At 42.4% G+C, this 124,726-nt stretch overlaps 5 protein-coding genes and 1 long non-coding RNA gene across 9 annotated transcripts; 2 read left to right on the forward strand and 4 right to left on the reverse strand.

The window, feature by feature from the left end:
- Window positions 1-356: 356 nt before the first annotated feature.
- Window positions 357-36,519, reverse strand: NFKBIZ (NFKB inhibitor zeta). 2 transcript variants are annotated; one of them, XM_081198086.1, is made up of 12 exons: window positions 36,369-36,519; window positions 9,862-10,001; window positions 8,346-8,382; window positions 8,125-8,228; window positions 7,285-8,036; window positions 6,854-6,959; window positions 6,461-6,607; window positions 5,726-5,789; window positions 4,777-4,946; window positions 3,913-4,023; window positions 3,606-3,773; window positions 357-2,164 (listed from the first exon to the last, which is right to left on the reverse strand). In XM_081198086.1, exons 2-12 carry the CDS (start codon window positions 9,988-9,990, stop codon window positions 2,111-2,113), a joined length of 1,842 nt encoding a protein of 613 aa, XP_081054212.1. In that variant the 5' UTR covers window positions 9,991-10,001; window positions 36,369-36,519; the 3' UTR covers window positions 357-2,110. The 2 variants fall into 2 exon arrangements, with proteins under 2 accessions (XP_081054212.1, XP_081054211.1); XM_081198085.1 differs by lacking the exon at window positions 36,369-36,519 and adding an exon at window positions 13,298-13,631.
- On the forward strand, window positions 24,283-101,382 carry RPL24 (ribosomal protein L24). Of its 2 annotated transcripts, none has more exons than XM_081198088.1 (6): window positions 24,283-24,302; window positions 95,448-95,523; window positions 96,217-96,327; window positions 97,988-98,124; window positions 100,292-100,355; window positions 101,255-101,382. In XM_081198088.1, the coding sequence occupies exons 1-6, from the start codon at window positions 24,298-24,300 to the stop codon at window positions 101,333-101,335; spliced, it is 474 nt and encodes a 157-aa protein (XP_081054214.1). In that variant the 5' UTR covers window positions 24,283-24,297; the 3' UTR covers window positions 101,336-101,382. The 2 variants fall into 2 exon arrangements, with proteins under 2 accessions (XP_081054214.1, XP_081054215.1); XM_081198089.1 differs by lacking the exon at window positions 24,283-24,302 and adding an exon at window positions 95,251-95,317.
- On the reverse strand, window positions 58,165-60,527 carry LOC308589735. The gene is made up of 2 exons (XR_014009462.1): window positions 59,340-60,527; window positions 58,165-59,093 (listed from the first exon to the last, which is right to left on the reverse strand). It is a non-coding gene; the product is annotated as an uncharacterized lncRNA (long non-coding RNA).
- Window positions 63,511-77,073, reverse strand: NXPE3 (neurexophilin and PC-esterase domain family member 3). Its single transcript, XM_081198087.1, has 8 exons — window positions 76,956-77,073; window positions 73,292-73,478; window positions 72,781-72,898; window positions 71,466-71,688; window positions 68,910-69,661; window positions 67,540-67,613; window positions 65,951-66,157; window positions 63,511-64,191 (listed from the first exon to the last, which is right to left on the reverse strand). The coding sequence occupies exons 4-8, from the start codon at window positions 71,556-71,558 to the stop codon at window positions 63,590-63,592; spliced, it is 1,728 nt and encodes a 575-aa protein (XP_081054213.1). The 5' UTR covers window positions 71,559-71,688; window positions 72,781-72,898; window positions 73,292-73,478; window positions 76,956-77,073; the 3' UTR covers window positions 63,511-63,589.
- CEP97 (centrosomal protein 97) lies at window positions 81,726-95,205 on the reverse strand. Its single transcript, XM_081198084.1, has 11 exons — window positions 94,925-95,205; window positions 92,750-92,892; window positions 91,482-91,640; window positions 90,547-90,648; window positions 89,888-90,001; window positions 88,118-88,284; window positions 86,493-86,657; window positions 86,097-86,230; window positions 83,682-84,459; window positions 83,148-83,223; window positions 81,726-82,823 (listed from the first exon to the last, which is right to left on the reverse strand). Exons 1-11 carry the CDS (start codon window positions 94,989-94,991, stop codon window positions 82,104-82,106), a joined length of 2,625 nt encoding a protein of 874 aa, XP_081054210.1. The 5' UTR covers window positions 94,992-95,205; the 3' UTR covers window positions 81,726-82,103.
- A 1,513-nt stretch (window positions 101,383-102,895) lies between the features above and the next one.
- ZBTB11 (zinc finger and BTB domain containing 11) lies at window positions 102,896-121,177 on the forward strand. 2 transcript variants are annotated; one of them, XM_081198082.1, is made up of 11 exons: window positions 102,896-104,017; window positions 106,076-106,311; window positions 106,461-106,692; window positions 108,139-109,007; window positions 111,090-111,269; window positions 112,468-112,701; window positions 114,069-114,213; window positions 115,525-115,642; window positions 117,187-117,345; window positions 117,709-117,884; window positions 118,809-121,177. In XM_081198082.1, exons 1-11 carry the CDS (start codon window positions 103,708-103,710, stop codon window positions 119,315-119,317), a joined length of 3,168 nt encoding a protein of 1,055 aa, XP_081054208.1. In that variant the 5' UTR covers window positions 102,896-103,707; the 3' UTR covers window positions 119,318-121,177. The 2 variants fall into 2 exon arrangements, with proteins under 2 accessions (XP_081054208.1, XP_081054209.1); XM_081198083.1 differs by lacking the exon at window positions 102,896-104,017 and adding an exon at window positions 104,834-105,008.
- The last annotated feature ends 3,549 nt before the right edge of the window (window positions 121,178-124,726 follow it).

The following is a 124,726-nucleotide window of genomic DNA, read 5'->3' on the forward strand; positions in this document are numbered from 1 at the left end:
GCCTGCATATATACAATAACTCTGCCGACTAGCCAGCAGGAATCATGCTTGGCAACCGTAGGTTTTTAAGATTTTGTGAAGCATTGACTACATATTTTCAAGATACATCCTCAAGGACTACAATTTTGGAATTTAAGAAGGGGAAGGTGGGGGAACACTGAGATTCTCAAGGTGCTGTTCTGTACCAATTCCTAAATGCTCTGTTCATCTACCAGATTATAGACAACCTTTGTTATCACTTGGAAAAGGAAAAGTTATTTGTCCAATGTTATGTCAAAAAGCCCAGATTATTGAATTTGTACCCTTAAGAAGGCCTGGATATCAGCAAAACAGTCAGCCAAATCATGAGACGCCAATGCTATTGATTAAACAACTTTATTCCAAAATGTATATCAGATATTACAAGAATAAGCTCTGCTTTGGAGATAACATTGCTCCAATTATTTGTCTACAAGACATACTTGGTCAAACAATATGATCAGAATAACTATGGAAAAGATATGCAATGCAGAATAGTCACTCAGGAAACAGTAAATGTACAGAGGGAGTAGACTTAAAAGCATGCTGCATAATTGTATAAGCAAATAACTATATAAATGTATTTAATATGTTTTATCTACATTATCTGAAATACTAATTTGAAAATTGTCAACAACAACAAAAATAGTTACTACCATTCTTAAAACATTAATACTTGACTGCCTACGATACCTATGAGGTAAAAACAATACAATAGAATTAAATTTCTGCAAAGCCCTGAGAAATACTTTTCTCAATTCAAAAGCAGAGAGACAAATTCAGCATATGAACATAAGACAAACCCTGATGGATCTTCCCAAGGGTTCATGTAGTCCAGCACCCTATTTCTAACCATCGTCAGACATATGCCTCTGTGAATGTCATATGCAGGGCATGAAGCAATGATACCCACACCCTGTTTCTTTCCAGGCAACTGACATTCTGAAGATGAGGTTTCCACCTCCCATCATCCCTGACCACTGGACATGGTGTCTGCAAAGGCTGATGGGACATTTTTACTGAGCTATCCATCACAATGCCAAGATTTCCTTTACAATTTACTCTGAGGTCAGCAAATTTAGATCCCATCAGGGTATATGTGAAATGGGATCTTTCTGCCCAAGTGTAAATCACTTGACAATTACACTGAATCTCATTTGTCATTTTCTTGCCTGTTTGGAGCTCTTTATTCAAACTAATTTGGTGTCATTTGGAAATCCAGTTACTAATATACTCAAGAACATGCTTAATCCCTTATCTGAAACGCACAGACGAAGAACCAACTTTAACCTCTCTATAAATGCTTCTTATTAAGTTAGAAATTCTGAAATAAGAAGTGGGAAAATATATAATGGTGTGCAAATCAAATGTTACTCCAATTAAATGTAAAGAGAATAATTTAAAAATGGGGGGGGGGATAGTCCAAAATGTTTTCTTTTCTTTTTTTAGTTTTCATAAACTGTTGCTGGAAAACTGGAGATGATAAATGTTCCCTTCATAAATTAGTCTGCAAGGTGACTAACACAGGTATCAACTCCCTCAACAAAAACATACCTATAAAAGCCATTAAATGCTTATAAAAACTTTACTGAATTCTACACAGAATTCTCAAATTTAAAAGTTAAAAAATTGTTTTGTCCTGTATCAAACTGCAACAAACTATTGCAATTCGAAAATCACAAAGCATCCTATACATAGTACTGCATAAAATAAAACACGTATGATATAAATGTTTACTTGCAAAATGTTATGTTAGTATTCTTAAAAAGCTTATGTTTCATGTAATGAACAACAGCTCTAGAGTGTTTAAGTTTCTTTTTGAAAAGTAACAATTATTCTTGCCTGATATTTGTTACACTACTGTTGTAAAGTCAGTTAAATGGACCAGCTCAGACTGATCCAAACTACCTGGGTATGAAACATTCCCATCTGGTTCAGAAGTGTTGCCATTAACCCACTATATAATAGTAAACAAGATATTTTTGTTTCATAGAAACAACTAACATTTGCCTCCACTGGACAAATGGTCTATTTACAGTAACATTGGCTGCCTAACTGACAGCGAGCGTAGGTCATCGTTCACTCATGGAGCTTAATAGACTGGTGATCTCTGCTGAGTCGTTTTTCCTTTCAAGACCCGTCTTATCTGGAGAACAAAAGAGAAACAATGGGTTATCAACGTTCACCAATTCTGACGTTATGAAAAAATACATTACAGTTCCAAATACATCTACTAACACCTAACTCTCATTGAATGTGAGGAGACTTAACTTCCAAGGAAACCTGCCTAGTACAGTGGTACCTCTGGATGCGAACGGGATCCGTTCCAGAGCCCCGTTCACATCCTGAAGCGAACGTAAGACACGACTGCGTGTCTGCGCGGGTTGCGTTTTGCCACTTTCATGCATGTGCGTGATGTCATTTTGAGCGTCTGCGCATGCACGAGCAACGAAACCCGGAAGTAACACACTCTGTTACTTCCGGGTTGCCGCAGAGCGCAACCCGAAAATATTTAAGCTGAAGTGTATTCACCCCAAGGTATGACTGTACTAGGCTGACAGTTACACATCAACTGAAATGAACAAAGCTATCTATCCAACTAGGTTTCCAGATAAATTCTGATAGTATAAAAGCCAGATTTCATCACCACAGCTGTACAGTCAGTCAAGTCAACAGGATTGCGATAGTTTAGCTGTTTACTGACCTGCCCATGACGCAGTTTCTAAAAAACGTACAGGGCATCAAGGATTATTCAGGTAAAGGATTATTAAGGTAAATAATCAACCCAAGCTCAAAAGACTGATGTTTACATCCGTAGCTTTACAGACTGGAATAGCTCAGTCAGTAGAGCATGAGACTCTTAATCTAAAGGTCACGGGTTTGAGCCCCACACTGGACAAAAGATTCCTGTACTACAGGGGGTTGGACTAGATGACCCTCATACTCCCTTCCGACTATATGATTCTATGTGCATAATTATGCTGATGCCACACATATTTTTATTTTTAGTTGCTCGACATCTTTTTTGCAGTCTGCTAAAATGACCCATGCTCTGTAACGTGAAAGAAAAAAATGTTCACTTTCAAAAGTTGCATATTTGGCATTTAGGGAAATAAGCAACAGAACTCAATAATTGGAAAGAACCGAACATTACACTCTCAAAGCAAGAGTCTCTTCTTAAAAATAAAGTATGAACTTACTATCTAGGAATAAGGGAGGAATTCAGCTCAGTTTGGATTTTAATGTGAACCCACCTAATTTGCAGTGTGCAAATTGAAACACAGTTATCCTTTGAAATTCATAAAATTCATGCATTGGTGAAATATATATATATACATATTACCAGGAAAAATGGAAAAATTCATTGCACAAATGTTCATATTAGGAGAAATTTGCACTAAAATGGTGATGAGTTTTGATGCAGATTTTTATTTTCGTAAGGCAAACAGATATGGAAATGTGAAGACTGAACTTAAGACTGGGGGGGGGGGGGAGAGAAACTGAAAGATGCCCAAACTGACAGAGGTGTCCATCCTGATTACCACCCACTACACTTCAAAAGAGCTCCAGCTAGTTGGATCTCTTACCTCAACTCCTACAGGGCCATCAGGTACTAGGTGAACCGGCTGCTCATTTTCCAAGTTCCTGGCACTGGGATCAGCTCCCTTCCGCATCAACAAGCGAACTGCATCCAGCTGACTCACCCGATGCTGCAAGCTGGCAGCTACATGGAGTGCGGTATTACCATTATACGCCTGGATGAGGTATGAAAGAAACACCATTATTCTTTTAAAAAATGTATATGCAGGATGCTTTGTTCCTTCAAGCAGCTACATGCTGAATTAGACATAGTGCTTTATGCTAATCTCTACTGCTGGCTCAACAGTAACGTACCTTGGCATTGATAAAGGAAAGGCAAGTAGGCAGCTCTAAAAACAAACGAAGGAGTTCCACATTTGCTTCTTCCGCTGCTAAGTGAAGGGCAGAACGGCCACTTTTACGATCCTGTCCAAGGGAATGGGGAGAAGCCCAGTTAATTTTGCACAATAAGCACTGAACCACTTACAAAATGCTAAAAATAATAACAAATTGCATGAAAACATAAACTGCCCTACATAGTTTCTTTTATTTGTCCCTACAACTTCGGAGGTTGCCACTAATATTTCCATTTTACAGACAGGAGATGAATCTAGGGGATAACAGGGGCAGCTAACGATTCAAGGCTGGAGTGGGCTTTGAAGTTTGGAACCTTTATCTCCTCTTGTCCGAGTCTAACAGTGGTATCTATTGGGACACAATGACTCTAGAATAATTAAGACCAAGTAATTCCAAGCTTCGACTCCCAAGAGAACCTAGCTTTCAGTCTACTGCTGGACTGATCAGTGTTTCCACAACCCAGCAAGAGTCACCCATGATGAAATCCCAATTAAATTAATGAGACGCAAAACAATTCAAGCATGTTTACTCAGAAATAAGCCCCAGTGATTTCAATGTGGTTTACTTCCAAGTATGCTTAGAATTCAGTTCAATGTTAGTTCCATTAAATTTAGTGGAATGTATACCCCTTATCCTACAGACATGTCTACTGGCAAGGGCTGATAATAGTCCAAAACATCTGAAGGCTGAGGAAGACTGTCTGAAGCTGGTGCAGATCAACTGTTAAATGTGACACTGAAACAGACGCTAAAAAAAGAGTATGTGACTCAACTCACAGACACAAATCTGGGCTTGTTATCATGATTTTCTTGCCGTACTTACTCTGGCTTCAACAGAGGCCCGCATCTCAATGAGAAATTTGATGGTGTCTGCCAATCTCTTGCCTTTCAACCTTAATTCCTGGACCTCAGGAGTGTGAGGGGACTGCTGGCTCTCTATGTCATGTACCACCGCATTATGGGCCACCACTGCACAGTGCAATGCTGTCAAACCTAATAATGAAACACAACAAGTGAGCAATTTTTAAAAACAACAACAACACTGTTTTGAATGACTGCCTTCTCCAATGACTGACTCAGAAACTTTAGTCAACCCAAATACCAGTAAGCCAGGTTTCAACTGCTGGCTGTTTGTTTGCAATGCAAACCCTTAAAGGATTTTTAACCTGTTTCCTACATCACTTTAGAGAAAGAACTAAGGTAAAGTTGCTTGGCAACTGGAAGATGTAAAATTAAGTATACATATTTTTGAAAAGCCTTTCCATGTGTAGATACCCTTAACAAAAATATAGTTCAGGTTTAGCAGATACCGCTGTCCCAAATAAGAAAAGAATAAAAGATATCCACAGGTTTCAATGGGTTGTTATGATTTTTTATTCCTCTCCTGGCAGTGGCACACCAAATTTTTGACTTAAGTTACATGGGGCAGTCATCCTGCTACCATCATGTCCAGCTGCCTTGCATTCTCAACGCAGTGGAGCACGCTCTGATTTGTATATCGATGAACTGGAGAGCATCAAGTGTAGGATGAAATATGAATGAGTATTTCACCAGCTTAAAAGTATTTAGTAGAGGCCCTGATTGCCTTCTCCTGCTCCAAATGTTGCTTTGCATTTTTCTATTTTGAAGTGGATGTCAATAATAAAATATTCCTGTAACATATTCCATATGAAATCCAAGGGCCGAAGCAGCAGCAACAACAACAAATTCAGCATGTTTTTATTAGGTTCTTTGCCTAACACAACACAGAAAAGGGACTCTTGGCTACTCACCATCATAATTTGTTGCCTCCCAGTCTACGTATTGGTTGCTCACAATGGCTCCTTTCTCAATTGCCTGTAGGTGCGAAATGAGAGCATACGTTAATCCTGTACAACTACACACAATGGTAACTGAAACCTCCACATATTATTCTAAATTATTTAGATTATTTTAACCAATATTATTCACTCACTAAATCTACTGAGATGGCATTCCACAGTCATGCAGAATATTAGAACTAAGGCTCACAGATTTTTAAAAAATATTCAGTCTTTTTGTAAACGGTATTAGTTATAGTGAAGCCTAAATCTTTCTTAGCATTCTGCAGAAACAGCTACCTCCAATTAAATTTCTTGAATGCTCTTTCTTTGCTCAATTTCCTTACTTTTGGGGTGTGGACAGAACTGTGCTACAAGATCCACATAGTATTACCACACACAGTCACTTCTAGGGGTAAAAACTACCCTTCTGCGTTCAGCTACACTCCTCCTATTGTGGGGAGAACAGGATGTGGTGAGAACTTAGCTGCCGTGTGAGTTGGGGAGTGGCATGTTCCACAGGTATAACATGTAATGGAATACTAGCTCCTTAGCAGTCATTTACAAGATTCCAAAGCATTAGTATTAGTATAACCCCCAAGTACTAGAGGCACCAAAGGAAAGGCATATTTTTTTTGGATCTTTACTGTACATGCTACATGTCAGGAGAAAGGGAGATAGTTGGAAGATTCAGCTCTGGCCGCTTACCTGAAGGACTTGTGCATGCCCCTTTTCAGCGCACACATGCAAAGGCGTCCTACCCCAGCAATCTGTTGTATTCACTTGCGCCCCAAGGCTAACCAAGTCCTGTACAATGAGGTGCTGGTTTGCAGCCACAGCCACCTGCAGGGCACTCTATAAGAATGAAAAACAAGATGTTCACCAAAATCCTACCAGAAAATAGCAATCACCGAAGTAGAATGAAATATTCCCAATAAGCTACAACCATTTCAGAGTGCAGCTTGCCCAATGTACTTCTAAGGCCACCGTTATAAATTAGCCGCCATTAACCTTTGACGTTAATATTAACAGGCGTTCAAAGGTGTTTTGCATTAAGTCTTGGAGTCGTGCAGTGGAAGCCAGTTACGCTGAGAGCCTCACCTGGCCATTGTGTTCTTTAATATCCAGCATGTGTAGGGCTACCATCTTTCTTGCCAACACATAGGAAACTGCTCGGCGCCCCTGGGCAACTGCAATGTGGAGAAACCTGTGGGGAATAAATACTGTGTTTGTTTCCTTTTTAATATTGAAAAAGCACATGTGTTTAAGGTGTTATGAAAACCCCTTCCCTTAAAAATATCCTAAACCCCAAACAACTTATGGAACTTGCAGACTGCAAGGGATACCATAAATCATTACACTGTTGAATGCACACCTCAATTTAATCCCATTTTGAAGGGCAGCCATAGACGTCTGTGTGACATATTATTTCTAATGCACAATACAATAATTGACAATTAACGAGAGAGGTGTCTTATTGCAAGCATATTATCTCCATTTTAGTACTGGTTAACAACATGAACAAAACTCACGTGTCACCATCAGCATCTTTGGCAAGAATTTGATCTTGAGAGATGTTGGCCAGTTTGCTTTCTTCCTGTTCCACTTGCCACTGGAAGAAAGATTTGCCCAGCTGCGCTGTGTTCCTGGCGATACCCTGATGTTGCACAGACATATTTGAAGTAGCCAATGGTACGCCATGTTCTTCAAGAGCACCACAGAAATTACTGGGTAGCTGACTGAAATTCTGAGGGTGGCTGCTGACATCAGCTTGCTGAGGAAGTGGTTGAGGGAGGGGGGCAGAGATGTCCGACCCTTCTGAATCACTTAAGAGAGAAGCAAAGCTTTGAGTAGGGCAGTACTGCAGTTCTTGGCTTTCAAAAACATGCTGATAGTCAGAGGACTGGCTGCTAGTGGAGTGCGGCCTGCAATCCATAAGGGGATTGTAATGCTGAGACAAGTTCTGGGTCTGTGTGGAAGAAAACTGATAATTCTGGGGTAGCTCCATCATCTGTGAGGGGCTGCTTGCTTGAAATGCTTGGTACCTTTGAGGAGGTGACAAAGCTTGTGCTCCAACCATCTCTTGATACTGTTCCCCTGGAGAGTTAGGATTAGTCATGGTGTGAAGCCAGCTCACTTGCACTGTGTTCAAAGAAACTGGGCAGGATTCATTCTTAATATTCATAATGTTCTGCAGCATATCACAACTGCTGTCTTGTTTGGGATCATTCATATGGGTGTCCTCCATGTTGCTATCCATTGATGTTGGTGTCTGTGGAGGTGTCTGTAAAATAAGAGCATGCAAATTTTGAATGATCCTGCGCAGGTGAGAAATGTGTTTCAATGTGAGCAATGACTAGAAAAATACATACCAGGAGGTGAGGTTGGAAAGGGGCTGTTCTTTTATAACAGGATACATCTGAAAATGAGTCCTGAGCTTTTCTTTTTCGACCATTAGTTAATATGTTCTTCAACTCTAATGAAAAAAAGAAGAAAAAATGCTAAGTTTCAGTTTGTACCCTGCTTTTCAAGTATGCTTTTCTAAATACTAACACATCTAAAGTACTTAAAGGATATAAGTAAAACGCTGTACCTGTGTATGGGTCATAATTTGGTAATCCTCCTTGTACCTGTTTTTTAAAATTAAAAAATGGAATTATTTATAATATAGTGAAAACATTCTCTCCAAGTCTTAAGGCGGCTCTAATGACAAGAGGAACCATGCTAACTTTTTCTAATGTTATATTAATTAAGTTCTAAAATCACATTAAAATGTTCTGAAAAATCAGTACACTCTAGATATTTTCAGGAATGTTTTGAGAAGAAGCCCATCAGATGCAGACTGCAATCCTTTACAAGTTTACCTGGAAGTAAGACCCATGGAACTCAATGAGCTGAGTAGATATGCATAGGACTGCACTGTCCTAAAACTCCATTATTAGTTACAGCTTTTACAATGTATTCTGATTCATCCAAACAAAGCCAAGCAAACTCACTAGGAGTTTCAGCCTGCTATGTTATCTACTACTCCAGTATGGTACAGGATAATTTTAACAAAACAAAATGTGGTGGGAAAATAGCTTTTACAGTTAATCTTCCAAGCATTTCAACATATTACTCATAAATGTGAAGAGTAGCTGACTGAAAAATTTGCATGTGTGCAGGTAATTTCTGAAAATATTGTTATTCAAACTGATCTCTGATTCTTACTTTGTTTGGAAAGCATTACCTCTGTGAACGAGGCAGTAATATCACAAAAGTATATGCATTTTCAGAATCTTAAATATTTCCAGATGATGTTGTTTTGTCATTATAGCTTAATCATACAGTTATATATTTGCAAGACAATTCAAGGAATGTATGAATAAGTTTGTAGAACTTGCTAATTTAAAAATCTGTAGCACCTGCAGACACATGCTTAAACTGGTACACAGAACTGCTGTATCAAGAGGACCCTAAATAATGAAATTTTTATATAGCTGTTTTCTAAAGCTTTTTTCCTATATATCAATAATGAATTTACTGTGCAACTGCTGGCCCTTATGTAGCTAAAACAGCACAAGCCATAACAATAACAACAACAACAACAAGCAGCATTTATATGCTGACTTTCTGCCAAGGCTGATTTACAATTTTAAAGGACTAAAACAAATGATATAAAATTTAAAGTTTAACTATGTAGAAGGGGGAGGGGTAAAGTTCTCAGGGAAAACAAAACACAGAATCGCTGATTATAAAAATAAGAATTGCCATTTTAGATCAGACCAAAGCTCTACCAAGCAGAACGTTTGCTCACCAACAGACTATACATCTGCAGAAAGTGTTACGTTTTATGATTCCAGCATCTGCCATACTTCTTTGAATTTATGAACATTCCATTTTTAGCTATCAAATCTTATATTCACCGACAAATTGAGGCGCAACAAATTTCTTTTTTTCAAAGGTAGGCAAGCTAGCTGCCATTAATTGCCCTATCTAACAGGAATGAATTCCATATGCTAATTATGCCCTGTATACAGTTGTACGCTACTGACATTTTAAAAGATGAGAGAATGTGCCATTTATGATAATGAATAAAATTATTTTAAAAGAAAAGTAATGTTCCGCACCTTTAATTCATCTGCACCATGGTCTGAGGACATCTGCTTGCTGTTTCTGAGGTGCAGCAACAGCTCTTTCACCGAGTTTTTCACACGAACACCTTGAAAAGGTCCTCTTTGTTGCTTTCCTCCCCCCATACGTTGCTCAACTGTTGAGACACAAACAATGAGAAATAAAATAAAAACACTGATAACAATTAAACCGAATATTGAGTTGGATTTGGATAGAGAGAGTGGATTTGTACATAATTTTAGCCAAGAAGCATAGCTAATCCTAAATTAATTACACAAAACCTTAAAAGTATGTACAAAAGATATTTTGTCAACTTTGTTGTCACAAACACAAAAGAAACTTCTCTCCCCCCCCCCAATTTGAAAGGAAGGTTAGAAGCGGGGAGACACCAGTCCCATATAAAGGATATGTTAGCATTAACATGGCTTTACGTGAATGAATTTTCAGAATTACTTGTGCCTGTCACCTCCATAATGAATCCACTTGTCCAAGAAAATGTGCAACCAAAGAGATGAACTGCAAATATTACAGTCATTCTCTTATGTCATCATTCCTTTTAACATAGTCTACTCTGAAGGTGAAAAAACAGAAGTGAAAAGCGGAAACAACAATGTACTGTAATACTATCCAAGAGAGAAGTTGTGACTTCATTTTAAAAAGTACAAACCCTTCCAACTTTATATATAGAAGCACTGCGGTTTACACTACATTTAAATAATCTTAAAAACCATTGCTGGAGAACTGGAATTTCTGTCTAGGGAAAAAAAACACCACCCCAATTTATGGGCAAATGATTTCCTCTTTACAGGTATGCCTAGTCAAAGCAATTAATTGTCCTTCATTAAATTGCCTTATATTGTATCCTTCAAGACAGAACTGGTGTCTACTTGAGAAAATATTGTGAAAGCAACCAAAAACAAAACAAAATATTTCAATTAATAAACTACTTCAGATTATTACTTGTAGAAAATACAAACCAATGTAAAATAAAAAAATATAGTACAACAATAGTTTTCTTATGGAAAAAGATCAAACTGGCCAGAGAAATAAAATCATCACACTATTTTAATATTATGAAGATACACACAACCGATATTGTTATGCTACCTTTTAAGATAATTCCTGAATGAAAGAAAATTTGTGGAAGCAACTTCAGCACTAAAAACACCATGAAATTATATAAAAAGACAACTGAGGTTCTTAACTGTGTACCATTTCAACTGCAACAGGTGCATAAGAAACAAAAGCCATTTCAGCTATAAGAAGCACTATTTGGAAATAAAAAATATTACATTGTTAAATAAATTGTGCCTCTCTGCCTATTTATATTTGGTATAGATAGCTTTGTCCTTGTTCACTCCACAAAACATGTTGTGTTTATTTGCAAAGCACACTAATGTGCTTAACAAATTATTTGATTTCTCCCTCAGTAATACGGCAAATATTATTAAGATTTAAACAACTATAACAAAAAGTCAATACAAGCCAGAATTTTGCAAATTTGCACTTCCTGAACACAAACACACACGAGAAATAATTGACAGAAGATTCTAACTCACTGGAAAGGGTCAGTAGGATAAACTCCCCTCAGACCCACATTAATTGGCATGACTGTAGTATCCTGCTTAGACGCTGCTTAATTTAACCTAAAAGCTTAAGGACATTTCATACCTGAAAATGCTGGTGAATTCCAAACTAACTGATATAAGACACCTTAACTACAATTTTTCAGTTTCTTCACGAAATGGATACAAACTGCTGGCACTTCAGCAGCCTGCCGTGTTGTGCACTTGGGGAAAGAGGGAAAGAGTGCTTCTTGAGGCGGCTTTTACAGCTGCATCGTTCAGATATTGCAAACAAGTTGACGGCAACAAGTTTCTTTCATTTATTGGGATATTCCATGCAAAGGGTGAATCTAGACCAATGGGGGGGGGGAGTTGCATTTTGATGCCCATTCACTCAAGAATGAGGGGGACTGATCTCACAATAAGCACCGAGAGCAACTTCCACAACCTTCATAAAACCCTTTCACCAACAGAGCAGCACTGGGGGATGTGCAGGTGCAAAGTGTATTGCAACTTGAGATAGGAAACTCAAGGTGACTTTAGACATATGTTTACCATACTGTACTAAAAATCCACAGACCTTTTTCATTATGGAGCCGAGAACACATTCAATGCACTTGGTGGAGCCTAGGCTGGTTTACAGTAACGTTCACTTCCCACGTTATACTTGGGCATACTGAAATACTTGTGTGTATTTCACCTTTTCAGCCACTGATGTGTGTGTGTCTGTGTGCACACTCGCGTGCAAAGCGCTCCCCTTGCCTACCAATAACAAACAACTCTGCACTAACTTGCAAATCGGAATGAGGCACTTTGAGCTGTGCGGCTGCATATGTTCATAGCTGTCAAGCTTCCCTTTTTTTTTATTGGAAATTCCCTTATTCCAGTGCCGTTTCTCGCTGCTATCCCGGATAGTTAGATATCCCGTAGACTGTCCCCGGGACAGGTGAGGCTGCTGATCCCTTATTTTCAAATCTGAAAGTTGACAGCTATGGCATATGTTCGGAAGGGCGAATTAGTGCCTAACCAAAGAAGCCATCCTTTTCAACAACGCTGAGAGTAAAGCTACACGGTGGCAGGGAAAAGAACTCAGAAGAAAGCCCCCTGAAGGAGACTATGATCCTGGGTTTCCAGACAGGCGTGCACTGCAGGATACGAGCTCATACAATCATAGAACTGTATAGTTGGAATGACCCTGGAACCCGAGGGTCATCGAGTCCAACCCCCTGCAATGCTGGAAACTCAACTGTTCCAAGTTTTCCAAAGCGGCCACGCAACGCAATTGGCATCAACATCTATACAGTTTTGAGGGTGGAATTGTATTTTTTGTAACAGTCTTTGTTTTATTGGGACCTGGTGCGATATGCATGCATATGCATATGCATACGCATACACACAAACTCTCTCTCGTCCGTCATTTAATCCGGATTCACCCTTTCCAAGAAATATTTGTCAAGCTTTAAAAGAGCATGCTGTTGCCAGAGTCCCGTGGGTGGTACCTGAGCGACCCTTCTGGGATTTTAAGTGCCGCCGGGACCCCCCCCCCCCGGTCGTCTTTCACTGACAGCAGCAGCCCCCTTATCCTCTCCTTGCCCAAAACCTATCCAAACAGCCGAAGTGCCGCGGAGCGTGAGCGCGCTCTCACCGCCCAGAGCGGCTTGCCAAGGCGCAAAGGAGACTTTATATACCACATTAAAAAAAGAAAGGAAAAGCGGCGGAACACTAAACGCGACGGGCCGGCGACACCACCCTCTGAACGGACCCCTCGCCTCAGACCGCTTCGTAGAAGAAGCGGCGTAGAAATCCCTCCGCCCCGAGGTTTTGTTTTTGAGGCTGCGCGCGCGACGGATGCATGAAATCTGTATACCTTCCCCGGCTGAGCGGGCGCCGCGCCGGGAATAGCGCCTCGCGCCGAAGTCACCGCCGCCGCCTCCGCTACTATGGCCCGAGTCGGACCCCGGGGACCCCGGCGAGGAGTGCGTGGGCGAGCAGCTCCCCTCGCTGGAGTGGGGAGAAGCTCCGTAAAAAAAGGCCAGGTTAAAAGGGCTGCTGATGGAACCGTCGACGCCGCCGCCGTCCGGCAGCTCGTCGCGGCTGCTGTCCACAATCATGACGGCTGGTGTCGCGCGGATGGCGAGGAAGAGGCAGGCGGCTGCTTGGGCTCAGCCGGTGCGCTGACGGGGACGGGAAAGGGCTCGGCAGGCGGAGGCGGTTGCGACGGCTCTTATAGCGCCTCCACGCCCCGGCGTCGAGGCGGGGGGAGGAGGCGGGGCGGGGCGCGGCTGCGTCTCTGCAAGCGGCACTTCCAGTAAGTAGGTCGCCGGCCTCTGTCAACAGCCCTCCCGGCTCTCTCGTGACTCGCCGCCTGACTGCATGGCAGGAGGGGTGGGCTCAGGAGTTGCCTCCAAGCAACCCGAAGGAGCCTCGCCCGCCGTGGCGCGCCATTGGGCACCTGGCGGCGGCTGCTGCAGCGGGAGCATGGAAAGGGAACGGTTTGGAGAATTGACCCGGCGCTCAGAGAGAGGCGGCTTGCCGCCGCTTCGTGTTCTTCGGCGCCGTGTCCCGCTGAGGAGAAGGGCCACGGGGGAAGACCTCGGCAGCTAGGGTGGTCTCTCTTCACATATGCCCTGTTCGTGACCAGGCGGCTAGGCGACGCAACTCTGTCCGATGGAGTTGGCGGTGATACCCGTGCCCCTGTTGCTCCAGTTAACATTTTCCTAAACCAAGAGATATGACCGAGATGTATGAAAATTAAGCGTGGCTGCTTCTCCCTGTATATCAGTGGTGGCCAAACTTGGCCCTCCAGATGTTTTGGACTACAACTCCCATCATCCCTAGCTAACAGGACCATTGGTCAGGGATGATGGGAATTGTAGTCCCAAAACAGCTGGAGGGCTGAGTTTGGCCACCAGTGCTCTAGATCAGTTCTAACATTTGGGAGTGTGCCTATGAAGCTGAACAGTGGGAAATTATGGACAAAGAATGTACCTCTCGTAGTCGAACTATGGAATTTATTTCCGCAAGATAGATGGCAATGAGATTTTGCATTGGTATGGTCGGAGCTGGGAATTAATCTGTCTTCATAGAAGGCGTGACTACTTCCACTTGTCTGCAATTCCTACCTGCATTTATTGTTAATAATAATAATAAATTAGCACTATTAACCCAAGCAATCCCATTCAGATGATGAAACTCCACCGCAGCTCTCACTGTCAACCCTTAGTTTGGTTATCTGTTATCACCCTGTTTCCAAATATATTATGGCATAAACCAGGCTTCTCCAACTTGGTGGCCTCCCAATATTGTTGGCCTACAACTCCCATCAATCCCAACCATCAAGGCCATGGGTGATGGGAAGGTCATGGGTGATGGGAATTGAAGTCCAGGAACGTCTTGAGGGCCACAGGTTCCCCATCCCTGACATGCCATAATTAAAAGGGTACAGGATTGCCCCTTTAGCGAAGGTAACAAAAAAAGCCTCCACCATTACAAGCTTCCAAACGCTATACCTTATATATAAATATTCAATTTATTAAGCTAATAAACTGAAACATGATGTACATGATCTACCTAATGAGGGTTATGAATGTTCCTAATTGATAAAATATAAATTGCCAAAGGGACACCAAATTTTAAAATGCTGAAAACTAATACATTATCCCTTTAATATAGGCATGTATTTTCCTAATTTTTGTTAAAAACAAACAAACTGCACATATATATATATATATATATATATATATATATATATATATATATTATTCAATGTTGTTGAAGAAGGCACATTTTCATTGGTTTGCTAAAGTTCTGGGCAGCATTCTAAAGGTTAGCAAGGTCTTCCTGCTTCACAGTTGCGAATTATTCATTTTAGCAACTAAAATAAAACTGTGTTCATTCAGTTTAAATTTTGAAGCAAGAATTTTGCCACTGCATGAACATTTGTGGAGGGGACAACCTAGTGGATACTGTGTGCGACACCTTTTCCATATGGGGAATATAGAGTGCCTGGGACCATCAAATATTCCTTGCATTGTCCTGGTCCTCTCTCTCCTTATGAAGTATCTGAGCCTTACTATATTATTAGAGCAGTGTTTCCCAACCTTTTTTGGGCAAAGGCACACTTGTTTGATGAAAAAAATCTCGAGGCACACCACCATTACAGCCCCGTGACGTCAGCGCGCAGCATCACGCCGGGAGGGACGCACAAAAGTGTAAGTTTCAATTTTTTTCCCTCCCCCTTGCCGGAGAACCTCCAAGCTTTGGGGGTGGGGGGGGAGGAGGCAGCAAAGCGAGGCAGGAAGGAGAGCGCGGCTTGGCTGGGTGAGCTTTGGCAGGGGCAGGGAATGAGAGCCGCGAGGCGGGCGCTGCGGACGGAGGCGCTGCCCGCCGAGCTCGCAGGCAGCCAGGCAGGCAGACGGCGAGAGCCCCGCGCTGGGCGGCCTCTCCTCGCCGCCGTCGCCCCGCCTCTCGCCGCCCGACTCGCCCGCCTCCCTCCAGGCAACATCTCGCGGCACACCAGGCAACATCTCGCGGCACACTAGTGTGCCGCGGAACAGTGGTTGGGAAACACTGTATTAGAGAATCCTTCTGTGAGTTGGCCCATGTGTGTTTGTTGTTTCCATCAGTGGCTGGCAGACGCATTAAACACTGGGAGGGATCCCTCTTCTAGCACTTTTAATCATTGTTATGCTGGTTCACCACATTTTTTAAAAGAAGTGTTTTGTTTTCCATTACAACGATAATAAACCGACAGTTTTAAGAAACACTGGAGTACTAGTATTCTTACCACATTACCCAATTTCCTCTCTGATTTCGCACTTCCGCTGCAAGACGTTAAAACATTGCCAAATCTACAGCTCTATGTCTCCCCATGCACCAAAAGCAGGATTGATGCTGGAGTACTTTATGTACTTTATGAAAAGCATCCAAGAATCTCTGAATTTGTCCTTCACTCTAGGTCTTCTGCTAAAACTGTGGTGTTCCATAAGTTTCTCGAGTAACAGGAGCTGCGAGACCTTGGGAAACCAATCCTTATATGTACTGATATTTCTGCCCAAGCTGCAACCAATACAAACACAAAAAGATCCTTATGTGCTTGTTCCCCTTTGGGGTTTCTGAAAGCAACAGCAGAGCTTGTGTTGTATCCTGAACCTGTCAAGAGAAGCTAAACACCGACACTCAGAAACTCTGAATCCAGTGAAGGCTGGATGGCACTACAGCAAGACTAAATGGCACGAGAGTTCAAGTATTTAGAAGAGGGGAAAATATCACCCTGTTCCGGATTTGGGCTTAAAAGACCAAGGGAAAGTGTGGGTGCATGGGGGGTGAAATTGTAAGGAATCATTATTTGTGGGATTTCACAACATTATTGCTGATCATAGGCTGTTGTTGCAGCATAGGTGGTCTTCTGGAAACCGGAGAAAGAGCAAGATGGAATCGTCTTACTCCACTGTGGGGATTTTTAAACATGGATGTGTTTCTGAAGAAGTGATTCCACTTTGTGCATTCTGATGTGCTGCTGTCATAGAAAGGCCTTTAGTAGCCTTTCCAGGAACAAGAATTGTTTAACATTCCTTCAGAAGGTCTACACAAGCCAAGATTTCTTTTACTTGTGCACTGCTCTCTCAGACTCCTACAGCTGAGAATTTATTTGAGGGGAATGAAGAGGCAAGATAGTCCCTCCTCCAGGAGAGCCTAAAGTGATCACCTAATTAACATATTAGGTGATTAATTATGTTACTTATATTAACATAATTAAGGGACGCGGGTGGCGCTGTGGGTTAAACCACAGAGCCTAGGGCTTGCTGATCAGAAGGTCGGCGGTTTGAATCCCCGCGACGGGGTGAGCTCCCGTTGCTTGGTCCCTGCTCCTGCCAACCTAGCAGTTCAAAAGCACATCAAAGTGCAAGTAGAAGGTAAGGTAAACGGCGTTTCTGTGCGCTGCTCTGGTTCGCCAGAAGCGGCTTAGTCATGCTGGCCACATGACCCAGAATCTGTACGCCAGCTCCCTCGGCCAATAAAAGCGAGATGAGCGCCGCAACCCCAGAGTCGGCCACCACTGGACCTAATGGTCAGGGGTCCCTTTACCTTTACCTTTAATTAACATATCCTACAGTCACATGCAGAAACCCCTCCAAAATGTACAACTCTTCATCTGGACAGAAAAAATGTAAATGAAGTCTAAAAAAATTGAGTAGGAGGGAATATCCTGAAATGAATACTCCATTTATTACTACAGTTACCAACAGAAATTCTGTGTGGCATGGACATCTTCAGCAGAACTACAAGCAGAACTCAAATACCACTGAAGTGCTACCAAATGAAGACCGGTGTATCACAGAAACAGGATCTTCCACCCTGAAGTCCTAAACACCCCAACTTAAACCCACCAGTATGCTCAACATTTACTTCACAATTCAAATCTACTGAGGCCAAACTTCTGTTGAGCTTTTGCAGGGGGGAGGATGAGCCAAAGTCATTGAGCTTTTTTGGGGGGACCATCAGCCAAAGTTGTTGAGTTTTTTGGGGGGGAGATGGGGGTCTCACGATCGACCAGTAGATCACGAGATACTCTGGATAAAAAGCAGTACTGCAGTAGTAGTAGTATCAGTATCAGTAGTAGTAGTTTCAGTTGAAATTGCACATAGTATCTGTTCACATAGCTTACTGTGTCAAATAGAGTGCTCTTTTTCTGTTTTCCTTTCATTCCATGAATTCATAAACTTGAAACACAAAATGGAGGAGTTTTTAAAAGTGAAAGTGTTTTCCAAGTGTGAGGAAACTAAATAGTCATGCTCAAGGTTTTAATCTGCATCATGATTTGTCAGTTAATTGCACAACTTTTTGAGCTTTGAAACTGATGGCACTAAACAGAGAATCCCCCCCCCCACACACAAAAAAAACTTTAGGTACTGTATTATCATTGATATTCCAGATCTATGGGCCTCTATATGGAACTCTTTTCAAGCTAAAATGACAGCTTTCTGAAAGAAATGCTCCAACTATCCCATTTTGACAAGGAACACCAGCTTAATTAAATAGTACTGGTGATTCGGTCATGCAGACACACAGACAGCCTAGTTAAGCCAGAGATAGGAATATTAAAGTTCCGTGATTTCCAAGGTAGAGTTAAAAGAACTTTAAAATCTCATTAACTTTGAGGTATATATAAATGTGGATCATGGAATGCAGTGTCTTGGTAATTTGATTGTTCTGTCAGTGCAAACTTTTGCTTTCCCCCCCCCCCTTTCATTTTGATGTTTTAGTCTAGTAACCTTAACACCCATTGGGAATGGATCAACCAATTCTCTTTTTCCAGTTTAAGGAGATGAGAAGCTAGGTTGTTCCCCCTGCCACCTGCTTCTTGGACAAAACCTATTTCCTCTTCAACAGTTGGGCCTAGTGGACATTATCAAGGTTTCCAAAGCACTTCTGAATTTGCTTTATTAATCAGGTTCTTAACATGATGTGAGATGAGTGGGAGGGATTACAGGGCTGGGCAATTCAGAGTAGGTGACTCAACCTTAGATTGAAAAGGTGGAGACCCATCTCCAAGTGGTTTGCCAAAATAATATGGCCCTACAGTGTTTCATCAGATCTCTAATAGGATTGTTTTATCTGATTATTTTACCAGAAATCTCAGCTACCATCTAAATTTTAAAGCTCTCCTAATGCCACCGCTAGCACCAAATAAGTTGTTATGTACTAGATTCTCAAATACTGGCTTTATTTCATTGTGGATGGCACATAAGCAAATATATTCCTGCTGTGTGTGAATGCTTGTGTGGTTAATTACAAAAATTTAGTTATGGATATAATCATAAACTGGAATTTTGCTGTTTTTCCCATCCCTATGTAACATGTAGTTATTCCCACTGAGTCATTCAGAGGAATGGAACTGTAGTAGTTGAAGCATGAGCTGGAAGTCCCCAGTTGAAATCACAGCATGTACTCATTCATTGGTGCCTAGCCAAAGACCAGTTTCCCAGCCTTAACACTTCATTTTGCCATCAAGGTAAACGGGTGGCGCTGTGGTCTAAACCACTGAGCTTCTTGGGCTTGCCGATCAGAAGGTCGGCAGTTCGAATCTGGGGTGAGCTCCCGCTGCTCTGTCCCAGCTCCTGCCAACCTAGCAGTTTGAAAGCACACCAGCACAAGTAGATAAATAGGTACCGCTGCAGCAGGAAGGTAAATGGCATTTCCATGTGCTGTGACTTCTGTCGTGTTCTATTGTGCCTGTTTAGTCATGCTAGCCACATGACCTGGAAAGCTGTCTGGACAAACGCCGGCTCCCTTAGCCTGAAAGCGAGACGAGTGCTGCAACCCCATAGTCGCCTTTGACTGGACTTAACCATCCAGGAGTCCTTTACCTTACCTTTACCTTTACCTCTGCCATCTGTACTATGGACATGGGTTAATGATCCTGGCCACTATAGCAAGGTTGCTGTGAGGAATATTCAGATAATATATATGAAACATATGTAACTTCTAGAAAAAGTTCTGTATAAATACCAGACATTGTTATCTAAAGGAACTGAGTGATATTATTTCATTGAGCGTCCTGCAAATATCCAAACAGCATTGCATGTGCTGGTTATGAGGTGGTGGTGGGGGGTCTCTTTGGCCAGGGTTGTTACTGTTGTTTTTTAATCAAAGCCTTCTTCAGGCAGCCAAATAGCGTGTCATCATGTGAGAGGAGCCACAGGGACAAGCACAGTAGTATAGCTATTCCACTCACCCCCAGATTCTGATTTTAAAACCCTGATGTGGTTCTCATGTGCAGGGAGCCTCTGTTGAGTACAGGAGCCCCCCCCCCACTTCAGTAGGTCCCCCGCCATGAATTGGGTGGCTTAAATGGTGATGAAGAGGGAGCACACTCATCTACCCACACACCCCTCTTAAGGCATTAACAGAATGCCTAGTGAGACCTTAGCTGATTATCAGTCCAGCTCTGTATGCTGGTTTGCCAAAGAGGAATTAATTAAAGCCACACATTAAGCCAAAGTGCTGTAGTGGATAGAGCAGTGGGGCTTTGCCCAGGGAGAACTGCTGGCTTTAAATCCATCCTTAGCAAGGAAGTTCCCAGATGACAACAGACCAGTCCCTGTCTCTCAGGCCCAACCTGCCAAATAGGGCAGAGGTATGATGTTTATGTCACACAAAACTTCTTCAAGAAAGGAAAACAATATAAACAGATTTTTGTTCACATCAGTCCCCGGAGCTTTTTGCACATTTCACTAGCTATAAATGTGGCTGGCAAAAAACATACAGCAGTCGCTAATCATTCTTGTTTAAAAAGGAATAACTATGACCAACTGAGACCTAAAAAACAAAGGCTGTCATATTGTGCAAAGTTATGTGCCTGTGGGTCCTATGAAAGTGTGGTAACTATGCTGCTCATATCACAAATGCAGCCCATTAGCATGAATGGGGAGAGTATTGTTGCTTTCATGCCCTGCTTTATCAGGAACCCATAAACATCTGGTTAGCCACTCTGAAAACAGGATGCTGGAGTAGATGAGGATTTGGTGTGAACCAGCAGGGCTCTTCTTAATGGAAGAGTAATTTAAGGTTTTATCCCGTGGTGGCTTTGGAAGCAGAAAGTACTTGCGCTTTTGCAAGGTGGAGCATCCAATTTTTACCAATCCTAGCCCCTGCTACAGGCTTCTGCGCATACTGTTTTGGAGGGTCTCCCAACCATCAGGGGGTTGCAATGGATGAAAGCCCAGCCCTGTATGCATACAAAGCACAAAACCACCTTATACAAGCAGATATCCACAAAAACTGGTAAAGAAAAGAAATCATCTGCACAAGAGAAAGTGAAACTTAAAACCACTATAGCTGTGCCTCTCAAGTTAACCATTCATTTCTTGTATTACAAAATAACTTTTAAAAGTGCCAATTAAACATTTTTTGACCATCAACATTTTATAGATTCTCTAAGGCCAGGAGAAAATTCCCAGAGCGGAAAAACCTGGCATTAATAGATCACCGTACATAACGCAGCAAGGAATCAAAGGTGACAGTTGTTTGTGGAAATGATTAATGATTAATCAAGGCCATAACTTAAAAGGACATTTGCCTGCAATTTTTAAGTCTTACTGAAATGGGAGCATCACAAAAATGACCATGCTTGCAATACACATTTGTCCAATAAAAAATGGTACCTTTTCAATTTCATGAGCAGAACAGCATAGGAGGTTCCCATGCTCACCACTGTACACTTTAGTGCTTGACCAGGTGTGTGGGAGAGCACAGAAGAGAAAGAGACCTTGAGACAGTTGTGCAGGTGATGCTGTTCATGCTAAACCATTGTTTGATATGTAAATGGGGAAGGGACCAGTAACTGTGAAACAGCAATGCTGTGTGGACCCTAGGGTTTAGGTTCTTAGAAAAGTGTCCACGCAGAAGCATCTGAGCAGCCTGATCGGATTTGTTTTTATTTAATAAAACAATTGTGTGTGGTTACATCCAGACAGGATGTAACTAGAACGTGTCATCACAGCCAAATCTGCAGTTTTCAGGAATGGGTGTAACTGGCACATAAGTCTAATTTGGGCAAAGATGCATTGGATAACAGCCATTAGCTGAACAGCCAACGATAATGTTCAGTCCAGAAAACTACAAACTTGTGTTTCTATGGGGACTGTTTATAGCTCAGGTGTCAACAGGATTTTCTCTCTGTGCCTGCTGCAGAAGGAATGTCGAGAGCAGAAATGCCCCTTCATAGACCTTGAACTCGTCAGCAGAAATAGACTCTTCACACTGCTCAACAAGATAGGATGCTCAGCTTGCGTGCTGAGCATACTGCTTTATGGAAGTGAGACAGAGGCAACTTACACCTGCCAGGAACAACACCTCAATGCCTTCCATATGTCCTGCATCAAGACACTCTCAAAGATGTGATCGTCCAAGCCCACATTCCCAGCATGTCTCCAGCGATTATTACGCTGACTTGGTCATGTACATAGAATGGATGGTGATGAAGAAGAAGATGCTGATATGGCCGGATCCCCAAGAATGTGGGTGGAGAGGCAAAGTTCAACTACTTCTCTCTTTGTCGGGTTCCCAGCAAAATCACCCCTTTGAAGTTATTATTTTCATTTCAAGGGACGCTCCCATTGGTGCCAATGGAGGCTTCATTTGAAATGCAGATAGCCTTGGAGAGGGGGGTTTTCCTCAAGAACCTGGCAGAGAGAAAAATAGAGGAACAACTGCCTCTCCTCACCACTCACTATGGAGATGGTTCAGATTGTTGCTCATACGACTCCCAAAAATATATGTACATTAACAAAGATCCATATAGTTAAAGCTATGGTTTTCCCAGTAGTAATGTATGGAAGTGAGAGCGGGACCATAAAGAAGGCTGATCGCCGAAGAATTGATGCTTTTGAATTATGGTGCTGGAGGAGACTCTTGAGAGTCCCATGGACTGCAAGAAGATCAAACCTCTCCATTCTTAAGGAAATCAGCCCTGAGTGCTCACTGGAAGGACAGATCGTGAAGCTGAGGCTCCAATACTTTGGCCACCTCATGAGAAGAGAAGACTCCCTGGAAAAGACCCAGACTCCCTGGAAAAGATGTTGAGAAAGATGGAGGGCACAAGGAGAAGGGGACGACAGAGGACGAGATGGCTGGACAGTGTTCTCGAAGCTACCAGCATGAGTTTGACCAAACTGCGGGAGGCAGTGGAAGACAGGAGTGCCTGGCGTGCTCTGGTCCATGGGGTCACGAAGAGTCAGACACGACTAAACGACTAAACAACAACAACAAACTGCATCTAAAGGACTAACATCACATCTAGCTGCAATACAAGTAGCTGCATAGGATTGCAACTTTGGTGTCAAAGAGGCACAGCAGAAGGATAAAAGTTAACTTTACTCAGTCTGCCCCTTTGAACAGCATGTGCTGCATTTCCTCTCCTCAATGAAGGTTGTCATAGAATCAAAGAACTGTTGATTTGGAAGAGACCCCAAGGGCCATCTAGTCCAACCCTCTGCAATGCAATAATTTCAACTGAAGCATCCATGACAGGTGGTCATCCAACCTCTACTTTAAAAATTCCAATGAAGAAGAATCCATCGCCTTCTAAAGAAGTCTGTTCCACTGTTGAAAAGCTCTTAGTGTCAGAAAGTTCTTCCAGATGTTTAGTCAGAATGCCCCTTGGTTTCTTTGGCTTGGTTGGAAGCCATTGGTTCGAGTCCTAGCCTTTGAAGCAGGAGAAAACAAACTTGCTCCATCTTCCATGTGACAGCCCTTTAGATATTTGAAGATGACTATCACTGAACTAACAGAAAAACAGCTAAATAAATTAACTGATAAGACTCTTTTATTGACACCATACAGGAAGCTAGTTGCAAGAACATTCACAAAGTAGACAGTTTATAATTAGCAAACATTGCATTATCTACACAAATATTTGCTGTACCAAAGTGATTGCCACTGATGTCAATCCGCTCTCCCCTGCTCCACGAACAGGAATAAAGTAACACTGTAGAAGTCCAGGTTAATTTACACAAAAGCAGCTGCCCTATCCTTATCACTAGAGAATGGCCTCAGTGCCGACTAATAATAAAAGTGATGTTGTTGATTTTGTTGTTTCCGTTCTTTGCCTTTCCTCCTTTGAGAACTTAAGGCAGCTAACATGAAAAATTCACACACACAAATGAAACCACAGCACAAAACACCATACAGTATAAGGTAAAATATAAGAGCCAACTTTAAATTATGCATGTTGACTCTCCCTTTATGATCAAAAGGCTTGCTGGAACAAATGAATCTTAAGGTGTTGCATGAGTGAAAATAATGTGGAGGAACGTCTCCGTGATCTCAACAGGGAGGGATTTCCAAAGTCAGGGTGCCACCATTATGAAGGCCTTGCCTTGTATAGCAGCTCCCATGCTGTGCTGACCGGGTGTCAACTACACTTCTTAAAATCCAAGTTGATTGGTACTGGGGAAGGCACTCCTTCAGGTAATTGGGTCCTCCTGAGCCATTTGCAGCCTTGTAGATCAGTACCAGCATCTTGAATTGGGCCTGGTAGCTTGCTGGCAGCCAGTGCATTGCTTTCAGGACTGGTGTTCTGGGGTTCCATTTAGATGACCTGTTCAGAAATTGGGCAGAAGCATTCTGTACTGCTGCCGCTTCCAGACAGTATTCAAAGAAAGTTCCCCATGGAGTGAATTGCAATAATCCAATCAGGAAGTTATCAGAGCATACACTACTGCAACCAAGTTATCCCAGTCCAAGACTGGTTTTAGCAGATGAACCAGCAGCAGCTGGATATAGACTTCTTGCCACTGAGGCCACATTCACTTCCTGTGGCAATTTGAAATCTAGGAGTACTCCTAGACTATGCACCTGTTCTCCAAGGGAAACTGCCTCCCTGTTATTAATATGTCATATATCTAATTCTAAGACCTGGGAATCACTAACCCACAAAGCTGCTACCTTTATTAGGATTCAGCTTCTGTTTAATTACCTTGATCCTGCCAATCACTGCCTCCAGACAGCAGCTGAGCACTTGCACAGGCTCTCCTGAATCGGACAGTGTGGAGCAAGAGAGCTGAGCATAATACACATACTGGTAATGCCACACTTCGAATTACCAGATGACACCTCCCAGTGGTTTCGTGTAGATATCAAATAACATGGGAGACAGGATAGAACCTTCTATAACTGTTATAGGGCCTAGTGCTCTTTTCATCTCTCTTCCAAAAAAGTGAGGATAGGTTTTTTATTGGAATTAGCATCCATTGGCTAGTGAGATTGCCAGTATGAAGTACAAAAAGTCCTTTTTTGCACATCAAATACTATTTTTTGTTCTGTCACAAGTTCTCATGGAGCTACAAAACACAATGCAAGAAGAGAATAGATGGGACCCAGGGGCAACACGGGCAACAATATGGGGGCAATTTGCCCTATCAGGGAGAACAGGCTATTTAAGCCCACTCCACACCACACTCTCCCCTCTTCTCATTGAGGTTAATATTGGCCAATGGAACCACAATGTACATGTCAGGTTCATATACCCAAACAGCACACATTGAAGAGGAAGGAGTTTCTTCAAGCCTTGCTGCATAATCTCATGTGTGGTTGGCAGTTGGCTTAGGTGAGGGGATAGTTGAAATCATCCCATCAATCCACCTAACCACCCAGACCTCATCAGTTTTGGTTAATTTGGTTTAATTGTCCTGATTGGGAGATTCTTTCGTTGTTGTATTTTAATAAATATAATCTGTTACTCATCTTTATTGTCTCAAGTCTTCTCGGGTGTGCTGGCGATAAAACTATTCGGCTTTAAAGTGTCCCGAGATGCTTTTTGGGATTTTTGTCGTCATCAATACTACTACTCTGTGGAAGTTTGAAATATGAATATGATGGTGATCCTTTTTCTGTACAACTTGATTTTACAAGGATGGTGCCATATATCAAACTGCAGTTTTGTAGGTAGCATTTCTAGAGGAGAGTTTAAGGATGTTTTCTAAGGGAAGAGCACAGCAACAGTTGCAAGCAAGAGGCCCCAAGGAGACCTAGCATATCTCCTCAGTTCATCCCTACTGTAGGAGCAAGTAAGTAACCCCACATCAAATCCATTGCTAAAGAAGAAGAAGAAGAAGAAGAAGAAGAAGAAGAAGAAGAAGATCAGCTTTTAAAATGAATTCCAATTCAGTTTGAGGGAAGCCACCAGTTGCCCTAGCAAACACTGTAATACATGTTAATGGTCACATCTGCCTCAAGCCACCTGTCTAGGGCAGCCAAAACTGTTGCAACAACCGGAACAGATTCATGCCAACAGCAGGCTTCCTTCTAGGAAGGAGAATCGAATCAGTAAATGATAAGCAACAAATCAACACCCACATGATTCATAGCATGTCTGGGAAAAGAATAGAGAGGCTTTGAGGGCATTCACCTATGTGTAATGTGCTTCCAATGATAAACTAACATTACCGGGTCTACATGGCATCTACCCAAGTGTTCTAATGTGAAATGACTGATATGGAACTTATCCCTACAGTTGTCCTCCATGCCTAAGAATTAGAAAGGGGCTAATGTAAAACCAATTTTTAAAAAAAGGAACCCAGGAAATTATAAGCCACAAACCTAAATGGTTTTTAAACAGTTTAGAGATTAATGGAGTATAAGTCTGTCTATGGCTACTAGCCATGATGGCTGTGAATTACCTCCAGTACTGAGGGAGTTTGTCTCCAAATACCGGTGCAAGAGGGGTGAGTGCTGCTGGACTTAAATACGGCTTGTGGGCTTCCCAAAGACATCTGGCTGGCTACTGTGAGAACAGAATGGTGGAACAGATGGCTTTAGCCTAATCCATCAGGCTCTTCTTATGGTATTCAGAGGCATATGGCATTAGGCCATCATAAAGCTGGCTGTGATTTTGCACAAGTGTCACCGGGGGGGGGGGGGGCAGTGATTGTGAAGGAACTGTTCTGTCATGATAGCAGTGTTTCATTGCAACCATGTCTTGGCTCTGGGGCTTTTTCCAGTGCCACTTTCTATCCTGCATGATGTGAAATAGCACCAACACAGAAGACCTTTAGGCAGGGACATGATGAATTTCCCTCACCATTAAATAACCATGGTGAGTCTCTAATGTCTAGGCTTGATGACATAGCTTCAACTTTGAGTTCTGGTATCTAACCTGCATGGAAGAAGACATCCTCTGGGGCATAAAGGGACTGTGGAATATAGGCAAAAAAATGACCTACTGTGCTGTTCTAGACAAAATGGCGGACCCATCTTTGTGCCATCTACCAGCCTTCTGAGTTGACCTCAAGGCGTGTCACACAAATATATTGAATTGGTGTAAGATTGGAAGTTTGTACAGAATAGAGTTAATGGAGCAGAAGATACTGCTGGCTACTCCCTTAAAAGTTCTGGGAAACTTGTCAGGCACATTTTTTTGTTCAGGAAATTACAGGCAATGTCTGTCTCTATGGGAGCTGACTGTTGACTGATAAATGGCCCAGGAAGGCTAAGAGAAGATTGAAGAAGATGACTTATCCTTGTTCCCTTTAATCAGGGCAAGGAGGAAAGCTGGCCAATTTTCTGCAGATTCCAAGTGTGACACAGACTAAGAGAAAAAGCAGATATTTTTTTTCTGGCTCTTTAAGCCAGCAGCATTTTGGGATACTGGCTACCTTCCACCAGAGATCTGATATGAGGCAGTGGATTTGGCTGTTTGTTGGAATATTTAATCTACTCAATATGTATATTTGAAAATAAACTCAAATATTATACAACACTGTAAGCCTCCAGTCATCTCCTCCCCCTAAAAAACAATCCTGGGTGAGTACTGCACCCCAGAAATTTGTTGTTGAGAGTGAGCATAACAATATGCACTAAGGACTAAGTCTCCCAGGACTCAGTGGGACTTGCTTCTGAATAAACATAGGCTTGCACTGGCAGACATTTACAGAAAGCCCCCTTGGCCCTCCAAACTAAAATGGCTACTCATCAGGAAGAGCAGGCCAATTCTGTCTCCATGTCTATTCTGGCAGCACTGTTACAGGACCTAATATCACTCACAACATCAGGGGTTCATGCAACTGTAGAAATGGACTGTAGTCCACAAAAACGTATGCCATACAACATTAGTCATCAGTCTTCTAGGTGCCACAAGTGTCTCTGTTGTTTATGTTGATAAAACTGCATTTATAATGGAGATTTTGTGATGTATTGAACTATTGTATATTTGCTTGGAAAACTTTTTATGATACCCGAGGCTTATCGTTTAAGAAATTAAAATAATTTCCCAGTTAAAAAGCTAGTTTCTCCATGGCAACATCAACACTTCCCTAAACAATGCAATGACTGGATCTTTGTTTCTCTTTTTCGTTTTGGGAAACCAGGAAGTTTCATTGTCAATTACAGCATTTTGATGCAAACAGTACAATGCCATAGCAGAACAGCTGATTTATTTCATCTTTACAGAGCTTTGTACAGCACATCATACTGCGTATGGCATTTCATCTCAATCAGAGCATTATTGGTATCCATCTGTCTCAAGAGACAATGGAGTGTGCCTCCCAGGGTGAGGTCAAACAGCTGCGTTAGCAACACCAAAGTGACCTTCCGGGGGTGCAAGCCTGGGTGGTGTCTATGGAGGTCCTGGGCTGCCCAGACAACAAGTCTCTACAACTCCCTGATGTGGTCCAAAGGAAAGCAGAGCAATATGTTGGGCACCAGCTTGGCTGCAGGAATTGCCAGAAGGAGGCAAACAAGTCACCATCTAACCGTCCAGATTTGTGTAGGATTTACTCCTTAGCCTTTTCTTCTCCTGAAGATAGCCCACAAGGCAGCAGAGGTTTAGGATCAGAGTTTTCCTTCTCTTAGATGGGCTACTTTCCCAAGTTAGAGAACCCTATCTACCCTCACTTTCCCTCTATAGCACATGCAGAAACCGCCTTCTTGACCATTGGACCCACAATTGGTCTCGTCTGCTCAATCTGCTGGAGCCCGTCTTTGCATGCAGAGGAAGACCCTAACTTACCAAGTGTTTGAGACACATCACTGAGCTATGGGGACAATCAGAGCATTAGTTTCTGAGAAATTTACCCCCCCCCAAAAAAAAAAAAAATCCACCAAAATTATCTTAATAAACACCACCACACCTTTTCCCACTGTGTCTTTTCTGCCAAAAATGAAGTTGCTTTTCCTTCTCCTGCATACCAAATTGAGTTAAAATCTTTTAACTCCATCTTGAGCTATCATGACCACATGACACACATTTTTAGAACTATCAAAATGCCAGGCCATTTTATCCTCTTCAAAATAACATTTTATTCAACAAGAAATCAATACTTTTCTTTTTATTATTTCATGTGCATGGAATTACCGTACTCAAGAGCCTAATGTGCATGAACTAACATATGTTCATTAGAAGCAAAAAAAAAAAAAAAAAACAGGAAAAGACATTGATTTAATCTCCTGGGCAGTAATAGACAAGACTGCTCAAGCATGCCATGTCAAATGCCAGCTCTTCTCAAAATTTCTCAAAAGTTTCTCAAAAATTTCTCAAAAAATTTCTCTTCTCAAAAGTTTACTGCCACCAAGCCATTCCATCCACAGACTGGGCCAGTCCTAGACTAAATGGTACCCGGGGAAAGAAACAGATTTGGTGTGCCTTTCTGAATACCTTCTTTTAATGCATTTGTTGCCCGTTTAATAAATTTGATGCACCATTTGTAGACAACATTTATCATTGGCAATAAAATTTGCAGGAAAGGATCTGATCACAGATGACTCACACAGTTTTGTTTTTTTTTAAATGGGCATAGACGTACATTTCTCATGGATTGAAACAAAAAAGAGTTGTAATGAAATCATGACCGTACTGGTTTGTGTTGCCAGCTTTATAACAGTGATTATGAGCTGTCTGTATTATTGTTTCAGCTATTGAGCGGATAGGCCATGACAAGCACCCCGTCTGCTCAGCACCCTAGGCAGTTGTCTGGGTTGCCTGCCCCTAAATTTAAATGAGTGGCTTTCAAATGATCGCTGGCTCCACATCCAGTGCACTCCTACAGCTAATGCTTAAAGCCGCATTCACACAATGTTAGCCACAATCCATACTGATCCTGCAGTTTCTTGACAAATACTGCTATTTTTCCCCTCAAACCAGGTTCACTCCGATTAGAAAACTTGGATGCAGTGGAAGCAGCAAAGTGAACATACCCAGCAGCCATCACACAGGCACAGAGTACAGTTTAATGAGTAGAAGTTTGTGGGGTTGCAGAGGTGGGGAAACAAAAAATGTCCCGTGTATCAGGTGGAGAAATCCCTGTCCCCTCTCTGATGTGAAATGACTCCATGCAAATGCAACCTGAAACGCAGAGGGGGGGGTCACCTCGCTGCATTTTAAGCCACTAATGGGAACCCTTCGTTTCCATTTGAAAATGATTCTGTCCATGGATTGCATTGTTACATGCTACCCAAATCTCCAAACGGTGCAAGATTTCAGGGGTCCAGGCACTTACCCAGGATTCATGCTTTCCTTGGAAATGAGGCACAGTGGAGACTGTGGTATCTTTATGATATAGGGTTTATTTACACTCACACATGTATAACCTGAGCCTGGTATAGAGAGGTTCCTATCATTACACTCCATGTGGGTCCTGCAATGTTGGAGTCGAACTGTCAGCCCACATTGTGTTGTGACCATCCCCACCCCTCCCGGTTCTCCATCCTGCTGTGTTTAACAGACCAAAACAATTTTCCTCCAGCCCACATCAGGCAAACTTCAATCCTAAAACTAAACTCTCCTTGTCTCTGCCAACTATCTCCCTCTGAGCTCAGGCAGGGGCTGCTTCCAAGAGCCATCTAGCTTAATGGCCCATCATCCTGCCATTGGTTAGGTCAGCAACTTGGCCATTACTAAGTAATGACCTCATGAAGAAGCTGGTCTGTGTTATTTTTGACACCAAGAATTCAGATGTATGCTTAAATTTGAATGCTCTGCTGAATCCAGAGATTTAGGGGAGTCTGACCCCCTTCCAAAAAATCCCACAACCTCATAACAATATGCTTGATATCAGGCACATCCCCACATAGCGCAACACAACCAATACCACAATTCTGCTACAATCTAAAAGCAGGACATAACCAGCATGCGGAACAAATAACTCAATTGTCAATCACAAATATAGGGCTGGTACAACCAAAGGACCCACACAAACACAAACAATGGATAAGATAATCACTCACTTTTTCCCTACTTCCCTACTACAACCAGTGTGGTACAGTATAGTGGTGTGTGGTGGGGAGTGAGACACCATGTCAACGACCTTGAGCTCTTTGGAAGAAAGACTGGATACAAATGTAAAAAATTAAACAAAACAAAACCATACATAACATATACCCTTTCCCCTGCAATCTTTCTCTCAGTACAAGATGATGGAGGGGAAAACAACACAAAAACACTGTTGACGTGTCCTCAGTTTCTAAGGTTTCCAAAGTCATTTAGCTGGCCATTTTTCCAAACAAAGCATTGACTAGCTGGTGACATGACATATGATATCTCCAATTTCAAAAAATTAGCTAAAGACAAGAAAATGTGTATGAAATAAAGCAGGCACATTATGATTTTCAATACTGATTTTCACTTTTCTCTTCTTGATTCTAAAGCGTGCGGCAAAGAAGTTCGAGAATTAAATGTAATCAGGAATTCATTTCTTGAAACTGAACTATTATCTTGAATTCATTTCTTAAAACTGAACTGAACTCATCAAACAGCAGAAAATAAGTTAGGTAGCAATCCTATATACATTTACCTGGGAGTAAGTCCCATTGAACTCAGTTGGGCTTTTTTCTAAGCAGGTATAGGATTGCATTGTTTGACTTTGTTCCTGGATAAACCTACACTGTAGTTAATGCACTGCTCTTTTTAAATCCCACAAAAATGCAGTGGGAATACTCAGTTTAAAATCTAGGATCAGAGGAATGAAATGAATCTCAGCAGGAAATGCAGCACATCGTTTCTGCTGAAGTAATATAAAGCTGAGAATAAAATCAACTATGCATTTTACCTGCGTTCAAACATTCAATAATCCTTTGTTGAATATAGTGCTGGTCAGAATGGTAATACAAAAGCCCATAAACAGTTAATTATTTTCTTCTGGAATAACTAAAGTTAAACACAAAGTAGTTTTCAAAACTGGAAAATTTTAACTTTGTTAATATTTCTCAAAACTTCTGACATATTAAGTTGATTTCAATGAAAGCCTGCTGTCTCCCTTTGTACAGTAAAGAGGATTTTTCGTGTTCTGAATATGTCTATTGGTTTGGTAAAAGAAGGAGAAGCAAAAAAGAAATTGAAAGCAAAAGACATAGAGTAACTCTCTCATTCATATTCATAAGACATATATAAAAGAAAGCACACAGAAAAACAGACCCTTTCTTTAGAGAGACAGCAAAGCATGTCAACTTGCTGATGGCAACTGAGGCCACCAAATTTCTATCAGCTCTATCTATATTCTGTCCAAATTTCTATCAGCTCTATAACTCACCCCATGGTGCCGAGGCCAGCTCTGCAGCTGCAACAAAACCCAGAACTCTCTGATTTTGCCACTCCACCCCATGCCATACTGATTCTTACTACAGGGAAGCAAGTATGAGCTCAAGCTTCCTGGTTTGTCTCTCTCCAAGCAAAACAGGAATGGCAAGTTGGTTATGTTGGTGTCAGCAGAAGCAAAGTCATCTTTCTCCAGGACCCTCTCAGCATTAAGCATTGTCTGGACTAGGATGCAGGAGGAAAATAGCACCTACTTCCCCAAGCTCCAGTATCTCTCTCCATTAAGGATGGCTCAGAGGAACCCAGAGATGGAAGTGGGCCCTCAACCCATTAACTGGTCCAGTGGTGGGCTTGCCCATGTGCAGTAGATAGACTTTTCTCCCCTGTTGCTATCATGGGGTGCTAGTAGAGTTATGGTGCGGCACAGCCTTTGCTAGCCTGATGGAAGCTGCAGTACAAAACATCTGGAGGGTACCAGCTTCCTGAAGAGCCAGCAGAACAGTTCCCAGAATTCTCTGAAACAGAGGCTCCAAGGTAGCAAACAAGTTCATGCAGAAAGTGTCTTCTGAGCCCTGTAAATTAGCTGGTGGGTTATTACGTGGATGTTTGTGTTATCAATGTAGATTTAGGGTGGTCACTGTAATCATTTACATTTTACATACATTTAAGCTTTACACATGATTATCAGAGCCTTGTTTGTTGCATTCATTTCCTCCTGACCTCACTTCTTGCATGTGTGTGTTTATTTACAGATAGAGATTTATTTCAAACACACACACCTGCCAGTTTAGGATAACACTTCCTGAGTCTGATCTGATAATATGGACTCTAGAATACAAAAGCTTGGAGGACTTCCGGGGTGGTGCCTCCGGCGATGGCGGACTCCCTCTGAACTGGAGGGACAAGCTCCGCACGAAACGGGTCTTTTCCTCTGCGGCGTAGCCGGGACCCTTCTGAAAATCACAGGCGGATGAAGCCTGTGACCGTGGAACTCGGCGGGCACCTTTAGCGCCCCCCCAACCCACTAAGGAACCCAGAAACGGGCTCCGAAGTGAAGAGGGGGAAGTGGCGCGGTGCTGTGAGTCGATTGCTTTTTCTGCGGAGTGAAGCTGCACAGCCGTTGCCGGAGAGCACTGCCTTTTTCCTGGGACAATTTGGCATTGAAAATAACTAACCGTGAGTACTGGAACGTTAAATACCTGGATTTTAAACAAGAATTGGTGAAACAAAAGGAACTTGGACTCTAAAATTTACCCTAATTTGGTACTGAAACGGAAGGGGTTAAACAGGAAGTCACCCTTCCGTTCTTTTGTAGTTATAACAAAGCAAAGACAATGTAAACTAGAGCCTTAAAAATCACTTTTAAAGGATCGTCTCTCATCATTCAAAATTGTGGAACCCCCCTTCGGAAGCAGGAGAAGAAGGGGGACGTTTACTGAGTTGTTTAAACCTGCGGAAATAAAGTTAAAGTAAAGTAATTTTCCACTGTCCTGACCCTGGAGCGGGGTGTCAGATTTGATGATTGAAGCTCATTAACCAGAAACAAATGTTTTGACAGATAGTTAAAAGGAGGGAAATATTGTGACTCCATTGTTTCCTTTCGTCTATGGACAAAATATCTTAAAGAAGAAACTTTGTCGCTATTGTTTCCAAGGAAAAGGACAATCTGAAGTTTTTCCCCCTAGAGGGGAACTATGAAACTGTAACTAAGTCCTGGGAACTTGCGGCTATTACTGATTACAACTGTGGGAAAGAATTCTGTGACCTTGCAGGACAATGCCTTCAGAAGCACTGTTGGGTGCTTTCTGTAAAATAAGTGCCCTACTGGATCAGTTAAGTCAGAAGATGGACTTTATGACTAATGCGGCCAGAACCTTCGAACAGCTAGTGGGAAATCATATGGAGCCCACCGAGGAACCAAAACAGGAGCGTGCCATGACAGAACAACTGAAAGAAGAGGACTTGCTGAATCTGGGACGCCTGGGATGGAGGGACTTTTGGCCCAGCAGGAAAATGAGCCTTTGGATCTTATAATTGAACTTGGAAAAAACCAGATTTGGAAAGATAAAGTTTGGATTGAACTGGAAATCGGGGGTTGGACTGACCCCCCTTTGCAGGGATGGTTGGACTTTCCAAGTCTGGTAATGGGCCATCAGAGGTTTGGAGTTGTTGGGACTTTTAATTTTGGAGGGAATTTGATATATGTTTCTAAACAACACGTGGAGCTTAGTCTGGACTGTGAGAAAAGGGCTGATTTGCTGAAAAGGGTCAAAAACACTATTAAGCTGGAGTTCCCGCGAGTGAAAGGAAAATATGAAGAAGAGCCGCGAAAGGGACATGGAAGAGATTTAAAGGCCTTGGATATAAGAGCACCAGATTAATGGGCCATACTAATGGGACAAGAAAAGACTGACAATCCCGGGACCGGGGGGAGGGGACGCTGGAAGAAGATTGGATTGCTTTTATTTTATTGTATCTTTTCTATATTATTACTACTAGAAATGTTTTATGAATTTTGGGGAAATGTTGAGATGAAATTACTTGGCTCTTGTAAAAATGTCTAAAGAATCTGGCAAAAAGGTAATGGTTATGAGAAGTTGGCAAAAAAGATTTAAGTTTTAAGTTCTAAGGTCGTTTTTATAAGATAAGATGATAATAGAGTAAGGTAACGTAAGGATAAAATATTATGAATTATGGAAAGGATTTGCTGTGACAATTATTAACTAAGATACAAGAGATGGGAGGAGGAGGAAGTCATGGAAAGAAGGTAACGGAAATTGGAGAATCTGAAAGTGATGGTTTTATTTTCTCTTTTTCTTTTTGTGTTTTTGTTTTTTCTCTTTTTTGTAATGTTGTTTCTTTTTCTGTGTAATTTTAAATTTTTTTGTGTTTCAATAAATATTACTTTAAAAAAAATAGAATACAAAAGCTTGTGCCACAATAAACATGTTTGCTTTAAAAGTACCACACTCCATGTTGGGTTTGCTCTAAGCCAGAAATAGCTGCTCGTCCACACTACCTTGCCATCTCAACTGTCCATCATTCCCATTCATACTTAGACACCCTAATCCAGCTCCATTGACTGACACTGAAGTTCCTGTCAGTTCAAGATGACTTGTCAGTCAGGACCAATTCATCTAATGATTTTTACTGGCAGTTAAGCACAACTAATTCTATTTGGAGCCAGCAGGTGTGCATGTGCAGCCAGCCACATCTCTCTCTGTGTGTGTGGTGTGTTTCCCCCCCCCCCCTTAAAAGTTGGCTTTCAATAACCAGAGAGGCAACAAACCCCCTTTCCCCTCCCTGCCCCACAAACCTCAGATTTCCCACGTGCAAATAAAAGAATGGAATTGCAGAGTTGGAAGGGACCCCGAGGGCCATCTGGTCCAACAGGAATAACAATAACAACATGAAATAAGTTTCCCAAACTTAAACCAGGCTTGCTGTTTGTTTGTTGACAGAACCTCTGTGTTTTTAACAGAACAAACGAATGAATCTTTATTTGCGTCAGCCATCGGCCATAGCAATAAAACAACAATACGATATACAAAGAATAGAAATAAAAAGTCAATTATATAAAATACATTTTAGGGTTTTGAATCAATAGTCAAATAGTGGATCTTATTCTGATTGCCCCAGCTAAAAACTTTGCAACCTTTGCTGTCACCTGCTCATCTTGATCTGCCAAGAGAAAGGACACTATGATAGTGGTTGGGCGACCCGGAATGGACAACAAAAGTGTTTTAGACAGAAATTCAGCTGGTGAAAACCTTCATGCCAAGTCTGTCTGCCATGCACCTGTAAGGAAGCCTCTTCCTCTCTCTCCCACACCCCAACAGAAATGGCTTTTGTGTGAAAAGCACACGGTTTCGCCTTTTTAAAGGATAAGGAAACATATATATTTATATACCTTCATGTCTCGGGAGTGAAGCTAGGTTTCAGGGAACGAGCTAGATGGTTTTCCCGGCTGCTTAACGGGTCCTCAGCTGCTTATGCGCTCCGCCTCTATGGCAAAGCGAACATTTCCCTCGGAGGCTTAAAATTTCTGCCGGCAGAAGCTCCCCCCGCCCCAAACCCGTCACCGCCACGCGCTGCCTCTCCAGCCAAAAGGGAAAGTTTCACAACGAAGCTCGAGGTCTTCGGGGATTCTTTCCTCCCCACCCCCACCCCCACCCCCGCACGCCCCGATATCATTATCGCCTGTGATTCAGTCTGAGTTGCCTGGTTGGTGTTGCAATGGTTAAAAGGGGGAGGGGTGAAAGGGGAATGTCGTGACGTGAGAGAGGAAGTCGGGGTGGAGGGACGAGAGTTGCAGCTCGGACTTTTTCGGCATGGAGGAAATTCCCTCGCTGGGCGAGCCGGTCACCGGGACGTTCCCCACCCCGCTGAGTTGCCGGAAAACCCGGACCGGTGCCCTGACGACGGAGAGGACTGGTAGTCAAGGCTCCAGGGGTGCTTTTGTTGTTGTCTTCAATGCAAATAGCGCTGCACACCGTTCGTTAAGGGCAGTCAAAAGATCTGTTTGTTTTTAGAGACCTGCACGAAGTTCTTTATGAAAACCGGAGTCCTTTCGCTTTCCGTTTTGGATGGACTTTTGCTTTCTGTGGGAATGGTAACTTTCCTAGGCCAGGCGTGTGTGTGTGTGTGTGTGTGTGTGTGTGTGTGTGTGTGTGTGTGTGTGTGTCAGCAAGGATCCACTGTGTATTTAGGAATGTTTAGTCTCTCCTCTCCAGCCAAGGTTGTCAACATGGTCAATAGGCTGGTCAGGGAAGGAGTGCATTTACTGGTTTTGAGACTATGCTTCCAGAGCAAGGAGTAAATATCCTGAAAATATTCTGTTTGATTTTTGAAACTAAAATAAAGTAACTCTGACCTTGGCAGTGACAAAACCTGGCCCAACAGGGGATAAAATAAAGTTGTGATCATTTTCTTCAGGCAATTGCCTCAATCTATCTATCTAAAGCCACCTACGTGTAGTGTGGTCAAGTATTGCTTTGGAATACCTTGCGATATATGGTGCTCTCTCATTCGTACCTTTACACTTCTGTATAAAATTCAGCACATCTCTACGACCCACTGGGCTTTTGATTTAAGCAGTCCCCCTCTCTCCCTTAAGGGTTCGTAACACTGAGAAGCCTTGTACAGAAGCTGACAGATAGCCAGCCAGGACTGGGGATGAGGACATGTGGGAAAGACCAATGCACTATGAAGTTACTACCAAAACAGGAAGAGGGACAGGTGTGAATGGGCCCAGTTCCTGTACCACAAGACTCAGGCCCAGCCCTACTCATCCGCTGACTGAGGGCTGATGGTCATCCCCAATCTCAGTACGGCAGCAATGATGTCCTGGGGTGCTTTGCTCACTTCTCTCAACCGGACAGTGACATGCGGGCAACCATAAAGGCCTTTCACGTCACAGGGCTCAGATAAACAGCGCAAGAAACACGAGCCCTTTCTTAAAAGTTCAGCCGTTGAAGGCACCTGCATGGCTTAGGGGATCTGACTCATTTTGAGTTGGTGGATATCACAAATCTATCTCCAACTTAGCTCTCTAGATTCCAGAGCAGTTACCAAGCAGGATGTTCTGCCCCAGGGAGGCCAGGTCTGCCTACATTTCCATCAGCAGTTCTGTACCTCTGGGAAGATATTCATGAGCGCTGGATTGGAGCCAGTAGGTTTGAATGGATGAAACTGTCAGATGCGTGTGCTAGAGAGCTAGGGAAATGGATACACTCATTTAATTTTATTTATTAAGTATATTTATATCTCACCTTATCCATCATATGCCGTTTCAAGATGGGTTTAAGCAGTAGGGAAAGGATTGGCATACAGTGGTACCTTGGGTTACAGACACTTCAGGTTACAGACTCCACTAACTCAGAAATAGTACCTTGGGTTAAGAACTTTGCTTCAGGATGAGAACAGAAATCGTGCAGCGGCCATGGGAGGCCCCATTAGCTAAAGTGGTACCTCAGGTTAAGAACGGTTTCAGGTTAAGAACGGACCTCCGGAACGAATTAAGTTATTAACCTAAGGTATCATTGTATTAGAATTAGACTTGCTCAACTAAGAACTTGCCAGTGACCGAAATCTTCAACCAGTTTACATTAAAGCTAGAGTTAAAAGTATGAAGATTTCCAGCAACATGGTTTTCAAAGCTTACTGGATAAAATATCCATGGCAACTGGGGTATACGTGTGCATAATCACACTTACGTTGGGGTGTACCATACCAGCTTGAGCAAGCAGCCACAGAATTTTACAGCCTACTAGCATCTACACAGGCTTGAATACATCTCCTGAGCCAGTTTTTGCAGAATGAGCGCCAACGCCAGGGGCCAGAGGCAGATGCATGAATTCATTGTGGAGCCTCTTCCCTGGGACTTCCCTCCGCCTCCTGCCTCAGCACTGCCTACAGCAGATACTGTGGGCATGAAGCAAGCATGTGTCAACCTCTGCCCTCTCCTGCCTGAGTAAGCGGAAAGATGCCCAAGATTGCTGCTACCCCTTCGCAAAGATGATCGTTTTGAAACTTTCCACGTAGCCAGGAAACGTTGAGTGGGTGAAGCCTTCCCGTTCTCTCTCGAGAGATGCTATATAATTACATCATCGGATTGTGTCGATGCACAACACCGCCGGCCTTGATCGCTTTAAGCTACTTGTTCCACGGAGCAGATACATTTCATCATTTGCAGTCCAGTCCTATGCAGCTAGGTGTGCCTGTCCACTGAAGTCAGCTGCCTTAGGGATGCCTTGCTCTACGCAGGATTAAAATGTTCAAGACAATCCTGCACACATTGTTGTGGGAGTAAGCTTCGAGCTCAGTAAGGAAATACAGAAAGGATTAGACTACAAGAGTGCATTACACATGTTAAAGGCAGATCCTGAAATAAGTGCGTTTGCTATGGCCAGCAATTTGGATGGCTTTAAAGGGGGATTAGGCGAATTCAGGGAGGATAAGACTATCAATGACTATTTGCCATGACGGCTGCCTCCACGGTAAGAGGCAGCAATGCTTCTGAATACCAGTTGCTAGAAACCACAGGAGAGGATAGGGCGCTTGTGCGCATGTCCTGCTTGTGAGCTTTCCATCGGCTTCTGGTTGGCCGCTGTGAGAACAGGATGCTGGACTAGATGGGCCATTGGCCTGATCCAGCAGGATCTCCTTACATTCTTATGAGCCAGGAAGGATCTAAAATGACTACCCACTGAGTATTGATCAATACAGTGACTGGGAAGAATATGTGTTGGGGGACTGTGAATCAAATTCTGAGAGCAGAACACAATGTGCCCAGTTGGGCAGTTCCAAACCAGTTAAGGGCTCCTCCAGGTGTTCTGTTTATTGAGCATTCATCACATGCTTGCACAAGGTTTGATTGAATATGTTTGTGATTGACTATTCATTCTGATACGTCTTCTGGGAAGTTGTATAACAATGAGCATTTATTATGCTCAAGCATGCTGACTTGCTTGTGGGCTGTTCTCCCCATTAATCTTTCGTTCATTCCACACTTTTGAATGCGTTTTGCTGTTCCTTTCCAAACCATAAAAACTCGGGGGGTGGGGGGGTTGGGCTGGGTGTTCATCAGTATGCGGATGATACCCAGCTCTACCTCTCTTTCAAATCAGAACCAGTGAAGGCGGTGAAGGTCCTGTGTGAGTGTCTGGAGGCGGTTGGAGGATGGATGGCGGCAAACAGATTGAGATTGAATCCTGACAAGACAGAAGTACTGTTTCTGGGGGACAGGAGGCGGGCAGGTGTGGAGGATTCCCTGGTCCTGAATGGGGTAACTGTGCCCCTGAAGGACCAGGTGCGCAGCCTGGGAGTCATTTTGGACTCACAGCTGTCCATGGAGGCACAGGTTAAATCCGTGTCCAGGGCAGCTGTGTACCAGCTCCATCTGGTACGTAGGCTGAGACCCTACCTGCCCGTGGACTGCCTCGCCAGAGTGATGCATGCTCTGGTTATCTCCCGCTTGGACTACTGCAATGCGCTCTATGTGGGGCTACCTTTGAAGGTGACCCGGAAACTACAACTAATCCAGAATGCAGCAGCCAGACTGGTGACTGGGAGCGGCCGCCAAGACCATATAACACCGGTCTTGAAAGACCTACATTGGCTCCCAGTACGTTTCCGAGCACAATTCAAAGTGTTGGTGCTGACCTTTAAAGCCCTAAACGGCCTCGGTCCAGTATACCTGAAGGAGCGTCTCCACCTCCATCGTTCTACCCGGACACTGAGGTCCAGCACCGAGGGCCTTCTGGCGGTTCCCTCACTGCGAGAAGCCAAGTTACAGGGAACCAGGCAGAGGGCCTTCTCGGTAGTGGCGCCCTCTCTGTGGAACGCCCTCCCACCAGATGTCAAAGAGAACAACAACTACCAGACTTTAAGAAGACATCTGAAGGCAGCCCTGTTTAGGGAAGCTTTTAGAAGAAGAAGAAGAGAAGAAGAGTTTGGATTTGATATCCCGCCTTTCACTCCCCTTCAGGAGTCTCAAAGCGGCTAACAATCTCCTTTCCCTTCCTCCCCCACAACAAACACTCTGTGAGGTGAGTGGGGCTGAGAGACTTCAGAGAAGTGTGACTGGCCCAAGGTCACCCAGCAGCTGCAGGTGGAAGAGCGGAGACGCGAACCCGGTTCCCCAGATTACGAGACTACCGCTCTTAACCACTACACCACACTGGCTCTCTACACCACACTGGCTCTCTAACATTTTAATGTTTGATGTATCACAGTATTTTAATATTCTTTTGGAAGCCGCCCAGAGTGGCTGGGGAAACCCAGCCAGATGGGCGGGGTATAAATAATAAATTTATTTTTATTATTATTATTATTATTATTATTATTATTATTATTATTATTATTATTATTATCTAGTAAAAAAAAACCTGAGCTAAAGCAACAGGGCACTTTAAACCACTTTAATTGTGCAAGCCTAAATATGTTGGTATGCACTTGAATCCCTCCTGCAAAAAACCTGACAGTCTGGAGGCACCTTAAAATTCCCAAACCTATCAAAACAGTCATTTTGTTGTATGCATTTGCCCTGGCATATCCAGAGGCACCAAAGGTAATGCACAACAGAATCTTGCTTTTAAATGCATTGAGAAAACTGGCTATCATGTTAGCATTTGTACGCATTGGATTTCAAAGATGAACACGGGCAAGTAGTGTTCTCCTTTTCTCCTCCCATCAGCCCCAGCCAGTATGGGCAATGGGAGATGACATCTCAACAACACCTGAGGAAGCACAGGTTGCCCAGCCTGCCATTATCTGTGGTGGAGTAGCAACAGTCCACAGTGTCAAATGATACAGCCCTTGCCTCAGCTGTCTGGTTTCATAGCTTAGCCTTGGTGCTCTCATTAGCCTTTTAGCTGTCAGCCTTCAAACACAGGTCCCTGCCTCATGCTCTGTGAAGTTAAAATGCTAGGGAGAGGACATAGCTTAGGGGTCTTGCAGATACCTTATATGCAGAAGGTCCCAGGTATCTCGGATTCAAAGGAGCTTTAGGATCAGGGATGGGAAGGCCTCTGTCTGAAGAGCTGCTGTCAGTTGTAATAGTAGGCAATAGTATTGTGCTCACTCAATGGACCGACGATGTGACTCCATGTGTTATGTTTTACTGAGTACTAAGGCCCACCAATTTCAGTGCAACTCACACCCAAGAAGGGATGTGGGTGGCGCTGTGGGTTAAACCACAGAGCCTAAGACTTGCCGATCAGAAGGTCGGCGGTTCAAATCCCTGCAACGGGGTAAGCTCCCGTGGCTCGGTCCTGCTCCTGCCAACCTAGCATTTAGAAAGCACATCAAAGTGCAAGTAGATAAATAGGTACTGCTCTGGCGGGAAGGTAAACGGCGTTTCCATGCGCTGCTCTGGTTCGCCAGAAGCGGCTTAGTCATGCTGGCCAAAGACCCAGAAGCTGTACGCTGGCTCTCTCGGCCAATAAAGCGAGATGAGCGCCTCAACCCCAGAGTCGGTCACAACTCGACCTAATGGTCAGGGGTCCCTTTACCTTTACCACACCCAAGTTAAGTGTCCATAGGATTGCAGTCTTAAAAAAAACTTCACTCTGCTCCACGGGTAGCCAATATGGTGCCCTCCATATATGTTGCTAGACTCCCAACTCCCATCAGTGCCAGCTAGCATGGCCAATGGCCAGGGATGATTGGGACTTGTAGTCCACCCACATCTGAAGGGCACCATGTTAACTGCTCTACTTTATGCTAAGCAGGAGGCAGAATTGCAGCACAAGGTGGCAAAACTATTTGGAATTATGCTTTCTACGGAAAGATCTTGAGAAAGAACTGAGGGGAAAGAGCACACTCAAAGTCATGAAAGCAGCACAGTGGCAGAGCCATAACTCCTCGATCCAACTCAACCTGAGTGCTTGTAGCAGTGGAAAAATCTTCCTTATTTCAAGTGGTAAGAATTTGTTAAGTATGACAAAGTACCTGACCTGTAAGACAAAAGCACCTTTCATACGTAGCTGCAAAATTTGGCAAGAGTGGTGGGAACGTTGCTAATCTTTCTGGATTTCTCTTCTGCCTGTCAATGTGTGTGTATAAGAGTTACCCATTTATGCTTCCTAATTGACGCTTTTTAAAATCCTTCATACTTCATTTCTGTGAACGGCTGCTTCAAAATTACTTATACTTTCTGCTTTCACACTTCCAGTGCCAAGAGAAGCATAATGAAAATAGCGCAAGAGCTTGTGTGTGGAAAGCACCAGTCAGGAATAAATGACAGAAACTGGGAGGGGGAGAGAGAGGACCAGCAGCTAATTTCTCTTCCTAAAGCTGAACCAGGCAGAAAGAAAGGGCATGCAAAAGACAAGGATGATTCACGCTGATGAAGAAATTTAGAACAGAGATAGTTGGGATTAGATGAGTGGGTGCGAGGGCGATGTTCTGCCGAGTTCAGACATGCAAAACTTTCTACTTGGCGCTAACTACTTAAAGCCGATTTAAGCTCAACCAGATATGAACAAGCTCTAAAAATGAATACTGTGTATTCATGTCAGTGGTTCAAATCCAAAACAGAAGGAGGAAAGGGAATGTTGTTTGACCTGTGATGATAATATTGCTGCAGTTATTAGGAGAACCACACAGCAAATGTTGCTGGAATATACTGCTTGCTTTTTAACAAGGTTTATCTTGGATTTATCCACTCATGGGCACCCCAGGTTTGGTTGCTGTAAATCTTAAATCTCTTGGGAGCCCTCACCCCCCCACACACCTCATAAGCAGAAATACTACTCTCGGTAGTGCACTGAATGTAGTACTGCCAGCCTAAGATCAATCAATAAAAGACCTACAGTAACATAACTGGTTTGTGATTCATGAGACTCATGACTCATGAAAGTTTTTCTCACAGGTGGAGAGGGTGCTGTTGCACTCATGTTCTGCTTGCGGGCTTCCCATGAGCATCTAGTTGGTTGTTGTAAAGAACAGGAAACTGGATTAGATGGGCTTTGGGCCTGAACCAGCAGTCTTCTACGTTTCTATTTTCTAAATTATGAGGAAAGTGTCACCTGTTAATAAAACTCTGTCAGGCTTTTTATTACTTGTGTGTGGCCCCTGATTTATTTTTGGACCCTCCACATCATCTGCAAAAGAGGATACACATCTGCATAAGACATGCTGTATGCATTGATTGATTGATGATTGATTGATTGCAAATTGGATCCTCTTTTGTTAATAGAGTGGAGGGTCCAATCCACATATTGTGTACTGAGCATTGGAAGTTCTGTTGACACACCTGATGGGGAAAAGTTAAGAACCTCCCCCCTCCCGCCCCCTTGCCATACAAACATACAAATTTCAGATTCAGTAGCTTCCTTTTGTAAAACAAAAGTGGTCTTCAAAAAGAATCAGAGCAACATGTAATGGGTTAGAACTTGACTAACTACGCATCTTTACTCATAATTAAGCCCCAATGAGTTCAATGGGACTTACAAGTATGCATGTATATCATTACAACCTAAGGCGGTTGAAAATAAATCACCTTGTGAAAAGTTCCTGCTGAAATCAATATTGTCTGGATTCAGTCTGATCCGAGGAAGGATTCTTAAAATATTCTAGAGGGGTAGCAGCATTACTCTGCAGCAACAACAACAACAACAAGCCTTGAAGCTCCCTAAAGACTAAGAAATGTGTTACAGGATAAACTTTCATAGACTAGAGTCCATTTCATCAAACATATACAGCATTATCCTCATTGATCAGGCTGTATAACTTTTGTTTGCAAATGTCAGGATTGACAGGAAGGTGTAAATTGGAAATACTATATCCTTCAAACTTTGGGCACTTTCTTTCATCACCGACTGATTGCTGGGTGACTCTTAAATGAATATAGGTTTGATTTTATCTAAACAGTACAATAATGTTGTCAAGAAAGCACCAAGAAATTAAAAAAGATTGCCATACCACACCATCTAGTGGCTAATTTTAGGTATTGCAAGTACTTTTGAGAGACTTTTTTCCCCTCCTCCTTGCTTGGAACTCTGTGAAGGGGGAACTATAATGTCTAGAATTCTTCAAGGGAAATCCGTTGAAGGACCACAATACCTCAAGGACTGCCTCTTTCCATATGAACCTACCCAGACCCTGAGATCATCTTCTGAGGCCCTTCTTCATGTGCCTCCTCCTCGAAAGGTCTGGAGTGTGGCAACACGAGAACAGGCCTTCTCTGCAGTGGCTCCCCATCTGGTGAATGCTCTCCCCAGGGAAGTTCGCCTGGTGCCTTCATTATACACCTTTAAGCTCCAGGCAAAAACGTTCCTTTTTAACCAGGCCTTTGGTTGATCTGATTAACATCCTATGGCCATTTAAAATGTGTGCTTTTGGGGGGGGTATCGTTTTTATTTTGATTATGTATTTTGCGGTTTTATATTTTGATTTTATTTTGTGAACTGCCTTGAGACCTCTGGGTATAGGGCAGTATATTAAGCAAACAAAAAAAACCAATAAATAAATCTGAATGTGGTTTGAAGATATAGTGTGTGTGCAACCTGTTTAGAACTTCCTGAAAGCTTTTCCTGTCAGTTCATAGCTGTCAACTTTTTCCTTTTTTTAAGGGAGATCCTATTCAGAATAAGGGAATTTCCCTTAAAAAAGGGAAAATGTTGACAGCTATGTGTCAGTTCCTTTAATCATCATTTTCCATTCTTTTTTTTCTTCTTTTGTACTTACTATCTTAGAGCCACATAAAATTGTGTCTCAGCAGGCTGCATGGTGCACAGATGCACAGCAACAAAGAAGAAAGTGCAATCATTGTTATCACCATCACGACAAGCCAGGTAGAAAACAAGCATATCTGGGTATGAGCATCATATATTGTGCTGGAGGATGGAGAAAAGCAGGAGGGCACAGGCGAAACCAAACATAAACATGGGAAATTTGAAGACAAGCAGCACTTGAATAAATGTACAGTGGTACCTCAGTTAAGTACTTAATTCGTTCCGGAGGTCCGTACTTAACCTGAAACTGTTCTTAACCTGAAGCACCACTTTAGCTAATGGGGCCTCCTGCTGCCGCTGCGCCGCCAGAGCACGATTTCTGTTCTCATCCTTAAGCAAAGTTCTCAACCTGAAGCACTATTTCTGGGTTAGCGGAGTCTGTAACTTGAAGCGTATGTAACCTGAAGCGTATGTAACCCGAGGTACCACTGTAATGGTTTAAATTAATGGTTTTCAATCAGTGTGCCGTGGTACCCTGGGTTGCCTTGAATGATGGTCAGGGATGCAACAGGCAACACTGGCCTGTATCCTTTCCTTCCCTCCCTCCTCTGATGCCTTTTTGCATGTCTGCTACCCAAAGGCTTGCACAGCTGTTTGTTGCAGCAGCCCTGGCTACAAGCTCAGCTGTCAAATGGCACCTGTAGGGCTGGTAAGGGGGTTCTGGTTGCCAGCAGCTGAGGTGGCTTCAGAATAAGCAAGCAAATGGGTGAGGGAGCCCAGCCAGCCAGCCCTCCAGCCCTTGCTGTTTGGAATGGACAGATAAATCCCAGGCCCCTGTGGGGCAGTGTGAGGAGGGACCTCTCTTTGGGGCAGGGGGTGAAGCTCAGAGACCAGGGGTGGCAGCAGTGGCTGCCTAGAGGACTCCCAAGGAGAATGGAGAGGAGGACTTCCGGAGGCGGCGCGAAACAAGCAATGGCGGTCCTCTTCAGTCTCTGAAGAGGGGCTCCGCAGAAAAGGATCGTTCGCTACGGCACAGCGACGATCCATTAAGAAAAACCACGAGCAGAGTGAGCTCGTGGCCGTGGGACTCGGCGGGCACCTAGAGCGACCCCCAAAACGAAGAAGGGACCCCGTAAGGGGCTCCGGAAGCGCGGAGGGGAAGCGGTGCTGAGAGTACATCGCTCTTTCTGCGGGAGCGAAGCTGCGCGGCTGCTGCTGATGAGCGCCGACCTTTCTTCCTTAAGCATTGGACTCCAAATTATCTACTCGTGAGTAAGAAGTGCTTGATTTTGGAACTACAAATTGGAAATTAGGCTGAAAGCGGGAGACGAGAAAAAGGAAGTCCGTCTCCCGGTAGCGCTTAGAGATCAAAGGCAAAGGAACTGACAAGCTGGAAGCAACAGAAAGGGATTTTAAAACGGGAAGCATCATGCGTTTGGCAGAGCTGGCAACTGAAAGGAAAGGCAAGCTTTTTTTCTTTCTTTACGTTATTGTGCTGATCTAACTTGGGGATCTTCTCCTTTTGTGGACTTTAAAAACTTTAAAACCCAGTCCCGGGCTGGCAGGGGGAAAAGGGTTTTTTGCGGATACAATTTACAAAGTTGAAACGGATACATAGAGACATACTGGAAGATACAATTAAGCAACTGTATCTTGCACCTTCAGATGGGATTATCGTGGTAACATTGAAAGGGCTCTGCAAGTGGAAAAAAAGTTTTAAGGACTATTGTTAACTTATTCTGTGCAGGAACTTTAATGGCGACCAAAACTTTCTTCCTTTCTTCCTGAACTGTAACAATACTCCCTCTAGTGGAGCTTGGGATTTACAAACTCCTGGGAACTAACTTTGTTTTGACTCTCCGCTGTCTGGTTATCTACTTTGAGGCCTGTCTTTCCCATGGAACATTTGACAGTTTGACCTTGAATCCAAAGACAGGTGTGGAATGAGTGGCCCTCCGAAAACAAGATCTGCAAAATTGAAAGCAGGGAAAGGCCAACTTGTACAAACAACTTTGACTTCTCAGTCTCGCAGATCTTCAGTCCCTGCCGTTCTACAGGGAGTTGCACCCTCAACAACAGCTCTATTAAAGGAACCTGAACAGCAAACAACTGAGGATATGGCAGCAGGGGGATCTGGTACCCTTCTAGATGAAATGCTACAACAATTTGCAATTTTAAATAAGAAGGTTGATGATCAAACAGCAAAAATTGACTTAGCCACATCCTCAATTACCAAACTATCTGAACAAGTGGTTCAGCATTCACAAGAAATTGGGAACTTAAAAGACGCCACATCTGAGAATCGGAAATTGGCTGAGGCTGCAAACGAAAAAGCTGATCAAGCAATTCAGAAAGTGGACGAATTGAAAGGAGAGGTAAGGCCACTACATAAACATATCACTGACCAACAGGCCTATCTGTCTATGGTGGAGCTGAAAAACCGGGAAAGTAATTTAAGATTACGCTCTATCCCAGAGATTGAGAAAGAAGATCTGACCGGTTTTTTGACAACAGAATTCTCTAAATTCTGGGGTATAAAGGAAGATACGGACTTTAAAATAACAACTGCATTTAGATTGGGAAGAGTCGCCAGGAAAGACAGACCCAGAGATTGCTTGATTATTCTAAGGACCAAACAGGAGAGAGACAAATTACTGGACCTTCATTTTAACAAAGCACTCGAGATCCAGGACAGAAGAGCGGAAATTTACAAGGATATCCCTAAACAACTATTGGATCTCAGATCTAACTACACTGATCTAGCTGGACTTTTGAGAAGCAACGGGATACCTTATAGGTGGGAGTTTCCACAAGGTCTATCATTCAACTATAAAGGAAAGAAGGTTAAAATTAAAACGAAAGAGGACAGCCAGAAGTTCCTACATGACCACGGAGAAGACCTGCAGAAGGGAACAGCAGCTCCCTGGCCTCTACCAGAATCTGGAAAAGAACCAGCACCTTCGGATTCGGATAAAAAAGAAGACACCTCAGAAAAGTAACAACAGATTGATACAGGATGTCTCTGCAGCTGTACAGCTGGAATATCAATGGCGCAAATTCCCCGGAAAAACGCAAAAGGATCTTTCATATTTTGAAAAAAGAACATTTGGATATAATCTGTCTGCAAGAAACTCATGTGACTAGGCTCCACAGGAAAGTGTTAATAAACAAAAGATTAGGCCAAGAATTTATTTCATCAGACAGAGTCAAAAAGAGAGGCGTGGTGATCTACGCAAAGGAGAATCTATTACCAAAATTTTTGTTTAAAGATGAACAAGGAAGAATCCTGGCAATTGAAATACAAACCCAAGGAGAAAAAGTTTTGATATTAGGAATCTACGCACCAAATGAGGGGAAATCAGAATTTTACAAGAAACTGCATGAGACATTACTGGACTATCTGGACTATTCTAACATCATTATGATGGGAGACATGAATGGGGTGGTCTCCACCTATATGGATAAGTCACACAACCAGAACTTGACTAAGGACGGAAGACTACCAAAAACTTTTTTCGAACTAACTGACAATATGGATTTGATTGATTTATGGAGGACGAGAAACCCCCTAGGTAAAGAAGGAACCTTCTTTTCTGAGGCTCACCTGTCATGGACAAGAATCGACCAAATTTGGACAACTAGAGGGCTGGCACCTAAGACTATAAGAGTGGAAATCTGCCCAAAGACCTGCTCCGACCACAACGCTTTGAAAATGGAAATGAGATTTACCACTGCCGACTCCTTTAGATGGAAAATGAATGACAACCTGTTAAGAGATCAAGAGACTGTAAAGAAGGCCCAAAAAGCTTTAAAGGATTATTTTGAAATCAACTTGAATACCTCGGTGGAAAAAAGAATAATCTGGGACGCAAGTAAAGCTGTGATGAGAGGGTTTCTGATACAACAGAACACGATTAAGAAAAAACTTTGGAATGGGAAAAAGGATAAGATATTAGAGAAGATAAGAGATGGAGAGAAAAAATTAAGACTGAATCCAAAATCAAAAGAGACTTTAAGAGAAATTAAATTCCACCAGTCACAATATACGAAATTGATTAACCAAGAAGTGGAATGGAAAATTAAACAAATGAAACAAAGATCTTTTGAATCTGCGAACAAATGTGGGAAACTGCTAGCTTGGCAGTTGAAAAAGAGACAAAAATTAAATTATGTTACCAACCTAGAAGTTGAAGGGAAAAGTATCCAGAAACCGGGAGAAATTAGAAAGTGTTTCCAGAAATACTTTAAAAAATTGTATACCCAAGGGTCCGAGGAAGTGATTGAGATAGAACAATTTTTGAAAGACAATGGCCTACCAGAACTATCTCAAGAGAAGAGATCAATCTTGAACTGCAAAATAACACAACAGGAAATTGAGGATGCCATTCAGAACATGCAGCTAGGTAAATCTCCAGGCCCTGATGGGCTTACCTCCAAGTATTACAGGACGTTAAAAGACTACTTGGTACAACCATTAATGGAGGTTTGTAACCAGATTATGGGGGGAGGGAGGGCACCAGAAACGTGGAAAGAAGCATTCATCACATTGATACCCAAAGTGGAAACTGAAAAGACTCAACTTAAGAACTACCGTCCCATCTCACTCCTAAACGTGGATTACAAAATATTTGCAGACATTTTGGCAAACAGATTTAAAAAAGTACTTAATGAAGTAATTCATAAGGACCAAGCAGGCTTCCTTCCAGGCAGGCATTTGTTTGATAATACCAGGAATATTATTGATATCTTGGAACTGTTGCAAACAAATATCAACACCAAAGCAGTGCTAATATTTATTGATGCAGAGAAGGCCTTTGACAATATTTCTTGGAAGTTTATGAAGAAAAACTTGGAAGGGATGGGAGTGGGACGGGGGTTTGAGAATGGAATAGAAGCAATCTATTCAGAACAAAAGGCTAAGTTGATAGTGAACAATGTGGTGACAGAAGAGTTTTATATTGAAAAAGGAACACGACAGGGGTGCCCCCTATCCCCTCTATTATTTATCTCGGTCCTGGAGGTGTTGCTGAATATGATTAGGAAGGACCGGCAGGTACAAGGAATACGGGTCGGAGCGAAACAATATAAACTGAAAGCATTTGCAGATGACTTGGTTTTAACATTACAGGAGCCAGAATCTAGTACAAAAAGAGTTTTAGAATTGATCCAGAAATTTGGTCGGGTGGCGGGTTTTAAGCTGAATAAACAAAAAACTAAGGTATTAGGGAAAAACTTGACAGCTACTGAAACAGAGGGGTTTCAGAAGGAAACAGAACTAAACATTGTTAAAAAAGTGAAATACCTGGGGGTTAATCTGTCCTCTAAGAACTTGAACCTATTTAAAGATAACTATGAGAAATGTTGGTCAGAAGTTAAAAAAGATCTAGAAATCTGGTCAAGACTGAAATTATCCTTGTTAGGCCGAATTGCAGCTATAAAAATGAACGTTTTGCCAAAAATGTTGTTTTTGTTCCAGGCCTTGCAGATTGTGGACAGAGTGGAATGTTTTGGAAAGTGGCAGAAGGATATATCGAAATTTGTTTGGCAGGGCAAAAAGCCCCGAATAAAGTTTAAAATATTAACTGATGCAAAGGAGAGAGGGGGGTTTGCCCTGCCAGACTTAAGGTTATACTATGAAGCTGCTGCCTTCTGCTGGATGAAAGATTGGATTCTGTTAGAAAACACTGATGTCCTAGATCTGGAAGGCTTTAATAATTCGTTAGGTTGGCATGCGTATTTGTGGTATGACAAGGCAAAAACATATGGAATGTTTAAAAACCATATTGTCAGAAAAGCAATATTTATGGTCTGGAAAAAATACAAAGACTTATTGGAAAGTAAAACTCCGAGGTGGGTGTCACCAATAGAGGCCAAGGCTCGGAAAAAACCTAATATGGAGGCCGGCTGGCCGAAATATTGGGAAATAATAGAAAACATTGGAGATAATTGGAGGTTGCAGAGCTTTGAAAAATTAAAGGGTAAGGTGCAAGATTGGTTTCACTATGCCCAAATTAACGAGGTTTTTAAGTTAGACAAAAAAACAGGATTCCAGGTGGAAAAATCGAAACTTGAGACAGAGTTGTTAGAACCAAAGACCAAGTTATTGTCGAGAATGTATAACTTGCTGCTTAAATGGAATACTCAGGATGAGACAGTCAAATCAGCCATGATAAAATGGGCTCAGGACATTGGTCATAATATCATGTCTGAGGACTGGGAAAGGTTATGGACCACCGGTATGAAGTTTACTGCATGTAATGCTTTGAAAGAAAACATTATGAAAATGGTATACAGGTGGTACATGACCCCAGTCAAGCTTGCTAAGATATATCATTTGTCTGATAATAAATGTTGGAAATGCAAGGAGGCTGAGGGGACATTCTTTCACCTTTGGTGGACCTGTCCAAGAGTGAAGGCCTTCTGGGAAATGATCTATAACGAGTTAAAAAAGGTGTTTAAGTACACCTTCCCTAAGAAACCGGAGGCCTTCCTTCTGGGCATTGTCGGCCAGAAGGTGTTAAAGAAGGATAGAACCTTTTTCATGTATGCTACCACAGCAGCAAGAATTCTTATTGCTAAGCATTGGAAGACTCAAGATTTGCCCACACTGGAAGATTGGCAGACGCAACTGATGAACTACATGGAACTAGCTGAGATGACTGCCAGGATCCGAGATATGGGAGAAGAAGCAATGGAGGAGGACTGGAAAAAATTTAAAGATTATTTACAAAAGTATTACAAGTTATATGAACTATAAGATGCCGCATGATTTGGAAGGTTAGCCCCAGCAATGAGAGTGGATTATATATGAAATTGGATAATATTTTTGAAAGAATCAAAGTTTAAATGGTCAAAATGACAATATGCTATGTTTTTAGAGTAATTGGAAAATAAGGGATTTAAACTTAAACTGTAATCAAAAGTACAAAGAAACACACGAAACAAGGTTACAACTTGCTGACAAATTTATTGTTAAGAATGCACTGTGCGGGAGATGTGGGGAAGTTCGATAGAAACCAAGGAGAATGGAGAGGAGAGGAGACTGAGGGAACACTCCCCAAGGGAGGGTGTTTGAAAAAGCGTGAGGCTGCCAGCTCTGCAGGCAAGGGGTGACATAATTGGGCTCCTGAGTCCCACAAGGGAGCTGCAGAAAGAATGTAGTTGGTCAAGGGAGCCGTGGACCCAAAAAGGTTGATAACCTCTGGTTTAAGTGATTGTAATAATATAATAATTTGTTATTTATACCCCGCCCATCTGGCTGGGCTTCCCCAGCCACTCTGGATGGCTTCCAACAAAATATTAAAATACCGTAATACATCAAACATTAAAAGCTTCCCTAAATAGGGCTGCCTTCGGTTGTCTTCTAAAAGTCTGGTAGTTCTCCTTGACATCTGATGTCCACAGGGCGGGTGCCACTCCGAGAAGGCCATCTGTCTGGTTCCCTGTAACTTGGTTTCTTGCAGTGAGGGAACCAACAGAAGGCCCTCGGCGCTGGACCTCAGTGTCTGGGTAGAACGATGGTGTGGAGACGCTCCTTCAGATATACCGTATTACACGGTATCAGATTAAAACGTCCAAGAGTATTCAGGGCCAAACCCTTGGTTACAAAATTGGAAGGCAATGATTTGATCGCTCTGCCGCTTTTGAAATTTGCATCACTCACCTTTCTGGTTACGGGAATCACTTTCAGCAAATGATCCAACTCTCAAAACAAGTTAATTGCTAGGGACTGTGGTGTTCTGCATCATGGTAATCAATGGAGAGGAGAACAAGGTGTGTCTCTTGCAATATTAAGCATTGTAAAATTATGGTATGGTAAATCTGGAGGGGTAGTAAAGATTGCAGGTAATTGCTTGATATCCACATTGCAGCTGGATCTTAAACTATGCCCAAAGCAATACTGACAGTTTTCTTTCAAAAAAAGGGGTTCCATTTTTACAGCAAACCTTGTAAAGTAAATCTACATGTTAAGAGAGAAAAATAATAGCCTTCTGATTTCAACCTTTTAATTCTTTGCCTGCATAACTTATGTTCATTTGTGTACATTTTTTTAACTGCTAGATTGTTCTTATATCTCATTTCAAAAGAATATTCAGACTGCTAACATTGACCCCAGTTCAAGATATTGTCATGCCTTTGGACATCTTGATTTCTGTGTCTAGGCCTTTGGCTGGAGAACTAATGAATAGGCAAAAAATCTAGTTGTTTTCTCCTTAAGAGCCTAGAATCTCTACTCAGACTTCTGAAGTGGGGTGGCCACATCAAAACTGCATAGGACTCCTACAAAGTTTGTTTTTTAATATCTTTAAAGTATTTATAATCTGCTTTTGTAGATTGAGGTGGCCAACAGAAATATAGCAATAAAATTCATATAAGGGATATAAGGCAGTGGTTCTCAGTTGTTTAAGTACTGCAGACTTATTTCTGGGTCACTATTTGGTTATTACAGTATTTTACAAAAAGGGAAGCTCTACCTCCAGATTTTACAGTATCATGCTATGGCGTCTTCTAGTAAATTTTTCATGGATGATGTCCAGATTACTGTTTACAGACTATTTGGAGAAGTGGGATCAACTGTGTGCATGTTTGATACTTTCCCATTTGGGCTGTTTCAATGACTCATGCTAGATATTTAATTTTTCCTTTATCACCTTGTGAGACTCAGACTCTCCCATTTTAGATATGTCCTCTCTATTACTACCTGAACTAATTTTCCATTTGGCTCCTCCTGGATTCATCTCTCTTGCTTTCCACCCTAAATCCACAGAAACCTATTCCTCGGATCCCAGCTTTCGATTGATAGCTATAATTCTTTCCCTCACCTGTTTAATCATTAAATTAAATTGCTGAATAGGTAGGAAACTCCCATGATTTTTTTTAAAAAAAACAGTTTAGACTAGTGAGAATTTTAGAGAAATGATGCAATTTAGGGATCAGAAATAAATGTGCTCTATTGGAAGTTATCAGACTGGTTCTGTTAGCTAATTGTTCTTGTGTGAATTTCTGCTGTCTTGTATCTCCTTTGTATTATGTTGTTTCTTTATTTACAGGATTTTTTCCACATATCCATAGCTACCCATATGTTGTCTCAAATTCTTTTTTACAATTTATTTTTATGCTGCCATTTTATATTTCATTTATACATTCCTTTCATTCTTACTAGTTCAGTTATTACTGAGTATATATGTTTTCATTGGATCCTTGCTGTGATTTAAAATTTTCAAATTTATATTTCCTTTGAGCCAACTCTGGTTTTTTCTAGTTTCTACTTAGAAATGGAATTTTCTGAAAATCTTGATCTTGACAAAATGCAGATACTTTTTACTGGTTCTGCTAAAAGTAAAAATCATTACTGCATCTTATACATTTAATATACACATATTATATGTATATACTGTACACTCCAAGTTTCCTAAAGTGACCAGCAGATAAACAGATACATACATCAATGCATAAAGTTGTATAAAAATACAGTATACTTGTATATTAATTTATAAAATTATGCTACGGAAATAGAGCAACTAATGGGACTTGACTCTTTTATAAGTACATTGTACATAGTTTTTGCATATAATAAATCAGGCTTCCTTTTTTAAAATAAAAAAGGTTGCCAATGCACCTGTGTGCTCAATGCAAGTGTCTGGCTGATGCGAGGAAAGCATGATTTGGTTGGAATTGCCAAATTTTATGTATAAATGTGTTCCAAGTTATTACCACTAGCTGTCCTGACTAAGCTCAATAAATCTACATTTAAGAACCTATTTTTAGCATGGAATTCCTTACTGTTGTCAGTTGTGTTATGTACTGAGTTGAATAGGATCCAAACTGAAGCAGTCTGATTGGTCCTAGAACAATAGGATCCAAATTGCAGCAGTCTGATTAGTCCTAGAACAATAGGATTCAGAATGCAGCAGTCTGATTGGTCCTAGAACAATGCAGCAGTATGATTGGTTGGCAGGAACCACCCAATCCTGCTCCAGATAGAAGTGAATCCACAACCTGATTGGCTTACAGTAGAATTCCGGAATTAGCCAATCATGTGCAGCCCATTGTGTAAATAATGTATATAAAGCAGATACTGTGAGGGGACTTTCATTCATTCCTCCTCACCACTATGAGCTGAATAAAGAGCATGAAATCACCTTGCGACTCTGAGTATATTTCAGTCGACAACAACCAAAATTGGCATTTCGGTTCTGAATACATTTGCCAGCACCCAGCCAGACACCTTGTAAGCCATGTCCACAGTCCGGCCCGCAGCCTGGTTTAAAACGGCCCCACAGGCAATTTGTAGAAATCAATCTGTTGCGGCCCCTGAGCGCCTGCTGCTCTGCTTGCTCTCCCCTGGAGCCAACGCTCCACCAAGGAAGGTTAGAGGCGGGCAAGGCAGGCTGCGATTGGTGCATCTTCGGCAGTGGCGCTGCATGATTGGTCGCTTGGCTGATGCTGCTCTTGCAGTGGGTGCTTTTAAAATGTGTGGTGGAATGATTGGGTTGCTCTTGTTTTTATTTCTATTTTCATTATGCGTTGTGTTTTTATATTGTGTTTTTATGCTGCGAAACACCCAATTGTGTGCATATTTATAGTATTCAAATGTTCTTTCCCACCGCATGTGTTTGTGTGTGTACACACACACACATTCCCTACTCATATCTTCCTTCCTTTCAGAAGTTTGAAAGCCATTGTGATGTAGTGGTTAGAGGCCTGGGGGGAGAACCAGCTTCAAATTGCCACTCTTACTTAAAACTCACTGCTGTGGTTTAGAGGGAAGTCACTTTTTCCCAGCCTAACCCACCTCACAGGGCTGCTGTGAGAGTTAAAGTGAGGGCAGGGGAGAACGACCACATAGACTGCCTTGAACTCCTTGGAGACAGGTGGGACAAAAATGGAAAGATGGGTGGATAGATAACGCTGGGATAGCAGTCTTTGTTTCATAACCCCATCTTCCTGAACATGAAGTCCCATAGATTTCTGAAAGCCTACATTTGCATTTCTTGCAAACTTGTGGGTTCAATAGCCATTTCCTCATATGTATTTTGGGAGCTGTAGCTGTTTGGTGCAATAGGTGCCAGCACATGGTACCTTTGGTTGTTCTAACACAGATAACATCTGGTTTCGTTGTGCCATCAGGGAAAATAGCAGTCCTATCCATGCAGCCTCCTCAAACTGTCGACTGTGGAAAAGATCTATGCTCTGACAAATCAACTCCTGAGACCTTCTTCTTTCATTTGCAGGGCAAATATTTTCTACCTGGTGGGAATGAGCTGGCCAAATCTGTTGGCAAATGTTTTATTGAGGATTCATTTGAGCTTGGGCAAACACACTTGGACCAAAACCTCTGGCACTGCGCTCACATGATCTCTTCCCTTCTGGCCAATTTTTAAAATGGCGACTGTAAATAAGAGAAGGAAAGTTGTCAGTGAGGGCTGCTGCTTCCAGGACAGGTGGAGTGGAATATTTCTTCACTGAAATATGGAATCACTGTTGTCTGATATGCCAAGAGACTGTGGCTGTTTATAAAGAATTTAACAAGAACTGTGTGAGGACAAGACTAAGTGGCTCTCACCTGCGTGACATTTTGCGAATCAAAACTACTACCTTTGAACCAGACCTAGCCTATGTGCTGCAGTCCAAATCTCTGTTTCACCCTTCACACTAGTGCAGGCAAGTTTTGTTTTGTTTTGAATTGAGAGGAATACATTGTCAAATCTCAGTTAATGTCAGTTGGTCTAAATCAGGTATAAATATATTTGGACACAATATGTGTACCTGGTGTTATGTTGCTGTTCATATTTTTTGAACTTAAAAGTTGACAACCTTTATTACCAATAATATGTATTCCACTTTACAATCTTCCTGACATATATTTCAGCTTCCTGGTTTTGTTTTGTTTTATCTGGCCTTCAGATATGAAAGGCAGAGTGATTTAACACCTGTTTAGATTTTTCATCCATGTGACGAAAAGTATGTCGTGTGCAATGAACTTTGCATAAAATATTTAATTTGTATTTGATTTACTTTGCATATAATTTGCATTTAATTTTAATGGTTCAAAAAACGTCAAGCAAAATGGTTGGCCCTCACACATGTTCACTTCATCAAATCTGGCCCTCTTTGAAAAAAGTTTGGGCACCGCTGATTGGAAGGTGTCATAGTAAACAGCTAATCATGTCCCAAGTTTCCTAGATGCCTGACCATGCTGTTGCATTTTACTTGTACTGTAGTAGTATAGTCTTGGTCCAAACACCAGCCTATGTGGATGCTTGAAACTGTTAGTCAGAGTGTGAGATGAAATGTTGGGAAATTGTAAATAGATGCCACTTGTCAGTATCAGAAGTAGGATGAACAAACAACAGAAACATCAAAGGTGACAAATCCAACAGTCAAGTCCTTCCCTTCTTTATAGTCTGCCATCCTTTATATACTGTCATCCTTTCAGCTGGCCATGAAAAGAAAGAGGTGGTGATAGATCTGGTAATTTTAAAAAGCTGTCACAATAACAGCACCAAACATACACACAAGAAGGGATTGTGGATAGAGAAATAGTTTAATCGCAGGTATTGGTGTAGACTTATTTAATATCAACAGAAACAGGTTCAGAGTAAACGAAATTCAGTTTCTTTATGGTTCAACGGGTAAGATGTTCTGGGCCTGCTTTACACGCAACAGTTTTTAAAGGACTGGATAATTTCTGTACATTCTTTGTGGGCTTGCAGGAGCTTAGACAACGGGTAGACATGCTTGTTTCCCAAATGTCTTTTAGCCTCCTTCCCATCTCTTATGCCTGATGCCATGCCTTCTTCTGATCAAACCTCTATCTCCTGCAAGACAGGTTCCCTTGAACCATCCCACCCCTTACTCAAACCAACTTTACTTTCCTGCCCCTCCATCTCTCCCCTGGCCTACTGCCAATACGTCTTTGGCTTCATCCAAATCCATGTCTTGTTCCATCTATTGTAATCTACAAGTCCCCTCTAGGTGACGACCATGTCAAGTCTGCCTTCTGTACCCAGGAACATCACTGAAGTGAACCAAAATGTTAAATAGCAACAGTTTGTCTTCAAAACAGCTCTTACAGACTTTTATTTAAAAAGGAAAAAAATCAGGAATCAATGACATTTCAGACTTGTTTGTTGCGATCTCAAGCATCATTTTTTGCTACCTGCAGTTCAGATGTCAGCTACCGAAAAGCCCCTTGAAAACATGCAGTTCACAGAGAAAGCTAATCAGTCTTAAGATCTTAAAACTTATACCAGTGTAGGTGACATTTAAATTTTTCCCTTGGAAAGTATCAAGTAACTCAGGAGGTAGCCACCGAGCCATACAAAATGTTTAATTTATTAAAACACTCCAACTATTAGTAAAGTGGGTGTCCTGCATGCAGATGTCTTGGGCACCAAAACAGGGGGAGATAAAGAGATGGGGTGGTAGGGGTGTGCACCAGGAAAATGGTTATACTTTTCTTCTTTTAGATTTACAAATATTTTGGTAAAAATAAAAAAAATTCCTTCCAGTAGCACCTTAAAGACCAACTAAGTTAGTTCTTGGTATGAGCTTTCGTGTGCATGCACACTTCTTCAGATACACAGAAGTATCTGAAGAAGTGTGCATGCACACGAAAGCTCATACCAAGAACTAACTTAGTTGGTCTTTAAGGTGCTACTGGAAGGATTTTTTTTATTTTGACTATGGCAGACCAACACGGCTACCTATCTGTAAATGAAATATTTTGGTAGTTCCTTTCTTTTGTAAAACTTTCATTAGTATTCAGTTAATTTGGATTTAGTTCCTCCCTTTTTTCATATTTCAATTATGATTATTTTTTGGAAATAATTGTCTTCAGGTTCAATCCCCAGCATCTCCAGTTAAAAGAATTTCAAGCAGCAGAGCTAGCAAATATGGATGTAAATGTGTGTTAAGGGCATGCACACACTTCTTCATGCCACGCAGTGTTAAACTATGGAACTCAATCTTGCAGGGGGCAGTGGCGGCCCCCAACTTAGATGGATTATACAAATTCATGAGGGTAAGGCTATCAATGTCTACTAGTCGCAATTGCTATGCTCTGCCTTCGCAGTTGGAGGAAAGTACCGCTTCTGAATGTCAGTTGCTGGAACCCACTGGAGGAGAGAATGCTCTTGTACTCATATCCTGCTTGCTAGTTTCCCACAAGCAACTGTTCACCCTCTGAGAGAACAGGATGCTGGACTAGATGGGCCATTGGCCTTGCCCAGAAGGCTCTTCTTATGTATGTTGTGCATTCAGTGCAGGATGTAAGCACCTTTGGGGAGTGCTGGACAAATGACATCACCCCACGTTGTCCCTGCTCCACACTATTTGTCCAATTAAAGCCCATTCTGCTGGGGTCTCTCTTTGGAAAGAGACCCTCTCTTTGGAAAGATTGCAGTATATATTGTTTTGCAAAATCTCAGCGGAACCACCAACTGAATGGAAGGCAATGGAGAACACGATTGTGTACTAGTTTGAAAATAAGCCCACCTGTGTGTACAGACATCCCTCGTAGTAGCTGCTGGTTTAGATGCTGTTATTGTGCGTAGGTGTGTGTACACTGTAAAAACAACTCCTGCACATTTCAGAGGCTGCCTGTGTACATAGCCTAAATCAAACAATCTATCTAGGGCAGTATTTTGTGACTTGAAGCAGTTCTCTCTTAAGGTCTCAGGAAAGGTTTTCTTCCAGCTCTGCTACGTGAGAAAAACTCTGCTGGAGCTAGCCAAATGGCCATTTAGTCCATCACCCTGTTCTCACAGTGGCCAACCAGTTTGTTGTTTTCCTGCTTTTGGCAGGTTCATATCTATATATACCTGTAAGTTGCCTTGAGTCCCATCAGGGGTATGAATAAATTTATAACAATAGTAATACAGGGGGACCCACAATAATAATAATAATAATAATAATTCATTATTTGTACCCCGCCCATCTGGCTGGGTTTCCCCAGCCACTCTGGGCGGCTTCCACAGAAACCAAAAAACACTAAAATATCATACATTAAAAGCTTCCCTGAATAGGGCCGCCTTAAGATGTCTTCTGAATGTCAGGTAGTTGTCCATCACCTTGACATCCGATGGGAGGGCATTCCACAGGGCGGGCGCCACCACCGAAAAGGCCCTCTGCCTGGTTCCCTGTAGCTTCACTTCTCGCAATGAGGGAACCGCCAGAAGGCCCTCGGCGCTGGACCTCAGTGTCCGGGCAGAACGATGGGGGTGGAGACGCTCCTTCAGGTATACTGGGCCGAAGCCGTTTAGGGCTTTAAAGGTCAACACCAGCACTTTGAATTGTGCTCGGAAACGTACTGGGAGCCAATGTAGGTCTTTCAAGACCGGTGTTATGTGGTCTCGGCGGCCGCCCCCAGTCACCAGTCTAGCTGCCGCATTCTGGATTAGCTGTAGTTTCCGAGTCACCTTCAAAGGTAGCCCCACGTAGAGCGCATTGCAGTAGTCCAAGCGGGAGATAACTAGAGCATGCACCACTCTGGCCAGACAGTCTGCGGGCAGGTAGGGTCTCAGCCTGCGTACCAGGTGGAGTTGGTAGACAACTGCCCTGGATACAGAATTGACCTGCGCCTCCATGGACAGCTGTGAGTCCAAAATGACTCCCAGGCTACGCACCTGGTCCTTCAGGGGCACAGTTACCCTATTCAGGACCAGGGAGTCCTCCACACCAGCCCGCCCCCTGTCCCCCAAAAACAGTACTTCTGTCTTGTCAGGATTCAACTTCAATCCATTAGCCGCCATCCATCCTCCAACCGCCTCCAGGCACTCACACAGGACCTTCACCGCCTTCACTGGTTCTGATTTGAAAGAAAGGTAGAGCTGGGTATCATCTGCATATTGATGGACACCCAGTCCAAACCCCCTGATGATCTCTCCCAGCGGCTTCATATAGATGTTAAAAAGCATGGGGGAGAGGACGGAACCCTGAGGCACCCCACAAGTGAGGGCCCAAGGGTCTGAACACTCATCCCCCCCCACCACTTTCTGAACACGGCCCAGGAGGAAGGAGCGAAACCACTGTATAACAGTGCCCCCAGCTCCCAACCCCTCTAGACGGTCCAGAAGGATGTTATGGTCAATTGTATCAAAGGCCGCTGAGAGATCCAGCAGAACTAGGAAACAACTCTCACCTTTGTCCCTAGCTCGCCGGAGATCATCAACCAGTGCGACCAAGGCAGTTTCAGTCCCATGATGAGGCCTGAACCCTGATTGGAAGGGATCCAAATGGTCCGCATCCTCCAGGCGTGCCTGGAGTTGTTCAGCAACCACTCGCTCAATCACCTTGCCCAAGAATGGAAGATTTGAGACTGGGCGATAGTTGGCCATACTGGCCGGGTCTAAAGATGGTTTTTTAAGAAGCGGTTTAATGACCGCCTCTTTCAGCGGATCTGGGAATGTTCCCTCACAGAGGGAAGCATTCACCACCCCGCAGAGCCCATCGCCCAGCCCTTCCCGGCTAGCTTTTATAAGCCAGGATGGGCAAGGATCAAGGAGACAGGTGGTTGGTTTCACTCGTCCAAGCAGCCTGTCCACATCCTCGGGGGTAACGGATTGAAATTGATTCCATGCAACTTGACCAGACAGGGCTCTAGCACTCTCCCGCCCCAGCCCTGCTCCCACGGTGGTGTCTAGCTCCTTCCGAATATGAGTGATTTTATCTGCAAAAAACTTTGCAAAATCGTTGCAGGAGATCTTGGGGTCTTTACAAGGCCCCGGTGGTAAAGGTGGTTCCGTTAAATTGCGGACCACCTGAAAGAGTCTCCTGCTACTATTTTCTGCAGATGCAATAGAGGCGGTGAAGAAAGTCTTCTTCGCCGTCGCTATCGCCACTTGGTAGGCTCGACGTTGAGCTCTAACCTGTGTCCGGTCAGATTCGGAGTGAGTTTTCTGCCACCGACGCTCTAGCCGTCTCAGCGATTGTTTCATCGCCCTCAGCTCCGAAGAAAACCACGGGGCTGTCCGGGCTCCATGCAATCGGAGAGGGCGCTTCGGAGCCAGACAGTCGATAGCCCTGGTTAACTCCGCATTCCAGCGGGCCACCAGGGAATCAGCTGAAAGGCCATCAACATGGGATAAAGCATCCCCTACCACTCTCTGGAAACCATTTGGATCCATTAAGTGGCGGGGGCGGACCATCCGAATTGGTCCCAAGCTAGACATTCACGGCATTCTTTTAACCAGTATATCTGAAGGAGCATCTCCACTCCCATCGTTCAACCTGGACACTGAGGTCCAGCTCCGAGGGCCTTCTGGCAGTTCCCTCACTGAGAGAAGCGAAGTTACAGGGGACCAGGCAGAGGGCCTTCTCGGTAGTGGCGCCCTCCCTGTGGAATGCCCTCCCACCAGATGTCAAAGAGAACAACAACTACCAGACTTTTAGAAGACATCTGAAGGCAGTTCTGTTTAGGGAAGCTTTTAATGTTTGATGTATTGCAGTGTTTTAGTATTTTTTTGGAAGCCGCCCAGAGTGGCTGGGGAAGCCCAGCCAGATGGGCGGGGTATAAATAATAAATTATTATTATTATTATTATTATTATTATTATTATTATTATTATTATGAAAATGTTGACAACTGAACCTGGAATTTTCAGTATCTCGAACATGTGCTCTGGCATTGTGCTGTGGCCTCTCTCCCTAGCTCCAAGCTGAAGGAGGCGGCTGCTGCTGCGAATACTTTCATTATCTTACCAGATGGTGGCAGAACATTTATTGTAGTGAGAATGGCAAGTGGAGTTGTGGACACCTTCATTCTCAGGTGTGCATTGTAAAGAGGTATCCACACATATAGTCTTACTTTTTAAAAAATTAAAACAACCAGTCCCCAGACATTCCAAGTATGAATTATGTGTGCTACAGTGCAGGCTTGGAGAATCAGATGCAGGCTAGGGGCACCCCAAATCAGCAACAAACAACTAGTGCAGAACGTGTCCGTAAGTGAACTACAGAAACAGAGACCACAATTGATTATGGATTCCTTTTACGAGGCTGTAGTGCGTTTCCACCGGACACACAAAAGACAAGAAAGCATCTAACTGGTTTTTGACAATAACATCTTCTGGGTGCAATTTGTGTGGCAAATGGTGTGCCAGCGACATCTCCCAAGCATCCACAAAGTGCACTCCAATTCCTGAGAACATCTTCCTCATGATTGTGTCAAGCTGATACGAATACCAGTCGCTGTTGAAAAGGCTAACCTCCGGCCCCAGCTCCTGAACGTTGGCGGTTTTGATGACTATCCGTGTCTTGGGACTCCGATCCAGAAGCCGTACGATGGACTTGCGAATGTTCCTCAGTCTCCTGATGTACACTTCTACAGGGAAAGTGCTGAAGTGAGACCAAATAGTTATGGCTATCACAGTGTTCCTCCCGCCTACAATGCGATTCAGTTCGTTGGCAATGTAATGCAGCTCACTGCTAAACACGGTGGAGAAGCGAATAGGGGGCCCGTGGCAGCGGAAGTTTAGTAGGATGTTATGCACCGAGTCCACAGCCATGAAGGGCCCAACATTTTTAGGGCTGCCAAGGTTTAATTCCACGAGATCTGAAACAAACAAGCAAACAAAAAAGAATCACCGAGTGACTGCCTGTTGCAACTCTCTGTAAAGGAAAACAATAATTGTTAGGGTCCTCTGTATAACATTCACACAGGACAGGGGGGAAAGCAAACACACAATAGTTTTCATGAGTATCAATTCCAACCATTTAAACTGGCACAGCTTGGAGGATCAATATGAAGCCAGGAAGAAGCATCAGGGTCAAATGCTTCTCCTCTTACCCATCCCAGTGCACTTTGGCAAGAAGATAATGCCTTGTATTGAGTCAGAATTGCCCTAATGTCAGCTAATAAAACCAAGAAAATAAGCAAGGTGTGAGGAAGGAGAAAAGGGTCGAGGAACAGCATTCAGCCTGACTCGCTCCCAGCTTCGTGAAGCCTGCAGTAATGAACTGGGCCCATATCTTAAAACAGTGTTTGACAAATATACTCAACTAGAAACGCCTTCATTGCAGAAGGGAAAGTCTGTTACATTAATTGAACCATCTAAACAGGTAACCCTCATTTGGCCCTGTGCTCAGGGTTGGTGCCTCTCTTTTGTTCCCCTTATTTAATCTGCCACCAAATCATTACCTTTTCTTGCTATACACTGTTTCCAAACATCTACCCCTTCCTTTCACTACATCACAAAATCACTTCCTGTTCAACCCCCACCTGTGTTATCGCCTCTTTCCTCCTGCCTTTCCTGTGCTACTCCTGAGCTATCCTATCTCTGTCCACAGCTCTGCAACCAAGGTAATTTGACTTCTTTTCTTGTCAATCGAACCCAGAGCTGGAGCACAACGTTTTGGTGCCTGAGGAAAATGACAAAATGGCACATGCAAGCACTCGCCACCCGGTCAATATATAAAAAAACTGATTGGACTCGCAAGTGAATCTTACTTCAAAAGTATTGCATCCTCCATTCTATCTGAAGCAGCAGCTTACTTTAGGGGCCCAAGACAGGCTTACACAGTTCTGTCCTCCCAGAGGGGAGCAACTGGGGGCTCAGGAGGAATAGCCGACAACTACCCCAACAACTGCTGCTAATGGTAGAGTTGCCCTGCTCAGGTCATCCAATTCCTTCTTCCACATCCAACGCTGTTATCCCATCGCTTTCTACACCCTTAACAAACGACTCCTTCAGAAATCTTTCCATGCCCTTGCATCACCTCTCAACTTCTCCTTCAAATCACACACAGAGAGACATGCATATTCCCTATTAGATCACCCGGTAATGTTGCAGAACTCTATTCTTTTCCATCGCTGCTCAAATATCCATCTCTTCTATAAGACTTTTGGCTCAATCCTGGATTCCTCACTACCAATGCAAGCATAAATGTGTGTATTTGCACATGTCCATCCCATTATTACTGTTTCTCCTATTTTTTTTCTTTTCTTTAGCAATAGCTCTCCCACCACTATTAAAATATGCCGTAAGAAAGAGAAGGGCACTTTATTTCCTAAAAAGAACCATTTTGTTGAGGGAGGGGTGAGGCTTGAAAGAGTAATCCTGAGGCACATGAAAAGGGCATTCTTAACCAACTCTTAGGGTGACACAGAATTAAGAGAGATTTAAAGTAAATGCCAAAACTTTGCAGTTCTAGCTCTTCCAAATCCCAGAAACACAATCAGCGAAATTAAAATCACTTACAAAGTGATGACCGATATCCCACAATCTCTACATCAAGAGTATAAGCATTAACATTTTCTCATATTTCTGTATATATATTTGAAACACCTGCAAAGGCAAGGCAAAAATAGTGACCTGGAACAAATGTTGTCAGATATTCAAACCACTGCCTGATTGTAGAGTCTCCAAAGAAGTGGATAAGTTTCCCTTGTAAACATTCGGTAATATCTGATGACTTGTTAAAATGCCGAATCCACTGTGTTCTTGCTCGCCATTCATCTTCATAATAGTAACCAGAAGGAAATACATCAGGGCTTTGAGATCTTTCCAGATTGTCCATCTCTGAAAGAGAATTTTGAATTGCTAGTTAGAACTGAAAATTCATGTGTTATAATTATATGAGTAAATCAAATAGGAGCATAACATCAAGCCTGCTAAAATGCTGGTAATTAAGTTCATGAAGTTTGAAAACATTTAATAACTGAGATTTAATAAGCACACTGTGCTAAGTTTCCATATTTTGCAAAGCAATCAATGACATTCACTTTGGTAGACAAATCCTTTTATCTGCAGGTGAATCCCCCAACAAAATTTCAGAGACCCAAGGCTTTTCCAAGCATGTGTGTGTGCAAGAGAGAGAATAAGCTGTTATTACTTGCCTATCATGGAGATTCTAGATATCTTTCTTCAAGGAAGTATTTTTGTTGTAGGTAGATTGCATTTCTCCAGCAATCAATGGCCACAGTCGAATGAAAACTAAAGCACACAGCACTCACTTTTCTGTTGGATTGTGATCGATATTTTGTTGCTAGGATAATCCAGTATTCCTTTCCACCTGCATGCCTAATGCAAATCATGGTTGTGGGGAGTGAAAAGGCAACTACAGTGGTACCTTGGTTCATGAACTTAATCTGTTCTGGAAGTCTGTTCTTAAACCGAAACTGTTCTTAAACCAAGGCGCGCTTTCCCTAATGAGGCCTCCCGCCACCGGTGCCCTTCCACCATTTGGATTCTGTTCTTAGACTGAGGTAAAGTTCTCAAATCGGGACACTATTTCCGGTTTTGCAAAGTTTGTAAACCGAATCGTTCTTAAACCGGACTGTTCTTAAACCGAGGTACCACTGTACTGGCTCATGCCCATGGAGATCATTTGTAAGGAGCTACATACTTTCCTCATGACCGGTACCATTTTGTGACTTTTTACAAAAACAACGGATTCTTAAATTTACGTAGGTGCACCACAAAAGCACAGGAACTTAACATGACGTCTGAGCAAATCCATATGACTGGCTGAGTTGGTGTTTATCTAATTTAATTTGGCAGGCACTGAGTGCTTGCATTTAACATTGTTGTCAATAATGTATGCTTGGCAGTCCTTGGTTCAAAACTCATTTCAGCCACAAAGTCATGATTCACTCAGCCTCCTCATCAGCAGTGTAAGGGTAACAATTCGGACCTACAGTACAGGATTGTTGGAAGAATTACCAAGATAATGTACACGAAGCACTTTTCACTCTAAAGTGATATGTTACTGCCACTAATAAAAATTCTCCCACAGCTTCTGATCAGCAATACATTGCCACACTGAATCAAACTGTCACTTGCCGGATGCATTCGCAGTTTCCTCCGATTAAATCTAACATGTGCAAAAGACTTTTGTGGTGTAAAACAAAATTAAGGCTTTTTGTGGTTTGAAACAAAGTCTTTCAAATGTTTAACTTTACCTGCATGCCTTAAGGGCCTTACGAGCACAGTATCAGGGCCACTGGAGGAAATTGGCACTTTGATATTCACATCACTAAATAAACAAAAACAAAACAAAACGAAATTCAGTGATAAAAAGTCACATTTGCCTAAGGTCAAATACCCAAGGCCAAACTGGTACATTACTGTCATAGTTATAACACTCCTCTTTTGATTTTAGCTCTGCATGTCAATGTTGATTCCCCAGCTATTATTAGTTCAGGCACACAGTGTCCCCAGAAGTCTCTTATTTGCAAGTGGGTGGGTGTATGTGGACTACAAAGCAGAATACAGGGATCCCTCCCCCCTCTCCAGCCTCTTTCCCTATTCCTCAAACTTCAGCTTATTACACTTTGAGGAACATAGGTGGTGAATTACAGGTCTGCGAAATGTGTTATTGAATTTAATGTGACTGCTTTTTAAAAACAAAAAAAGGGGAGGCATTCAGGATTGGGGTCATGGAAGGCTAGGAGGGAGAGTTTAACCATTTCCCATCTTGCTGTGGTCTTGACAAAAAATCCCCCACCCCAGTTTTTAAAAGTTGCTATTTACACTTGGAGGGAAGCTCCAACTGGTATAAATGGAATCTTCCCTCCTGACGCAAAAGGGAGGATTGCAGCAAGAGGATGAAACAGGTAAAATTCCTCTCCCTGTTTGTTGGGGACCTGATCCCAACTTGCCTTTTTAAAAACAGTTCTGGCACATTAAATTATCGCAGTCGACATACGTAGGAAATCCCTACATAGAGATGCACATCCACAGTCAAAAGAGGGCTTAACTGTGCCACTAATATACCAATGGTAACTCTTCTCTGCAAAATGTATATATTATGGCCAGAACATATACAGTCAAACCTCATGTGTATCTGAAGAAGTGTGCATGCACACGAAAGCTCATACCAAGAACTAACTTAGTTGGTCTTTAAGGTGCTACTGGAAGGAATTTTTTTTATTTAGTCAAACCTCAGTTCTGGAATGGCTCTGTTTTTTAATGTTTCAGCTCCTGAATACCAAAAACCCGGAACCCGAACATCCGACGCGGCTTCCACTTGAGTGCAAGAAACTCTTGCAACCAAACCAATCAGAAGCTGCACCTTCGTTGTCGAACGTTTCGGAAGTCGAACCGTCTTCTGGAATGGATTACTTTTGGCAACCGAGGTTTGACTGTACATATTGACATACATATTGGACCCAATATACATATTGGACAGAAGTCCCAAGGTAAGGGGTCCCTGAAAACTATGGACCTTTCCTCAACAATACAAGTAATTTAAAATGAAATGAAAATATCAGAGAACCAACATAAAGCAGTCCCAAACAGAAGCAACAGTGGGGTATGAGAGAGCATGTACCTTTGGAAAAGGCGACTCTCTTCTGAGGTCAGAAGGCCCTTTTGATACCCCCCTTTGTAATGGCTGATCCTCGTGGCGCAAGAGAGCTTTCTTGGCTTGTAGCAAAACCATGGCTCACCGGTGTAAAGATCCGTAAAGTTACACACCGGCATATCTCCTGGCAAACAGACATTGCACACAGTCGTTTCTGAAATTCTCCCTGATTTGAATAGGCTTTTAAAATAGACCCTGTCTGGTCTCTCTTCTCGTAAACGCTGAAGTACTTGGATCCCTTCGCTAGGGTGGACCAGCGCCACAGATACTGTGACCTCCCCTGGCCAGAGTAAAGTGAAAAAAACTCTGTAAGATCCATTCTGGTAATCTACAACTCTTCCTGTGGCTCCAGCCTTCAGGTGGGCAGAGTGGATTCTTGTCTGAAGGTAGTCCCCACCGTAACGCTTTGGCTTGCCTTCATAGTCTTTCATGTGGACCAGCACCTCCAGCTGATCGCCAACCTTGAAATGTGTACGGGTGTTCAGGATCACAAAGTTGCTATGGGAGGGGTCAGTGCTCCTCACAAATGGGGTTTTGTCCTCCGGAGGTTTGGGCCACTGTATAGCAGCAAATAAAGACTCCTCTTCCCCTTGTTCTCTCTTGGACAAGACTTGGCGCTCATATCCACAGTACAGCTTTCTGGGTATTTTAGTCATCTGTAACGATGGCTGTTGGTCATCATCTTCTACCAACCACTTTAAACCTGCTTCGTTCAGATTCTGCAATAGAAGGAAGCTATTAGAAGCAGGCCTATTCACAGCACAAATAAAGAGATTTGAAGTGTTCTTTCTAACAGCGTTTATATACCACTCATGGGATACACAAGCGGTTTGCAGCCAACGAAAAGCATGATAATAAAGATCCCCAGAACAGCAAAATGTAACAAGCTTCCTCATACAGAGAGTCAGACCCTTGAGCTGTCAAGCTCAGGATGGTGTACAGTGACTGACAGCAGGGCTGGAGTATTTCAGATCAGGAGGTATTTCCCAGCAGTACCTGAATTTGGGACCTTCTGAATGCAGAGAGTTCCCATTAAACTGCAAGAATACATGGGGTTGCATGATGCAGATGTGCATGAGAAAGTATTCCATTGTGATGCCCTGGAATGTCCTGCCCGTCATAGGCGCCTGGCAGGCAACCATGTTGGCTATAGTATGGTGTCAATTTAAAACCTGGCTTTTAACTTAGGCATTTGGGCATGTTGAGGGTAGTTCAGTATCTGACCTGTTTGTTGGCATTATTGAAGATTTTATGCTGAACATGGTTATTACGGGTTGTATTCAGTGTTAGCCCTACTTAGAGAAGACACATTGCAATTAATGTACGTGAGTTGCTTAGGTTCGTTAAAATTCAGTAGGTTTACTCTAAGTAAAATTTAGGGATGCTTCCTTTACGGTTTTGTGGCTTTGGGTGTTCAAGAATTCCTTTATTATTGTATACTACCAACACAGAGGAGTTCATAAATATTTTAATAAATAAAAAATAGTGTAGAAAGTTCTGCCCAAGATGAGGCTCTAATACAGTAGAATTGTCAAATGGAAGCAATACTGGGAGTTCAGCTGGATGGTTTTTTAATGATAATAAAACTCTGCATGAGATGCTTGTTTTAACTATTTGTAAGCCTTTTTAAAAAACAAAAACAGGAGGGGCCCAAGAAGAAGGCCCCAACTCATTTAGGGCTTTCAAAGTTAAGGGCAAGATATTGAATTGACAAAGTAGTATATAAGCAACCAGTGCAAACCCTTCAGAATCAACATACCGTACTGTAATAGGATTTTACCTGGTTAAATCAGTGAAGACCCTGACAGCTGTATTCCACATAAGCTGCAGCTTCCAAACCATCTCCAAGCAAATTTCCCATGGAAGGTGACTAGCACACAGATTACATGGCTATCTATCACTGTCCAGGAATGGCTGTGGCTGGCAAAACAGCTGGTACTCCAAGCTACTGAGGCCACCAGAGCCTCTGGTGATAAAGATGGATCAAGGTGCGTTTTTTTTAAAGAAGTGAACTAATATTATATTCGAAAATCACTGATGCCTGGGGCAATCCCAGCAACAATAAATACGACCACACTCTGCCATGCATTTCCCAGTGATATGTTGCACATGTTGGTTGCACATGCAAGTCAGTTTGTGCTGCTACCTGTGTACCAGAGTTTAAAGGATAGCTCTCTACTACAGACAGATGTAAAATTAAGGTATGAAAGAGCACATTCCAAAATGAACACATTCCAGGTTTTTTTTGGATATAGGTCTAAATCCTTCTTCCATCTTTTAACACAGGGCTGAGGAACTCCACACCCCCCCCCTGCTGAGGGCCACATTCCTGTCGTACACATTCCTCCCACCCTATCCCCACCCTTCCATGCTATTTTATTGGTATGCCCTTTTCACGATGTACCTAAGAAGAAAATATGGTGCAGTCACATGTATATAATCTGGCATGGGGAAAGCTCTGGTGAACAGGAGGAATGCTGCCCAACTTACTTGCCCTGCCCCAGAAGGAGGTGAGTCACTCACCTCTAATTCGTAAAAGTTGTGTAGTAAAGCCAGAATCGCCAACACTGCCAGAATGAGGCACAAAATCTGTATTTTGGAAAAATTGGGCCACATGATCCCTTCATCTCTCTCTCACCCACGTAAGATGCTGCCATGTTGCCCATATCCCACAGGCGCCAGTGTCATTGTTACTCAGTATTACACAGGAAATCTCATCCGGAGGTTTCTGCTGCATTTCCTCTTCCTGCAAATGCATTTTTGAAAGTTTCCAGTTAGATCTTAAAATACAGCTAAAGTAATAAAAAATGGGTTTCCCACATGACATTTAGGAGCGTTAGAAGCATAAATTAAGCAATTAAAAATTAAAAAAAGGAACCGGAAAGAAAAACAGATAATGGCATGGCAAATCCTCATTGTATCTCAGCTGAGGAAGAATGGCTCTTTAGCATTACAGACACCTTTTCAATGCTGCTTTTGGCTACACCAATAGTAAAACAAACAGGTAATAAGTCTTGCACCAGAATTTGTTATCTGTAACCAATCCCCAGTGAAATTTATTCATTTACCTGAATGGGTTTTTTCCAGAGTACAGCAGTCCTGAGAACACTACCAGATTACGGGCCTCTCCATTCCACCCTATGGTGCCTTTGTCCATGACAGGGGTGGGATATTTCTTCTCTAGAAAGCCGCTAATTCAGCAAGTGGTTACAGTATACGGACATAATACCAGAAGACCTATTTTTATTTCCTCCTTTTCTTCACTCTTTTCATAGTTTTCCCTCAGCCCAATGCTCTACACCTCAGCCTTCTTCTCATCCATCTTCCCTGCACTTCCCAACTGCCTGACATCCCCATTTCTTCTTTTCCACCTCCCTGCTGATAGCTTCTCTTGTCCTTAAGCCCTATGTGAAGATGTGTTAAGACTCAAACTAACATTTCACTTCCCTTTCTGTAGCTAAACAGGCAATAAACTAATTGCTGAGTTTGCCAGAGCAGTTATAATATCTGTGAGCATACTAGAACGTCAGTACAGCTCAGCTAATGGATGGCCAACAGCGCGCAATTCTTAGCCTTTCAGCATCACTTTGAAATCTCCTGTTTTAAGAAAGCTACATGAATTTCAAGACCCTAGATTTAATTTAGGAAACATCCTAATGCTAAACTGAATTATTCTTTTTCCTCTCTCGGTTCTTTCTGAACACTACAGTTGGTAATGCAGCCCAACACATACAATATATTGCTAGCTAGGCAATACAGAATCTACTCAGAGGAAGATGGTTGTGAAATTCTATTTAAGAATATACTGAAATAAATAAATTAAAAGAGAGAGACTTACTCTGAATAAACTTTGCAGTTTTAAGACTCAGTCGGTGCTTGCATTATACGGCACTGAATATTTAACAATGATCATCCGAAGGCTGCTGCTTCCATTGACCTTTGCCTTCTTTCCGGGTCTGTAAATTGATTCAATTATTCCTGTTTATGCTCCAGAAAACCATTCCAGGGACACATTATGAAACAAGCTGCATTTTGTTAACTATTCCAGTAAGGATGGGTTTCTGTTAATGTGCTTTCACTTCATTCCATTATGTAAGAGAATGAATTCTAATTAGCTAGCGAATCCTAATAACACAGTAAGCACTTAGAAAATTAATGCTATGAAGCAGAACATGGCCACACAGATACATATTTAAAAATAATCCGTGCTCCTGCAGTGCAGAGACCACGTGTTAAGATTATATAAAGGGATTACAGAGATCATATGAAATTCTGAAAGATGACTCCACATTATAAGGGGGAACACATGCTTGAGAATAGATTAATAAGAGTAAAAGGGAAAATCCTACTGTTTTATTTGTATGAATAAAGAAGCTGCAAGGTCCAAGAAGGGTGATCATTTCAGATCCAGGCACTCTTGGTTATAGAGATGTGTTCAAACTGCTGTGCAAGAACAAAAACAAAGGTAGCCAGGAACAGCACGCCACTACAGGTGCTATTTGTTCCATCTGCAGCTGGCTTTCTTCTTCTTCCCTCCTGCAAAACACATAATGCCTTGCTTCAGATTTATGTCAAATAGTGCAAGGCCAGTCTGTATTAAAGACCACTTAGTGGAATCTTTCCACAGGGGCCTCCTGCACTCAGACAACATGACCTACTTTCTACTATCATCGAGAGGCAGATAGGGTTTTCACTGTGGCAAAACCCTTTTATTGGAACATGCTCCCTCCTCTGCCCCCATCCTTTAAAACATGTCTGGTTTATTTAGAGCAGTGGTTTCCACATACGAACAGCCTGTGTCCCACATAAATATTTATGAGGATGGCTCACTTAATTTTTTTCTTCTGCCTGTTGTAGCAATTGTAATGCACCGTGTTAGATGTTCTGTTGTTTTTAATTGCATTTTTACAAATCACAAGTAGCCAGGAGCATCTAACTGCCAACCACAATTTGGGAACCCCAGATTTGGAGCCAATCAGTAAACCTAACTTTCCCATGGGTGGGTTTCAAATTAGCAAGTGATACTAAACACTCCACCCTCAAAGGCCTCAAGTCTTAAAGCAAAATTCCAATTCTCAAAGTGCTTGTTGGGGGGGGGGGGGGAGAAGCCAAGACTTTTCCTTGGAGGCGGATTCAGAAACCTCCAACTTGCTACGTCCCCTTGGACTCTGAAGTTATTAGGCTAGTAACTGTATGTGGATTTTCATATTCTACCATGGTTCTGATCTAGTTGTGTGTGAATACTGAGAACCACGTACAGATATTGCCTTATGGCTACTCCATGGAGTAATCCCACTGACTACTTAGTTCATAAATTTCCATGGATCCAACCCCTAGTAACTTTCTAAGTTCCAACCAGCAAACTACCATCAGTACAGAACTAGCAGAGAGAAATTAAAAACAATCTTTTCAGCGGGTTTCTTTTCTGAATTGCCTATAGTTTTGGATGCCTTTAACTCTGTGGGAATCCAAATGGGATAGTTCTGCATGTTCAATAACAACTCTGCATGCCTAAAATGCCAGTTAAATTAGCAGTCTGAAGAATGAGGCTGAAGCTAGAAAGAGCCCCATATAAAGCGTCTGAAGTGGGGTCCTCAGACCTGCTCTTGGGATATAGCATTCTAAGAGCTCTATCTAAATGCAGTTCCTAATTTGGAGTAGAAATAAATAATTAGGATCTGCTAGCAGGAAAAAACAACAACTCTTCAGTGAACCCCAGAGCTACAGATTCTAGTCAGAATTAAAGGAGTGGCCAAATCTACCCAGGCCGGCAGGTTTCTGAAAACAAGTCCAAATGATGCCATAGCTGGACCCCACATGCTTTACTATTCTTACTCAGATACTATAGGTTCTTCATCATAGGTTCTATTCAATCACCGTAAGCCATAAACTATGGCTTACCATGAAATGCAAAGACAGTATGTGCCAGCTATGAAAAACGCAATTTCCCTGTGAGAGATCATTAGCAAAGGGATCAAAAACAGAACTGCAAATATCATAATGCCTTTATCCAAATCTATGGTGCGACCACACTTGGAATACCATTTACAGTTCTGGTTGCTGTATTTCAAAAAAGCAGAATTTTAAAAGATGCAGCCAAACTGATAAGGGGATAGAGCGAGTGGGAAAAGGGTAGGGTAGGGGTCATAATAAAGGTGTAGAAAATTACTCAAGGTATGGAGATAGTGGAGAGACATGAGGTTTTCTCCCTTTCTTATGAAGCTGAAAAGTGAGGGATTCAGGACAGCCAAAATGAAGTACTGAAGCACACACACAGTTATACCATGGCATTCACTACCACAAGATCTGGTGATGACCCCTAGTTTAGGTGGTTTTAAAGGGGGCTGGACAAACTCATGAAGGCTATCAGCAACTCCTCACCATCATAGCTATACTACCTCCACATGGGTGGCGCTGTGGTCTAAACTATTGAGCCTCTTGGGCTTGCTGATCAGAAGGTTGGTAGTTTGAATCCCCGTGATGGAGTGAGCTCCCATTGCTCTATCCCAGCTCCTGCCAACCTAGCAGTTTGACAGCACGCCAGTGCAAGTAAATAGGTACCGCTGCTGCAGGAAGGTAAACATTGTTTCTGTGCGCTCTGGCACTCATCACAGTGTCCAGTTGTGCCAGAAGCAGTTTAGTCAGGCTGGCCACATGACCCGAAAAGCTGTCTGTGGACAAACGCCAACTCCCTCGGCCTGAAAGCGAGATGAGTGCCACACCCCATAGTCGCCTTTGACTGGACTTAACCCTCATGGGGTCCTTTACCTTCTTTTTTTACTACCTCCAGCACCAGAGACACCATGGCTCTGAATACTAATTGCTGTGGAAGGACAGCTATAGCCCTCATACTCTGCTTGGTGAGCCTCTCATAGGCATCTGAGTGACAGCTGTGGGAAAGAGACACTGGGCTAGATCAAGCAAGATTCTCTCAGGGTCTTCCTTAGCCAGGATTTAGCTGCAGAAGAAGCTGATATAAAATGAAGAGTACTATAGCCCCCAAACCTTTAGAATCCTCTTTACAATCTTTGTGTATCCACCTGGGGACATTAAAAAAACAGGGTCTGCAACAAGGGTACACATACCCTCTGTATCCCACCACCACCACCACCACAGCCTTATGGGTTACAGCTGCTAGGAGGGGGTAGCATAGAGGAAGAGCTAAAGACCCCAGGACCACAAGTTCAGAGGCCACAAAAGGCCTACGTGAAAGGGCAAAACAGAAAGGTGAGTGGATCCAATAAGCGATTCCCTTGGAAGGTGCCCTAGACCATTCAAGAACTTGTGAAGGAATAGATCAAATTCCAGAAGCTGTACAAAAAATCCTTTGCGCGTCAACAAGATCTAAAACAGAAAAGGTGAACTCGGGGGAAAGAGAGAACTTGCAGCCATATATCGCTGAACCTTCAGTTATCCGGTTCAAATCCCAGCTCAGCCATGAAGCTTTGGCCAAGTCATTGCATCAATTCCTTTCCTTCTTCATTTTAATGCATTGCAAGTTCCTACTATTTTAGATGTTATCTGGAAATGTCAGTAAGACAATAACAAGGGAGGGGGAGGGAAGCACTCTCTTGCAGGAATGACGGGAGGGCAATAAAAAAAAAAAGATGATCTATTTGCTATATAAAGCTGACACCTTGGGATAGGGCTATAAAGCTTTCAAGAAATCCTAACGCTGCAGCCCGACTAACGGTCCCGCCCGAAGTGATAAAGTGCCTCCTTCCCTTCCCGCGCCGCTGGGCCGAATATGTTACACCGACGCTGGACCCAAGCTTCTCCCATGCAGGGACTACCTTCCCCTCCAAGCTCAGTCAGCGAGCAGAAACCGACCCTCCTTAGCAAGCGAAGGAACCCCTCGGAGAGCATACGCAAAGCGCTCTTCCTCGTGAAATAGAGAGCCCCGAGCAAGAGAGGCTTCGGGGTCACAGCAGCTCTGAGTCCTTCGCGGCGCCCCCCACCCATCCCCAAATAGGAAAAGCCTCCCGCGCCGGGGCGACTCGGCTCCCCACTCACCAGGGCCCTCGTGCCTCGCGGCGACCCAGCCCCTCCGACCCTCCTGAGCGACGGGAGGCGACTGCGAGGGAAGCCTCCCCTCCCGCGTCGCCCACCTCCTCTTTCGGGTGCTCAGCAGCTGCCCATTGGCTGCCCTCCGCTCGGAGGAGGGTTCGGCGGGCGAGACCACCGCGGAAAGGGGAATTCCTCACGAAGCGCCGGCGCCGCCTCCGCCCGCTGCTTCGCGGGGATCGCTGGCAGATAGCGACGCGCTCCCCTCCTCGCGCCCGGGAGGAAAGTCGTCCGCCCAGCCCCGACCGCGGCGGGCGGCGAGGTTCCTTTTGCTGGCTTGGCGCGTTGGACACCTGCCCGCCTTGCCTCGGCTCCTGTGCGCGCGCAGGGAGACTGGCATCTGGCGAGCAGCAGCGTATCTTATCTTTGCTGCATCCTCGCTGTGCGGGGCGGTGCACTCCCCGCACTGCGGTCTGGCCTCGGCGCCTGTCTCCTGCCTCTGTTGCCTGGCCTGCTGCGGTTCTTTCGCACCCCGCTCGCTGTGTTGCTTTGCTCCTCCCGGGCAAGGGCCTGGGGCTCGGGGTGGGTTGGTTTTCTGGGAGAATCTGGGGCGGGGTTCCTTCGACGCCGTCAGGTCACTAGGAAGCAACGTGACGAGCGGAAAGCGCTCGCAATTGGGGAGCAGCGAAGCGAAGTGCGCTAAGCACACTCCCCGTTAGAATTAAATTAAATGTACGAGACTGCTGCTTCCTGTAATTTAAAAGCGCTGTTAAAATTGAATTGTATTTTAATCGGATTATATTTGCCCAGAGTTTGGCTAGAGGAGCCGGGTACAAAATGAGTGTAATCGTTATTCCTAGAATCACATTGTATAGTTGGAAGACAAATTGGAGTGGATCTGGAGCAGATTTTTGAGGCTGCACAGAGAGCTTGCAAGGGTGGGGAAAAGTTCCATTGTTTTAGCATCTGTCTCTTGCATTAGTGGAACAGCAGCTTGGATACAACCTTTATTCGTTTTAGAGCAGTGTTTGACCACGGGCTCTCAAGATTGCAGGCTTGTATCCAATGCGTACTGTACAAGCAGAGTTCCATAGCATGGCTTCAACCTTCCTCTCCTCGCTTGCCCCCAATATCTCCAAAGGGTCCCCCAACACAATGGAATAGATTTTGGAGGATGTCTGTTGTACAAGTGGAACAGCAGAGGTGGATATAACCTACTTTGTTTATGACTGACCTATGATTACCAATAGGCCATATTCTCAGATTCTCTCCTTCACCAGTTGTACTACTAGCTTCCTTTCTGCTGCTGTGCACCACAATTCCCTTTTCCTCCTTTACAATTATAGTAATTCACAAGAAAGCAGAGCAGCTGCAGAACTAGAAAAAAAGTTGCTCTTCCTGTTTCATCTCCCAGTTCTCAGTCTGACATCCTGCAACAAACACCACACTGACATAACCAGCCTCACAATTAAGTGAACCAGCTAATGCAAAGATGGCATTTGACTTTATTAAAGTTTAACTCAGGCTTTTACATATTTGACAGCTGTTCATATAAATGTAACACATCTTTTAAGGATGCAGTGATAGAAAAGGAACCAGATTGTTATGTAAATTTGAGTACTTTTAACACTTACTCTTCCCCCATGACAAAACAAGAAGTTTTGTGATCCTGTTTAGTCTACATAATGCCACAATTTTTCTGCGCATATATATATATATATATATATATATATATATATATATATATATATATATATATATATATTCCAAAGGACCCATGACCCTGCAGACTAGTCCCCCTGCCCCAAATGCTCATAATTAGCTTTTATGCTCTATGTAAGCAAAACATACTGGTATAAATTGTTCAGTATGACAAAGCTCTGAAAGTTTACACACTGGTATATACTGTGAATGTCTTTACACGCTAAAAGCCTTTTCATTGTTACATGTCAACATCAACATACAAGCAAAATTAAATCTAAATGTATTTAATACAGTTAACTGAAAAGTGTTTGTGCATATGATTTTCAAGCTCTACTGTCATAGATAAACTATCAAAATTCTGAGGATTCTCTGAAAATGTGATTTTCTGTGGCATCAGCTCTCTTACAAAATGTACCTTACATTTTGCACCTACAAAATGTATTGTCTTCCTCAGGATGCTTTTGAACAGCCTGTCGCGACCCAGTCTGGTCAGGCATTTCACCAGATTACAAGCAGAGAAAGAGTTCTCATGTTTCAAGCTGGACACGGCCAACCCATTTCACTGTCAATGAGACCGTTAGATTGCATCCAGACAATATTCCATTGTAGCATGAAAGCACTCCAGTGTAACTATTGGGCAGCCAGTGAGGCACTTGTCAAAATGTCATGACACAGGCCAGACTTTAGTAAGTGATCAAAATAGCTTTGGGCAGCAACCAGTGCTGTCCATGTGCAAGCAGAACGGACTTCAACCCATTATGAGGTGGGGCTTACTTTTTTCTCTCTTCCCCCCTGCAGCCCCCCCCAACCTGCTCCAGAGGTTTGGAGGTCCTCTGGGACAGATCAGGTGGGCATAGGAGAAGAGAAAGCTGTATTTTACAGGCGAAGTCTGCTGAAGCGGCATTTGATTTCACCTTTGCTTTTCAGATACATGCTTTGTTAATTTAACATTCTCTTTTGAGAGAGATGGGGGTCATTCCAGCACATCTCATGGAATTTTTTTGGACATAGCAGGAAATAGTTTAAAAATTCTAGGTATACTGCAATGTTCTGTGAGAATTTTTACTTAACTGGGCCAAGGTTGTAACACTCCAAGCTTCTCAAGTGTTGAGTCATTCAACACTTGCAGCTTTCTAATGGGAGACAGATTTCATTAAGCCAGCTGGAAGGCATATGCACTTTATTCCTTTATTCATTATAATATGCAGATATTATAATTCACAAAGATAGTCAGTTTAAAATGTTCAAAATTAAGCTAACTGATTTCAAAGGGCAAAATTCAAGTGTATGCTTAAAATTCTCCCATTAAAACTAAGGGGACCTAAAATACATAACTTACCTGAATTGTGCCTAGTGTTTTTAGACCTCTCTTTCTCTCTCTCTTGCACAGAACAGGCATTTAGCCAATTAACTACTTGCCTGCAGCCCTTCTTAAGTGATGCCTTGGTCCTGTGCCTATAATCAAAACAGACAATATAAATTCCTATGGGGGGGGGAGAGTTATAAAATGAAAAGCAGTTATGTGGCTGTGATGTCAGTTCAAGACCCCTTAAGCAAATGCTCAAATGAAATCTATTAGATCTTACATTGCGTATCACTCCATTCTTGCATTCTAAAATACATGATGGTTCACCTTGAAGTGATAGGCATTCACTTTTATAAAATGTCTATCCATATGTACGTGGCAAAATAATTCCTCCATTTTTGAAGTTGACATCATTTTTCAGACAGCCTATAGCAGAAGTGGCATACTGGATCCTGACCTCACCTACGGGCCACTCTGACAGGTCAGCACAGCTGTGCACCAGTCAGTCACCAGTCATCATGACGACATCAGATGACATCATCAAAGTTATCGATTTGAATCCAAACCACGCCTACAAACAGACGAAGTGGGACTGTCTTTTAGCACCCATCACCTGATTAGCACTGTCCACTTACCAAGGAACAATTGGGAATGTTCTCAAGTGTTCCTACCATCAGATGTGGATCAGGTAGGTGTGTTTTTGTGGGAGGGAACAGCCTCATAGGCCAAATTAGGGGGCCATACCAGGCCTCCTTAGGCTCACAGACCAGAGGCTCCCCACCCCTATGCACAATCTTTGTTTAGGAATTAAACAATATTGCTTGGGTAGTGATGGTACAAATCACTATCTCATCTGAACTCTTCCAAGTCTTATGAATAAAAATACCTATTTACCACTCATGGCAGTAACTATTCATAATAATTTTGAAAACCTGTCAAGGAGTTTACACCTGTAGAAACCAGTAAGATCTGTGTGGGGAGAAGAGCTGTCAATCTCTTGACAGTTGCAACTGGAAAAGGGAGAGTTTCCAAGTCTCCATTAATGCAGGAAACTCCTAGATCCCATGTAGCCAATTCCCCTTCAGCAGTGAACAATTCCAACCACTGGTTTCTTACGTCCCAACCACCAATGTCTTAGGTCCCAGCTAGGGTGCAGATAATGATTTGAACCAAGACACCTCCTAAGATAAAGTGGCAAACCCTAAACTTCAGATGTTGCAGCACCAAGACATGCTTGTGCTAAAATAGCTATAGTATTCTATAAACAGTTAATAACAATGGTCATATAACCCTCACATGTTAAAAAGAATGTCTCAGCCACCTTTATTTAAGAAATTCCCCATAATGTGCACTGGTGAAAGAGGAACAATTCTGTTATTTTGACCTTCGGAATGCATTGCTAGAAGCACTGCAACTTCCTTTCCAAGAATACTGTAGCCCTTGAAAGCTCCTAGCAAGCTCTATGGTATCACACAGAAACTCCCCATCATGGCAAATCCTCTTAGATAAAAGACCCCTATGATAAAGGACTCTGTGATAAATGGACCTCAAGCAGCCAATGTTTCTAAACTGATATTCAACTATTTCATCTTTCCTTTTTTTAAAAAAAGATGACTTATAAATGAAAAAAGGCTGGTGAATAAAATATCCAAGCTATGGCTTAGTACCTGAGTTTAAGCATACATTTTCAAACTGTTGGTCAAAATACTTAAAAATTATTGACAGTGAATGTCTTAACCTTGTATAGCCATCAAATTATAAGTACTCAATTTAACTATTTCAATTACTCCCATTCGTTTATTAAAATGAAGATAATAACACACATGTATGCTTAGTATTTTGGGAAAAGAGAACTGCTTAGTTCACGTAGTAAGGTAATAAGAAAAGTAGTTAGAGTCTTCAAAATTATATTTCATAAAAACCTGTTCAGATCACATAAAAAGTTAAGTGCATCATGTCCACTGTAGTGAAACATACTTGTTACAGATTAACACAGTGTCAGTCAGAGGTTAGATTATTAGCAAAACTATTCACAACCTAAGATGCTTTAACAGCACAGGAGCACAAGTCTCCAAAAATGTATAAAAATCTCATACAAACAACAATAACAAAAACATATTAATGTGGCTTTTCTAACAGAATACCTGCTACACGGTTATGCTAACAGGAAGTGCCTGGAAAGAAGAGTCACAGTCTGTCTGTTTTCCTTCTGCCCTTTCTGCATTCAAATTGCAGATTTCTGGCTGACCAGTTCCACCTTGTCCCAATGCAAGCACCTCTTGGGAGCCTGATGTAGCATTGCATAACACATCTGGGTCTTCTGATGAGGCAGCTGTATTCGGCCTGCAACTGCCTGTTCCATTGCTGCAACTTGTCTTGTCATCATTATCTAGCTGCTCAACCGATTTTAAATACTGCTGGATAAGACTACTGCTGTCTTGCTCACTGTTGAAACTCTCTTTACAACATTCCTCGTGGTCCAGTTCAATCTCCTCAGCTGCTGCAGGGCACTTGGAAAGCGAATCTTCACATGGTTTGACTGTTTTGAAAGAATTCTCTAGAGAGCCGTCACCATTTACTTCTGCCACGTTTTCTCCACAGCGCTGAGATTCATGAAGGCAGTTCTGGTCAGTCACACAGGAATGGAACCCCGAGTCAGGAAATTCTGGCAAGCATTTCTGATGACAAGCCTCAGTAGCTGAAACGAACCAGGTTGAACTGCCGACAGGAGAAGGCACTTGGTTTCGACCAGGCGAGTCTATATGGACCTTGAAGGGACCCAAAATGCTTGATGAAGGAGTATTCTGCTGCCGGAAAGTAGTGAGATGTGAGTTCACTGAAAGTTGCCACTCCTGGATGCATCTAACCTGCAAATACCACACAAAAGGAAATGTTATCATTTCAATTAGACTTATATGCACGTCATGTGCCACCATATTTATAGTTTCATATGAAAGAGCAATATTAATAACTGCATCCTGTGTGAGGTGACCCTTAAGCTACAATCCTATTGACACTTCCTTGAGAATAAGTCCCACTAAACTCAACAAAACTTGCTTCTGAGTAGATAGGCACTATAAATCACCTAAACTACCCAACATGGTACATATATCTCTTAAGCTTATTTGCTTAGTGAGCCATGGTTTTTATTAACACAAAGTCAGAAAATGATTTAGAAATGAGATTTTTACCTGGTCCCAAAGGAATTTTACAGCTTCCTCTTGCACAAGTCTTTGAAGTTTCTCCTCATCTTTTTCCTTTCTTAATCTACATATGGTAAACATATAAATATATATGATTTTATAAATAAATTTAAACAATTTGCTGCAGTACTTATTATGCATTTTATCAGCAGTTTGGTGGACTCTGCATTGGATCTGTATGGGTGAACTTCTCAGTCTTCTGACCACAGTAAAACCCTTATTTTTTACTAATAATTTTTGAAGAGAATGACTCTTTCTGTATATAATTATATTAATGTAATTCTTCAGAACATATTGTACCTTCTATTACTTCCAAGACCTTCTGAAGCTGATGGGTTATTCAATTTTCTCCCACCTTGCTCCAAACACAGAATTATAGACATTAGAGAATTAGAGTCCCCATCAAGACCTCCTAAACACTCCTACTGTGCTTGTTACATCGTTAGCAGTTAGATAAGTCAACATTTCTATTTAGCCTCAAAATTGTAATTACTTCCAGTTTGAAAACGACTGCTAACTTACTTGTCTACTTCTTCAGTTAAATGTATAATGTGTTCCTGCATTCTACCGAGTCGAATTTCATAACGCACTTCCTTGGCTCTGGGATGGTAGTTCCTTGTGTAAAATCCTCTCCAACAGGCTTGAATCTTGGTGGCTGCTCTGTTCATTTCTTCAAGCATATCTGACTTTTGGATTAAAGTAGCAGTTGCGCTAGCAGGCAATTCTTCTGGATATTTGGCAGGGAAAACAGTTTTGATAACACCATCTTCTGGAGTATGTGATCGCTTGAGGTCATTGTGTTCAACATGGTCTTCAGAGGATACTTGGCAACTGCTAATGCTAGCAGAAAGAGTAGCGGTGGCTGCTGACAAACTAGAAGTGGACGATATTCCTTCCTCTTGATCTTCCTTTTGAGTTTCCACAGCCTTTGTTGATCTGATGGCACATTCCCCAAGAATCACAGAAGTCGTTTCCTGCGTTCCTTGTTTATTAACCTCTTTTATAAATTCAAAGTCAGCATCCTCCATACCTTCTATCTCAATATTAATTCTGTGAAGTCTCAGTTCTGCAGTAGTAGGAGACACTGGGGAGAGGCCAGACGCAACAGGCATAAAAGTAGACTCTGAGGATAGAAGACTACTGTTCAACTTGTCCTCGTCAGTTTGCATGTCATCCAGGTAGAGATCTCTAGAAATACTTATTTCAGTTTGCGGTGATGAGGGGAAAACATTTTTAACTGCATAGGAATGATCATCATTTGACTTTGTTGCTACCCATGTATTATTTTTGATAACAGGTTCTGGAAAAGGGTAAGAAGACAAACACTTAACTAGGCAGTAACATAACCATTTAGGTCTCCCCTGTATACCTGAGGAACCTCTGTAGAGCATGACTGAGTGACCCCCCCCCCCCCGCTTCCTGGTAGCCATCACCTTAGTACGCAACATGTCTGTCCATTCCATTAATTGGATGAAAGGTGGAATTGTGCATCTTCAGGGATGCAGAGTGGGGAAAGAGCTTAACACTGTCTGATGGGAGTCTTCTCTTGCGCATATGGGCAATAGACCATCTTGGAAGCCTCCTTCCAACATGCCACCACACATTAATATTACCAACAGCCATATAAATCGACAGGCTTGGTGAAATGGCTAGGGCCGCCAAGGAATAGGCCAGGGGTTGGCAAGGCTTACCGGGCATGGGCTGGATCACTCCTGTGGAAAACCTCTGTGGGCCGGGCCGGTGCAGCGTGACACTGGATATTGAGCCTGCGCAGAAGCGATTTTTGGTGTCTGGGTATGTGCAGAAGTGATTTCCGGCACCGCAGACATGCGCAGATGCGATTTCCAGAGCCACAGAAGAAAGTCCCGGCGCCGCACCGGTTTAGCGCAGCATGCGGGGACTCGCCAAATGGGAAGCTTAGTTTGGGGGCGGCTCATGTGCTGGTTAAGCGACCCTTATGGGCCCCTTAGGTTGCCGGCCTCTGGAATAGGCTAAACTCTCACCTCAAGAGGTGTCTTTGAATGCCGTTCTTTAGGCTTTCACCCGTAAAAATGCATGGTTGCCAATGAAATTAAAATTCATCCACCCTACCTTTCTCCAACAAATGTGTGGAGAATGCATGGAGAATACCCATGCATTGGTGGGTATAAAGCCAAGGCTGCATTAAGCAGGAAGGAGTTAGGAGTTACTTATTACTGCATAGCTGCAGAACAGAACTGTATACAGTGGAACTTTGGGTTGCAAATGTGATCATTGCGGGAGGCACGTTAGCAACCCGCAGTGTTCACAACCTGCAGCATGGCGTCTGCACACACACGGGTCGCAATTCTGTGTGATTTAGCGCTTCTGCGCATGCACTGAAACCCAGAAGTAACCCGTTCCAGTACTTCCGGGTTTGGCACGATGCGCAACCAGAAAACGCATAACCTGAAGCGTCTGTAACCTGAGGTACCACTGTAGTAATGAGCTGAAGTAAGTGAATGGATCTCTCCGTCTCTTTGGATCTCTACAGTTTAACCTCTAAGATCAGATAATAGTTCATGATGCACTAGGATCTGTTAAGTTTATGTAGATAGTGTGTTTGACTTATCTTGTATCTTGATACAATAAACACTCTACACTCTGGAAAGGCTGACAACAGGAGAGCAAGAAGACTCCAATGCTCTGCAGGACTACCCTGCTGGAGCCGAGCATGCTCTGCTGATCGCATTGGTCAAAGTGTGATATCATAAACACTATCTCTGTCTAACCCAGAGTCCCAGTCTTTAGAACCGTTTTCCCTTTCAATTTCAACTCCATCTCTGCTTCCCTAGTTTCATTATTTCAAGTCATAAGGTTCTGCCATCCTCTCTCTCCACCAGCTCCTGCTGGATTATCAGTATATTAGACAATGGGCTCATCATCACAAACAGTATTACAGAAACCCATGAATCTTACCACTTTCAGTCATTATTTGTGGCCTGTGAACAGGGCTGTTTGGCTCACTGGTAGCAGGCTGCCCTTTATGCAAAGTTGAAGATACAGGTGGCTCATCAGCTTGGCTTTGGTACATCAGTTGCCTCTGGTGCAACCTAAAGACAAGGAGTTGAGACTGGTTTTGTTAAAGCATCAATGCCAGAGTGGCTCTAAACCAACAGCAAAATATCAGCCAAGAGCCTGGTGCACAAGTCTTCTGCAAACCAGTTCCTCTGAGTCCAAAACAACAACAATTAGGGTTGATAGTGCCGGGTCTGAAGCTGTCAAGATTAACTGGTTGTCCTTTTATTCTTTCTGCACAAAATAACAATTACTTTGTTAAAATTCCCAGCTGTTGACAAAAGATAATGTTCTTACCTTTGCTTATGTAGTATTTTTTCCAGTTTAGCATCCTCTGCAGTTTGGAGCCCAAACATACTAGTAAGAGGACAAACACTGGCAAGATACTGTACTAACTGAATGTGCTGGCCTGGCCGAAACGATCTTCCCTTTCCTTGACTGTAAAGCCATTCTGCTTTCAAGCTAGAGGGAAGAACAATCACCTTCAAAAGAAGTATTCTTCGTGAACATTTATAAAATCCTTTGGCACAAAACACTGTGCAATAAAAATAAAGAAAGAGATTAACCAAAATTGATAAGAAACACCATGTCCAAATGATCAGGGTGCCAAAACAGAGTCTCACAACATCACTTTCTGAAACTGACCCTTGTGAAAGGACTGGAACCACCACAAAACAGTGTCTGGCAGCCCAGAATGATGGTATCAATCGCCAGAGAGGTTTAGCAGAACCAAGGAAAAACTACTCCCCTTTTCTGTCTCCTTGAACAGCAGTTGCCTGCCAAAGTGATCCAAGCTGTCTCAGTTTCAACTCCTGGTCCAAAACTGGATTGAACCTATGTAGAATTGAAGCCTATGTAATCCATTTCCTCCAAGGACCCTGGAGCTAAGAAGCCACCACGCACTTAAGAACCTTGCCCAAGAATGGCATATTGGAGTCTTGGAGGAAATTATCCAGTGGGATCCAGAGGGGGTCCCCCTACCCTGACCAAGGTCCCACAACAGCTATTCTAAGTCTGGATGGTAATCACTCCGTACGCCAATAAGTCATTTACACTCTTACACTGCCAACCAGACCTCATCTGGCTTCTTTAATCAATCAAGGTGGGCAAAGATCCAGTGGACTAGTGGACAATTTCTTACTAATTTATATACCATGCTATAGCCAGGGGTCTCAAGGCAGTTCACAGAATACTACAAAGATGTTGTCTACATTCTGGGGTTGTATAAATTTATCAAAAACAGGAGATACCAAAGCTACATCACTAGGATCTGCTATTCCACTGACATCTAAGACAGAATGGATGGTACAGTGGTGCCTCGCAAGACGAAATTAATCCGTTCCGCGAGTCTCTTCGTCTAGCAGTTTTTTCGTCTTGCAAAGCAACCCTATTAGCGGCTTAGCGGATTAGCGGTTTAGCAGCTATTAAAGGCTTAGTGGCTATTAAAGGCTTAGCGGATTAGCGGCTAAAAGGCTATTAGCGGCTTAGCGGCTTAGAAAAAGGGGGGGAAGCAGAAAAAATCGGAACACTCGCAAGACGTTTTCGTCTTGCGAAGCAAGCCCATAGGGAAAATCATCTTGCGAGGCAGCTCAAAAACGGAAAACCATTTCGTCTAGCGGGTTTTCCGTCTTGCGAGGCATTCGTCTTGCGGGGCACCACTGTAGTGATTTTATTCTCAAAGTGTCTAACAAAGTTGACACAGCAGGCAGATGGGTAATCCAACTCAAAATAGACTCAGAATAACTCTGCTGGATGACTGTAGATGCAATGGTGATGGAATAAAGTAACAGCAATAGCAGATGTTTATACACTCTAAGCAAAAGTAGCCAGTAATGCAATTAAATTTAATAAAATACAAACATACAGAATAGTATGCTACTTCCGTTTAGTCAGCTTCAATCCAGTGACCTTCAGTTTCTTACCTTTCTTTCTGAGATATCACATAGCCATCAAGGACTTTAAGATTGAGACACCAACTGACAATATAAGGCCTATAATCAAATCCTGGGATAGAAGGTGTGGCCATCACACAGGGATTGTTCATTATTGACAGTTGCTCTAGCTCAGTAAAGGAAGCCAAGAACGAAATCTGAAAGCAAACAATAGCTTTGTTGATTAATTGAAATTTTCCTGTGTTCAGCAATTTGCTTTCATGGGATAAACAACAGCATGGCACATTCAGCCACATTTTTCATACACAATGAGCTATTTGAGGGAGGAAAGAAGAAAAAAATGACTTGCTTCTTTCCATTCAGAGCAGCTCTTTTCTTTTTGTCTGTGTGTGTCTCAAAACTTACATTGTTTGTAATGGATTTTTTTTCAGAGAAATAAATTAATGCTACTACTCACCAATATGCAACCTACAGCCCTAATCTAGTTCAATTCCCTGTTCTCAAACAGAATAGCACATATCTAAGATTTTCTCAAATAGATACCTATCAAAGCTTTTTAACCTATTGAATGGGACTATGCATGGTCATAATCATATTGACATCCCAAAGCATAAATCATTTTGCTTAATTACAAAACATTCACAATATATAGGAATCCAAATTTCAGAATACTTTAGAGTTCAGACACTGACAACCCTTGTCTAGACCTGAAATTGACATTGGTTAAGGGGAGAGGGCATGAAAAATATTTGGAGAGAGAGAAAAAGGTTTAAATATTTTCATAAGGACAGGTGATGGCTTCAGATAAGGAGGAGATTCAGGAAGTTAGCATTCCACCTGGTTGCTGTTGCAGGAGAGCAATAATTAATAAGGGGCAGCAGAGTCCAACTGTTGTTTGACACTTCTTACCCACAAATCATCTTTTAGTTGCAGGAGGCAGTTTTGAGTTACCGGTCTCTGCAGCCACAGCAGGCGCTGTGATTCTCCCATGGTTTGACTTTACCCCTGGAGGAGCTCTCCGCTGTCTCTCAAGACAGAGGGATGCCAGCAATCACATGGAGGGAAAAGTCTAACAGAAAGGTCCACTTGATCTATTCACCTGGGAGACTGGCTGCCATTTGGGTCCTTTCCTACCTGAACCATTTGCATTCAAGCTACCAATTATGAGAGCTATCTAATGTTAGGAAATGGGGCCTCTACCATTTCACCTCCTTCTTTGCTTTTGGGTTGGATCTATTTGGCTTTCAGCCTGCAGACAGGAGCTTTTTAGTCTTTGTACAGTGCTTTATACCCTTTATGTACTTAACACTGATTTTTGCTGCTGTTGTTGTTGTTATCAACAGATTCAGGCAGGGACACTGTACAACAGGCATAGGCCAACTCAGCCCTCCCAAATGTTTTGGGACTACAACTCCCATCATACCTAGCTAACAGGACCAGTGGTCAGGGATGATGGGAATTGTAGTCTCAAAACATTTGGAGAGCCGAGTTTGCCTATGCCTGCTGTACAACAAAGAAACTTAATGTGAATTACTACCAAAAGAGAATAGTCCCTCATAATGCCTTTTGCCTTTCTGGAGTAAATGTTTAATAATGGCTAATTATTATTGTTTATTTGCTTCAGTAGCTGACACTGCGCTACCACCAGCTACTTTGTATGGAGTCCCATGTTGTTATGGATACAAGTAGGAAATTAAAAATGTAGTGAAGGAAACTTAACTGAATCTAAGACAAAGTTGCAAGTAAAGCATTCTCAAAATATGTACAGTATTCAGTTTTGTTGACAAATGGTATTCTTACCTCATTCAAGTCTCTGATTTCATTTTCTGCCAATGAAAAAATACCCAGACTTTGAGGCAAGCAAGCAGGTGCTGTACGCAAGGATGTTATGATATTTCCATGCAGTAACAGAGTCTTAAGAGACAGCAGAACGGGAGAAAAATGCAATATGTACTCATTTGTTTAAATAACATATATGAATTCCTTCAAACATTCAAAAAGGCCTGTGTAATATCATCATCATCATTACTAAATATGCCTTTGTTAAATAGTGCAAACAAAATTTAAAACGGCTGGCAATATATGCTTAAAAGCATATTAAAGGAAATGTTTTAACAAAAAGGCATTTGCCTTTGGTTTAAGTGGGAGCTAGTTTACGCTTTAGTTCTAGCGAAACTAATTGACAAATTAGCCATGACTCCCCCTTAATTTCAGTGGGTCTAAAATGTGACTAACTTCCTTCAGTTTTAAAGAGATTGATAGCTCAGAACTTCAGCATTACACTTGAAAGAGCTGTACAGCACAATCCTGTTCATGTTTACCAAGAAGTAAATCCCACTGAATTCAGTGGAACCTAATCCCAGACAAGTGGTTATAGGACTGCAGCCTTAATGAAAAACAGCCCTCTCCTCTCAGCAAAGAAAATAATTCAATCTAACCAGCAACTGAACAGCATTCACCTTTAACAATAATAGCTTGGAGATATCTCCTATCTGGGATATATTGTTGTCCGACAAATCAAGATGTTGAAGAGATGTGCAGGTATTGATCTGGTCTATAGTCTACAGGAGGAGAAAATATTTTGTAGCATTATGAAACATCATAAATTATGCATGTTTCTGAACAAACCATCCACAGAAAGAGATTGCATCAGCCACAGAACTTCCTCCCCAAATTTAACACTGTCTTAAACTAACACCTTTTTTTTAAAGCAGGATTGGGGTAATAAAGGAGGAGAAATGTGATGGCAATGGGGGCAGGAGAAGTAGAGAGAAATAAAGTAAAAGGACACACAGGTAGAATGAGGGTATGATGCAATCTGTGGAAACAGCAGAAAGACAACATTTAGTTTTTGAAACCACTGAAAGACAACACATTTTACTTTTTTTAGGGAAGTAAACACATTCTGATTTTAAAATATGACACCTATTTAAAACATTTGCACCTTGCTTTTCCCTATAAATGTTCAAGGTGGTTCACAACAAGAACCATAAGATATCACAAAATATTAAAGATAAAACACAGTAACTAAACAAAATAGCAAGCCAAGAGATTAAAAAGTTAAGACGGTAATGATGAAATTTCATATAACCCCCCCATAAAAGCCCTCCCCTTTCCAAGAGCAGCATATACGCCTGGTAATAGTTAGGCCTTTAAAGGTCTTTTTAAAATGAAAACTTTTAACATCGCAGCAGGTCAATGAGAAGGAGAACCAAAAAAGATTGTGGGATTGCGGGAGAAAATGAAAAAAAATCCGAAGTCTGGGTGTGACAGCAGAAAAGGTCATTTCCCCGTTTCCACTGAAATGTGAGTTCAGAACTGACAGGAGACCTCTTAGTGTGGTGGGAAGCTCATAAGCGGAAGCGGTTCTTCAGAATTATGGTATTAAGTTTACCTTCAAGTTATTTCCTGCCAGGTTCAGCCATTCCAAATGCACCAGATCCTTCAGTCCCTCTACACAGCCAATACTGTTGTGAGGCAAGTTTAATACTCGAAGCTGAGTCAGCTTTGCTACACCCATCATCCGCACCAACCGATTGTTGGCTACTGACAACTGCAAAATAACAGAGCAAAGAAAGGCCTCACTGAAGTAAAGTAAAGGTAAAGGGACCCCTGACCATTAGGTCCAGTCGTGGCCAACTCTGGGGTTGCGGCGCTCATCTCGCTTTATTGGCTGAGGGAGCCAGTGTACAGCTTCCAGGTCATGTGGCCAGCATGACTAAGCCGCTTCTGGCAAACCAGAGTAGTGCACGGAAACGCTGTTTATCTTCCCGCTGGAGCGGTACCTATTTATCTACTTGCACTTTGACGTGCTTTCGAACTGCTAGGTTGGCAGGAGCTGGGACCGAGCAACGGGAGCTCACCCCGTCGTGGGGATTCGAACCGCTGACCTTCTGATTGGCAAGTCCTAGGCTCTGTGGTTTAATAAGAGAGCAAAGAAAGGCCTCAGTGAGGTAGGACTGCTAAAATACTTTCCTGGGAGGAAGGCCCATCAAATTCAAAGCAGCTTAGTTCTGCATATAGGACTGAACTATTAAGTTAGCAGAATGTAAGCCAGTAATTATATGGGTTCTGACTTCACAGTCTAATTACAACCTTTTCTATCCTTTTCGCATGTAGGCCCAAGAAAGTTCAAATTAAAAACAATGAAAGAACACAGAAGAATTTACAGGAACAATATAAAAAGCAATGAGAAGGGGTTAAAAGTCATTTAAGGCATGAGAGGACGGACCTCCCCTGTTTCCTTGAAGAATAAAGGCAGTATCAGGTTTAAATGTCTGGAGAGGATGTTCCACAGGAACTCATCTCTGAGAGCTACCCATAATGTCAGTAGGCCAGGTCCTCAGAACAGGGCCTTTAAAGCAGATGTTAGCTGGCAGCCAGGTTTGTGGAAGTTCAGGAGGTTCATTAAATAACCACCTCCCAAGCCACTAAAGGCATCAGAGGACAGACCTCTTTTGTTGCTTAAGAGAGTAAAGGTAGCACCAAGTGTATATGGTTGGAGAAGAAGTTGCATAGTGCTCTGAAGCTAAACAGAGGAGAATGAATTTTAAATATATATTTAACTTCACCCAAAATTATTTTCCTATGCTTTTTCCTTTAAGTATAAAGCAAGGATAACCTAATAAGCACAGCACTGTATCACAGACATATGGAACTAACCTGCATCAGGTTCTTGCAGCTCTCCAAGTGCTCCAATTTAATTAGCTGGTTTTTATCCAAAATCAAAGTATGTGTATCTGCATCACAAGCCAAAGTTGAACCCAATTTCTGTAAACCCTGGCCTGACCAATTAATTAATGAACCTAAGAGAAAAGGGAGGGGGAAATGGAAGTTTTAAAAAATGCAGAACTGGGGAAAGGTACATAGTAGTCAGGTTTGAATTTCATTTTAAACAAGTGTTTAAAATTAAACTGCAGTTTCATGTGAGCACATTCTTTACTCCTCCCCATTCATAGGCGCCGACTCCATGGGGCTTGAGGGGGCTCGAGCCCCCTCAAAAAAATTTTGGGGGGGGCTCAGCCCCCCCAATAATCTCGGGCGGGCGCCCTTCCAGCAGAGCGCCGCCGCCGTCCCCCGCCGCCTCCTCCTCACCTGCTCCTTTGCCAGCCAGCCAGCCGCGCGCCCTAATCGGAGGCACTGCCGGAAATCCCGCGAGAACAGGGGAATCCCGACTGGCCACACCTCCCAGCCAGCCAATCGGCTGGCTGGGGGGCGTGGCTTGCCCTATTTAGGGCCGGAGCCACTTTATTTGCATATTCATGAGCTTATTTATTATTCATGAGCTTTCCCGGGCCCCCCCAATATTTTTTCTAAGTCCGCGTCCCTGTCCCCATTCCTGATGCTGCCACTAGAGAGGAAGCCCATCAGAGGCCGGCTTCCTGTTACATGCAAACCAATGTTTCAGGTTCATTTCCTTCTATTATTGGGAAGCGAAGGTGATGTGGAGGCAGTGGCAACCAAAGTGGGAGAGTATTGACTCATGAACAAGCACATTGTACAGGCACACTGCTTGTTTGCATTAAGCCATAGTTTAAAGTATGATTTGATGTTATGCACATACCAGCTAAAGCTTGGAAATTCATTTTTTTTATATTTGGAAAAAGGTTTAAAAGAACGTTCACCTTAAGCAACATATTTAAAATAATGTCAAAATACTCTAATCTTAGAAGCCACTGTGAATTCTCTCTCAATTCTGTATATTTATATTTAAATGTAAAGGTGATAATAGAAAGAAGATGAATCTTTATCCAATTATTTTTTGAAACGGAGAATTAGCACCAAAAATCAAGTTTTATCAGTATACAAAGGCTGCTATGGAAAGCCACCACTTAAATGGGTGTGGGCCGTCTGCCTCATTCATTCAGCTGCATTTCCGTAAGGCCAATCTGCTTGGGTGGAATCTAGAAAATACATCCTACTAAAGGGCTGTTTTGAATGTGAAGTCCCACTTCCCAAGGAGGACTTATATGTTCAAAATGTGCCAGGAATCAGCTTGCTAATAAGATACATTCTACATATGTTAATTTCTGGTGCGCAATGTGAGGTCTTATCCAGCAAAACAATCCTCCTCCTAATTACAGGGTATTTCTGCAAACTTAAAACAATAGTATGTTAATCCCTTTCCTTGTGTGAAAAAACCCCCCGCTGTGTAGTATTGTGTTCTTTCTTGGGTGATAAAAATGTCTCATGTTATTATAGCTAGTTGTTGTTTTTTCCTGAGAAAGCCTTATAATGTAACTCGGGAATCTGAGTTTCAGCAAACTCTTTCACGGTGGAACCGTTCCCTGACTCTGAGCAATGCTGGCAACTAATACCAGAGCACCCTTCAAAATGCTAGCCAGATAACATGGGATTATTCCATGACAGCAGCACCCTGCATGCCAACCATTGTCCTGTGTGTTTTATATGGCAGGCTGCACCTGCCCATTAGGCGCCTGCTTATGGATCGGGAATAGGAGAAGATAGGTTTGGACGCGCGTCCCCTTCCCTTCTGCAGGTTTTCGTGCCAACGAAGGGACAGCAGAGCTTCTAGCCTCTCCTCTGACCGGCCCTGCAAGGTTTCAAAAAGCACCCACTCCCCACAATAGAGAAAAAGAGAACTGTGTTACGCAGGGCCCTCTGGGATTTAGAGTCCAAGGCAAAACAGACTCGGGACGTTAACAAAGATACGCGGCGAGGAAAAAACTACGGCCCCCACAAGGCACCGCGCGGCAGCCCCGCAACGGTCCAAGCCTTGAATAGAGCTCTCGCCGAGTCTTCCCAACTTGGATAAAACACACACAATGAGGGGGGAGGGACAGGGGACGCCTTTAGGCACCGCGACCCGCTCCGTACCTTCCCTGACGCCCATGGCTGGCTTAGCCGCCTCCGTTTTCGCCGCCGCCGCTGGTGCCGCCGCCATACTTCCCGCTTGCTCGCAACGCTAGGCAACCGGGCGGGCTCTGGACGCTGATTGGACGGTGAAAACCACTGAGGGAAAAAACAATTTTCAGAAATAGCAGGTGGAAATAGAAGGCTTTTAAGGGACCGCGGCGTCGTGAAGAGTGATTTCTTCGAGCATTTTAGGAAATAGACAAGCCTCCGAAGAAAGCGCAGCGCTTCCCATCATGCACCGGCGCAGCTCCCAGGGTGCCCCGCGCTGGTATAGAATCCGGTTTCCCATGATCCTCTCTTTCTCTTCGCCGCCGGAGTTGCCTGTGAGGGAGCTCCTGCAGCCGCCATCATGAAGTAAGGACCGGTGCCCGGCTCTAATCCGGTGCCATCCTTCGCTTGGAGCGCTTGGAGAGGGTTGGGTGGCGGGGGATGCTGGCCTCGCTAATCTTTTTCCCCGTTTCGCGTTCTCTTTCTCGCAATGCAGGGTCGAGTTGTGCAGCTTCAGCGGGTACAAGATCTACCCAGGCCACGGCCGTCGCTATGCGCGTACGGACGGCAAGGTAAAGAGGAAATAAGGGGCAGGGGAATTGGGAGTAGCAGCGGGCTTGGCTAAACCCTGAAAGTAGCCAAGTGGGAACTAATGGTGTCCCAGATTCTTTATGGTACAATGTGATATTTCATGAGGGAGAGGAGCTGCTGTTGACTCGAGGACTTGCAAACTGATCTAAAACTGTCTTAACATACGAGACTGATATTTTTGTGTTACGGGAGGATTATAATGGTTTCTAAATGCTGTAAGTTTCCTTTTTCTATTCCTGAAGTGAAATTGGATAATAAATAAGAATAAATAACAAGAACAACTAAAGTCCAAATAATAATCTGATTCATTCTATTTGCGTGAAAGTATTTGGCGATATTATAAATAGAATTGAGTCCATTTGGCCAGTATGTGTGTGACTTTTTACACCTTACGGTAGTTAAAATGTTGGTGGTTTAGCATTTGAATAGGATAAATAGTACATGGCAGTATCATATATTTCTATTCGCTCAGTAGGGCTGAGAAGGTCTGGAAAGGGGTTAATTTAACCTATGATTTGCTATTAAAACTGAATTACTGTTTCATGAAATCATGCACGTCTAAAAAGTGTGTCACCAACATGAAAAGTTTGGAAAGCTTGTGAGCCTACATCTGGTACATAGTACTGTATGTGTGGCATGTAAAGTAAACACTTAAAATGAACTCAATGTTTCAGGTTTTCCAGTTTTTGAATGCAAAATGTGAGTCTGCATTCCTTTCCAAGAGAAACCCCCGTCAGATCAACTGGACTGTTTTGTACAGGCGGAAGCACAAGAAAGGACAGTCGGTAAATATGTTGTGCCTCATAAATGGACAAGGGGTTATATATATTTAAATACACTTATGTAGCAGCTTAGCATGTAGCATGATCTGTTCAGTTAGTCTACGGTGTTTTGTGGTAGTGTCTGGTTTTCACATAAGAGCTCTTTTGTGATGACTGAAAAGTGAATATTGTTTTGAGATAGATGGTGATAAAAAATAATACAGTATTAGGACATTGCTTTAGAGGAAAGAGGCTGATCTATTAATTGAAGTTGGTGACTAGGGTTGGAAATGGTTCTTTTTAAGTTTTTTGCCTCTTGTAGCAAATGTTTTCAATAATGAACTCTTGTGGCTAGTTCATTGAAAAAGCAGAGAACTGCTTGGTAGCACAATCCTGTACATATATATTCTGAAGTATGTGCAGTCTTAAAGTCAGAGAAAAATAACCAACATAACATTGACTCGGTGTTATTTAGAGAATATGTGAGCTTTTATGCATTCTTTGTGACAGATTTATATTCGAAAAATAAAAAAATTCCTTCCAGTATCACCTTAAAGACCAACTAAGTTAGTTCTTGGTATGAGCTTTCGTGTGCATGCACACTTCTTCAGATACACTGAAACAGAAGTTGCCAGATCCTTCTATATAGTGAGAAGGTGGGGAGGGGTATTACTCAGAAGGATGGTGGGAATGGGAGATTGGCAGATAGCTGAGATGAGCCTGTTGACGACTCTTAACGACTGCAATAAGTCTTACAGGAAAAGGCAAGGGGTGAGAAGGTGAAAAATGGCTTAGTCATGTATAATGAGATAAGAATCCAATGTCTTTGTTCAGACCAGGTCTCTCCATGGTTTTGAGTTTGGTAATGAGTTGCAATTCAGCAGCTTCTCTTTCCAGTCTATTTCTGAAATTCCTTTGTAGTAAAACAGCTACTTTGAGATCTTGTATAGAATGTCCTGAGAGATTGAAGTGTTCTCCTACTGGTTTCTCTGTTTTGTGATTCTTGATGTCAGATTTATGTCCGTTTATTCTTTGGCGTAAGGTTTGGCCTGTTTGTCCAATATAGAGAGCTGAAGGACACTGTTGGCATTTGATGGCATACATATATTGGAATCACCCTTTGATATATCCGTATTTTGTCCGAAATAATTAGATGATAAAGCAGTGTCCATTAAGCACTCCTCTGGGAACATGAAATAGACCTTAAATCTAGAAAAATTCAATGTGAATTTTCAATTTGCACCTTGCCTTTCAAGTTGGATAACAAATATAGCAACAGAATAGAAATGATGCCATATAAAAATGAATTGCAACATCAGTACCCTGAGTTCAAATGATTGATTCCACAAGCTGTACTTTTTTTTAGAGGTGGATACATTTGAAGCTTCAACTGGGAGAGAATAGGTCAAAATATGTCAATGACTAATAGCAATGAAATCGTAGCAGTTATTTAGAAGTGTAGTGTATGGACTTACGTTATCAGGCTCTTTAGAGGTTTATGAAAAAGGTGTGTTCCCAATAGTGAATAGTTTTTTTAGTAGAGTAAGCCCTCAATTTTGGGTGTAACGGCGGGTGGGATTGCCAAAATTCCCAGATAGGACGCCCCTCTTTTTTGCCAAGTGTGTAAAGCTGAATGTGCACAAGTTGCAGGCTCTTACTGTATTTCTCTTTCTTCATTGCTTAGGAAGAGGTACAAAAGAAACGTACCCGCCGTGCTGTCAAGTGCCATAGGGCAATTACAGGTGCCTCTTTGGCTGAAATAATGGCCAAGAGAAATCAAAAGCCTGAAGTGCGAAAAGCCCAAAGGGAACAGGCCATTAGGTGAGTAATTATAACATTTTTTTGGTTTCTATTTTTACAAGAATGCCATTATTCTAAAATTTGTTTATTTTACTTAAAAAGTATGCTGTTAATACATAGATATTTTGTGGGGATGGGGTGGAAACAAAAGATAAACAAACCATGCAATATTAAAACAAGTTCACTGACACAATTAAAGGCAATTAAACCACCAGTGAATTCAGCCAAAAAACTTATTTTCTGTTTTCATTGTTTGAATGTAAACAGGTGACACCTCGTAGATTATCCATTTTTGACAATTGGGTTGAATATTGGTTAGCCTGCATTAAAAAAATGTGATTGCCAGGATCTTGTCCACTCCCTAATGATGAGTACTTGTCTCCAATACCATGCTGAAATATGGAGACATTCCCAATTCCTTGCCCCAACCTCAAGAGCAGGGCTGGGGTTCATTCTACACAGTTTCAAAACATTTGGAGCCCTCACAATGGACAATGCAACACAGGCTATCTTTAGTTCTCCTCCCAAGTTTAGGGTCTTGGATAATCCCCAAAGCCGCCTATATCATTTTTGAGTGTCAGATGTAAAAGTAGTGCAGTGAAGTAATTAGCCTTGTTTTAATTTTTGTGTATTTATTTTATAAAATGAATATACTTACTGATGGTAAGAAAAATAATTCAAAGCAGTTATTATGCTTTGTGTAAAATGGTACAATAAGAAGTAATGCATTTTATGACCTGGTCTTTGCATTTAGGAGATGGGGTAGGCAGTTTCAGATTTCAATGCTCCACTTTTTTTTTAAAAGAAACTGTAAAGAGAGCTAAACAGAGCTGGGAAAGTTTATTTCCTCAGTTTGCAAGGAAGTGCTCAAAAATGGGGTTGCCTACCTATAGTCAGGAATAGTCTTGCCCAGAGGTTTTCCACCTTTGAGTCCGTGGCTCCCTTACCCAACTACCTTCTTTCTGCAGCACCCCTGTGGGGCTCAGGAGCCCAGTTATGTCACCCCTTGCCTGCAGAGCTGGCAGGCTCTCAACCTTTTTCGAACACCCTCCCTTGTGGAGTGTTCCTTTAGCCTCCTCTCCTTGAGAGTCCTCTGGGCAGCCGCTGCTGCAGCCCCTGGTCTCTGAACACATACACACACACACCGCCCAAAGAGAGGTGCTTCCTCACACTGCCTCACAAGGGCCTGGGGAAGAGGAGGCCCTCAGCCTTTGTGGCCCAATGGAGACTGGCCAGAGGTGAATATGAGGATAGCGGGGGCTGCCAGACCTGCATGGCAGAAAGGCTCCCCTTCAGCACTGGGCACTCAGCTCCCAGGCAGGCCTTGCACACAGCAAGCACAAGAAAAGCTAGCGTGGAACCTGCCTGGCCTTCCAACATTCCCAACAGCAAGGGCTGGCTGGGCTTGCTCCTAGCAACCAGCATCCCCTGGCCAGACCCAGAGGCATCATTTGCCTGGGGAGATTGTAGCCAGGGCTGCTGCAACAGTCAGCCATCTAAGCCTTGGGGAGGCAGAGACACAAGAGGGCATCAGAGGAGGAAGGGAAGGGAAGGAAAGAGGGACAGAGGCCAGTGTTACTCATGGCATGCCTGAACATCCTTCAAGGCACCCCAGGGTGCCACGGCATACTGTTTGAAAACCACTGGCCAATACTGCCACCTCATTCTGCTGTATTTGAAGACGAAGCCTATTTCTTAATCCATTCTGGAATGTGAAAGCAATGAATAATAGTAATATAAATTTATTTATTTATTTATTTATACCCCGCCCATCTGGCTGGGTTTCCCCAGCCACTCTGGGCGGCTTCCAACCGAATATTAAAAAACAATACAGCATCAAACATCAAAAACTTCCCTAAACAGGGCTGCCTTCGGTTGTCTTTTAAAAGTAAAATACTTGCTTATTGCCTTGACATCTGATGGGAGGGCATTCCACAGGGCAGGTGCCACTACCGAGAAGGCCCTCTGCCTGGTTTCCTATAACCTCACTTTTCGCAGCAAGGGAACCGCCAGAAGGCCCTCGGCACTGGACCTCAGTGTCCAGGCTGGATGATGGGGGTGGAGATGCTCCTTCAGGTATAAAGGACCCATGCCGTTTAGGGCTTTAAAGGTCAGCACCAACACTTTGAATTGTGAATTGTACATTTATTCTTAACACAAAGTCTGTTCCTGTAAATATCATTTACAGAGCTGCCAAGGAAGCAAAGAAGGCTAAGCAGGCTACTAAGAAAACTGTACCCTCCACAACAAAGGTAATGTTTACCCAAAGAATGGCTAAAGATGAGAAGTTGTGTATGCTTTCTGAGTTTCCTCCTAATAGTTCTTTAAAACTCCAAAAGCAAGATATGACCATTAAATTTAGCATTTTTCTGTGTTGCATAATAATCCCATGAAAATATCTGTTCCAATTAATTTGCTGAATCCCTTGCACCATCCCATTTTTTATTATTTCCTGCCTTTCAGGATTTTGTACATTGGGGTTCCTTCTGTTATCCTTTGAGAAGCCCTGTTAGCTAAGGCGCAAAAGATGACACAAGTAGTCCTTCTAAGTCCAGAATTCTAACCATTACATCATGTTGGGGCTCTGTTCCATGTAAACATGCATAGGAGCAGACTATTAAGAAACCATTTGGCTGTCCTATTTTTACCTAAATTTATTTATTAAGCATATTTGTAATTGTCCTGTATCATGTCTATCAGGGCACAAACATAATCGAAAAATAGTAGTTCATTTATTGCTGTGAAGCAGGTAAGTGTCATATAGCCATGAGTATTGGTAGCACATGGGTCTCATTCCTATCTCTAGCTATGCAAAGTCAACACTTGAGTGATCCTTTCCATACAGGGAACAGCCACAGTAAGCTTTAAAAGAATTAACGTGAAAGTTAGACTGTTGTCTGGTTGATCCTCAGGTCTGCCAGTTTATTCAAGGGGTATAGCTCACATTCTCCTATGTTACTTCCATTGGTTGGGAATAATATAATAGTGTGGGATTGTCTTCCTTTATTGTCCCTGTTAAATAGCAGGCATGAATTTGTATTTTCACTTTAAATCTGATATTTCCCTTTGTGCATTCACAATTATTGACCTAATTTACAGTGATAAATAACCAAGTAGCATATTCTCATTCATTCTTTTTTTCTGTTCATAGGCACCTACAAAGGCTGCTCCAAAGCAAAAAATCATGAAGCCGGTAAAAGTTTCTGCTCCTCGTGTTGGTGGAAAACGCTAACTTTTTTGACTGCTTTGGTTACATGAAATAAACATTTGACATGTAAACTGTCTGTTTCTTGGTCACTTCTGGGGATTTTGTGTAATTTTCTTACCTTAAATATTAAAAGTTATTTATATGTCATTAATGACTAGAAAGGTGGGCATAATGGCTAGAATGATAGGCAAGGATTTTTGTGGGGAAAAACTAAAAATGCCTTTTGTAAGACAGTTAAGAAATGCTAGTGTTTATTTCGTTACAATGCAAAAAGATGTTGGGGAACATTTATTTAAGAAAAATAAAATAAAAACATTTCAATTATCAATTTAATAACTGGTATTTAAAAACATTTAAAAGATGAGTAAAATCCAATGGTAGCTAAAAAGAAAACAAGTAACATTCCATTTGTATTCAAACACACCTTGATTGATTCACCTTAAATTCTACTCCACTTTACATTCTCCCTGTTATCTCTGCCTTCCTTCAGTGTTTCATGTGAATCTAAAATCCACTGCAGAATTGATAAATTTAACTCAGATTTGCTGTCCATACTGCTTCATATGTTTTCTAAACAATGGTGCAAATTTGACCACAAAACAAGTATTCTAAAAACAGACAACCTCTCAAGTGGTGGGAGTACTGGTAGAGGATCCCCTTGAGCCTGGAGCGCATGGTGGAGCTGACAGGCAGCCTGGACTGGAAACGGCAGGAGAGCAGGCTCCCCTGGAGAAACCCCATCTTGGAGCTCCCTGGCGCCTTGAAGACTGGGTGTGCAAGGTTCACTTCTTGCAGTGAGGGAACCACCAGAAGGTGCTGAATGATGGGTTGGAGATGCTCCTTTAGGTATACAGGGCCAAGGCTGTTTAGGGCTTTCAAGGTCAGCACCAACACTTTTCAGATTTCAGTGCTTGGAAACATACTGGGAACCAATGTAGGTCTTTCAGGGCTGGTGTTAAGATTCCTATACACCGTTTTTCTCAACTATTCAGAAATCAGACTCATTGAGTTGAAAGGGACTTAAACCCAGGCAAGTATGTTTAGGATTGCAGTCCATTACTGCAAGCCTATATTCCAGACACACTGCACCCTACCCACTACCTTGACTGATTCCATTAGGTGATCCTGCCTGATAAAACCATATAGCCTGATACTAGATGGGTTTCTAAGAGACAATTCTATGCATACACAAAGTTGCATCAAAATTTGAGAGCTGAATAAAAAATGTATAGGATTTTGCTGTTCTGTTTATCTGCATATGAGCAGAACCTTAATAGTACTACTCAGATTTCACAAAAATCTGAGATGGGCACTTGACTGGCATGTTACTAGATATTATACTGTATATCAATGACATACAGTACAGAAAGGTAATTTCATTTTCCATATTCTCCATTGTTTGGCCTTATTTTAAGGAGTGGAGAGAAAGTTCTGAAGAGCAGCGGTAAAGCACATGCCGGGCATTCAAATTTTTTAACATGGGACTGGAGTCGTTTGTAAGTAGACGAAACTGAGGTAGACACTCCAAAGTTGTCCCTATGTAATGACTTCAGACTTGTATCATCGAATAGAACAAGAAATCTAAAACCAAAGATTCAGCAATCTTCAAACGAGGCAATTTAATAAATTAGCTATTGTCCTTTCAATAAATTATTTTACATTGAGTTCACAATTTATTATGCAGCCATACGAGTAAAAAGAACAGTTAAGTACACTGGAACGTTTGGATGGGATATTTTGCCTGCTTTAAAGATGGCGGCGGCAGCCGAAACACCGGGCTCTAGTATCGTCTGCGCTTAAGCAGCCACTAACCCGAGCCAAAGCAGGCATCACTTGCCCGCTCCAAACATGGCGGCATTTCCCCCGCCCCCAAACGCCTTCCCTCATCTCCGTTGAGGGCTAGGCGACATCTATCCCTGACCTCACTTCCGCTTGTGCAGCAGCCATTTTGTCTTTCCGTTGATCCTGCTGCCCGAGCTTCTTCCTCCCACCCGTCGCCGCGGACCGCGAAACTCCAGTTCCACCCCCTGGGGCCTGACTCTAGTCTAGACCCGACGGCTTGCTTTTTACCCCGCCAGGCAACTTGCTTTCCCCCCGACCACTCTCGCCGCCACCCCCCTGCTCCCCGTTCTTGCTTTTCCCACCCATTCACCCCGGTCCCGTCTCCTTCGTGGCAACCTGTGACAGGAGACGCTTCCCCCACCCCATCCTCCCCTTCCTCCTTCGGCTCCGAGGGACCCCAAGTGCGCACCCCGCCTCCCTCAGACGGCTCGGCTGTCCCGATCCTCCCTCCGCCGCCGTGGGGGCTAGAGGAAGAAGCGAGCCTCGGGGAAGCGAGTGAGGAGGAGGAGGGCAAGGTCCGGGCGGGCGGGCGTCCCTCCCTCGCGCGCCCGGCCATGTCGAGCGAGGAGAGCTACCTGGCCATCCTGCGCTACCTGACCAACGAGCGCGAGCCTTACGCGCCGGGCACAGAGGGCAACGCCAAGCGCAAGATCCGCAAGGCGGCCGCCTGCTACGTGGTGCGCGGCGGGACCCTCTACTACCAGCGCCGGCAGCGGGACCAGCAGCGCTTCGCCGAGCTCGAGGTGGTGCTGCAGGCCGAGCGACGCGCCCGGCTCATCCGGGCGGCGCATCTGGAGCCCGACGGCGCCCATCGGACGCGCCTGCAGACCTGGCAGCGCCTCTCCAAGCGCTACTGGTGGCGAGGTGAGCGGGGAAAGGGGGGGGGCGGGGAAAGGGGGTTCGGGGAAGCGACGGGTCTCCGGGCCCGAGCCAAGCGACACGCGCGCCACTCGCCCGCCACACCTCCTGCTCCGGGCTTGGAGCGAGGAGCGCCGCCCCTGGTCTAGGCGGACGGAGCTCGCCGCCTCCTCGGAGCTGCTGCAAGACGGGTCGGAGGAGAGCGAGGGGTTGGGTGTGTCCTAGGACGAACTCGAAGGAGGAGGGGTTCCGCTTAAAAAGACACAGACACACACACAAATAATCCCCCGCCGAATGCACCCGAGCCTCGTTCCTTAGTGAGCATGTGCTCGCCTGTCCGGCCCCAATGCAGCATCCCTTGCAGTCAGAGGGCGATGTTGACAAGAAGGGTGGTGGGCTGCTTTGTGGATTTTGGCTGTGGCACCGAGTCTTAAAGTGAAAAAGGTGAATCAGTCGCTAACCCGATTTTCAGGTGTCTTCAGCTCAGTGTCCGTCCCCCCAATACATTTTGAAACTTAGGTAGATGCCTCCTTTTTGTTTTAACGTTTATCATTTTACATAGATCACCTGTGTTCAGAGGGCTTTGCCCTGATCTGGTTCTCACAAGGAGACTCTCAACTAAGACACCCCAGCCACTTGTCCTCCCTGTTTGTTTTCCTATTTGTCATGTTGAACTAAGCCATACTTTGGCTTAGCATGTTGGCCAAACCCAAGGCTCACGGTTTGGCTCTGTCCAAGGTTTATCCTGTGACCAAGCAATATCATGATTTGACTGGGAGACCTAACCCATGATTTAGGAGCAGGACGGTGGCTGAGGTCTCCTCTCCAGGAGCCTTCATGTTTGTTCTAAGCCATGATTTGGCTTGGTGTGGCAAGCACTATCTTACTAAGTACTGTATTATAATAGTCAAGTGGTCAGTAGTATGCCTAGATGGGAAGTCTAGTTTCAACTCTGCTCATTGGGAAACAAGTTCTGCTGATTTCAGCAGATCTTCAAGTAAGTTCCTATTTCCAGATGAAAAAAATCTATTCCAACCAACTGGATTAATTTTTGAGTAAACGGGTTGACTGCAAGTTGTTGTTTTTTAATCTTGGAAGCGCACTTCGTTTTTGGAAGGTTTTTTCTTTCTTTTTTTGCATAACTATAAAGAGCAAAAATAAGAGCAGACATTAACATGGTTAAGTGGATAGTTCAGCTGTATAGAATGTGCTAATGTGTTCATTAGATAATATAACTGTTTCAGAGAAGATCTAATACAGTGGACCTGCAGAGACATTAATGGTTTAAAAACAATTATTAAGAATATTTTAATTCAAAATATGAGGTTTTCCTGTATATCTAGCACAGTATCTTATTTGGGGTTTGTTTTTAAAAGCCTGTAATGGGAGGACCACACAGAAAGAACACTAGCAACTTCAAGCATATAAATATAGCAACTCACTGCTGTGTAGGCAGAGGACCAACTTGGTAGGGATTGTAGACTCTAAACATTGTCTACAAAGGACAAAAAAAACACCTTTAGCAGCATTATGCACAGGCTTGCTTGTGAACCAGGAACATTTCTCAGAGGGTCAAAGAATGTGACTTGGCAATCCGTCTAACAAAGACATATCTGCTGAAGAACTTCCTGTGCTGTTGGTTCCAAAGTGTGGGGATTGCAAAAGAAAAAAGCGGTGGGCAGGCCCATCTTGCATGGAAATGTGTGCAGCTTTCAGCAAGTGCATCATTACCATGATTTGGCACATGGATCAGGAGGAAGGGTCAAGTAAGCAACATGGAGATGCAGCTTGAAAGAGTGGATGTCTTGAATTAATGCATGCATCTCTGATTTGCACTAAGTCACACAAGGAGGTCTGGTAGAAGGTGGAATTGTTGATTCTTGATTATTCTGTTTCCATACAGTCTGAGTGGAATTATTATCAAAATGAAAGACAAATGTTGTTATTTTCTAGAATTACTTGCTGAATATTACCTGAAAGGACAAAGGTGAATACATCCTTTTTTGCATCAATGAAGCAATATTTACAATGATTTTTTTTTTTTTTTGGCATGCCTTTCTTTAGGTATTCTGAAGCAGGTTAAAGATTATATTAAGGAATGTAGCAAATGCCAGGAAAAATTGGATCGTTCCAGATCTTTGTCTGATCCTTCTGAAATGCTGGAAGAACTAGGTTTAGACACAATATCCCACGAAGATAGTAATGAAACAGATGATGAATTAAGTAACTCAGCGTCGCTTCCAGCAGCTTTGCCAAAACCTGTGAAAAAGAAGCCAATAGCCAAACATGAGCTTGTTTTTGTAAGTAACTTTTTATACAATCTGGTACCAAGGTTTATTTTATATTTGTATTACTTAATGATGTAAATAAAAGATTTAAGCTAGGATTTACAAGTGAACAAAGTTTAAACACACTGCTTGTTACTTTTTTTTTTTTAAAAAAATCCCAGGTTGATAGTAAAGGTCTTGTGAAACAAACTTCTCCAAAGCATTCTCTGTCAGTCTTAAACCAACTGAATCAGCAGCGGCTTTCCAGTCAGTTTTGTGATGTTACTTTGCTTATTGAAGGTGAAGTGCACAAAGCACACAAATCTATATTGGCAGCCAACAGTGAGTACTTCAGAGAACTTTTCATCGAAAAAGGAGCTATTTCCAGTCATGAAGCTGTGGTGGATCTTTCAGGTAAACTGATCTAAGCAAAAACAACAACCCATAAATAATGGGGTGGGTGTGTTTTTTTTTGGGGGGAGGGCTATTCAGAATTTGTTTGGTCAAATAGAAAAGATGTTGAAAACCTGTAGAGTGTCTTGTCCCGTCCCCCCACCCCCAACACCATCAAAGAGGACTGAATGATTTCATTTTGTCTGTTTGCATACTCTGCTTAGATTGATAGGTAGTTGATTTAGTCAGACAAATTTCCCCAGCTGGTTTATTTATTTAATAGATCTTTACCCTGCCCTTTCAGGACAAGAAACTCCCCCAAGGCTTAGAGTAATTCTTTATTAAGTATATTAATTACAGATCAAAAATATTGAAATAACCAGATAAAAGCAGCAGAGAGCAGTGACACACATTAAAAATTAATAAAACTCTGAACAAAACAGAAGTTTTTTAAGATATGCTGAAAGGCAGATAGCAACAAGGCCATATATACTTCCCTACAGAGAAAATTCCACAAGATATTGGGTCACCGCTGAAAAGAGCCTGTTTGAGGCTTGCCATATTATAAACCGTCCCGTGATCTTTGGATGAAGGGTGGTATAGAAATTATACATATGAATGATCGACCTCGATGGAAGGCCAGAAAGCTGTTTGTGAGCAGGATGCAGGACTATATACATGGCCTGATCCAGCAGGGCTGCCCTTCAAGACATGCATACCATTCAGTATGATATGCTGTCTCCAGAACTAAGTCCCAGAGTTTCTTTGTTTCTGCTGGCATTTCATATGCACAAACAGGAGGAGCTAACAGGGTGTGGTAGTAGAGGACGGAGATGCCAGGGACACAGAACTACTGCTGCTGATATGTGAGTAAGGAAGTTAGGTCTCTGCTGTCCAGAGTGTATGGGAGAAGTTGCATTAGATCCCAAATACAGGGAATAATATACTGCTGTACTGGCCATATTTAGAAATCACGCATCCAGAAACATAAGACATTAAAACAAAGTGAACTTAAAGAAACTAGAGAGTGTTACATTTTGCTGCAGAAAAGCCTCTTAAGCATGTTTCAGACAAATGGAACCTCTCTCTTTCAGCTTGTATAGTTTCTCCAGAAAATATGTTAGGGGTTCCTATTCAATAGAGACCAGAGCAGGCAACCTTTACTTTGAGAGAGCTTCTGGGACTGTCATATGGATAGGCCACACAGTGTCTGATTTCTAAAATCCTTCAGCTGCACTTCTAAGGTAATCCTCCCAAATTTGCCTAATTTGTCCTGGCAGTATTCATTTTCTCTTCAGAACTCCAAGAATGTGGTCATACAAATCAAAAATTATCCCTGAGGACTTTGTTCATATGGTTTGAGGCTGTTATTATAGTTAGCTGGTAATGAACAAAAACAGCAGTTTATTTCTAAATAGTGATCATCTCTTAAAACCCTTTTGTCACCTTCTTCCTTATTTGTTGCAGGCTTTCGCAAGGCCAGCTTCCTCCCTTTGCTAGAATTTGCTTATACCTCAGAGTTGACGTTTGATTTCTGCAATATGGCAGCAGTAGCTGAGCTGGCCCAACATCTCGTCATGACAGAAGTCCTGGAAATCTGTGAAAATGTGCACAAGCAAATGGAAGATAAACAAATCACAGTGTACCAAAAAGGAGATGTTCAGATAGTCGAGGTAGCGCAAACTCTTTTAGAGCAGAACGAAAGTGAGGTAGCTCAGAATCTTTCAGAGCAAAACGAAAGCCCATTGAACCCAGCGGACAGCGTGGAGCAGCCTTTACCTACAGAAGATGCTGTAGCAACTGTGAATGGAACATGTTCGAGTACTGATGTGGAAGAAATGGCTACGCCTGAGGCTGCACCGCAAACTGCTTCAGAGCCTCTCGTGGACAATCCTCCAGAGCCTCTAGTGCAATCTACTTGTGTAGAAATGACCGAAACTGAAGAAAAAAACCAAATTGTAGAATGTACCACAAGTCAGACTGTTTCTGTAGTGCAGTCAGAGCCTCCAGCAGCAGAACAAGTCATTATCAGCACTCGAGCAGAAAGCGATACCGATCAGAACGATGGAAGTGAACAAAATGTGATCAGCGAAGCAAATGCAGATGCTGCCTCTGAAGATAATCGGGAAGGACTTAAGCGAAAACGTGGCAGGCCATGTAAAATGCAGAGCACTCCTCAGTCTCAGTCAGAGACCGCAGTTTCCAGTCAAGATGACACCTACAAAAGCAAGCTACGTCAGCGTTCTGTGAGTGAGGGAGGCTATATCAAGTTGCACAAGGGCATTGAGAAAAAACTACAAAATAGAAAGCCGGCAGCCAAATCAGCCATTCAGCAGGTATGCTCAAAATCTTACCACCCAAAAAACTTTGTGTCCACTGAGCTATTTGTTTGCTTGTTTGTTTGTTCGTAGTAATAAGGATATATCTTTGCTTCCCTTTCTTGCATTTCAATCCCAGCAAGGCTTCCAAGGTGGTTTACAATAAAAAATAATTTTAAAAGATGTAATGTATACAAAATCGAAACATCATCAGATGTAATGATTAAAACAGTCAACAAAAGTAAATTCAACAGTACAAGAAAACAATTCCAGTTCCACTGTCCGTTTGCGATCTCGCTGCTTCCTGCTGTACCCTTAATATCAGGGGCAGACATAACAGGGCCTTGCCAGAGCATGTGAATTCACTAGAAAGATATGCAGGAGATATTCAAGGACCGCTTTTCCCCATATCAAGGTCTAGAGGGTGGCAACCTGAGTACAGGCCTTTTCTCTGGTGACTCCTTGTTTGTAGAATGCTCCCCCCCCCCAGGGAGGCTAGCCTGTTGCCATCATTATATATCTTTAGGCACCAAGCAAACAAAACCTTTCCTTTATAACCAGGACTTTGCCTTCAGCTATCTTTGGCCTTTTAGAAGTGGTTGGGATGTTTTTAATATATTTCTGTTTCCTCTTTATTGAAATATATCTGTGTGGGGTTTATTGTCTATTTGTTTGGTTGTAAGTTGCTTTGGCCTGGGCGAGATAAAGCGACAGACAAATTTAATAAATGATGATGATTTCACTGTGAATATGCCCTAACTTGTTCCTTCCTTTCAGGAGGCTTATTGCAACATTTGAGAACCTATGAATTAATGTGTAGAAGCCTTGAGTAAGCACAGCCTATATGTAAACTACTTGTACAGTGGTACCTCGGGTTACATACGCTTCAGGTTACATACGCTTCAGTTTATAGACTCCGCTAACCCAGAAATAGTACCCCAGGTTAAGAATTTAGCTTCAGCATGAGAACAGAAATAGTGCTCTGGCGGCGCGGCGACAGTAGGAGGCCCCATTAGCTAAAGTGGTGCTTCAGGTTAAGAACAGTTTCAGGTTAAGAACGGACTTCTGGAACGAATTAAGTACTTAACCTGAGGTACCACTGTAGAGTGGTTTGGTAATGTGCAAGCAGAAAACTGAAATCACAGCTTCACCATGACATACCTCTTAATTCAAAACTAGATTTGTGCTCCATTATTGAACACTTTGGTCATTGCAGCTCCTACGTTGCTCTATATAGAGGTGAGCATGCACCAAAAAGCGTCGCTCCTTGCAGGCTACATGTACAGCATGAACATCTGTAGCAAAGGATATGGCAGACATACAGCTGTACATGTGAAGACTTCAGTGTGACCTGGGTCCCCAATCATGTAGAATTCTAGCTGTACACACAAACGCTTTGGTGCTAACATACATTGGTGCTGTACACACAGAAAACAGGTGCTGGAATAACCTGGTACGCTTCTGCTCCTGTGGAGAGGGCTCGCATGTCTGAAGAGGGTTCACATGTTGTGGAATTCTGAGCTAATACGAGCATGTAGGTTTCATGGGGAATATCACATATATCTTCCTCATGTCCCTTTGCTAAAATTGCTGAGATATTCTAAAAGAAAACTGTTATGGGTTTCAGAACTCACAGGGTTAAGGAGTTCTGAGATGACGTCTCACATTCCTGAGGCGTGGTCACAAACACTTACGGGAGTGGCTTGGCTCTGAGTTTTTTCAGTCTGTCGCTATGCGAGAGGGAGAATGGGCGAGCTTTCGCCAGGTCTGATTTATACTGTTATTCTACATGATTAAAGGCTAAGAAGATAAGGAATGCCTTGTGTCCGTTCTGAATTATTACTCACACGCTGCAATTGCTTTCTAACCGCTGTGATCGCTCTGCTACCAGCCAAGGAGAGGCAGAGAAGGACTTTTGGATCAGCACGGACAGGCAGCAGAGCTGCGCAAGGGAAGCGTGCCAGGCTCCATGTTTAGCCTCTCTTGGCACTCTTGGCTGGCATATTGGCATAAAAACTTCCTTTGCTATTTGGGTTGTTGATTTTACAGTCCCTCCCTCCCCCTATGTAATGTTAATTGTAACCAATCCTTTTCAATTAGGTTGCCATGAAGCTAGTGCAAAGAGGCAAGAAGATGAAGCAGCCCAAGAGAGACACTTCAGAGCACAGTGAGACAGAAGCTCAGCACAAATGTGGTGAATGTGGAATGGTTTTTCAGAGGCGTTATGCTCTTATAATGCATACGCTGAAGCATGAAAGGACAAAGAATTTTAAATGTCCAGTAAGTTTCCCCTTAAAATTACTCTAAACTGGCACTTCTGTAGCAATGCTTGTTCATGCATTTATTACTTAACTTTATTTTTTTATTTTTTTAAATTGTACAAACTACCATTTAATACAGAATTTAAAAACAGCTCAAGTGTTATGTAAATGTTAACAATAAATTAAAAGCATCATGCGATTGAACGTTCCCTGAGATTTGTCATTCAATAATTTAAGAAATATAGATCTTTCAATAAATCTGTTGGTTTTGTTAATCTGTGTTGTCCTAGAATATATTAATTTAAACAGTCTCTCAGTAAACCATAATTTCTCAAACCAATATACAGTATTGTTAGAGGAGCATTGTTTCCCCTTGTTGTTTTTTGCTAAAATTGTTTGGTTGCTTCTAGCAAATTGACATATGGAACTGTGTTTTTTAGATAACCCCAGTAGTATCTTAGGATACCAAAGCTTAGGTTACCCAAGTGTTTTTGTAACTGATTATATTACAAAAGTTCTGAAAGATAGGAAATTCCCATTATATGTGCAAAAATATCTGCCTGTGTCATCCCACAGCTCCAGCAATTGTCCTGTCCTTTTCTATAAATTAGGTTTAATGTGTATGGTGTTAAATTCCATTGCTATTAGATTTTAAAATTTCCCTTTAAATTTGCTGAAATTAGCCTGGCTAGGGAATGAGTACATAAGCATTTCCATTCATCAGTTCTCATTTCATGTCCAACATCTTTCTATTCTTTAAATGCTAGATTAATTGAGTTGTGTACAGCCTACCACTTCCCTTTGATTTGGCATTTAACATTGCAATAATCTCCCAGCGTAGTTTCTCAAAAGATAACAATTCCAACTTAAACTTTCATCACTGCTCTTAAATATGTTTCAGCTCTCCAGTCAGATAGCTTAGATTCATAGTCTTGGAGTGTTACAAGGCAAATGTTGTCGCCATTCCTGTCTGCAATTTGTAATATGCATAAAGTGGAACAGACTTTTAGAATGAGTTGTCACAGATCTCTTAGTCAGATCTATGCATTGCTATTTATACATTACTTTTATCTGTAAGGTATGCAAACCTGGAAGTAAGTCCCTTATCTAGTAGATGGAGAGAACTCTTCCAGCTACAAAACTGGTATGAATGTTGATCTCTGATTCTTAGTGTTAAGATTTCAAGTGACATATCAAAACAATTTTATGTTTCTCAGCTGTGCAAAAAAGAGTTTCAGTATGGTGCCTCGCTGCGAGCCCACCTTGTTCGCCATACCCGAAAAAACGAAGTGACTGTTGCAACTGCCAGTATAGAGGAGAGTGGTGCAGCTATGAAGGGCAGAACTAAACGGGAGTTTATCTGTGATATATGTGGAAGAAGTTTGCCTAAACTCTACTCTCTGAGAATCCATATGTTGAAACATACAGGTGTAAAGCCACATGCATGTAAGGTAAAAGTAATGCTTTATGGTCTCACATTTTTGATGTATTTCTTGCGATATTTTAGCCATGTGGCTTAAAGCTTATATGAAGTTCAATTGCTATCTGAAAGTAACAGAATTCATAACAATGAATACTGCTGAAATGAAGGAAAAGTGGATGGGAACTTTATGTTAAGTTTTAATGTAGCCTTGAAAAACCTCAGTATTAGGCTGTGAAACCTTTCATGAATTATAAACCATAGTTAAAATCTTGATTCTGCAATACTTCAAAAAGGCGGATGCTATGGCCACCATGTTTCATTTACTTAATCCTAAAGGCCTAGATTTCAGTTTGAACTTGCATTGGCTCCATTGATACCTAAATAATATTTAGCTAAGTCATACTCAGAGTAGACATCTACAGAGTAGAGTTGAAATTAATTGAGGTAAGTTACTGAAGCCTATTGATTTCATTGTGTCTGCTCTGCGACTAATGTTGATATCACCCAGCCACTTTGGCTTTCATATGTATTGGGTGAAATCCAATGCTGCCATTCTACTGGCAGAACAGCTTTTGATCCAGCAGTGGTGTCTGTGCGCTTCAAGACCTCCCAACAACCCACTGGAGGGTTGTGAGGGCTGCAGAGGGAATGGACATGGGAGAAAATCGCCTTTTCTTACTTTAGCTGATGCCTCCACTGGATCAAAACCTATTATGTGAGCAGAACAGTAGCGATTGATTTCATTGATTATAAAAACATCTAATTACATTTGCAGGTGTACCATAGGTGTTGGGAGTTTAGTAGGCAGACTTGCTACGTTTATTTTCTGTTTTGCAATTTTCAAGATTGAAATTTGAATTGGTCATGCTAGGTTTCTAAGATCCTCAATTATTATCTCAGTTTGCAGTGTCATTAAAGGGTATGCATTACCTAAAAAAGATTTCTCAAGTGCTCTCTGTCTCTCTGGAATAAGTTTTTTCTTCATCACTGAAATGCTAAACTACTTCTGCATGTACAAATTGTGGGCTGTATCCAACTAAGTAGATCTGCTAGCACAAGGATTTCTGCTTTCACATGGGAGGTTTGCCACCCTCTCTTCTCCCACATGTCCATTCCGCACTCCCCAAATCTGCTCCAGAGGATTGGGAAGCCCCCCAGAACAGATTTAAGGGGGCACAGGAAGAGGAGAGGAGAGGGAGATGAAGTCCCTTCAGCAGCCAAAGGTAGTTGCACTAGTGGATCTGTTTAGTTGGATACTAAATCCCTTTGTCTTCTTGTCTCCTAGTTTTGCCATAAAATTACTCTTACTTTACCATCTAATGCTTCCTTTATCGTAGGTAGTTGCTGTCTGTTTGGAGGGATGGTAACATTTGCTGACAATTTGATCTCTTGCAGATTTGTGGAAAGTCGTTTACTTACAAACACGGTTTAAAGATGCACCTCGCGCTCCATGAGGCACAGAAGCAGTTTAAATGTGAATTGTGTGATAAGTCTTTTGTCACAAAAAGAAGTCTTCAGGAGCATATAAGCATTCACACAGGTAAATGAGAGAGACCCTTTCTTATTAAGGAAAAAGTAACACCTGCACTATGCTTTCATGGGTGTATAAACTGAATGCACTCAAACCACAAATATTTAGCTAGTGGTTTCAGTTCAGTTCAGCATTCCAGCCATAAGTGATGAGGGAGCTGAGAGACTAGAGCTCTCCTGTTTCAATTTTCAACTGGCAGCTTTGAATCGGTATATTAAATTCAGCTTTATTTTATATTAATTGCTTATTTTATGAACATTGTTGCTGATTCATGGTGTTAACAGTTGAATCAGCTAAAAAAGGGGAATGAAATTATTTTCTCCGCATCCCTTACCACAACTTATCTCCCATTTGTCTGTAGTATAGGGTGAGGCTTTTCCCTTTGTCTTCTTTGTAGTCCCGCAGTCTCTTTTCTGTAGCCACTGCCTGACTGTTCATCATCTCCTGTAAGCTTCTTCCATTTCCACAGAACCATATCGCTACAAATTTCTCTACAATTCTGATGCCTTCTTGGCCCTGTTGTACTCATTCCTTTCTTCTGCCTTAGCTGGCTTCTTCTAAAGAATGTTTGAATTATTGGTCAGTTGCATTGTTAGTCAATTATTCAATGCCTAAATATTTTTCCTACATGTGTAAAAAGACTGGAGTGTGGTGCAACATGCCTTAACTGCCCCTGTGCCATAATTGTCAACAACATATCTACCTACTCTCAACTTTCTTTCATCCCATTTGCTGCCTCTCCTCCCTTTCCTAGTGAATATTCTTCTTTTTCTTCTTTGTTAAAGTTGTATACCACCTTTCACCTGAAGATCACAGTGCAGTACACAGCATAAAAAACCCAAGAACAAAAAATACATAATTAAAAAACATAGCATTTTGCTGACAATGGACTCCAAAACTCCGGTCTTGTTATAGCCTACACTCCCTGGTAGATGGAGCCTAGTTGGGCTCTCCGTCAGTCAGTCAGTCAGCAGAGACTGGAGTGGGAAAGGATTCCTTCTGAGGACCAAAGATGCAAAAAAAAGGCTGGCTTCCTGAAGAGGAGGAATTCCAGCAGCTGTGGAGGAGGGCCAGATGAACAGCTCACTTCTTCCACTGATGGTCTCTAGCTGCTACTACCTCTGAGAGCAAAGTATCTATTTTCCTCAGCTAACCTCCTTCCTGTTATATTTGCTCGCATTGTCTTCTCTCATATTTTAGGCAAAACCATGCAAGGAAATGCATTTCAAAAGCATTTTTAATGTTAAAAATATTTTTTTTTTTGCCTTAAGTTGAATACGATAGCATCTATTAAAGCCATTGCTGCTATTATTTTGTCAGGAGAATCAAAATACTTTTGCTCACACTGTGGAAAGTCTTTCCATAGAGCTTCAGGACTTAGCAAGCATATAAAGAAACACCAGCCAAAACCTGAAATTCGGGGATATCAGTGTACTCAGTAAGTATGAAAAGAATTGCAAGCCTTTAAATGTTTTAAGTATATTTTTGCCAATTTCAGTGGGTATCAAAATGAATTCCCATGTTACTTTTACAGAAATCTGCCAGGCTGTTTCAGGCAAGCCATGCCCGCTCCACAAAATATGATGTCATGTGTGGGGTAGATAAGGGTGAGGCTTGGCTCCCTGCTTCCCAGACACCTGACATTGAGATTATCTCAGTTGGTAGAGCATGAGACTCTTAATCTCAGGGTTGTGGATCCTGTATTGCAGGAGGGTTTGGACTATATAATCCTTGTGGTCCCTTTCCAACTCAACGATTCTATAGCAACCAGATGGCTGTTGGGTGCATCAGAAGTGCCATACAAAGCACTTTGCACTTTGCAAGTGCTTTCTGCACATCACTTCTCAAGTGCCCATCAACCAGCTCACTGTGAGGCATTTGGGAAGCGCTGCACCGAGTGCTTTGCAAACCTTGTGCTTGGCGCTTCCCAAGCACTGAGTGCCGGGTTTCCAAAGCTTGCTCGCTGTGCGCAGGCAGCTCTTTCCAAACATCTGACAATTAGCTGGTTGTCAGGTGTTTGGGAAGGGTGGCACACAAGGCTGAACAAGCCCTTCAAACTGCTTCTCCCCCGTGGACCAACTTTTACAGGTGTCAATTGCTCAAAGCCACTTTGATTTCAGACACGTGGTTGGTCCTGCCCATCTGTCCAAGGTGGGTTACAGTGGTGGTTGGGAGATGAAGACCTGGCCCACCTGGCCAAAACTGTTCTCCACCCCTGGTATAGATTATTTGTGGTTTAATGTGAAAGCAGAGTTTTGCTCTTATCACACTTCATTTCTTATGACTTGTACAGGGCGAGTCCTTTAAAAGAGGCCCCGTGGATACAGAGTACATATGTTCCACGGGGCATCTTTTAAAAGACTCACCCAGTACAATGTTGCTTGTGATAGCATAGGGGTGAGTGAGTGGCTGTGGGTTTCTTAGGGAAGGAAAGTTGATTTGTCTTTAAAAGGCATGGGAACAATTTTTCAATAGAAAATTTGGGCTCAAAATCAGACTCTTTTTTTTTACAAAAAAATTTATGCTATATTACACTTTGTAGCTAAGACCACTATAAATCAAACAAGCTTGCTTGTCAAGAAAAAAAAGAAAGTGAATAAAAAGGGAGGGGGGAGGGAATCAAACTGTTTTCTATAAGGTTAGAGGATTAGCCCGTCATCAGACTTTTGTAGCATAGCAAGTTGGGCCATACTTTTGTGAAGTATTAGACGCCTGTTAATGGGGATTATTTTTATAGGTTTTAAATTTTTTTACTAACATTAATTTCAGTGTATCTATTCTAACCTGCCACCCTGGGCTCCTTTGGGAGGAAAAGCAGGACAGAAATCTAATAAATAAAAATAAGCAACTCTCCAGATCCAGCCCATAGTTACATTAACATGAAATAACAGTCTAGTTGGACATGCAGCTTATAGCTGTACCTCAAATACCTTTCCCAGTAAGTTCCTTTAACCAAATGTGTACAATTGTGTACTGTTTCAGATGTGAGAAAAGTTTCTATGAACCCCGAGATCTCCGACAGCACATGAACAAGCATCTTGGGGTGAAACCATTCCAGTGCCAATCCTGTGGAAAGTGCTATAGTTGGAAAAAAGATTGGTATTCTCATGTGAAGTCCCATTCTGTTACTGAGCCTTACAGGTAAATCAAGTAAACTAGTCTAAGCTTTGAATAAATACTCAGATGATAAAGACCTGTAGCCAAGTCAGTGTGTACTTCGTAATTCTGCTTGTGCATAATTGAATGACTTTTGGATGCATATTTTAAAATTCTGGCACATAGCCATCAGGAATGATTAATATAAAATATTTTGATTATCGCCTCAGCTTAGACTTCCTACAGCTCCTTAAAGTTTCTTAATATGTTAAAAGGCAGCTTTGTACTCACCAAGTAATCTGATTGGGATAAAAATGACTTCCCAGCCCAAACACTTATTACTGTAAGAGTTATAAATACTTTTAGGACTTTTCTATCCTGCTCTAATTGTCTTCTCTCATTTTTTAGGTGCAATGTGTGTGGCAAAGAATTCTATGAGAAAGCTTTGTACAGAAGGCATGTCAAGAAAGCAACTCATGGGAAAAAAGGAAGAGCAAAGCAAAATTTGGAACGTATTTGTGAGCACTGTGGGAGAAAATTCACCCAGCTTCGGGAGTACAGAAGACACATGAACAACCATGAGGGTAAATCTGGCAAGTTTAATTTTAAGAATAATGCCATGTTTCAATAAATGAACAAAAATTGGGACTTAGAAAACATTAAATTTAAGGGGGAAATGGTTCCAGTCAGCACTGCTTTGAGATGGGCTAAAAATAATGGACTGGGTATAAATAAATGGTGCATTTATGAAATGACAAAAAATTAATGAACAAATGAGACTATCATGCAGTATCCAGACTGCCATGATTTTCTTAGCTCTGTATAATTTTTCTACATACATCTTTGTAGAGGACTTCAGTGACTTTCAAGTATGCTTTATGAATCCAGCCCATGGACCTGATTAGACCCACTAGGGCTCCCCATTGGGCCTGCAGTGCCATTTTGGACATGCCCAATGTCTTCAGGTGTGGGGCAGGAAGAAACCTGGCTCAGCTGAAAGGGCATTTGCAGACTAAACAGCTGATCAGTGTTGCATGGAAAGCCTTAAGCAAAGCACTGCCTAAGGTATCAGTCAGCTGATTGTTGGCTCTTCAGCAGCACCTTTCAAAGCATTGTGCAAGAGCACTTTGAAAGGGGCTCCTGAAGACACCTGGGGGCAAAAGGTGATTGGGTGTCATGTGCCAAAGTTTGCCCACAATACGGGAGGGTAACCATTTGATCCACTGGCCAGATCCAATCGTCCACCCATGCAGTAAATCGTTAAGGAAAGTATTGTAATGTTAATAAAAACACTATTTCAACAAAGGTTCAAATGCAGAAAACGCTCCAAGTGGCTGGTAGCAATATATTGTAACATGGGCAGATGAAAAAAGAGTGAGTGCTCTATTGTAATTTGGGGGTCTGAACTAATTGATACAGGAGTATTTCTTAATTACCCTTTTGGTAACCAGTAGGTTTTCCTTAGCCTTTCAAACATTACCTCCTTTCTTTCTTATTTTGTTAAATAGGTGTTAAACCCTTTGAATGTCTGACCTGTGGAGTGGCTTGGGCTGATGCACGTTCTTTAAAGCGCCACGTACGGTCACACACTGGAGAGAGGCCTTACGTTTGTCCAGTATGCAATGAAGCCTACATAGATGCCCGTACCTTAAGGAAGCACATGACCAAGTTCCACAGGGATTATGTACCTTGTAAAATTATGCTGGAAAAGGACACACTTCAGTTTCATAATCAGGGAACCCAAGTAGAACATGCTATCAGCATTCTAACATCTGATGTGCCAGAACAAGAAACAGAGGTTTGCAGTGAAGAGATTGAAACAGTAGTAGTGACTGAAGAAACACTGGAAACAGGTGCAATTGCTGAAGACTGTACAACAGTTTCCACACTTTCTGACCAAAGTATCATGCAGGTCGTCAATTATGTGTTGGCACAACAAGGACAGAAAATGACTGAGGTCACAGAAGCCATTCAAACTGTAGAAGTGGAGGTAGAACATGTTTCTGATCCAGACTGAATACAAAAGTTCACGAATAAGGAAGGTGACCTGGGTGAAGCGGCATGCAATTATCAAAGTATTAACCATCGTACTGGTTGGATTTTTACAGTAATAGCTCCAGAACACTGCTCAGAGTTTCTTGAATGTGTAATACCAACCTCTGTAATAAAACACAAAATCAAATACTTTCCTTATAAGCCATGGACATGTACTAAGACTACTGATCAGTTGTAATCACTTAGTAAAATCTCAAAAATAAAGTCATTGGTGTGGTAGTGTTAGGTATGTTGTAGTTTTTGTTTTCCCCTCTGCAGTTTGCTTTTACAGTGGTACCATGGGTTAAGAACTTAATTCATTCTGGAGGTCCACTTTAGCTAATGGGGCTAAGTTCTTAACCCGAGGTACTATTTCTGGGTTAGCGGAGTCTGTAACCTGAAGCGTCTGTAACCAGAGGTACCACTGTATACTGCTGTTTTGGCTTTGTTGGGCAGTTTGGTATGCTACGGTGTTGTGCCAATCACTTAAAAACTCAGCTATGTTTGAAGTTCACTGAAAAGCAGGATAGGAGTTTGATCTGCAAGTTTACCTATGAACCTGTTATCGATATAGATGAATATTCTGATCATGGGAAGGACTGAGGTGGTGAGTTGTACTCCAGTGTGTATGTTGGGGCAAATCTCTGCTGCATTGTACATTCCTGCACTTTTTCAGTTTTGTCTCTTGCATAACCTGTAAAAGTACTTTTAAGATTGCATGTCCTACAACTAGCAAACATATTTGTATACTTTATATATATATGCTGGTGCAATTATGCTTCATTAAGAGCACTGTAAACAAAGAAAAACTAAGGAATGTGCTGTGTATATGAAAGCCAAGAGTGGTTATTTTATTTTGTTGTACATTTCAACATCAATGAAACCTAACTTTTGTATATGCAGTTTTGAGAGGTAAGGAATTAAAGCCTAGTTGCCAAGATTAATAATTTTAAAAAGAAAAACTTGACCCATTAAGAGTTAGATGCAAAAGAGCACCATAGGGTTCCAATTGAGTTGTTTATCAAACCATAACGGATGAAATCTATATCCATATAAGTGATATTGAGCTACTGTTGGTAAACTCTAATCAAGCCAATTACTATTTATTATAGAGGCTTGAAGTTTGTATTTGCAAAGAAATTAATTTCTGAATCAATTAGGAGCTAAGCTGTTACTTGTTCTCTGTAAAAACAGACCAACAGAACCAATGCCTTATATGAAGTACAACATCTCCTCCCATAATGGGGATATTGAGTCTTTGTTTTCTGCAGATTGTAAGTGGTGATTGTCTCTTGTAAAGCTACCAAGTAACAATTTACTGAAGCAGAAAGCAAAATTGTTTAGTGTCTGTAAATTATGTATACCTTGATTAGTCATATATTCAAGAAAACTATTCACAAGGACTATAGAACTCAGTATGCTTGTTAAAAAAAAAATGTAACCATGTGAAACATGAAGGCAAGGGACGTGTAATGGGAGCAGACTTGGCTACAGGTTCTAGTCCCCCCCCCCCCGCTACTTTAAAAATACAGTCAAGCCAGCAATTGAATGGGTATAAGCACCACCATGTGGATCCAGTATGGCAACATCTGTGTCAGTGGCAACGCGGCTTCATCTCAAAAGTTGTTTAAAATATTATAGTGTCAGTAATGATGTCTGCTTCTAAACATTCTAAATTGTTTACTGTACACATAACTAGTTCAGGCTTTCACCTATCTTAAAAGAATCATGAAATTCCAGTTGAAATTCTGATACCTGGCAACAGTAGTTAACTTACAGGGGTCCAAGTTTTCATCTGTCTCACTTTGTTTTCATTAAACAAAGGATAGCCAGTTAAAGAATACTGTTGTGTTATGTTGCTAGTTGGTGTGAGAAAAGATGTGAAGTTGTTTGTTGTTCAGTCGTGATGTATTTGAAACATTGCTTCCTCCAGTGACGGCAAGAAGCCCTACTATTGCAGAAATTTAAATTCTCAGGATTATATCAATCTACAGTATAGGTATTTTAGTCTTGACCTTAAATCTAAACACAAATTTTAATAGTAAAAACAAACCAGTGCTTGTTTAAAACTGGAAAAGTATTCCTGTACTGTTATATTAGTATGCATGTACATGGTACTATATAAAGAAGGTATCTACAAGCAAGAAAAAGAGAAAAGAGCTACTGGGATGTAATTTCTCTGTTCAAAGGATAGGAGAGGCTATTCTTTCACAAAGTGGTTACATTGTAGGTAATGAACTGGAAGGGGTAGGACCTCTTATGCTCTTTCTGTAGTAATTTCTCCACCTTTGGTCCCCACCCTGCACTCAGCTCTCACCAGTGGCTACTAGAAGCTGTCAACCTGAAACAGTGACCATACCTTTGGAAATGGCTTCAACTGGCCAGCTAAACCAGGTGAGGGTTGGTGATGGGTCTCAAACCCTCAGTAAGGTTGGGGCTTCCCCTGCATGTGAATACAGGCTCTGGCAGATTTAGTGGACAAGACCAATAGTGGGTCCAATAGTCAAGGTGGTGGTTTCTGCACGTGCTGTGGACAGACGTGAGGGGCAGATGGCGCTTGTCAACCTGGGAAGGTAGCCCATCTAGGAGAAGGAAAACTGATTTTAAACCTCTGCTGCCCTGTAGGATATCTGTAGGAGAAGAAAAGGCTAAGGAGTAAACCCTCAAGAGTGGAGTCCCTAAGATGGTTGGATGGCACCTTGAATGCCTCCTTCCAGCAACTCCTGCAGCCAAGCTCTGCTTTCCTTTGAACCACATCAGCAAGGGGTCTTGTAATGTCTAGGCAGCTCAGAACCTCCATACGCACTGCCCAAACTTGAGCCCGAAGGAGGTCACTTCAATGCTGCTAAAGCAGCGATTTGACTTCACCCCTGGAGGTGCATTCCATTGTCTCTCGAGACAGATGCCAACAACGCAGAAGGAGAGAGAAATGGAAGGATAAACAGGCTTGAATATGCAACTGGCTTGGTTACAGAAAAGCAACCTTCTTGCATGCAGGTACCCTTCAGATTTTTGGACTACAGCTCCCATAATCTCTTAAGCATTGGCCATGATGACAGCTGCAGTCCAGAACATCTGAAGGGTTGGGGAAGGTTGCAGTATAGTATTGGAGGCTAAGGTATTGTCAAAATATTAACTCCTCAGAGCAAAGAGGAACCATCCATTACCCTGGTGCTGCAGCAGATGACATCACTATTGCTCTAATAGTCCCGAAGCTGTACTCCCTTCTTAACTATACCACTTACAATGGCGAGATTAGCACTAGCAATTTGTGTCATGCCTGACTGATATCTTCCACTGGACAAACCCAGGTTCATCATAGGCTTTGACAGCTACTGAAGTTAATAGGGAGTTTCGACTAGAGCGGAAATCTTGCAGCCAGTAGTCTTCCTCTGCTGGGTTAAAAACCTCATCCCAGACACCCATACTAGTACCCAGTGGTAGTGGTGGCGTATTAGAAGCTAGGATCTGTTGCCCATACTCCAAGCAGCTCTGGAAAATATCACAATGCCTTACAACCCACTCTGTAAGCAAAACTCGTCACCCTGAAATGCCCAATTACAAGACATTCTCTTGAACCAAGAAAGAAGCAGTAATGACTGATATTGTTCCTTGCACCCCTAATTTCCTAGTGCCTGTTTTACATTATCTTTTCAAAATGGTTTACGTATTGCTGCATCGTCTCACGTTTTTCTATAATTCATTAAAATAGGTTTACTGCTATTCTAACAAAAGGCCTCAAATCAGCTTAGTGGCACATAAATGTACAAATGACAACAAAATTTAAACAGCAACAGATTCCCTGATATATTTTCATTCTTCCTGAAACCACAATGTGGGTCCTCCGAAAAAGGAGCTCCACAATTGTAAAGATGCACTGGTATGTCTTAAAAGTCAGCACCTGCTCTTATTTCTTGCAGTTGATTTGATTCATTTTGACAGCTTCTGAGATGTGTATACAATATTGAACTTTTTTAAAAAAAACCTTTTTTAGGATTCAATAGTGCTGGCACAAAACAGTATGCAAGCTTTTGAGTTTCCCAGAACTCTTGCAAGCCAGATATTAAGCAAAGGTGGGGAAAGTATGATAGGGAACTTAAGCTTGCTCCCGATTTTGAAATACTACCTGTAATTTTATTAAATAGTGTAATAAACATGTTGCTACGCTCCAATCGTTACATCTGTGATGACGCATTTTAATTAAAATCAACAGAATTGAAGTACCTCTAACTGGCTTGCCACAGGTGCATGAACTGGAACTGCTCCAATGCCTGGAAACCAGCAGCTGGCACTTAGGAATTTTACATATCTTGAGCCACATAAAAATATTGTGCCAGGAGATGGGACTATTGTAGAACATGCTCACAATTTGCGTGTAGTGAGGAATTTGTGTTTTGTACTTCAGTTTCAGTCGAACTAAGTTAAATACTGTAAGTGATCTCATGAAACTAGAAATGGGATGGGTAGAAGAAAACAGTGTGCTTTCTTTTTGTTGGTAGGGATGGTAGGTCCAGCTCTTAGTGATGCTCCTATCCCTTTAAAGTTCATTCAAACCAAAATTTTCATCTGCACAGCATTTCTTGTCACTGCAACTGCATGTACATGAAATGATAGCTTTAGGTGAAATCATTTTCTGAGCGGCTCTTAGAAATACAGGAGCCCTCTCAGCTTGGTAACCTCTTGCCACCCATTTAAAAGTACAATTTTAATACTCTTGCTAATGTATCCCAAGCAATAAAACAACAGCAAACACCAAGATGAAGTACTCACTACTACTTAGTTCAGCAAAAAGAGGCTGGTTAGATTTGTGTTCTTGCCTCACACTTTTGACATTTGACTTTGGGGGCAATACCAGCCTTATTGTATAATACCAACTATAGTATGATAGTGCTAGATTTATAGAGTAACAGCCTGCTCACACGCCTATTTGTAATGCTTCATATTTTATACTGAGCTCTATATATGTACACACAAATGTTCTGGCCCTCTGCTGTTTATTTCACATTTTACTTCTGTATAAGCAGACCAACATTTTGGCAATACAGCAGTTTTAATTTAGTTCCAATTGCTGGAATTGAGCAGCAAGTTTATAGCAACTTGTTAGCTGTTAAACAAATATTCCATATTCTTCTCTCCAATTACTAATTCTGCCTAGATACCATTTCACTATTAGGGCAGATTCAGAAACCTCCGTGAGTGCAGCTTTATTACCATAACTTGAAATTTTGCCAAATTCAGCCTGCTAAAGAGTAATAAATCAAGGTGAAGGCTGCTGAGCTGGCAGCATGTACCCCAGTTCTGATCTGGAGATAAGCAGACAAAGCAAAGGAGCAGGAATAGCACACTGAGAGTCCTGAAAAAGGCAGTTGGCAGCAAGCTGCTTTTTTAAAAA

This window comes from Podarcis bocagei, assembly GCF_964188305.1.
Source record: "Podarcis bocagei genome assembly, chromosome: 6".
NCBI classification, from domain to species: Eukaryota; Metazoa; Chordata; class Lepidosauria; order Squamata; family Lacertidae; genus Podarcis; species Podarcis bocagei.

Bases quoted from the DNA above. Each gene is read 5' to 3' on its own strand.
- NFKBIZ (XM_081198085.1), bottom strand. From the start codon at position 13,541: ATGATTGTGGACAGCAGCCGCGACGAGCTGCCGGACGGCGGCGGCGTC. The intron at 8,383-9,861 runs GTGCGGAACATT...TTTAAAAAACAG, and splicing joins ATGGTGCAGATGAATTAAAG to GTACAAGGAGGATTACCAAA. The intron at 6,960-7,284 runs GTGAGTTTTGTT...TATTCCCCACAG, and splicing joins AAAGATGCTGATGGTGACAC to GTTTCTCCACATTGCAGTTG.
- RPL24 (XM_081198088.1), top strand. The intron at 95,524-96,216 runs GTAAAGAGGAAA...TCAATGTTTCAG, and splicing joins ATGCGCGTACGGACGGCAAG to GTTTTCCAGTTTTTGAATGC. The intron at 96,328-97,987 runs GTAAATATGTTG...TTCATTGCTTAG, and splicing joins AGCACAAGAAAGGACAGTCG to GAAGAGGTACAAAAGAAACG.
- NXPE3 (XM_081198087.1), bottom strand. From the start codon at position 71,558: ATGTGGCCCAATTTTTCCAAAATACAGATTTTGTGCCTCATTCTGGCA. The intron at 66,158-67,539 runs GTAAAGTTAAAC...ATTCTCTTTCAG, and splicing joins AAGGCCCTTAAGGCATGCAG to AGATGGACAATCTGGAAAGA. The intron at 64,192-65,950 runs GTCACTATTTTT...TGTTTGTTTCAG, and splicing joins TCTGACAACATTTGTTCCAG to ATCTCGTGGAATTAAACCTT.
- CEP97 (XM_081198084.1), bottom strand. From the start codon at position 94,991: ATGGCGGCGGCACCAGCGGCGGCGGCGAAAACGGAGGCGGCTAAGCCA. The intron at 92,893-94,924 runs GTACGGAGCGGG...CTTTTCTCTTAG, and splicing joins AGCCATGGGCGTCAGGGAAG to GTTCATTAATTAATTGGTCA. The intron at 90,649-91,481 runs GTAAACTTAATA...CTCCTCCTGTAG, and splicing joins TGGCAGGAAATAACTTGAAG to ACTATAGACCAGATCAATAC.
- ZBTB11 (XM_081198082.1), top strand. From the start codon at position 103,708: ATGTCGAGCGAGGAGAGCTACCTGGCCATCCTGCGCTACCTGACCAAC. The intron at 112,702-114,068 runs GTAAAAGTAATG...GATCTCTTGCAG, and splicing joins TAAAGCCACATGCATGTAAG to ATTTGTGGAAAGTCGTTTAC. The intron at 114,214-115,524 runs GTAAATGAGAGA...TTATTTTGTCAG, and splicing joins GCATATAAGCATTCACACAG to GAGAATCAAAATACTTTTGC.